At 36.5% G+C, this 144,179-nt stretch overlaps 4 protein-coding genes across 4 annotated transcripts; 2 read left to right on the top strand and 2 right to left on the bottom strand.

The window, feature by feature from the left end:
- Positions 1-3,071: 3,071 nt before the first annotated feature.
- On the top strand, positions 3,072-15,073 carry PPID (peptidylprolyl isomerase D). The gene is made up of 10 exons (XM_016200333.2): positions 3,072-3,181; positions 4,464-4,604; positions 6,737-6,843; positions 8,717-8,905; positions 9,738-9,860; positions 10,021-10,127; positions 11,862-12,003; positions 13,697-13,783; positions 13,882-13,924; positions 14,694-15,073. Exons 1-10 carry the CDS (start codon positions 3,097-3,099, stop codon positions 14,780-14,782), a joined length of 1,113 nt encoding a protein of 370 aa, XP_016055819.2. The 5' UTR covers positions 3,072-3,096; the 3' UTR covers positions 14,783-15,073.
- Positions 13,989-45,935, bottom strand: ETFDH (electron transfer flavoprotein dehydrogenase). The gene is made up of 13 exons (XM_016200332.2): positions 45,786-45,935; positions 38,237-38,377; positions 37,600-37,829; positions 35,843-35,924; positions 35,295-35,413; positions 33,336-33,413; positions 28,345-28,491; positions 27,082-27,222; positions 25,732-25,875; positions 22,620-22,788; positions 17,443-17,625; positions 16,938-17,159; positions 13,989-15,863 (listed from the first exon to the last, which is right to left on the bottom strand). The coding sequence occupies exons 1-13, from the start codon at positions 45,817-45,819 to the stop codon at positions 15,700-15,702; spliced, it is 1,854 nt and encodes a 617-aa protein (XP_016055818.2). The 5' UTR covers positions 45,820-45,935; the 3' UTR covers positions 13,989-15,699.
- A 481-nt stretch (positions 45,936-46,416) lies between these two features.
- Positions 46,417-49,840, top strand: C4H4orf46 (chromosome 4 C4orf46 homolog). Its single transcript, XM_016200276.2, has 2 exons — positions 46,417-46,671; positions 48,049-49,840. Exons 1-2 carry the CDS (start codon positions 46,486-46,488, stop codon positions 48,202-48,204), a joined length of 342 nt encoding a protein of 113 aa, XP_016055762.2. The 5' UTR covers positions 46,417-46,485; the 3' UTR covers positions 48,205-49,840.
- Positions 49,841-53,065: 3,225 nt separating this feature from the next.
- Positions 53,066-104,622, bottom strand: RXFP1 (relaxin family peptide receptor 1). The gene is made up of 18 exons (XM_087816144.1): positions 104,613-104,622; positions 103,801-103,938; positions 91,073-91,171; positions 87,980-88,085; positions 85,074-85,145; positions 81,683-81,754; positions 77,479-77,550; positions 77,318-77,389; positions 76,660-76,734; positions 70,592-70,663; positions 69,028-69,099; positions 64,955-65,026; positions 61,896-61,967; positions 60,951-61,022; positions 58,986-59,215; positions 56,113-56,523; positions 55,199-55,417; positions 53,066-53,367 (listed from the first exon to the last, which is right to left on the bottom strand). The coding sequence occupies exons 1-18, from the start codon at positions 104,620-104,622 to the stop codon at positions 53,066-53,068; spliced, it is 2,238 nt and encodes a 745-aa protein (XP_087672270.1).
- Between the last annotated feature and the right edge of the window lie 39,557 nt (positions 104,623-144,179).

Here is a 144,179-nt window from a genome sequence, read left to right on the forward strand (position 1 = left end):
TCAAAGGGTTGTTGATAGCATAATCTTTGCCAGTTTCTGGAATCCCACCTTTTTCCCCCCTGACGTTGGATCTCAATTTGAGAATGTCTACTACTGTGGCAAGTTTTTGGGTTGGGAGCCTCTGGTTCTTAATGCCACTTGCTTACATAGGCATCCAATGAGAAACTCAACACCCTAACTCAGTCATTAGGTCTCTCAGGCCTCTGAGTTCAGAGCTCCCTGCTGCAAGTATATAAGGATATTGTTTTGCTCCCAGTCCAAGTCAGGGCATAGGAAATCTTTGGGAGTCTCTGTAGCTCCCACCTACGTACTCACACCATGAATCCATAACCTCTCTGGGGCGTGCTTCCCTCCGGGGCTGTTGCATTCAGGAATTCTGGCACACCCCTCCCCTGCTCTCAGATCTCACAAACCCATCTGTCGGTTTGCTGGCTTCTCAGGGATGTAACTGGGGAACATGGTTCAGACTCCTTATCTTCAGGACAGTGGAAATCTGCCTGGCCACTGCTTCCCCTTCTCCTCTCCTCTCTACTATCCACAACCCTTGATTCTCCAGCACAGGAGATGGGTTTTAGTTTTTTCTGCCACTGGAAAGCTATGTTCTTACAAAAAAATGTTTGGGCCTAATCTCTTGCTATGCCAGGAGTCTTTTTTGTTCCTGTTAAGCCAAGCCTTTTGCAACACCAAAACCAGGAAGAGACTCCCCTCCCCCACCCCACCCTCTTTTTTTGTTGTCACTTTTTTTTTTTTTTTTAAAGCATTAAGCACAGAATACCTAGGTGCTTGTTGGGGTGCAGTGATGGGCAAAGAGATTGAGATAATACTGGGTGGGGGAGGCAATCCCACCACACTTATGAGGAACAGACAGAAATAACAACTACAATAATAGGGCTGTTAGAGCAAATATTCTTTCCTCTATCCAGATGAAATAGTGTCCTTAGCTCTAGGAAATAGTGCATGGTCTTGGCTCTGCTTTTTGCTACACAAGAAGACTTCAGAAGTCAGAAGCTTTATTTTAAGTAAGCCAACTGACAATGGGGAAAATTGTCTTCCAGGAGGATTTGCCTTTTCACTAGAGATCAATTCTGGAGTGGTTTAAAAAGGGACGATTCTGTTATTTGGGTTGGTTCTAGGAATATGACAGTTTATGTAAAGCTGTTACTTCACTGTGAAAAACCTAGACACAGTAACATTTAGTCTTTTACACCCAGAAACCTGTATAACAGGAAGAATCACATTGTTTTCTGAGAATGCAAAGGCATTCTCAAAGCACCTTTCCAGCTTTAACTTTCATTTTAAAATATGTTGATATCAGTAATTATAATAAAGTATTAGCTATTTATAATTAATTATTGCTTATACTTATTAAATACTTACCAGGTGTCAGATACTATATATCTAAGTAATTCATTTAATCCTTATAAAAATCTTAAGATACATATAATGCCTTAATTTACAGATGCAGAAACTGAGACACAGAAGGCTCAGTCCAAAGTCGCAAGTTAGTAATACTTGAGATTGAAATAGAAACCCAGAAGTCTGTCAGTGGAATAGAAGTGTTTATGCTGCCTAGTTGATCATGATATTCATCATAATAGTGGTTAGGAGATTACGGCATAAAAGTGACACTTCTTTGAATAATAATGAGGGCTGATTTTAAGTTAGTAACTCAAAATTAAATTTTTAATGTGAATTTATCATTTGATATTTGTGAGACAAAGTGTAAGTTACCAGTCTGCAGCCTGGAAATGAGACTGGGTTAGAGAACAATTTATTTGGGCTCTTACTTATCAAGAGACAGAGGTTATATGCTCAGCTGTCCTTGATCTTCAGGGAACCACAGCGAATAAACACCATGGAACTGAAGGACATCAACTCAGAAGACATTAACATTTTATATTAATTTGAATGTGCTGGACTTTGAAAGGATCAGCATGAAGAGCTGACAGAGAATCTTCTGAAAGTATGCATACAAAGAAATGATTTTTTTTTTTTTTTTAGAGAGAGAGGGAGACAGAGAAACATCGAGGTGAGAGAGAAGAAACACCCATGGGTTGCTTCTCATACCACCCCCACCTGGGGATCAACCTGTAACCTAGTTATGAGCTGGACCTGGAATGGAACCCATAACCTTTTCGGTGTATGGGAGGCCAACGCTCTAACCAACCGAGCCACCTGGCCAGGGAGGAAATGAAATTTCTTGTTCACATTCTCTTATAAACATTCCCAAAGCCATTAGCACTCTGTAACTCACTCAGTCACTCAAAAATACTTACTGAGCACATACATGTGCCAGAAGGAAGTGCTGGGGGTAGAGCAAGGAAAAGAACATTTTTGTCCCTGGAGTTAATTTTAATGGAAAGAGAAAGGTGAAATAATTAGAATATTACAAAATGCTAAGGAACATACTACTTTCCTCCAAAATTAGGCTTTAAATAAAGGAAAAGTGGACTACAATAAGGCAGTTTTATCAGGAGTCAAACCGCGCTCTCTTCTGGGCTCTCGGCGTCCGCTGTCTGGGGCCCTGACTCTGACCTCTGTCACTCACACTAACCTGAAGATCAAACCGTAACAAGTAAGCGCAACTACTGATCAGCTCCCACCAGGCTGTGTTAAGCACTGAGCTACGTGATTTACTTCTTTAATCCTCAAAACGACCCTCCGACGTACGCGTTTTCATTCCCATTTTCCAGACCCAGCAAACTGAGTTCCAGGGACGCAAACACCAGTTAGCGGCAGACCTGAAGCTGGAACGGCATGACTACAACCTCCTAAGTTCTTCTACACCACGACGGTAGGAAAAGCGACGAAACGCAAGCGAAAATAAAAAGAATCGAAGCTGCAACTTCAGGGAATCAGAACAGAGGGCACAGCCGGAGGGTACAGGGCGCAGCAGCCCCCGCGCCGCGGCTCGGGCGCGTGGAAACGCCGCAGGGAGGCGGCGCCGGAAGCCGCGCTGCGGCGGCCGCTCCACACGCCGGAAGTGGCTCGTCAGCGCCGCCGCCAGGTCTTCCCTGAGAGAGCCGCCCTCTGGGTCCAGCTACTCCGCAGCCACGAGGTGCCCGAGGCCGCTTCCCAGGGCGTCTGCAGGTCAAAATGTCGCACCCGTCCCCCCAAGCGAAGCCCTCCAACCCCAGTAACCCCCGAGTCTTCTTTGACGTGGACATCGGAGGCGAGCGAGGTGAGCGGAGGCTGATATTCGCAGAGTGGCCGCGAGCAGGCTGGGCTTCCCGGGGTGCGCGGGTCTGCGAGGGTGGGGTGCGCCGCGGGCGGGGGGCGGCTCTGTGGAAGGAGGGGCTGGCCCGCAGGCTGGGCCGCCCGAGCAGATGCGGGCTTCGGCGTGGGGGCGATCCCGCGCCCTTGGGGACGGCCGCCGACCGTGCGGAAGTTTCTGGAAATTTCTGGGTCGGGGATTGTGGCGGCCTTGAGGTTTACCTCTCTTACTTGTTTGCACCTCCCGCCACCTTGCACCATTAAGTGGGCGCAAAATAAGATTTTCTGTTTGCAGTAGGACATTCAGGAAGCCCATGGATGTGCGTCAGTGGGGGCTCTAGTCACGCCATGTGTTTTGCCACGCGGGCTTTAATAGCAGTTGTCAACGTTATTTATAAATTGAGGCGACTTTTGCGTGTTGCTTTTACCTTATTGCTGATGCTTAACGTAGTCGTCCAGTCAGATTGGTGGACATTTTCTGTTTTGGCATTTGGGAAAATGAGTTCGGGGTAGCGGTGTGGTTGCCTAGGCTACGTTAGCCGCCCAGAAGCTCCCTGAACTCGTGTGGATTAGCAATATTGCTTTGTAACCGAATTGCCCCTGTTCTGGAACATGTTAGACTCGCTAACCAGACTGTGTATTTGCATGTTGTACACACGGACATGTCAGGATTCAGGGACCCTGTGGATTGCATGGACACACACACGCACGCACGCACGCACATATGTACATTCAGTTTGTTTTGAAACTAGTGCCAGGTTTATTTTTACTTGCCTCTGGAGTTATCTAGAATGGCAACTTTTCCAGCTTTTGCCTCAGAAGCTGCAGCAGGCAGGTTCCACAGAACACAAAGGCTACAGCTATGCTTAAAACTCAGCCAATCTGACCACACAAAGAATTTTTAATTTTTTTCCTATTGGTTACCTGGCGATTGCAAATTCTGAGTGCATGTTAAAGAAATTACTCAGAACTTAAGATCATTTATAGTACATGGTGTCCCTTATATGGTGCTAATCTTCTGGCTACTGTATTTATGATCCATTGGAAGATGCAGAATAATAACTGTTTCAAATTTGTCTAGATGCTTGGCACTTAACATTAGGTAGGTAAAATCTGAATACTAGAAAAATGACAAAAAAGAGAACTTGGAATCTTCGTTGCCATAATTTTGCCAACTGACCTTTATCATTTGCTTATTTGGTGGTTTGTTTTGCATACTGACACTAATAAATTTTTTTTTTTTTTTTTAGTTGGTCGAATTGTCTTAGAATTGTTTGCAGATATTGTACCCAAAACTGCAGAAAATTTTCGTGCATTGTGTACAGGAGAAAAAGGCATTGGAGCCACCACTGGGAAACCTCTCCATTTTAAAGGATGCCCATTCCATCGAAGTATGTAAATTTTCTGAAACTAGTTTTTATACATAATCAAATCCTATCTTATAGGAGTTAGGGAAGAAAACACTATGGGTTGAAGCATCCAAGAGGATGCTTTGACACCTGAGGCAATAGCCCAATTTCATAAAGGTTGGGCTGTAAAAGGTAGAATTAATTATAGGAATGTATTAAAGTTTATTTGTAGAGAAATGGACTATCCTAGGTTCACCAGTCCTCTAACTTTTCAATGTGATTATATTGAGAAAAAAGGGAGTAGCCGTGGTAAATAAGCAGACCTTGGATAGCTTGACTACCTGGTGATAAAAAAGTTATACCTACTTCTTGGGCAGGATTGCCTCAGAGGGCTGCAGCCGATTAAAAAATTCAGTGTCTTGGACACGTGGTGTGATACGTGATTAAAAGATGACATTTCACATGCTTATCACACTTTCTAATCATACTTTTGTTTAGTGGTTATTTGATGGTGTCCCTAATAGATCGAAGTTTCTATAAGTTCAGGAACTATATCTTGTCATTTTGTCCTCAGAATCTAGTAGAGTTATTAAATAGGCACTCAAATATTTGTTTAATGAGTAAATAAGTTAAAATCATGAGTAGTTGCATTTAAAAAACTTGACTCAGGAGAAAGTAACATTGATTTTAAAATATTTAAAGTGTTGATGTACTTTTTTTGTTTTTTTTTTGTTTTTTAAAAAATATAGCTTTATTGATTTCAGAGAGAGGAGGGGGGAGAGAGAGAGAGAGAGAGAGAGAGAGAGAGAGAAAACATCAATGATGAGAGAGTCATTGATCGACTGCCTCCTGCATGTGCCGTGCCCTGCTGGGGATTGAGCCTGCAACCTGGGCATGTGTCCTGGCTGGGAATCAAACCAGGTTGATGCTCAACCACTGAGCCACGCTGGCTGGGCACTTTCATGTTTAATAAAATAACAAAGTATTCTAATAAAGCATATGTGGAAAAGAATTAGTATAGCAGGCCTGCTCGCAAGGTTGGCCATTGGCTGTAGTCTGGGAACTCCAAACTTGAACGATTCCAGAAATCATAAAGGCGGTTTGCTATGCCTAGACTCTACATACAAATAATGTGATTTTCTTTTGGGAGTCTGGAATTTTGGTACATGCTAGGCAGAGAGTGCCTGCATGATCATCCTCAGTGAAAACCTTGTGTGCTGAGTCTCTAATGAGCTTTCCTGGGCAGAAATGAGTTATATATGTTACTGCACTTTCTTTGCTATGGGGGAGAATGTGCTGTATGACCAGTTCAGGAGGGCAAGAGCACAAGGAAGCACATGGATTTCTCTAGACTCTTCCTGTATCTTTTTCCTTTATTATCTGGTGGTGTATCCTTGCCGTGTTGCTGTAGTATAACCAAATGCCGAGTGCCATGAGTCAGGGAATCTCTGAACATAGGGGTGTCATGGCAAGAGATAATTTTTGCTGAAATACTTCCATTGTGGTATAACAAATCTGGGAATAACTCGTCTTTATTCAGTAGACATTATTGAGTAACTAATATGTGCCCAGCCATGCACATAGTTACAAGGATGAAAAACAGTTGCTGCCCTGGCTGGTGTGGCTCAGGTCGTTGGAGCATTGTCCCGTACACCAAAACGTTGTGGGTTTGATTCCTGATTGGGGCACATACCTAGGTTGCGGGTTCGATCCCCAGTCAGGGTGCATATGGGCAGCCAATTGATGCCCCCCAACTCTTCCCCCTTCCTTTCTTTCTAAAAATCAATAAACATATCCTCGGGTGAGTGTTAAAAAACCCCAGAGTTGCTGTACTTGAAGGAGTTGTTTGCCCGAAGAGAGAGGTGGTTATGATTTATGTTATAAAATGGAAGTAGAGTCAAGCTACTGGGGGAGAAAAATGAGGAGATCCAACTTTGGGGTACCAGTGACAGTTTTATTGCAGAGGTGCCATTTGAAATAATTTTCTGAGTGTTACTTGGGGATCAGGCGGTAAAAGTAGTTTGGACTCAGATTGTGAAAAGTCTTTAAGACTAAAATGGTGGGGAAAGACAGGAGAGTGACATGTTTTAGGAAGTTGTCTTTATTATGTATTCATTAGTTAACATTGCTGAAGTCATATCTTAGTTTCTAATAGCTATTTTCCTTTTTTGTAGTTATTAAGAAATTTATGATTCAGGGTGGAGACTTCTCAAATCAGAATGGGACAGGTGGAGAAAGTATTTATGGTGAAAAGTTTGAAGATGAAAATTTCCATTATAAGGTAAAGTAGACAAAATGTATGTTATGATAATAAAGGGTGTTGTGTGTGGACACCTGTTGGGTTAAGACACCGATAGGCTCTTAAGTGGGCTTAGAATCTCCTCACTTTTTAAAAGGTATCATATTTGGCAATACAAGTCTTTGATAATGGAAAATTTTCATCCAGTAATGATCTGGCAAAAATACTACAGTTATTTCAGTGTGATCCAGGTTTACATACTTCAGTAAAGCTATTGAGTTTCTAAGTGTGGCCACCATATGGCAAAATTGTTTCCAGGAAAAATGTTCTCATTATCATAAGGACGGTAACTTGTGCATCTTTATGCTTGAATTTGAAGAGCAACAAAACCATCGCTAATATCCAGGATGTCAGGGGATTTGCAAACTAGAGGATATGGCTAATGTCCAAGCTCCTTAGTGGTGCCTGTGTCTTATCTTCATTGTCCCAAGATGTAATCGGGTTATATTGCATCATTCAAGTTATAAGAATGGACGTGTAAGTACAAAAGGAAAGTGATATCTTTCGAAATGAGGACTATGAACAAGGTAATCAACATAACTTGAAAAGAAAATCTCATCAATCTTTTTAAGCACTAATTATTGACCGCAACTGTATGTGTTTAATACTGTTACTGTCACCAAAATGAAAGGCCTTGATGACAAGGAATTTATAATCTTCTGGGAAGACGAGATTAAAACACATGGGACGACTAGAGAATAACAATATGCAAATAAATGCCAAAGTGATTGAAACTTACTGTATATCCTGTAGGAGAAAGGTATGATTGATAGGGTCGAAATTATCAGGGAAGACATTGAGGGGAAATGGGTACATAAGTTGGGCAAACTGGGCCTTGAAGGGTGGCTGACATTTGGTTAGATAGAAACTGAAATAGGAAGTCAGCTTAAAGAAGGGATGTGAGTGAGGGAAGACAAAGGCAGTCCAAGGCTGGGGAAATAAGGTTAATGTTTCATTTAATTTTGTGGGAAAAGCACCAAACTTTTAGGGAAAAAAAGGGAAGCTACCACAAGGATGAAAACTAAGATTATGTGATAATTGTGTTGATCTAAAGAAAGGAGGCTTATTGAAAGGACACATACACACAGCTCTCCTACAAACTTGGTATCCTTGAAAGCTGAATTAGATTTAGATTGGAGGGGTAAAAGCCATTTTAGGTGGGAAGACTAACAGTTACAACCCCCAACAAGGAAAACATTTTGAATGCCTGAGGAGAAAGTGCAAAGATGAAATTGGGTTGAACAGGTTGGTGCCAAGGAAGAAATTTGATTTCAGTATGTATGTATGTAGTAGTTTCTTTTGGGCATTCTCTGAAGAAGTGATTCACCTGGAATGAAAGGCATACATTTTGGATTCTTTTGAGATTAGGGAAGTACTTAATTGAATGTCCTGTACAAATTGAATAACCTATCACTGTTCCCAGTTTATTGACTTGTAAAGGAAGAATCATAATATAGGCTCATAAAAGTCAAAATACTGTTCAGTGGTTCTCAGAAAAAAGAGTATCCATCATAAATAAAAAGGGGGCAAAGTATAATTAGATTTACTTAATGTAGCATCTTCATCATAAAGATGAGATATAAGCATTTTCTTAATACGGCCAATCTAGAACTATACTCCCCACTGTTGTTTCTGTTACTTTGATTTCATAAGCTTTCCTTAAAGTTTAAGAAGTTACTAAGTAACTACATTTTGTGAATTAAAGGTTGTAATTTATACAAAGTAAAATTACACTGTATTGTTGGATATAAATGGTATTACAGTCTACCATAGTTTTATGTGAAAGGTCAGTAAAGGAAAATTCAAACTAGTACCTCTAATCTTGGTTTCCTTTTAATGATTTTTGTTTCCACAGCACGACCAGGAGGGTTTATTGAGCATGGCAAATGCAGGCTGCAATACAAATGGTTCTCAGTTCTTTATCACAACAGTTCCAACTCCTCATTTGGATGGGAAACATGTGGTATTTGGCCAAGTACTTAAAGGAATGGGTGTGGCAAGAATTCTGGAAAATGTAGAAGTGAAAGGTGAAAAACCGGCTAAAGTAAGTAAAAAGTTTATCTTAGTTGCTATCTTAAAGAAATGTAAGTAAAAGGATCTGATGATTACTAGCTCGAACAATGTTAGGATGACTTTTAGTATAGAGGCCGAATCTGCCACTTAAACTCAAGGAAAAGATTAGGGCAGTTAAAAAAAGATTTTTATTATTTCAGCTTCAGTCTTGGTGATTTAAGTCTTCGCATACCTGCAGAACTTTGTCAGTCTGTACACTAGTTTATCCTAGAAAGAGGACAGGAAATGAAGAATCCTGGCTAGACTGCCATTTAATTGGTTTGGCCTTGATCTTATTAAACTTTTCTTAGCCTGATTCCTTATCCTACATAAATTACTTAAGGGTTTAGACTAGACTATATAACTAAAGATCCTTGTGTTCTAAGACTCTGAATCAATGGCCACACTACTACCCAACCCAATTGGTAGGGTTGTGAGTGAGAATTGGAAACTCAGATACTTTCAGGAGGTAGGCTGTCACTCAGTGTATAAAGAAAACAGTAGTAAATTGAAAACAGTGCCCCACTTAAAGAAAATTACATAGAGAATGATTAAGTTTTCAGCTTATTTTATGTACATTGAGATGCTGAATAGCAATAAAAGACTATAGTGACATTGTTCTATTGCTTGGAATGTTTATAAAGGGTATTCTTGTAAGTAGCGCAGATAGGTGAGCCTCCTAAAGTCAATCTGTCATTTTAGAAGTGACTTGGACCATGTTGCATATAACTTGCAGCTGTATAGCTTTTAATCCCAAACTTTTTTCTTTTTTTAATATCTTTAATATGGTAGTGCACTTCTACAATTTAGGATTATTTTTACAGTTGTGCGTTATTGCAGAATGCGGAGAATTGAAGGAAGGAGATGATTGGGGAATATCCCCAAAAGATGGTTCTGGTGATAGTCATCCAGATTTCCCCGAGGATGCAGATATAGATTTAAAAGACGTGAGTACTTTCAGATTAGTCAAACTTTAATTACTTAAATTACTAAAAATATTTAGTACTAAAATTTTGAGATATTTGTGTCAATCTGTCTTAATGATAGAACCCAGCATTAAACCACATTACTTACTAAAATCCAACATATTTGTATTCTTTTATACAGGTAGATAAAATATTATTAATAACCGAAGACTTAAAAAACATTGGAAATACTTTTTTCAAATCCCAGAACTGGGAGATGGCCATTAAAAAATATACAAAGGTTTTAAGGTAATAAAATATTTTTAATAAATTACTTTTAAGAACTTGTAAATTGAACTATAAACTGAAATTCAAGAGTTTATTGTTTATTATATTTTTGGCAAATTACTTGCAGTTACCAGATGTGTTGAAATAGTTGCATATTTTTTGTTGCCTCCAGCTTATTTTGAAAAATTTCAAAATACAGAAAAGTTGAAATAGTACATGAATGAATGCTCATATACCTTAACCTACGTTCACTAGTTAACTTTTGCAGAATCATTTTTGAAAGCAAGTTGCTGCAGATACCATGACACTTCACCCCTAAGTATTTTAGCTATTTTTCCTAAGAAACAAGGACATTCTTCTGTATAACCTTACTACCATTAAAACACCTCAAAATAGCATTGATGCAACATTATCTAATATGTAATCCATATTCAGATTTCCCCATTTCAGTTTTTTTAAATTTTTACTCCAGAGTCAATAGTATCATTTGGTTTTATGTGTCTAGTTTACTCACATCTTTAATAGTCCCTATTCCACAAGTTTTTAAAATCGTTTGTATTTTGTGGAGTCTTAAGTAGGATGTCTTATAGAATACCATCTGCTTGATTGCTTCCTCGAGATTAGGTTGAGGATAAATATTTTTGATAAGAGGACTTAAGTAGGTGGTGTATATTTTCTATGATATCACATATTGAAGGCACATGTCAGTTTGGCCTACTTTGAGTTTGGCACTTGATTAAAGTGATGTCAGCCAGATGTCTGTTATAAAAATGCCTTTTCCCCTTTGTAAATAATAATTACTCTGAGGTGATTCTGTGAGATTGTGTGCATATTCAGTTTGTAACCTTTCATCCAGTGGTTTTACACCATCAAAGATCCTTGCCTAAATCAGTTACTACCATGATGACTGCAGAACTGTGATTTTTCTTATTTTATCACTCATTCTACAGTTATTATAAGCTGGCATTCTTCTGTTTGAAAGAGCCTCCTCTCTCCCTTGCTTTTAGTATCATTATAGATCTGTGGATTTTTTTCAATTTAACCTCTTATACTATTACTATCATTCTTTTTGAAGCTCAAATGGTTCCAGATTTTTCTAGTGGAAGCTCTCTTTTGTACATCTTTTTGACATGTTCCTCTTAGTCTGTGATCGCTTGGCTTACTTTCTGGCACAAGGTGTTTCAGGCTCATCTTATACTTAACCTGTTTCCAGATCTGGTATCAGCATCTTCTCCAAGGAGCACTGATTCTTTTCAGTGGGGGGTGGGTAGACTTTAGAAAACAAATTCTGGGGACCAGGTATGCTCATTGTTTGAGTCCTTTTCAAAAAGTGGACAGAGTTAGGAACTGTATTAAGTGACATTTCCAAACCAACACTACAGGGTTCTTCACCTTTCCCATTCCATTCCCTGTCACACAGTGGGAACCTTGCTTCTCAAACTACATAGTAGAGACCTGGTTTTTAAAAATAGGAAGTGTTAATAGTGCATAATTATCTTTAGATATAGAGATTATTCTTAGATTGGCCTGTTTGAACAATTAGGGAAAAAGTTGTAATAGATAAAAATAAAAAATTATCTAAAGGAAAAAAGTAGTATTTAATGAAAAGATTATGAATATTAAGAATATTGATATTAGCATTTGATGAATTTTTTATATCAGAAATGACATAACATTTTTTTGGCATAGTTGAAGAAACAGAGTAAGTCAATTTTATGTTAGCATTACATGTTATTTTATTTATGTATTCTCTAGATATGTGGAAGGTTCAAAAGCTGTTATTGAGAAAGCAGACAGATTGAAGCTGCAACCTGTAGCTTTAAGTTGCATGCTGAATATTGGTGCTTGTAAACTGAAGATGTCAGATTGGCAGGGAGCAATTGATAGTTGTTTGGAGGTAAGTCTTTTTGCCGTTGAACTTTTTGACAGGGTTGGATTATGATTTATGAACTTGAATGAAAGTAATTTTATATTCATTAATATATCATTGCATAGGACCTAATGAGACTCAAAACATGTCATTTCATCTCTAAATAATTTGGACCTTCAGTTTTCCTCTCAATCCATTTACTTAGCTTATTATATTAATATCTATGAAGATACTTTTCCTTTTTCCCTCAAAGCACATGTATCAGCTCACCTATTCATTTAACATATTGAACACCTGTTATTTGCTAGGCATTGGAAGACAAAGCCAGGAACAATTAAGAATGTGGGTTGTGGAGTCAGTCAGATATGATTTTTTTATTAGGCCTCTGTCACTTACTAACTTTGTGATCTTAGGTAAGTTCCTAGTTTTAAAGTCTTAACTTCTTTATATGTTAAATGGAAATAATACCTGCCTCATGGGATTGTTATAAGGATTATATAACATATAAAGCATTTAGCACAGTGTTGGGCACATGTTAAGCACCTAACAGAGACTAAGTATTTTAATTAATAGACAAACCCATACCCTCAAGGAACTTTTTATTTGGCTCTCTTTATGGGGACATCAGGGAAGACTAACTGTAAAAACTAGAAAGGTGACAGCATACCTTCCTTACATAGTATAATTATGACTCTCACCCTATTGTAGAGTTGAAAAATTCTCCAAACTAAATCATGTATTTTAGAAAGATCACCTCCATTTTAATGTATATTGCACATTATGTATATAGACCAGTTATGCGCACACCAAGTAGAAATAAAATGAAATCCTAATTTGGTAGGGTAGGTAGAATAGGGATAAGAATTTATTTAGAAGGAGGCGCTGTACAACAGAGGAAAAGATTGGTCTTCACCAATCTTCTTGATCTCTTTTTGACCTTTTTGAGGCAGATAATATACCCTTTTCAGTAAAATCTAAGTACTGACCTTTAAAAAATGTTAAGTAAAAATACTTTTTTAAAAACACTTGTTTCAGAGTAGAGACCTATTAAAACTTATTCATGCTCCTAAAAAAGTACATGTCTACAGGTTTTTATTCAAAATGGCTTTCTTTGATCAGTTAGGGCCAAATCAGGAAATAGAAACTATGCAGTAATTTAAACAGAGAAAGTTTAAAATGAAAGAAAAGAGAAGAGGGTATTGGAATAATAAGGGATTGGCTAGTAAAGAGAATTCTAAAGTTATGGGAATAGCAGATATATACATACACATATGTATATGTAAAATATAGCAGCAGCTGTTTCCCCTAGGCAGGGATGGAGCCTAGGAAGAAGCACCTCTCTAGACCTCTGGCTGAGATCCAGACCTCACTGGAGAGGGAATGGTCATGGCTCACTGAATAGCAGAGGCACCATGCTTGTGGGATTCACTGGAGTGAATGTGCCTGTGGGGAGTTGCTTTCTGCTATTGACTAAGTTCTGCAGGAACCTAGTAAGAGGAGCTGGAAGGGAACTCAGCTTTCTTGTCTATGTCCATTTAGCGCCCTCTACTGACAAAACTTAACATTGTGCCAGCTGGCAGAGTAGAGATTTATAGGGTCCATCTCCATTATTACAGGCAGTGAAGGGTTGATTTGGAGCTGACAGGCAATACATTGAAATCTAGCACAATAATTAATACTTAATATTTATATAAAATATTAATTTGATACTTTTTTGTAGGCTCTTGAAATAGATTCATCAAATACCAAAGCGCTCTACCGTAGAGCTCAAGGATGGCAAGGATTGAAAGAATACGACCAAGCATTGGTAAAACTTTGTTCTAAATTTCAGTTTTTAAAAATAGACAACCACCTTCATAAGTCATACACCTAATATTTCTTAAAAAAACTTTTTTCCAATTATAGGCTGATCTTAAGAAAGCTCAGGAGATAGCACCAGAAGATAAAGGTAAGTTGACAGTTTTTGTAGTGCAATTTCACTTTGTCCTTTAAGAATCTCTCCTCATGAAGCATTGTACCCTTTGCCACTTAGATATTTATTTGTTCAACAGATATTACAGAATGCCTGTCATTAGTCCAGGCATTGATCATACTGCATTGAACAAGTCAGGGTCCCTGCCCTCAGAGAGCTTACATTCTAATCTCTTTCCAGAATAGTAATTTTCACATATCTGAATACTATTTGTTCTACTGTATCATTTGAGATTTAGTTCCTGTCAGTTTAATTCTAGTCAAAAGTACAGAACCAAAAGAGTATGATGGCGAATTTAATGTTTAGGACCATTCCTTAAGCTGAATGTGGCGTAACCTAAATATTCTAGCTAATAGACACATAGAAAAGCTTTGTGGTGCTGTGACAAAAATAAGCTTGTCTTTCAAATAAACCAACTAATAGTGATACTAGATCTAGATATTAAAATATACCTTTGGTTTCTTTAATACTAAAGTAAAACAGAGGCATTTAACTGCCCTTTCTAATGGAGGAGAAGGCAAATCTGTTTAATTCAATTTGAGTTCCCTTAATAGTCAATATTTTAAAATTATGCTTTGTGATTTTTTATATTTGTGCTATTGCTTTCTTAGTATAGACTATTCTGTTAATAGGGCAAGAAGAGTTTTATCAAGGGGAAGTTAACTATTATACTAAAACATCAATTTGTTGGTTAACCTAATTTTTGGATGCTTGAAAAATAACTCATTACATATTTATTTTGCAGCTATCCAGGCAGAATTGCTGAAAGTCAAACAAAAGATAAAGGCACAGAAAGATAAAGAGAAGGCAGCGTATGCAAAAATGTTTGCTTAATAAGGAATTCAGTTATGCTTAAATACTACACATTAATGTATAAAGGCAATAAGAAAATCTAAGGGATTTTGTCTATTAATATATGATCCCTAATGTGTTTCCTTTGATACTTCAGTTCCCCATTGTTTACAGTTTAGGAATACTAATACCTGTTCACTCTTAATAGGTGTTACAAAGTACAGTGAGGTTGATCCCCCCATGGCTGTTTGTATTATTCACAAAGAATAATGGTATTCAACTTGTTTTTAAACTAAAGATGCATCTTGTTGAATAAACAGATGAACGCTTAAATTTGTATATTATTTCCCTCAATTCTTTGATGTAGCTTTCTGTAAACTGTGGTTGGTTTGTGCTGGTGTTTTATACTTATAGGTAATACAGATGTACATGTTCAGGGGTCATTAAACTTCCTTTAAAGGGCCAGATAGTAAATTCTTAGGACCATTGTATTCTGTCACAACTGCTCGTTTCCACAGTTGTAGCCATAGATAATATGTAAACCGAGGGGCATGGCTGTGTTCCAAGGAAACTTAAGTGGTGGGCTGGATGCTAACCTCTGGTCTAGAATATACACTTATTTTTATACTTGAAGTCTTGAATTTGACAAGTCAAATGTACATGAAAGGCCAGTAGTTTATTCTGTTGTTGGTAATGAATCTTTGAAGAATTGAAAAGGTAAGTAGATTCTATATCACTTATAAAATTTTATTTAAGATAAATATTGATAGGTTTTTATGGGACAAATTTAGGTATAGTATAAAATTTATATTTCCCTGATATTTTATGAACATTCTGACCAATAATATGCTGTAAGATATGTTGACACTTGCTAACTTTTCAACATTTTAAAGTTAGCTTACCATACACTTCAAAGAAAGGGTTTATCAGACTTGCTTGCAAATGAAATCTGTTGCAGTTTACATTCCATTGTAAGCAGGTCCTCCACCACCTTCGGGTACCACCCAGTTAATGTTCTGACTTGGATCTTTAATATCACATGTTTTACAATGCACACAGTTTTGAGCATTTATCTGTAACCGAAATCCATCACCTTGTTCCAAAGGTACAAATTCATAAACTCCTGTAAGGAGAAATAACATTGTGAAGTACCTAACTTTTTTAACTTTCAAAATTCAAAAGTAGAAATTGAAGTTCTGGAAACAGTAGCTACAGAAGCCTTGAAGGTTTGTTTTCTGAATGTTTACCCATAGAGCATATTACAAAGATCTTGGTTGCTTTTGCATTACAAATTATATATATATTTTGTGCTATATGGTGCTATAGCTGAAAAAACAAAACCTAGTCCTAATCCTCAGTTTATAACCAGGTATTATGACAGAAGTGATTGAAATAAAGTCAAAAGACAGCTAAAGACCCTACCCTTAAAGAGACATTCTAGTCCCTCTCCATAGTGCACTAATTTTTACATATCTGAACACTATTTTACTGTATCATTTGAGACGCCATTACTATTTTATAATTCTAGTTGAAAACTCGGCACTAAAAGGTACAGTTTTCTTGTCTAGCTAGCATGGCTCAGCGGTTAAGCATCTACCTATAATCCAGGAGGTTGTGGTTTGATTCCTGGTCAGGGTACATGCCTGGGTTGCTGGCTTGATCCCCCCAGCAGGCGGTGTGCAGGAGGCAACCGATCAATGACTCATCATTGATGTTTCTATCTCCCTCTCCTTTCCTCTCTCTCTGAAATCAATAAAAATATATTTAAAAAAAAAATACAATATTCATGATGAATTTCAAGTTTGGGACCATTTTCTTGAGTTGAATGTGGCTATAGCCTAGTATTTTAGCATCTACACACATACCTTGTATATGTGTGTGCGGGCGTGTGCAAGCAACTATAACAAATTACTATTTTTTAAAGTCGTGAATGTGGAAAGAAGTATTCTTTGGTGTTCCACAGGCCTTATCTTGGTCAGAGGGTAGGCATGGAAAGGCCTTTTTTGAGAAATGCCATCTGAATTATGCTTCACAAAAAGTCCCTATTTAACATTGTTAAAGTAAGAAATATAAAATGTTTTCTAAAGGAAGCTGGATGTAGGAGTCATTTACAATTTCCAAGCAATGGAAGCATTATTTCTTACATGGTTAAAGCAAATATTTGTATTTAGGAATGAATGGAAATCACAGCACTGACCTGCAGGGCAGAATCGCTGCTCAGGCCCGTCATATATTGACAGATTTCTATTGACAGGTACACTGTCATCCTTTAAGGTTAAATGTGCTGGCTGGTCATGTTCATGATTAGTACCACTCAGAGCCACAGATGACAAAAGGTCAAAACTAATCTGTCCATCAGGTTTCGGATACTCAATAGGTGTGCAGTCCTTGGCTGGCTTGAGCTGATCAGAGTCAGAACCTTCAAAAGTTTTGAGGAAGATTTTAAAAATACAACACTAATTTTAAAGTAATTTAAAAAACATTTTTATAAAAACTTGAAAATCTACCAAAGAAATAAGACTTTACTCTCATAATAACATAACAATACACTGTTCACTTAAAGACACTGAATTTGTCATTAATAAAGCAAGCTTAAAACATTAAAGTAATAAAAAAGTTCACTTTCTCAACTACTTAATGGATCCCATTCGTGAATTTTTAATGATTATAACATTAAATACTCTCAAATATGTTGGAATTACCTTTATGTTTTAGAGTCCATGGCTCCATTCCTCTAAATATCCAGTAAAAGATTCCGGTGTAAATCATCCCTCCATATAAACCCAGGAATCCATGGCAGGAAGGTCTTATATTTCTAACAGAATACAGCTCTTTCCACACCCATGATTTCTTCAAATTGTCCTCATACTCAGGTACATGGAGTCCTTGTATTAAAAATATGAAATGTTAAGTGTGAAATTGCTTCAAGGAGTATAATATATTTTGTCAGGATATTTAGCTACTCAAATATCTAATGAGTGAGTCTTACATAAATTTAAAAAACAGAGATCCAAGATGGTAGCAGATTGAGTGGAAGCTACACTGACACTCCCAGGACCAAACTGGAATTACAACTAAAATATAGGAAAACCACCCTGAATAATCAACTGCAACTGAAGACTAGCTGAGGAGCACCCTCATAACCAAGGATGAAAAGTGGAGACCACATAGAGACTGGTAGGAAGTGCAGAGGCATGAGAGGACTGGCTATGGGGGGCTTCCCACTGAAAACTCTGGGGTTTAAACCCCCAGCTGGGCTCCCTAGCCCAGAGCACCGGAACTAAAAGGTGCCCACATAACATTGGGCTGTGAAGAGCAGCAGGGTTCTGTCTGCCAGAGAAGACGGCTGGAAATGCAGGCACCCTTGTAAAGGGCCAATGCACAAAGTTTCATGTGCAACCACTCACCTTGGGCTCTGGCAAAGAGAAGACAGAGTGGACTAGAGCAGTGTGAGGAGAATCCAGGGGGGCTGGCTGGGAGAATAGATCTCAGGGCACCCATCTGGACCCCAGTGCTGAGTCATTCCCCCATGCTGCAGAGGACATCTAACTCAGGCAGACATTTACCTTCCAAGCTGCTTTTGCTCTGGGGGGAAGCAATTGCCCCACCCTGCTGAAAAACCTCTGGTCCCACCCCACAGAGTTTCTACAGCCTGAGGTTCTATAAGAGACTGATAATCAGCCACCCCACCCTGTGGAGTTTCTACTGCCTGAGACTCATTAAGAGACTGCTTTGAGTCTTTGCCTGATTTGCTTCTGGATCCAGGGCTTGGAAAAGCAGACCTTGGTGCACATCTTGGTCCTGTCCAAATACACCCAGCCCCAGCAGAGGAAACCAGAAGCTGTAGAGTGTGGAAAACAAATAGGGTACTCAAGCCCAGTCACAAACAGCATCTGACATTGGCCTGCACCAGAGAGCATCCAAAAGGTGCTGGGAGTCCTAGCAAATCTACCTAATCCATAGAAACAAATCCAAACAGGCAGCCAAAATGGGGAGAGAGAAAAACAAGCCCCAAATGAAACAGCAAAAGAATTCTCCAGAAGCAGAGCTAAATGAAATGGAGATAAGCAGTCTATCAGATACAGAGTTCAGAATACTGATCATAAAGATGCTCAACAGCATGAAAAAAATATATAGAAACTATGAAGGAAATCAAGAATGACAGGAATAAAAAAAACATTGGAAGGAATAAATGGCAGATTAGGGGAAGCTGAGGATCAGATCAGCAAATTAGAAGACAGGGTAGAAAAAATCAGAGGACCAAAAAGAAAAAACAAAAAACAAGAGAACAGTTTAAGGGAGCTGTGGGACAATATGAAACGTAACAATATTCATATCATAGGAGTGCCAGAAGAGGTAGAAAGTAAGCAAGGGGTAGAGAACCTGTTTAAGAAATAATGGCAGAAAACTTCCCTAACCTGATGAAGGAAAAAGTCACAAGTTCAGGAGGCACAGAGTCCCAAGCAAGAAGAACCCAAAGAGCCCATGCCCAGACACATCATAATTAAAATGTCAATAATGCAAGATAAAGAGAGAATCTTAAAGGCAGCAAGAGAAAAGCTATCTGTTACATACAAAGGAGCTCCCATAGGCTCAGCTGATTTCTCATCAGAAAGTCAGAAAGGCCAGAAGGGAGTGCCACGAAGTATTCAAGGTAATGCAAAACAAGGATCTGAAACCAAGAATACTCTATCTGGTAAGGCTATCATTCAAAATAGATGGTGAAATAAAGAGCTTCCCAGACACAAAAAGGCTAAAGGAATTTATCACCACCAAACCAGCATTGCAAGAACTGTTAAAGGGACTGCTGTAATAAATAATAAATTGAAACAGAGAATGAGAAACATAGGCATAAAGACTTAAAATGGCGATAAGTACCTATCAGTAATAACCTTAAATGTAAATGGATTAAATGATCCAATCAAAAGACATAGGGTAGCTGAATGGATAAGAAAACAAGACCCAAATATATGCTGTCTACAAGAGACCTACCTCAGAACGAAAGACACAGGCTGGAAAAAACAACAAGAAACTTCTGGAGGACTTCAAAGGAGAGATCAACAGCAACACAGTCATAATAGGGAACTTTAACACCCCACTGACTTTACTGGATAGCTCTTCCAGACAGAAAATCAACAAGGAAACAGTGACTTTAAATGACACATTATATCAGAGGATTAAATTTACATTTATAGAACATTCCACTCCAAAGCTGCAGAATAGGCATTCTCAAGTGCACATGGGATATTCTCAAAGACCACATGTTAGGACACAAAACAAGTCTGTACAAGTTCAAGAAGACTGAAATCATAATGCATCTTCTCAAGACATTTGAATAGAATACTATGCAGCTGTAAAAACAAAGGATCCCTTACCCTTTGAGACAGCATAGTGGGACCTGGAAAGAATTATGCTAAGCAAAAGAAGCCAGTCAGAGAAAGGCAAGTGTCACGTTATCTTACTCATATGTGGAATCTAATGGACAAAATAAACCAATGAACAAAACAGATACAGAGACAGAGAAGCATGGAACAGACTGATGAATCTCAGAGGGAAGGTGGGGGTGGGGGGGATTAACATAAGAATTTATATGCATATATGCATAACCCATGGACACAGACAACAGTAGGGCGAAGGCCTGGGGGAGGGGTATAGGGTGGACGGGATCAATGGGGGGGAAGGGGGATATTTGTAATACTTTCAACAATAAAGATAAATTAAAAAATTTAAACAACAGATGGTGACATAAGACCACACAAAGACTGTTTCATTTATAAATGTTGGCATCTTCCAAATTTGATTTCTTATACTGGTAGCATGGATCATTAAATTTCAAAATTTAGTGAACCTGAAAAGGAAGCTTAAGATAAAAGAGTTTATGCTACCTATAAAAGTAAAAAAAATCTATAATTGATCAATGAAACACTTCTGTTATGGGTTGAACTGTGTTCCCCCCAAAAAGATATTTTGAAGTCCTAACCCCCCCAGTATTTAAAAATGGGTCAGAATAGGGTTGTTGCAGATGTAATAGTTAAGATGAGGTCATACTGGAATAGAGTGGACCCTTAATCCAATAACTGGTGTCCTTATGGGACACAGGCAGGAGACAGGTAAAGATGCAAGCAGAGCCTGACTGGCGTGTCTCAGTGGTTGAGTGTCGACCCATGAACCAGAGGTCAATGGTTCAATTCCTAGTCAGGGTATATGCCCTGTTGCAGGCTTGATCCCCAGTAGGGGGTGTGCAGGAGGCGGCAGCTCATCCATGTTTCTATCTCTCTACCCCTCTTCCTTCTCCCTTCTCCCTCTCCCTTCCTCTACTTAAAATCAATAAAAACATATTTAAAAAAATGTAGGCACAAGTTGCAGTTAATTCTGTCACAAATCAAGTGAATGCCTGGGGCTTTCAGAAGCTGGGGGGAGGCAAGAAAGGATTCACCCAGAGACTACATAGGGCGTATGGTCCTGCCAACACCTTAATTTCTGTTAGCCTCTAGAACTCAATTTTCTATTGTTTTAAGCCACCCAGTTTGTGGTACTTTGTTGTGCAGCCCTGGAAAATTATAACAATACCTAAAACGTGGTGCATGCATTTAATCTTTAATGGGACAAACTGGTTCTTATAAATTTTTGTGAACTACATAGTGATTATGTTCTTTCCAGTCATTATTTCCTGTTCTGGCTCCACTTCCCTTTCCTTCAGGCTTTAATCCTTAATCTAGTCTTTGGTGATCTACCTGCTCCAGTATCTTATGTTTGGTACTATGTGTACATGATAAGGTGGTCCAAAAAGGAAAGATACTTGGCAAGAAAATCAGAAAAACATTCCACCACTCAACCATCACACTCTATCTTGCTGTTTCTGTTCTATATTATCTCCTTCCTCTCCCATACCCTAGGCCTTCCTTCCTACAAAGATATTTGAAGGCATAATCAGGTTTTCCATCTAAGAGGCAGGAGACAGAGACAAAGTTGATAAATTATGTAGTGTGTCAAAGGTGGAAAAAATTATAGGAGAAAACTGTGTGGGGTGGGTGGGGGGTGTTGAGAGTGCTCTGTATGTGTCTGTTGAAAATCAGGTGCATTCACTGTGAGAGTGGTATTTTGCAAAGGTGAAGGAGGGAGTTGGCCATGAGCAAGGACCATGAGAACCTGCCAAGCATGTTCCCATTAGTGAGGAAGCCTGTGTGGCTGAAATGAGAGTAAAAAGAGATGAAATCAGTGGGGTGAGGGAACTCTGGCTTTTACTCTGAGAAAAGTGGAGAAGCACTTAGGGTCTTTTTAGATAAGGGTTTCCTGAGGTCCAAGCCTAGCTATTCCTTGGAACCACAGCAGGAGGGTCACCTGTGCCCTGCTTGACACGCCTGCCGAGGAATGGTGCTGCTGGATTCTGCCGTTGGCCCAGCTCTTCTGTTTCAGGCAAGACACCTCAGTATTTGTGAGATGTCTTAGTGTGTATATTACATGTGTGTAATGTAATATAGTACTGTCCAACTTGAAATCACTTCTAAGTAGGTGGGACACCACTGGTAGCATTCTACCTTTGATGTGAATAAAACAAAACACTGCTGTAAAAATCTGACTAATTATTGAGGGTTAGGCCATATAGTTTTCTTTGCACTGCATACATCCTAATGCTTTGTGTAAAGGGCCACATATATATATCTATATAAGGGCCACATATATATATATATCCATATAAAAGATATATATATCTTTTAATGTTGATTGAAATATATACATTAAAAACATCTCAAGATTTTTAATTGTATTTATTTTCATGTGCTATCTATATACTGTTTGTATGTTTAAATAACTTCTTTTCAATGTTTTTTGATGAAAGACCTGACAATTTTTTATATTTTAAATAGGAAGTTCTTACCTATCGTCTTTGATTGGAGATTTTCACTAGTTAGTTGGTTAAAAACAGATTCTGCTGCCAAAACTCCACTCTTCATTGCTGTGTGGGTACCTTTGATCTTGGGAACATTCATGAAACCAGGGCTGCAACCAATTAGTAAACCACCAGGAAAGGTGAGTTTTGGTATAGACTGTGAAAAAAACATTTAAAGTGTATTGTTAGCTCAAATTAAACATGCAAAACTGACCATTCCAAATTATAGCCTCTTAAATAAGTCTTCTAAAGATGTATGGAAACATTTTTTAAAAAAGGAAATGGATATACTGAAGGAGAAAAATCAGAGCAAGGGCAGTGTTTTTCCCTCCCCTATAATGAGGATTAGAACTATTACTATTTTTTCTGTTAAGAATTTTTCCTTCGCCCCACCGGCATGGCTCAGCAGTTTAGCATCGACCTGGGATCCAGGAGATCGGGGTTCGATTCTCTGTCAGGGCACATGCCCGGGTTGTGGGCTCCATCCCAGTAGGGAGCGTGCAGGAGGCAGCTGATCAATGACTCATCATTGATGTTTCTCTCTCTCTCCCTCTCCCTTCCTCTCTGAAATCAATAAAGACATATTTAAAAAAAAAAAGAATTTTTCTTTCTCCCTCCCCAAGACTAACCTACATGAGGCAGATTTAAGACCAGAGGATTAACATATTAAATAAAATGTTTTTATGTATACTTATTATCTACACTGTGATCTGCTTTTACATGCATTCTGGGTAACACATGATATACAAAAGATAGTATCTTATCTCTACATATGCTTCTTATTTTACTTTGATATCTAGGGATGGAAACTTACTTTGATCCCCAGGTAGGCGGTGTGCAGGAGGAAACTTACTTTCTAATCATGGCATCGCTACAATTAGCTACTACATTAAATAACATTTTAATTAACTTGAGAATAGAATAAGTTGAATTTCCAAAATAAATTTTAAGATAGTTGTTTGGACCTCAATATACATTTCTGATAAAACAACAACAATGTAATAAAGGCTGGTGATATTTTTGGTTTAGCCAATAAAAACCTATATAGACCCCCACAATGTGGCACCTAAGTTATAGGTTGTTTGCATGAGAAATGTACTCTAATCTATAGTTTGAAAAGGAAAGAAGAGCGAGCCAAGGCAGAGTTGTTCATTCCTCCTGCATTTTTTCTTTTCTAAGGGCTTCCAAAAGTAAATGATGGTCTTTGTTAAGAAAGTGGTGGGCTGTAAAAGTTTAGCTGACGGTGCTGAAAGCGACTCAGAGGACATGGGGTTAATGGGGAAACTACTGCCATCAGCTGCAAGAAGACATGGTTAGGAATCTGGCCACAGGTCACTTCAATTAGAGAATTTTAACTGAGGGAGAGGTGGTGAGAAGCAAAATGGGGCAGAAGAATGCTGATAAAAGAAGATCAGGGTACCCATCCTTTTACAATACACATGGGGATGAATTTATGACTATGGTTCTCGGACCAAACCCAAGGTCAGAACCACCGAGATAAAAGAGCATTACATCAGGATCACAGAGTGGACAGTACGGGTAAAGGACTCTCTGGAATGCTGTCAGCTGAAAACAGATAATGGCGAAAAACAGATAATGACAAACTTTTCTCAAGTAAGGCTGTGGCTTTGCTAACACTAATTCTGATTCAAGAACCGGAAGATAGGATGTGGATTGTTAGTAAATTCTCCCAAATTGGTGCTTAAGTCCTAAGAATAAAAATCTTACGGACCAATGAAAACTGGTGTTTTTTTAAGTTCTGGAAGGATCCTACCCTTTGTGGGCAGCGTTACTGGCACTGGGTATTTTAAGAAACTAGGGACCAAGGAAAAGTTGTGCTCAGAAATGTATTCTGGGACATTCATTAAACTAGGGCTGCAAATAATTAGAAACCTATCAGGAAAGGGTGAGTTTTGTGTATAGACTGAAGCAAAATAAAAATAAAGTCATGTAATATATGTTAGATCAAAATAAAATGGAATGTTCTGAATTATTGCTTATGGGTCTTCAAAACTAACTGAAAATAAGTTTCTGAATCTTCAAATAATTAAATTGGAAAATTTAAGTAAAAAGTGTGGGTGTGTGGTCATCTCTTCCTGCCAATCTAAAAACCATCTGAGATGTGTGCTTACAAGGCAAATGTTTTAAAATGAGAATCTGTATGCACTATTGAAAATACCAAACCCTTTATACTATAAATTAAAAACAGTAGAATTACACTGATACTAGGTATTGTGGACATCATTCAAAAGAGTTTAATGAGCTTGGACATAATTATGCAATTTAATAAATATTTGTTGCAAACAAATTAGTACCCTAGAAACAAAGTAAACTACTGCCACCCCCATTTTTCTTTTATCTGTTACTTTTACAACAATTTTTTTTAAAGATACCCAATTTCTAAAATAGTTCTAGATTCCTAGAATACCAGAGACAGAAGGGATCATTTTTATTTTATAGATGATCCCTTAAGGCCAGAGAAATTAAGTAACTTGCTCCAAAGCACTTGGTATTAGTTTTAGGGCAGATTTTTAAAAATATCATTTTACCTACCTACCTAATACTATTTCTACAATAGTACTAACAGCTTTTATCATAGTTAGTTATTTAGGTATTATTTCATTGTTCAATTAGTATACATTTAACACATTGACTGCATATTTTAAGATTTATTTTGAACATATACTAAAATCGGACAAGTAAGGGTAAAAGCTTAACAGAGGCCACTTAAAAAGCATGGATGTTACTAGGTAGTTGGGATGAATTGATTACCTTTGCTGAAAACTAAATTTGCCTTTGAGTTTCCTGGCAGCTAAAGAATAAAGGTCAACATCTTGGATTACATAATTTTAACTTTCTGGTTAAAAACAAACAAAAAAAGCCTATAAATTTGCCTCTAGAAATCAACATATTCCAAAAACTAAATTCATGGTATAATTTATTTAACTACAGAGTGATAATCTTATAAACATTTGGCAATTTGCTTAATTACCTAAATTTTTCACTATGAGGTGATTTCTATTCTTTATTTAAATTTATAACATTTTCAATGCTGAATTTACAATACATAAATAAGGAATAAAAAAGTTAGGGGAGTTACCTGAAAGCCACCTTCATTGAGAGCTCTGGCTCCATATGCAATCCTTTTCCCACCTTCCAATGTTGGCTGAATGCTGGGATGGTGTTTCCATCTCTGGAACTCTCTAAATGGACTCAGGTATGGATTTTGATAGTCGAGACCAACCTTAAAATTTTTATATTTAAATTTTATATATTTATGCAATTAGATATTTTTATTTCAAATTATATCAAGCTAAAATGTGAGCAATTTTTATTAGAAAATATGTACATTAAGTTTCTTATACTCAAAGTACTTAGTGAGAAATATATATAGTAACCTAAATTTAAATAAATAACTAAATAAAATCCTTTTGGAAAATTTGTAAACAAAAGGATACCTTGTGTTTATAATCAGAAAAATTAAAAATATGGAACATATTAATAAATCACATATATATATCAAAATCCATACTAGAAAAATATTTGAAGGTGTCACATTGGGTTTCTATAAAAGGAGTTGTGACTATTATTAACTTATCAATACCAACTCTAAAAATAAATAAGGATATACAGTACTACTGAGGCAAAAATGAAGAAATAGGATGTAATCACACTTAGAAAAAAAAAGAGACAAGACATATTAGAGGTTACATTTAAAGGCATTACCATAGTGCCAAAATTAATAACCATGCCTATTTTGCTTTGAAAAGATTAAGTCACTAGAATAACGACACAAACGTGATGCGCTGAACACTTGTCTGGTTTCAAAAACCGCTTAAATTTAACAATGGCTCATCTGCAGGTTTAATCCGAGACATTAAATAATAAAGCTGCCACCAATTCCAAGGTGCAGAAAGTAATATTATTTTTCTGTTCCTTGTGATGTTTAAGATATAATTTACTAAAAGTGTTAAGTGGCCAAAAAAGAGAAATGCTCATGCTTTTAAAACATTCTAAGTTCAAACCTATGCTGACTGAATTTTCAGGGACAGCATGCCATAGTGGAAATGGGCTTTGAAGTCAGATAGGTTCAAGTGTGAAGCTGCCTGTCATTCAGTGGGTGTATTTGAGAAAGTTGTTTACCTTGTTTGTACTTCAGTTTTCCCATTAGTAAATAAGGAGACACCTTCATAGGATTTTATGAAACTTAGAGCTCCCTGTGAAATATCAAGCACACTGCCTGGCACATAGTGGCTACTATTACTAAAGCTATGTGTGTTTAAGTAGACTTAATGTCTATAATAATCATAAGCACTTTATATATTGATTACATTAGAACATAAGCTTTAAGTAAAAAGCATTTTACATTCTCCAGATTAAAAACCCTAGTTTTATAACCCTGATGATCCAGTGACTCTAATAGAACTTTCTAAAACGGGCATATACTTACCACAAAACCAAGGGCTACCAAGGGTTCCCCTTCATTTAAATGATAGAGGAAAGAGCCTCCATAAGTGTGTCTGTCCAAGGGCCAGCCAACAGTGTGATCTACTCTCCCAGGTTTCCACTTCTTTTCATCAATAATCCATAGCTTAAAAAAAAAAGTCCTAGAGTATTATTTAAATTTTTTATGTCACTACACTGTATAAAACTTGCAAAGTTTGTCTTATTTATGAAAATTACAAGTAAAAAACTGTAACAAGAGAAACACAAAAAAAGTACTTCAAATCTCAAAATTATACCAAACTGCAGCATGATGAACCAGAGTTAAGAAAAAGGTCAGAAATGTTATCAACACTTTAAGACATTAATTAGATGTTCAAATCAATAAGGCTTTCATGCGATTCTAGGAAACACCATAGAAGAGATGAGGGAAATTTCCGGGGTGTTGTTAACATTCTGTCTTAATCTGGGTGAACACTCTGTTATTCTTTAATAAAATATTTTACTCTTCCTTGCACAGCCGCCTCCTCATACGAAGCAAATTACTCAACCTATTTTTTAGAACAGTTTTAAATTTTAAACAATTTCCATCTGAGAGATTGTCTAAAAATCAGGTAATATTATGTACAATCTACCAAAACCATTAAGCCCTTATTCACAATATAATGAATCTAGTTAGAAAGAGAACTTAAACCTTTCTGAGCTTTTACCCTAAAAATAAATTTACACAATAGGATATAATGAAACTTTTACATTCTAATATACCTGAAGTTTGAAAAAATAGTCTAGAGATTGAATAAATTGAGAAAATATACAATACTTAACCTAACTAAATTTTAGGTTTCATGTCATTATATCATGTTTCATAAACTAAATTATCTTCACATTACAATTCTGAATAAACAGTTCTTGTAGGATGTGGTCATCCTGCAACTAGCATATGAATAACAGGCCCAATACTATTATGGGAGAAGGCATTACAATGAAGAAAAATTAATGTTACAAATATTTTAAGTTCAAAACTCCTTTCAGCAATATTTGATAAACCAACCACAACATGCAGATGTAATTTAGATAATAATAAATTTTGATTTGTTATATTTTCTAGCCTTTTGAAAAATATCCTAAATATTTTCAGTCATAATGAACACTTCAAGTCAATGAAAAATATAACTGTAAAATTAAATAAACATTACAATTAAATTATAATACAAATAAATTTAAAGCTCCAACTTTTAACATAAAAATTACCAAAAAAACCCCAGGATACCTCCTTTAGTCCAATTCCGTAGGTTTGGGGTTCACAATTAGCTCTCAAATCAAACTTCTTATACAGTTGCTTGGCTAGATGTCCATGGCAACCCTCTGCAAAAATTGTAACTTTGGCATGTAGTTCTAGTCCTCTCTCAAATGTTGCCTAAAAAATAAAAACATGTTAAGTTGCAACATTTGACAATTTAAAAAATATTCACATTCTGGTCAGTTTTGAATTGAACTATGATTCAAGTATAGAAGAGACAGTGAAAATATCTTAGAAATAAAACTAAGTACTGTTATAAGTGGAATCTAATTTAAATTTAATAGTATATCTTGTGTCTTTGTTTTATATATATATTCTTTTTACTTCAAAAGTACTTGATGGAACGGGCAAGTTTATAAGAATTAAAACAACAAATAAAGCATGCTTATGCCAAAATAAATTCTCTACAAATAAATATAAAGTAAAAATGAAAGGCCATTTCCTCCTGTTCCTGACTTTCCAGTCCCATTATTTGAAGCGAAAAACAATATTAATAGCTTTCTTGTGAAATTTTCATGCCAGAAAATTTCCATGAATAAAAAACAGAGCCTATTTATATCCTTCTAACATAAACAGGATCATACTAAATATATTCTTCAGCTACTTGCCTCCTTCACTTTAATTTTACTTGTTCTCTATTGCTGAATGGATATTGTAAAACTGAAATGTTTTTTCCAAGGGGGAAAAAAGCTACAATTAAAGTCTTATCTCTCTATTTTGCTGTCTATATTTTGCACTTATGTCTAGCACATGGTAGGTACTCAATAAAGTTACTGAATAAAGAAATACAGAATAATCAGGAAAGTCTCATGAAATATATCTTTCCTGATATTTCTCTATTCACATCTTTGCATGTATGTGTGTATGCAGGCACATTCACACAAAACATAGGTTTATACCGACAAACTGTTTTGTAACTGTTTTCACATTATATCATAAAGGATTTACCTAAGGCAACATATACCAAATAAAGCATTCATTTAAAAAAAAAAAAAGTCTTTATTGATTTCAGAGGGGAGAGAGAGAAACATCAATGATGAGACAGTCATTGATTAGCTGCCTCCTGCACGTCCCCCAAACCCCGGGGTCGAGCCTGCAACCTGGGCATGTGCCCTGACCAGGAATCGAACCTTGATCTCCCGGGTCATAGGTTGATGCTCATCTGCTGAGCCACGCCATCTGAGCTAAAGCATTCATTTTTAATGCTTGAATAGATTCCCTTAATTTTTCAACCAATTCTCAACAGTTGGACATGTAGGTTGTTCCAGTGTTTCACTATTATAAGCACTGCTCAAATGAATATCCTTGGTGCTAAATGTTTTCAGTCTAAATGGTGAGAATTATTTCATTATTAATTTAATATCTTTATTAAATAATGAAATATTAGATTTATTTTAATAATGGTTATTAGAAAGTTTGAACATCTTTTACATGTTGATTGGTAACTTCTATTTTTTCTTGTACAGTGTTTATTCATGTCATACATATACATGCATGTATACTGCATATACACATACATCCTATAAGTAACTTTACTCAGTACCTTTTTATTTTGTGGTCTCCTTCCTCTCATCACATCCACTCATCCCTAAACCATGTTAACAACCTGGCATGTACGGTTTTACCCAAATATATATATACAGATTCACAGACACATATTAAGATCCATATACATTTAAACTTTTTTGGGGTTTATTTTACAAACATAGGATCATATAATACAAACTTTTGTGTATCTTACCTTTCTCACTTAATATTTCCTGGGAATCTTTTCAAGTCACTGTATAGCTCAAATCTTTCTCTTTATTGGCTGGGTAGTAGTTCATGTGGAAATATCATAGGTTATTCAGCTATTCAGCTAATGGGTGATTGCCATTCACTCTGTTATCAGTTTATTTGCAACAATAAACAATGTTATAAAACACACCCGTGTGTGTCTGTATGTGTCTGTGTGTGTATGTATCCTTTTAATATTGGTGCTTTTATTCCTATAAGATAGATTCTGAGGACTGGCACTGTTCGCCAAAGGGCACGCCTATTTTTATTTTACCAGGTATTACCAGACTGCCTTCTAAAAAGGCTGAAGCAATTAATATTTCCATCAACAGTGTATAAAAAGACCCTTTTCCCTAGATATAACTGTTCCTTTTACATTTTTGCCAAGTGTAGGAATAACTCACTGCAATTTTAATTTGCATCTCCCGACTACTATTTTCAGCATCTTTTTGATTCAAGAAATATTAAATGAACACCTACAATGTTCTCAGTTCTGTTAGGCATTGGGAATATAGAGATGAATAAAAAAAGACATGTCCCTTTCCATCAGGCTAGTCATAGAGGCAAGCATTATATAAATACCTGAGTATATAATAACAAAATGTGATTAAGAGCATGAAAGAAAGAACTGGGTGTAATCTAGATTTCTTTCTGATTTTTTTCACTATTTTAAGAAATCATTACAATTTTTAAAAAATGAAGGTCCAATTCTATTTGCTTTTAGATGGACATAAAGTTTCCTGGTACCAATTATAAAACAATTTGATTTTAATGAACTAAAATATTACTTAGTATATTTCTGTTTTCTCTTAGAGGAAGCATGCCCCTTAGTGTTCAAGGACAGGCCCTGGAGCCACAGTGCCTACATGCAAACCCCAGCCTGACTACTTAACAGCTGTCTGACATTGGGTAAACTACTTAACTAACCTCTGAAACTTAAACATGTCCAAGTCAGAATTTTTACAATAAGATGACTACTAGACTTAGGAGAAGTATTAAATAAGCAGGTGAACATATGATTCTGGGAGTCAGAAAAGGTAGTTAAAGCCATATGACTGGATGCAGTCACCAAGGAGAAAATGTAGACAGAGGACTTAACACTGGGCCCCAGAGCCTCCAAATTTATTTAAAGAACAGGAAGAAGAAAAGCAAGCAAGGCAACAGGAGGAGGGGCCGGTGAAACACAAGTAAAGCCAAGAGAAGGTGGTGGTAAGAGCCAAGTCAAGAAAGTGTTTCAACAAGGAAGAAATTATTCACTTAGGTCAGTGCCGCCTAGTAAGGACGTAAGAGAAGAGAGAGAAATGGCAGGGAAGAGAGCCTACCTACAGTGGGTTAAACAGAGAATGGAACAACAGAGTAAACAGAATTCTTGGTCTTCTCGCTCCAAACTTGTGGTTCTAAAATATCTATTTTAAAAACTGAGATTTTGGAGCTTAAATTGTTAAGACTCCACTGTAGTTGTCTATGCTTTTATATCTATATAAATACAATATATAAAATATAAATGTTTTTTACAAATATAAAGCATAGAACACAAAAATATATATTTGAACAAATATGAGAACACACAGAAAATGAAATATCAGAATGATAGTTTGTGTGCTTCAATTTTGTTGTAATATTAAACATATTTTAAAAATAAAATATAATTTATAATTAAATTATAAAATAATCACAGCATAGAAAAAAATAACCATAAGAAAAAAATAGCCCTGAACCGGTGGCTCAGTTGGTTGGAGTGTCGTCCCATATACCAAAAATGTTGCTGGTTTGATCCGTGGTGGGGGTACTTATGGGAGGCAATTGATGGATGTTTCTCTCTCTCTTCCTCTCTCTAAAATCAATAAACATATCCTCGGGTGAGGATTAAAAAAAAAAGAATAAGAAAATAATATTCTTTTATCATTATGAGAAGTAATATGAGAAAACAGTTTGTTTGCAAACCTGGCCATGCACCAGAATCCCTGGGGACTTGTTAAAAAACAGCTTTTTGGGCCCTAACTATGGGACATGCTGAGTCTCAAGACCTCATATGACACTGATTTAGCCAGTCAAACCACTAGAAGAAGCAATGAAGTAGCTAAAGCTAGACAGCTTTGCCACTTGATTTCTAAGCAAAAAGTAGTGAGAAACAAAAGATCTGCTAGAGAAGGCTCTAGAAGAGATTCCCAATTCTGTTAAAAAATGGCAGAGAGAAGGATCAACTATGAGTTTAAAAATATTCACTGAGGACCTAACACTACCTGGGGCCATGCTAGGTATTGGAGTTACCCTCCATGATCTCTGCCACCATGGGGCTTATAAACTAGTTGAGAAATTAAGACACTTAACAAGTAAACACACATAAATTTATTGAGATGTTAATTTGTATTTTGTTCTTGTTATTATAAAAAAGCAAAGTATATTTTCCTTTTCCTTTCCAAGGAAGTTAGAGTGTAAAATCCATGTCCTAAGAGTTTTTCTTTTGCAAATTAAAAAATACAAGTTGCAAAAACCTAAAAACCATCCAGGCTTATATTTGAATGAGAGGAAGGCAATCAGTTTTCTATTTACCAAAATATATTAAAATCAAGCCAAAGACTCTATTAGTATTAGACAGCAGTGCAAATGATTCTTGTCTATAGAAATGAAAATTGTGTGGGTGGTAATGCAGTTGATTGATAACCTACATATGTGTATGTTTCTTGAATAGTCTTTGACATGGTTGTAATATCTTACTGATTCCCTCATTAATTAATGAGTGAAATAAAATCTTTGATACATGTTTTATAAAGAATATGAGAGTGAGAGGAAGAGAGAAAACATTGATGAGAGAGAAACAACTCTCTTGGCTGCCTCCTGCGCGCCCCCCACCTACTGGGGATTGAGCCTGCAACCCTGGCAGGTGCCCTGACTGGGAATCAAACGGGTGACCTCTTGGTGCATGGGCATAATGCCCAACCAAGCCACACCAGCCAGGGCATGTTTTGATCTTTTGAAAAATTATTCTTAAATATGTTATATCTACTTGCCTAAATGATATTTAGTTCAAAGACACTTTTATATTTTTTTAATGTAAAAAAAATTCTAAATTAATAATTATATTCTAACATACACTTAGCAGTTTGTGGCAAGACTAAAAAATAAGTTTAAATTGACCTTTTTTTTGGTCAGTTTGCTAAGCACATAATTATTAAAACGTTTACCTTTGGTGCACCATCCTTTTGTATGCCTACATCGTTAGTGGCAATTCCTTTTACACTACCGTCTTCATGAAAAAGGACCTAAAATGAAAGAAAACATTTTGTTACCACCTTAGGATTCATAATGACCTGTAACATAACAACAAACAAAACAGAGGTTGATCACAGCCTGAAGCTGATGAAAGTTTATTTCTGGAACAAGAAGAAAGGGGAAAAACTGGTCAAAAGCATACTTCTAAGGATGAGAAATAGGTTACTCTGCTTCTGTTTCCTCTCTGGAGGAACATGCTCTTTGGATAAAAAAGCACAAAATGTACACTAGAATCACACAACAGAAAGCACAGGAATGGAAAGGTAAAATGGGTGAGCAGCAGTGAATATTAAAAAAAAGGGATATGTTTTATTTGATACTTTGAAAATGAATCAACAGTAGAATGTAGCTATGAACTAGAACTGAAGTCTGGCTCAGAGTCCCAAAAAACTGACATCATTAATCTATTGATAATGATCTTTAAAGAAGTGAGGAAAAGAAGAGGTACTAGAGAATGTAAAAGTGTGCACTTAAAAACTGAAAATCATGAATCCTACACACCATCTATTTGTCATCCTAAGAACATTTTAACCAGGAGAAATGTAACACCCCACCTTGGGCCCAAAACACCAAATGCATGTGTATGGGCTGGAAAAACAAATTAGTAGCAGCAAGTATAATACAGGGACCTATAAGTTTTTATTTGACTTACATACTGTAAGGGTAAAAACAAATACAAAATTATTTTGAATTTTCCCTGGTGCCAAAATAAGATTCTTTCAGCAAATCCTTTAGAAAGTGTAACTGTAAACTCATTCTCTGAGATATATGTGAATCATTTTAAAAGCTAAATGAGACTCCCACCACCAAATCTGCATCTCAGAAATGTGTTTCTTGGAGGCCAAGCGGACATATTTGAAATGTGAACATGAAGGAGGATGGTATTCTGTCTTCCTATCTCTGTGGAAATCTGGGATAGGTGCTTGGCTCCAAGTTCTAACTTCCTGCTTGTCACAAGAAGTTAATTTTTCCTTTGGATACAGACAACATGTATGTAATAGATTGTATCTGCCTGGCTATGTAAAAAAGGATGAAGTTTCTGCCTTGGTGATCTCCCTACCAGGCTCCCAGTGACATGCACTGCAATCTTGGTTTAATGCTCATTCAATAATAAAACTGTTTTTATTCTTTTTAAAATTTGTAGAGGTTATTTTTCTCAGTTGGCAGATTTTATTTTTAATAATTTCCCCAATAATACATAGTGAATATCAACAGTATGATATGGTTGCAAAAAGAGTTCCTTTGAGAGAATTAATAGAAGAACATTTTCCAGAATGAGGAAGGTAACAGCCCAACGCCACCCCAGGCTTGAAGTAGTGTATTCCTTCTGGATGCCACCTTATAAAGGGGTAAAAGAGCAATGTATTCAGATGGGGCGATGAGAATACTGAAGGAACTCAAGCTATGCAACATGATTCAAAGAACTGAGAATATTTAACCCGGGAAAGAGAAAATGCAAGAGTGAAGGTAAGGAGGAAGAGAGAGCAGAGCATAACTATAAATGAAAGGTTTCTTTCCAATTGGAAGAGGGCACAGATTTGTTCTATGTAATATAAAATATTAAATAAATTTCTATTCAATATGAGGAAAAAAACATTACTAACAATCCATTACCAAATGAAAAGATGGAGATCTTTTCATCCCTGATGGGGTTCAATCATAAGTTGGACCATCATTTGACGTGGGTACAATATAAGGAATTCAAGCAATTCTTTGAATTAGATCTAAGATTCCTTCTAATCTTACAATTCTAAAATCCTATGGCTTTTCTAAAATATTTATTTCTTTACCTCTGTTCCATTCTTTGTTTATATTTAGAAGAAAAACATTACTTTCTATAAATATTAAACGCAAAACAAAACTATACAAACCTCAGCAGCAGCATAACCAGGGTATACTTCAACACCAAGGGCTTCTGCTTGCTCTCCCATCCAGCTTACTAAATGTCCCAAGCGTACAATGTAATTGCCATGATTATTCATTGGAAGACCTACAAATAAATGCTTAATTCACAAATCTGACTTTTTATTGATAAAGCATCTCAAAAACAAATACTTAATTTAAAAATTCTAATCAATGTATATTTCTGCATAAATATACATACCTTATGGTCACAATTTCAACTTATTTCCTATAATTTTGGTCTAGGGTTCTAATTATTAAATTAAAACAACATTACAGCATTAAATTCAAAATTCCTAGTTGGCTTACGAGGCTATCTCAATACTAGACTGGAAGACAAAAAAACTGCTTTCAGTCCAGTCCTGCTTTCCCATAAGCTAGCTGAGTAACTCTGGGTAAGGTCTACAAATCTCTGGGCTTCAGCTTTCTCATCTGTAAAAGGACAAAATTTCACCAGATGAAATGTAGTTCCTTCCAGCTATAGAATTCCATAATTCTATGATTATTTATATCTTACCTGGAAGAATTGGCACAGGAATTCTAGACTTCTCTGTTAAAATTGCAAACCTATCTTCTTTTACAGGAGTGTTAAGTGGAGCCTAGAAATAAAATAAGGAAAGAAAAGGAAGTTTTTAGTTCGTATTTGAAGGGTAAATACAAATAAAAAACAAAAAACTGTATCAAAAAGTAAAGGGACAACATGGAAGGATCTGGAGATTATCATCCTAAGTGAAATAAGCCAGTCAGAGAAAGACAAATATCACATACTCTCACTATATGTGGAAATCTAATGAACATAATAATAAACTGATGAACAAAACATAGAAGATCCAGAAACATAGAAGCATGGAACAGACTGACTGATGAATCTCAGAGGGAAGGGGAGGTGGGCGGGAAGAGATTAACCAAAGAACTTATCTACATATATACATAGCCCATGGACAGACAATAGTGTGGTGAAGGCCTACAATGGGGCAGGGGCTGGGTGAAGAGGGGCAAAGGGGGGGGGGAATGGGGGATATCTGTAATACTGTCAACAATAAAAAAAATATATATATATATTTTTAAAAAGGGAACTACTCTCCTCAATTTTCTTTCATCATTTTCTTTAGAAAACTTGGACTGTGAATTCTTTGTCTCTTCAAGATGTATGGGAATCTTTTTAAAATTCAAATAAGCCAGTTTTTCATTCCAGGACTGTCTTCCTTGGGGAACTTGGAGACATCTTTGAAATGTGAACGTCAAGGAGGATGGCTCCCTGTCTCCCTGTCTGTGGGAGTTTAGCCTAGGAGCTTGCTCCAAGTTGTAACTTCCTGCTTGATGAAAACATAAGATAAGTTTTATTTTTCCTTTAGATGAAGATAGTTAACATGTATGTAATGGATTGTTTCTGCCTAGCTATATAGTGCTTTGATGTGAAAAACTTTTTCTCTCTATTAGAATTGATATTATGTCAATAATCATTCAATGACATTTATTTCTGATGTAAAAAATTAGTGAAAAGAGAAAGTTGATTAGGCATTATTAAAGTATTATATTTTAAAGGAGCTTGATATTTGAGAAAGAACAGCAGAAATTAAATTTTTGGAATTTATTTACTCCATATGGAAAGAATACAGAAATATTTATAAAATGTTTACAAATTATATTCATAGATACTAAATATTCTAACCTTAAAGGTAGGATAGATATAATATAACCCATCTTACATAAGAAAAAATTGAAATATATAGAGTGTAAAACTTTAACCAAGGTCATACAATTACAGGAGCAGTATAACTAGCACTTGGTTCTCTTTATCATACCAGTCAGTGCCTTTTCTGCTTAGGTATAGGTGACCACAATTCATTGCTTTAGAAAGTTAGATTAGATTATCCTCTTTGGCTCTAGATACTGCAATGTCCCAGGAAATTTAGAGAACACTTTATTAAGAACAATGATATAAATACCTATGGAAAAAGTTAGGAAATACCCTCAAAATTAAAATGCTGTATTTTATTTGGTACAAATATTCAAAGATCTTCTGAAGATAATGCCTTCTCATAAACCCAGTACATAAATACAACATGTAGAAGGCATTATATAAAAATGAGTTAATATCTTAAGATTATAACTATATTTGATAAGATTTAATTTTTGCCCTTTTTAAATAAAAACATCAATAATAATCCTTTAGAAGATAGAATTACATGAAAAGCGTTTCCCATATTCCAGTAATTTGGAAATAGAGATAAAATAAAGATTAGACTTTTCATAAAAACCAATTTTTCATACTCCCTTCTCCTTCCAGTCTGGGAACAGTTCTTCAAAAGTGCGTGGATCAAGGCAAGCCCCTGAGAGAGTATGAGCTCCTATTTGAGCAGCTTTCTCCACTAGACACACACGGATGTCCTTTTCATGTTTAGCAGCCAGCTGCTTTAGCCGAACAGCGGCAGAGAGCCCTGCAGGGCCTGCACCAACTATGACTACATCCGCTTCTTCTGCAAACCTCTCCATGCTCACTCCTGGGAGGAAAAAAAGGTTAAAAAATACATAAAAGTCTGGGATGAATATGACCCGATAAAATCACATGCTGGCTTATAAATACCCACTATGCTCTAGAACATTACTATTTATAGAAATTGACCCTCTGCTTTTCATGAGAATTGTACTAAGTATATTACTGTATTAGCTGGATGTTCTCTTACTTCTGCTTCAGTGCATGTTTTATTTTAGCTTCCATAAACCAACTTTTGGCTTTGAGATTTATTATTATAAATTCAGCAAATACTTTTATAAATATTGATATGAAACAGATTTTAAAAATCTGTGTAATATTACATGATTTTACACTACCATGAAAAATATTTCCTTCTACAAAATGATACAAAGCATCTCTGAAGTCTGAGGATTTACACAGATTCTTACTCACCTTCCCACCGTTTGTCCTTGTCCCGGGGGTAAATAGTATAGTGGGTAGTAATCTGAGGTACAGCCGAGGTTGAAGCCCATCTTGTAGCACGAAGAGGTAGATGCTTTTTCTTAATTTTTAAGGCATGAAAGCACCGGTATGCTGCACAAAAATTATGAACATTATTTTCTTTCCAATTAGTTTTCCTCAGAAGTAGACTGAAAAAATATTAACAAAAAATCTAGGGTGGGGGATCAGGGCTGTTTTTCTGGTCAGTTTCTATTAATTAGCCCTAAGACCTTAAACAAATCACTTGATTTGTTTTCTCATCCAAAAAAGTAAAGGGTCACAGGTGATCTCTAAGGTGCCTTCAAGACCAAAGACTGCATGATTACACACGATGCCTTCTATTTGGAAACTGTTTATATTAGGACCCTATCAAAGCTGTAAACATTCCGTGAATAGTTGGATCTATGCTGTAGTGCTGTTAGTTGGGACGAACTGAAACAGGCTGTACTCTTTCCTAGATGAACGACTCAGTTAACTTTAAAAAAAAACAAAAAACCTTTATTAATTTCAGAGAGAGGAAGGGAGAGGGAGAGAGAGAGATAAAACATCAATGATGAGAGAGTTGTCACTGATAGGCTGCCTCTTGCATGCAACTGGGGCATGTGCCCTGAGCAGGAATTGAACAGCAATCTCCTGGATTCTAGGTCAATACTCAACTGCTAAGCCATGCCTGGCTGGGCAATTCAGTGAGCTTTTTCTCATAAAGCAATGTTTTCAAAGTATATTTTAAAGTATTTAATAAACTAATTTATTCAATTTAGCTCATGTCAAGCTTAACCTATAAGTAAGATGACCATAGAATTTATAATCCAAACTACTTTTGAGAGTAATAAGGGGCAGTATTAATGATTATGTTGGGACAAAGTGGGTTTTATAATCAGCTTCTTTTCAAATTAAGTTTATTCTCATATATGGCAATATTTTCTGAGAGCCTAAAAATGTATACATAATCTGAGTTAGCAAATAGAATTTTATGGAAATAAATGAAGTAGGAAAGATTTATCTGCAAGAAAGTTCACTAAACCTCTGTTGTCCTTAAACCTTCAACTCCATCTCCTTCCTCCCTCACCTGGAGCAAATAACCTAGGCTATCAAATCTCATAGGAAGACAAAATGAATTAGGTGGGAACTTTCTCAATTCCTTGGCAGCAACCTCTAACATAATCTGTATTTGTGTCCGTCCTTTGCTCATTCTCTCAGGTTATAATACGAGATGTTGTTTTCCTCACTTAGATGAATCCTTCCACTTGGATGAGGTAGATTATCCCTCCCATCTTTCTAGGGACATTCCTCCATTTGATACTCTCTCCTCCTCCGTATTTCCAATTTCCGACACCCTTCTCTGGTATTCTTCTCTTCAATAATCCTTCCCATCATTAAAGAAGGACAGAAACTCCTCTTCTGGGGCTAGCCCTGACAAATATAAAAACTTATATTTGGCCCAGTTGGCATGGCTCAGCGGTTGAGCATCGACCTAGGATCCAGGAAATCAAGGTTCGACTCCTGGTCAGGGCACATGCCTGTGTTTCGGGCTCGACCCCCAGCAGAGGACATGCAGGAAGCAGCCAATCAATGACTCTCTCATCACTGATGTTTCTATCTCTCTCTCCCTTTCCCTTCCTCTCTCTGAAACCAATAAAGACATATTAAAAACAATAACAACACACACACACCTCTTATATTTGGAGCTATTATAATTAGAAGTCTGTTATGGAGTATGAATAGAATGATCAAAGGTACTGAATAAAGAGTTCAGAAACAGACAATAGCATAAGGATTTGGTATATGATAACAATGCCATTTCAAATTAGGGAGAAGAGATGGTTGGTTACTAATTAAATGGTGCAGACATAGGTAGAAAGTCATTTCGGAAAAAGTATCTCTCTCCATATAGCAAAATGAATTCCATTTGGTCAATGATTTTAACAGAGAAAGTCAAAGTATAAAAGACAATGGAGATATAGCCCAAAATTATTTGATTTCTCCTTCTTCTGAGTGTGGGCAATACTTAGTGACTCACTTCCAATTAGTAGAGTAGGGAAAGAGAAGAATATTAACTTTACAGTGGAGAAATATGACAGACACTTTAAATAAGTGCTCAAGTTTAACACTGCCAGCAATAAGACATACTGGTGTCACATACTCCTGATATGATATGATGGGATGTGATATGACGTGATATGATGGAAGGGCTCTTCACCTCTGTGGTATATTTCTGCCAAATCTACAACCTCAGTCTAATCACGAGAAAGCATCAGAAAAATTCAGATTGAGGGCATTCCACAAAATGCCTGGCCAGTCTACACTGAAAGTGTCAAGGTCATGAGAGAAGGCAGAAAAACTGTCACTGAAGTAGACTAAGGAGAAATGACAACTAAAAGCAATGTGGTGCCCTGGATTGGATCCTGGAATAGAAAAAGGAAATCTGAATAAAGTCTGTATATAGTTTAGTTAAAAGTATTGTATCAATATTAATTTCTTAGTTTTGATAATTATACTATTGTTATGTAAGAAGTTAATCTGGGCAAAAAGTATGTGGGAACTTGGTGCTATCTTTTCAACTCTTCCGTAAATCTAAAGTTATTTCAAAATAAAAAATTCAATAAAGATTATGATGATACAAAGTTAACTTAAAAAGGATCAAAGACCTAAGTATAAGAGTTAAAACTATATAATTTTCAAAAAACAACAACACATGGATACAAATTTTTGTTACCTTGGAACAATGGTTTCTTAGCATGACACCAAAAACAGAAGCAATAAAAGAGAAAACAGATAAGCTGTACTTCATCAAAATTAAAATCTTTTGTGCTTCAAAGAATACTATCAAGAAAGTAAAAAGATAACCCATGAAATGGGAGAAAACATTTGCAAATCATATATCTGATAAGGGACTTATATCTAGCATATATAAAGAACTCATTTCTAATAATAAATAAAACAACCAAATTAAAATCAAAGACTCTAAATAGACATTTCTCCAAAGGAGATATGCAAATGGCCAATAAGCACATGAAAAGATGCTCAACATCATTAACCATCAGGAAAATACAAATAAAAACTATAACAAGTTACCATTTTATATCCACTAGGAACTTTATATCCACTAGGATGGCTGTAATCAATAAGGCAGATAATAGCAAGTGATAATGAGCATGTGGTGGAACTGGAATCCTTGAATACTGCTAGTGGGAATGTTAAATGGTACAGCCACTTTGGAAAACAGTCTGGCTGTTCCTCAAAATGTTAAACATAGAGTTTCCATATGACTCACTCCTAAGTATATACCTAAGATAAATAAAAACATATGTCTACACAAAACCTTGTACACAAATATTCACAGTTGCATTATTAATAATGGCCAAAAAGTGAAAACAACTCAAATGTTCATTAGTGAATTGATAAATAAAAAGTGATATATCCATACAATGGCATACCATTCAGCAGTGAAAAGAAATTTAGTGACATATGCTAGAACATGGATGAACCTTGAAAATATTATGCTAAATGAAAGAAGCCAGCCACAAAAAACCCACGTTATGAGTCCATGTACATTAAATATCCAGAATAGACTAATTTATAGAGAGAAAGTAGATTAGTTGTTGTCTGGTGCTGGAGGGATTGGGGAGTGACTGCTAATGAGTATGGACGGGGTTTCTATTTGGAGTGATGAACATATTCTAAAATAGGCTGTGGTAGTGGTTGCACAACTCTGTGAATACACTAAAAACCATTAAAATGTACATTTCAGATGGTGTGAACTGTATGGTATGTAACATATCTCAATAAACCTGTTATTAAAAAAGAACATTTATAATCACATACAAAAGATTATGGGGAAAACACTGGAATTTTTTTTTTTTTTTTTTAAGAATCTTGGATTTGGAAAGGTTTTTCTAAGTATGTAGAAAAATCTCAAAAATCATTAAATCATTTGACTAAAAATTTAAAACATCTATATGACCAGAAATGACATAAACATAAATGTCTTGTTTAATTATCTGTATGCTATCAATAGATAGCATAGTCCTAAGTATTTGTCTTTTCCTTGTTATATGCTAAATTCCACTCTTAGCCTAATATTTACAGGTATAAATATTTGTTGGTTGAATATCAGACAGTCCTTTTTATACTCTCCTTCATTATAATATTCCTTTATGATTCATCCATGGTTTTATAAAATAACCTAATGCTTTTTTTAGTGTCATTCTTTGTGTAAAGGCAAGCTAGAGTTATAAATCAGAAGTAATAAAAGACCAACATGAGGGAATGAAAAGACAATTCATAGAGTGGAGAAAATATCTGCAAAATATGTAGTTGATAAAGGGCTGGTATCCAAAATATACAAAGAATTCATAAAACTCAACAAGAAAACAAACAACTTAATTAAAAACTGAGCAAAATAAAGTTTATTAACTAAAAACAAACATAAAAAAGGGCAACATGTAAAAATTGAGTGGTTAAGTGCAAAGGCTTTGGAGTCTGTCTACCTTGTGTCTGAATTCATTAATAGCAATAAAACTTTCAGCAAGTTAATTAACTCTTCCTTAATCACATCAGCTCTGAAGTTTATGGTCCATTTCTGCCTTGGAAATACTATGGTGTAGGATCTAGTATACGTCTTACACAAAGCAAGTAGCTAATATATTTGTTAACTGGACAGGAACTTCCTAGTTAAAACTTCAGCTGTCCAGGAACATGCAAATCTCTGGTTTAATTTCCTAAAACTAATTCCTGAGTTATAGAGCAATAATAATAATGAGGACTTCTCTAATTTTTAACTTGTCTCTTATAATGCAGCATCTATCTGCAAATGAACACTTTTCTAAATATGGACTATAACAAATAAATAGTAAAGATCAACCAAGACCTTAGCATGGATTTGGAATACAAGGTTGGGCAAAAGTAGGTTTACAGGTGTTTGTATGGAAAATAATAATACAAGAATAAATTGTTTCGAATGCTTACAATTGTAAACCTACTTTTGTCCCCCCTATCTATAATAAAGTTTACATTTTCATAGACATACTGAAGAGTTAAGAATTTTCCATTTTAATTTTCCACATCTTATCCTTCATGACCTTATGAGATTTTTGGAGCAGCTACAATCCCCATTTACAGTAGATAACTAGAAATTAAGATGATCCCAACCAAGCTGAGTCTCAATTCTTCCATCATCAATCAAGTTCTAAGGCTACAGTGGATTTGAAATGATATCTGAAGTGATAGAACCTGAGCTGTGGTGAAACAAGTTGTTTTCTTCCTTTATTTCTTTTCTAATTAACGGAGAGATGACAACCTGGCACAGGATAATTATTTTTATTCTTTAAACCCAATTGCAGAATTAATATGTTTTTATGTTTTATTCTTTCCAATAAAATAATTTTTAAAAATCTTCATCTGAGGATATGTTTATTGATTTTGGGGAGAGAGAGAGAGAAACATCGATTGTTTCTTCCCTTACCCGCCCAAGGCCAACCAACTTAGCCACCTGGCCAGAGCTCTCCAGTAAAATCTACCACCTGTCTGTCTGTCTGTCTGTCTGTCTGTCTGTCTGTTCGTCCGTCCGTCCATCCATCCATCCATCCATCCATCCATCCATCCATCCATCCATCCATCCATCCATCCATCCATCCGCACACATATATATATTTTTACAGAAGTAAAAATCTGGAACCAGACAATCAATAATTAAAGATTATGATGCATGTAGAAGGGCAAGAGATTTGGAGTGACAATGCTAAAAGCCTTTTAAACACTAAAAATCTGTTTTTGATAATCACTCTTAAGTTGGCAAGTAAATTACTTTTCTCTCTTTGCAAATGCATACTAAAAACTGTTTTATTGGGAATAATTTTTAAACCATAATCTTTCACATATCCTAAATCTTAAAAAATGTGTATAAGATACATAAAGATATTAGAGGAGAATTCAGTTCCAGAGTTCAAATATAGTAATATCATCATTCAAAAGAAAATTTAAGAATATTTATTAAATACTTATATTTTTATTAAAAGACAAAACTATTTTAAGTTTTAGTTTAGTGTAGCATTACTGTAGTTTAATGTTTAGAAGTTATCATTTGCTTCTGAAAACTAATGATTTGGTATCAGACAAAACTAATTCTATTGCTCATACAGCTAGTGATTTTCTTGAGAATATTTGGAACTGGGTAGTCTGATTCCCTCCCGGGGTAAAAAAAAAAAAAAAGTCATGACCTTTACTCCTTTTCTGAAAACAAACCTGATATTTCACTTTAAAGATGTGTACACTTAGGCACTTGGGCTGAGTTTTGGTAAAGAAGTGAGCTCAAAAGTCCAATGAACTCATAATATCACCCTATCAAAGTCACATGGACAGTGCCTTTGTGCCCATATCTTTGCAGTAGTACTAACATGAGGCTGTGAAAATGACAATGATTTAAGCATTCAAGGAAAATGAAAATGGTAATTTTGGTGAATTTTGTTAGCACTTGGTCCAAGAATGACTTCTAACTTCAACTAAATTAGGCAGTAGGGCAGACAGCGTCTGACTAGTTTGATATTCGAACTCCCCCGCCCCCCACAACATATTTACACATCAGGTGTAGTAATACATGCATGAGTAAAAGGAGGTTTAAACAAAATTCTACTTATTTGATATATAACGGCCAAATTTGACAGAATTCCACTTTAATGAAATTTATATTGGAACATCCTTGAATTTGCAATATGTATTCTCATTTATTCCATAATAGAAAATTAACTTAAGTAAGATAAAAAAAATTTTAAGCCAGTTGTGAGAGAATTTGAGATACTGTAGCGAACTTTTTTTGAAATTTTAAAACTTATTTTGTTTTTAAGTAAAACAAAACAAAACACAATGCAACTGCATCATTCTACTTTTTTTTTTAAGCGAAAGGAGAGGTAATGTATTTTCAGAGTCATCGTGAGGGATCTAGGCACCCAGACACGATAAGTCCCTAGAGTTAATTTTAGACAATGTAGAAAAATTCCTGGCTCCGATATAATATGGTGACTCAGGCAGCATTTGAATGTTGATCACGATGTGACAGATCAGACTTCAAATTATTAAAAATGGGCTAGGATGGCAGCAAAGCCGCAACTCAGGTCAAGATCAAGGAGAAAAAGTGCAAATATTATTTTATCCATTTCCAACAATGCAACAGACAACTCCTTAGCTTTGGGATAAGGGTCGGGGCCAGGATCTGGGATGATTTCAGTTCAGGAGTCCACAGAGGGGCCGTGTTGATAAATTTCTTCCGCTCATGACCTTTAGCCTAGTTGTCAATTCTTGGGTTGGGACAACCAATGCCGGGAGGATCCCGGGGCCCACCACCAGGTGCAGGCAGCGTGACCTTTGTCCTAGTTTAGCTTCAGGAAGGCGACGAAAGGAGAAACGGGAGGACGAGGTGCTTACAGTCCCCACGTGTGACCCTGTCCGTTTTTCCCTAACTACTCGACCTTTCCCCACTTATTCCCCTCCCGAAATTCCCGCTCACCCGGGCAGGACAGCTTGGCTAGCGGCATCAACATGTTCACTGTAATCAGGACTCTCGTCGGACACAGCGGAAGGAGGACTGTCAGTGGCTCGCCGGGGGCACTGGAGCTCTAGGCCTCGCGGGGCGCCATCACCTGCCCGGAAGCACCAACCTGTCTGCTGAAATTTGCCTCTCTGCTCAGCAGACGGCTAAGGCTTCACGGCGTTCCCGCCTCTTTCTCCTTCTGCGCCGGCGCCACGCAAAACGCAATGGCCAGCAGAGGCTTCCGGGTCACGTACCCAAGGAGAAAAAGGAAAGGGACTCCAAGTCCCAGCGCAGCCCGCGGCTTCAGGTTGCGGATTGTGTCGGTGCTGTGGTCTCACGAATCCCATAGTGCAACGCGCACGCAGCAAAAAGCAGTGGCAGGCGGGGCGGTGCGTACGGCATCCTGGGAGTTGTAGTCTTCTACTGAAGAGCCGTCAAAGCCTGTTCGGAGCTTTGCGCAGGAGCAGTGTGCTGCCCAAGGTGAATTGACTGATATCTGATTGGCTGTCCCGAAAAAACTGAACCATCTTCGCGGTACCGGGCAGGTTCCCACAAGGAGACTGGGCGGGACTTCGGGGGAGAGGAGGCGGGGCCTCTGGGCTTCGGGCGCGAGCAGTTGAAAAACAGTTGGTGTCGGTCCCGCTAAGTTCCGACTCGGAGGTCCCAGCGCTCCTCCATGGCAGACTCCGGGGAGGTGCGGGTTTCTTCGCAGTCCCCGCCGCCTCCCTTCTCTCCCTCGTCTTCTGACGCCTCTTCAACATCTTCCCCCGGCGTCCCAGTGAGTCTGGACTGGCCACTTCCAAGCAGGAGCAGCGGCCGAACGGCGGGCCGGCTGGAGGAAGTGGAGCTGCAGATCGGAGACGTGAGTGTCGCCCCCCGGTCCCGGGGCCGCGTCCTCCCTCGGCGCCTGTCGGAAGCCCGACCGCGGCGGGCCCGGGGGGGAGGGCCTGGGAATCGGCACACCCCGCCTGGCGCAGCTCCCTCCGGCCCCCGGAGGATTCCGCCGTTAGACTTAGTGCTGAGGAACTGGGGGTTGTGCCTCCACCATCCCCATCCCTGTCTTTCCTTTTTGCCTCGCCTTCTGGTTTCAGTCACCCCTGCAACCGGAACCCACGCTCCCCGCCGCCAGGACCCTCCCCTGCTGTCCGCGGCGCTCAGGGCCAGGCTGGGGTTTCTCTCTCCGTGGGACTCAGGAGCCCTCTGTTCCGCTGGGCCGCCTGCCCGGAGCCCGCAGATAACGCTGTTGTCCATCTCAGGCTGGCTTCGCGCTGAACTCAGTTCGGAGGGGTTAGTCCCGCCCCTGTAGCCCCGATTGGTTTTTTTTAACAGTTTTAGTCAAAGATCCCTCCGGATGATTGCTAGAATGGTTCTGTTATGTTCGCGCGCGCGCGGGCGTGCACACACAGAGACACCCCCCCCCCCCCCCCCCCGCTGCAATCCCGACACAGAGACACCATCGGAGGGCGGGTCACAGTTTCAGTATTTAAGGACTTCTAAGTGGGTCAAGTGAATGAGGTATTTAGGGTGTATTCTTCCTGGGAGAACTTTGTGGAACAGACCTGCCTGTGCAGATTGGAAACTGGGGAATGAACTCGATTATATCATGGCTCAAGTATTTTTTCCCCCCGCAAAATGAACAAAGTGAACACAGCTTCTATTTTTGCTGAGCAAGACTGGTTTCAAGTGAGTATGTACAATGGAGTGCAGATGTGCTATCTAGAAACTGTTACTTTACATCGTAAGTGAAGAAATATCCACCAAGACTTGGATATTTTCTGCAAGTATTTTGATTACGTTGATTTTGCCAGCTCAGAATTTGTGTTCTTTGATATCTATGTTTTCATGGTCTAGAGTGTTCACAGGTACAAAGGGTGAACAGTGCCCTTGTTACCCAAATATCAGTAAGAGTTGTTTATGATGGAGCCCTTCAGATGCTTCTGGTACTTAGCGTCAAGAGGTCCAAGTCATCTTGTTGAGCTCGAAGAGACTAGGGGCTTGTCATGTCTCATACATAATGGGTATCTTTCTAGCGGCATATTTCCTCAAAGCTTACTTCATATTAAAGAATTTTTTAGGTTTCCTGAAAGAACTGTTTTAGTTTGCAGATTTTTTACTTTTAAAGAAAATAATTTAGGCATTGGATTTAAGGTTTTAAGCTACTTTTTGGACTCTTTATGAGATGAGAATTTAAAGAATAAACTTCTATTGTTTGACTTTTTTTTTTTTTTTTTAATTTCAGGCAGCATTTTCATTAACCAAACTCCTTGAAGCCACATCTGCAGTATCAGCTCAAGTGGAAGAGCTTGCCTTGAAATGTTCAGAAAATGCACGTTTCCTTAAAACATGGCGGGACCTCTTGAAAGAAGGCTATGATTCTTTGAAGCCTGACAACTGATTTGGCTGCAGAATAATGCACACCTTCTCATTTATGATATTTTCATATGTACCATATACTTAGGATAATCTCCAGTAGTTCTGTATACTCAAAATGAAATTTTTCTTGGTTTTCTTCACTTTTGTGAAAGAATACTGATGTTATTTTTGATGCTGGCTAGTATTTGTTTACCTTAAATACTTTCTGTCTAAACTTTCATAGAATTTTTTATGAAAGTTAATTTCATCAGTAGACAATAATACCACAGTGTTACCAGGAGCAAATTAGGTAGAACACTATTTGATTTGCAAGAAGATGCTAAGAATGGCAGAGTTTGAAGTTGAGCTTCATTTTATGGACCAAGGAAGGTAACTTTAAGGTTAATTTTAGATCCAGCTCCATTAGGCTAAGTTTTCTAGATCAATCACTGTATCTTACTTCCATATCCCTACCACCTAGAACAGTGTCACATAAAAGTCAACCTTGTGGACTTGAAGGAAAATGTTCTCTTTTTTTTTATGGAGATTTGAACTTGAACTGATTACAGCATTTAAAAATATATGATTGCCCTTCTATGATGCTTTTTAAAGAGGCTTTTACTTCAGAAAATGGAAGCTTGTATAGAAAGAATGCACATTTTCCAAGAATTTATATGCATAAATGCATAACCAAGGACACAAAATAGTGTGGGGAAGGCCTGGGGGTGGGTAGGATGCCTGGTGGAGGGGATCAATGGGAGGAAGAAAGGGGACATCTGTAATACTTTTAACAATACAGATAAATTTAAAAAAACAAACCTCCAAACCCACAAATCTCAAAAACATTATATTGAGGGAAAGAGCCAACACAAAAGGATGTACACTGTATGATTTTATTTTTATGAATTCTTGAACAGATAAAACTTATCTATTCTGATGGAAAGCAAAGGGGTACAAGAAAATTTTCTGGGTTTATGTAAATGTTCTATATTTTGAATGTGGAAGAGATAGCTCAGATATATACATTCATTGTAAAAAACCAAACATTTTTCCCCCTATTTATTTCTAAGGTTAACTGCTTCTACAGATAATATTTCTCACATTCCATGCTGTTAGTCTTTGATTGTTCTCTTTAAAGTGCCTTATCACAATTATGGCTCTGTATTATTACTTTTGGAGCTTTGTAAGAAATAATTCTAAATTCTAAATATAATAATTTTAAAGAAGTTACTTTGTTTTCAATGTATCAAATTTAAATGATTATTTTCATATTATTTGACTTTATTGACAGTGTTCTATTTTACTTGCCCTGTATCTTATGTTGCTTTTTCTCTTTCTCCTTGGTGGTTTGTGTCATGTGTCAGTGATTAAGCCAACTAATTCTCTACTATATAACATCTTTGATACAGCATCTTATTCTTTGTTGTTATGGAGATGTGTACAAAACTGTTCTAAAGCTCCACAATGGGGCTATGAAAGGGGACAAATGGATGGGCAAATAATAGTTTTGTTTAGCATATTAGTTCATAGTTCTTGATTAATTTTTTAAAATTAAAGGTAACAAATATGGTATGTACCTGTACCACATACATGCAGCTTTTTGATATTAGAAAACATTTTTCTTACGTACCATGAAAACTGAAATTTTAAAATGTACAAAAATAAACTTGTTAAAAGCAGATTTTATTTCCATTTCTTTGGGTTCATTACTCTAAAATGTTATATTGAAATATTTCAAACACAGCAGGAAAATTAAATGATTTAATGGGCACCAATGCATTTCCACCATATACATTTAATAAATGTTAGCATTTGACTGTATTTTCTTCAGATCTATGTATGTATAGAAGTTACTTTATTTGGAGAGGTAGAAAGATGGAAGAGTGAGTGAATTAAATAGACAGGAAACCAAATGGCTTCCAGAAAAGCATTTGAAAATATTTTAGATGTTAAAAGGTAGTTTCATATGTATATTTTGTAAACTCCCAGCATTTCTAAGACCCTTAACATAGACCACAATCATAATTTTTGTAGGAATACATTTTATCTATTCTCTCTTCATGATTACTGCTTTTTATTCTTTTCTAGATACTCTCTTTAAGAAAAATAATTTCCCATTCCATTATTTAATAATAGTAATAATACTTTAGCCCTGGCTGAATAGCTCAGTTGGTTAGAGTGTCGCGCTGATATGCTAAGGTTGTGGGTTTGATCCCCAGTCAGGGCACATACAAGAATCAACCAATGAATGCGTAAATAAGTGGGACAACAAATTGATGTTTCTCCCTCTCTTCCACTCTCTATATATATGAATTTATATGCATAAATGCATAACCCATGGACAGAGACAATAGTGTGGTGAAGGCCTGGGGAGTGGAGTGGGTGTGGGGTGGAAGGGATCAAAGGGGAAAAAAGGGGACATCTGTAATACTTTGAACAATAATAAAAAAATTCAAAATGTGTAACCGTGAAAAAAATGAATAAAATAAAATTATCAAGAAGGGTTAAGAAAATTTTAAAAAATAGTAAAATACTTCAATAAATAATCTAACAATGTAAAATAATTTAAATGTACTTTTACTTTTGTAAACTTCTTAAAAATTATAATCTAAGTAGTTAGAGAACTGAATATTATAAGCAGAATTCTAGCTTTCTATTCTGATTTTTATTGAAAGTATACTGCATTCCTCATGTAGAAAACTTACTGGAAGCATTCCAAGTAAGAGCAGAAAGGACTCAAAGCAATCCATATGTTTTAATATAATTAATTTTTAGGTAATTTATTTTCAAAAGAAATCTATACAATTATATGCTCAATAAATATGCTTTTAATTCCAGTATTTTCATGTTTCAAACATTTTTGTTGTATTTAAAACTACTTGAAAACACTTTATTCCTTTTTAAAGGTTTCAAATTCTGAAAACAAAATTCCTATAGCTCAGAGACCAGAAGAATTAACTAGCAAAAAAGCAGTATCTTATGATCTGATGGGCTGTGTAAACAGAAGGTAAATCCATCTCTTGATGACAACTACTTTGTCTTTAGAGCAAAACAAAACATGAACGTACAGACTTTTCCTTCCTGAAGTTAAGTTCCTGAATATGTACATTCTAGCTCTTCTTTCTTTTTCCTTTTAACTGCTTTATGGAGATATAATTCAGGTACTATAAAATTCACCAATCTAAAGTGTATAATTCAGTGGCTTTTAGTATAATCACAGAGTTGTTTATCCATCAACATAATCAATTTTAGAACTTTTTCTTTTGCCCAAAAAGATATTCTCTACTTCTTAGGTATCACCCTCCCAAACCTGCCACCCTCAGTAAACTAATCTTTCTGTCTCCCTGAATTTGCTTATTCTAAATATTTCATGCAAGTGGAATCATATAGTATTTGTCCCTTTTTGTCTGGCTTATTTCACATTCATCATGTAGCATGTGTCAGAACTTTTTATGGCTGAATAATATTCCATCGCATGTATATAATAATTTTGTTTATCTGTTTATCAGTTGATAGGCACTTGGGTTGCTTCCATTTTTTGACTACTGTGAATGATTCTGCAAGGAGCGTTTGCATGCATATCTGTTTGAGTCATGTTTTCAACTCTTGGGTTCATACCCAGGACTGAAATTGCTGGATCATATGGTAACTGTATGACAAGCTTTTGAGGAACCACTAATGATTAGTGATGTTGAGCATCTTTTCATGTGATTATTAGCCATTAGTATTATCTTCTTTGGAGAAATGTCCAAGTCTTTTGCCCATTTTTTAATTGGGCTGCTTGTCTTTTTTGTTGTGTTGTAGGAGTTCTTTAAATATTTTAGATATTAACTCCTCAGATATATTATTTCTAGATATTGTCTTTCATTCTGTAGGTTGTCTTTTCACTTTTTTGATAATGTCGTTTGATACACATTTTTAATTTAGATGAAATCAAATTTATTTTTTCCTTTTGATGCTTATGCTTTTGTTGTATCTAAAAATCAGTTGCCAAGTCAAAGTTTTTGAAGGTTTAGCCATATGTTTTCTTCTGAGTTTTATGTAATATTTAGATTTTTATTCCTGTTGAGTTAATTTTTGTATGTAGTGTAAGGAAGGGGTCCAACTTCATTCTTTTGCATGTGATTTGTACCAGCATCATGTGTTGAAAAGACTTTTTTCTTCATTTGATTGTCTTGGCATTTTTGTTGAAAATCAACTGACTGTAAATGTGAAGGTTTTATTTCTAGTCTTTCAAACCATTGATCTAAATATCTGTCCTTTCTGATTCACTCTTTAGCAATACTTTCACTCTCTTTTTCCAATCCCGTATGATGGTTCTCAAAGCAAAAAGATAGCAGTTAGTGACAGAGAGTTGCTGTTTTGATATCAGAACATTTTTTCCATAGTAATAAATACATTATATTGGCTCTCAAGTAAATGAAGATTTGAAGAGAAGATGAATTCTTAAAACAGAATATCTGTATTTTGCAAACAATCATTTTCTCTGACGCTATTATAGTGAGTGTTACGAAACCTTAAACCCGTTTGAAAGTGTCCATTATTCTTATGTTTGCCGATATGCATGACAGACAAAGCTCAACTTAATGCAGGAGCTGCAGATGCACTTTGTATATTCTGTTGTAAACATAATTTAACATTAAACATTGAAAAGGTTCTATACTGTATACTTCCAGAAATTTACTTGCTGTGCACACAGTGGGTACTCAAGAAATGCAAACAGAATGAATCTTTCTGAAGTAGATTTAAATTTCCTATGCAAAATTTTTGCTAGTATATATATATTACCAATATAATTTATTTCCCTAATTTATTTTAGCCATTAATATAAATTATTAATTTTGTGGTATTTGCTTTATACTAATAAATCTACTTTCAAGCACCCCAGTGGGGTTCAGAATCAGTTATGAATAGGAATTGAGTCTAGTTGATTGAGAAATTAGTGATAATTCATAGGAGTCTGTGAAAAGAGCTGGCTTCATTAACGTAGGTGGCATCTCTTGCAGCGGCCACATTTCTACCCAGATGAATGATGGAGCATATGTCTTCTGACTTCTTTTGCTGCCGATAGATCTTCTTTGTCTGTAGTTATTCCAAAACTGATGGATCATTTCTTTGAATGGTCTTGTAGTCAGAGTATAGAGAATTGGGTTCAAAGCACTGTTGATTGGCAGAATAAAAATCACTACCCAAGAGGTTATGGTACCTGGGTGAGAAAAATGAAATAGTTTTAGTATTTATGGATGTTTGCAAGTTATAGAAACCCCTTTTCCTTGTTTCTACCCTGGCCCCCTTTCAAGTCTTTATTTTTTCCATTTGATGTTACATAATTAAATGCCAAGTCTATATGTGTTTCCAGGATATCTTTCCAGGGTGCTAGTGTTTGAGGGGGGACTGGTGCTGCAAAAAACCAGGGTTCGCTGCTAAATAGCTTTTCTCGAATACATCAGAAAAGTATTCTATAAGGCAGAAGTATTTTCCATTGAGTGATTATATATTATTATAATATGTTCCATTTTAGGAAAAATGATTGTTTAGTATTAAATCATACCTTTTGAAATATTTTAATTATTAGATAGTATGTGTAGTATTGCTCAGAGTATAAACTTATCTTTAATAAATTTCTTTTCAACTATTTATTTGGTTTTCAAAAATAGGTATGCATTTTTAGACTTTTCACTAGCTATTTTAATAAAAACATCTTTGACTAACCTTATCTTAGAAAATCACTATAGTATGTATGCAACCACCAAATACTCAGATTTTTATTGAAATTTAATTAATGCTATGTTTCTTCTTCATTGCTTATAAAATGTAAGATACTATCACCACAAACCGTGGGATAAGACAAAATTAAAAATGTATTTTTATAAATTTTTAAAAATTGGAATACATAGTGCACTATATATACAGTTAAGAGGATTTTGCACATTTCTAAAAATGTGGTAAAACACACATAATATAAACTTTACCATTTTAATCGTTTTTAAGTGTAAGTACATTTCACATAATTGTACAACTATCACTATCATGCATCTCCAAAACTTTTTCATCCTGCCGAAATGAAACTCTGTACCTATTCACACCTCCGCATCCCTTTCTCCCAACCCTAACGCCACCATTTACAACCTTTCTGTCTCTAGGAATTTGCCTCCTCTAGTTACCTCCTTGATGTGGAATCAATATTTGTCCTTTTGTGACTGGCTTATTTCAATTAGCATAATGTTTTCAAGGTCCATCCATGTTGTAGCGTGTGTCAGAACTCCCTCCCTTTCTAAGTGAATAATATTACATTTTGTGTATGTAACACATTTTGTTCATCCACTGATGGACCCTGGGTTGTTTCCACCTTTTGGCTCTTGGGGATGCTGCTGCTATGAACATGGGTATATGAGTGTCTGAGTTACTGCTTTCAACTTTTTTGGGTATATGCCCATTAGTGGAATTGCTGGGTAATGTGGTAATTTTATGTTTGATTTTTTTGAGAAACTACCATTCTGTTTTCTGGAGCAGCTGTGCCATTTTACATTCCTACCAGCTGTGTGCAAGGGTGCCCTTCTGCACATCCTCACCAATACTTAGTTTCTGTTTTTGATAACAGCCATCTTACTGAGTGTGATGCAGATTATTTTTAAATATCAAGAGTGTTTTCTTCTATCACCTCTCATACTCTGGGGTAATGTTCTTTGAATTGCTATGTATTCCGGGAAGAAATTTCTTATCTTCTGAAATAAATAATTATTTCATAATCGTTTTGACCTATGTTCCTTTCTGGTGATCGTAAAAGCATGGGGTTACCAGAATTTCTGCACATTGAGTATAACTTATTTGAGAAATTGTTCCTTTGTCCCAATAGTAATTGTAGTTTTAGGCATTTATGTAAAGAACTGAACAGCTTCCTCTCAGTAAACATTATATTGATGAAGAAAATCTGAGTTAGTGTTAAGGATCTTAATTTTCTTTCTTAGAGGAACACTGAAGAAATGGATACATTATTATTATTATTATTTTTTACAGAAAGAAGAAAATAGTAGTACCTGGTATTTCTACCTGAAGCAGTGAAAGAAATTTCAGTACAAAAATGGGTATCCAGCATAATGCATCAGTAAATACAATAAAGAAAAACCGTTTGGCAAGGATCATCTCTTTTTTAACTTGATTCCGTAATTCAGTTGCTGTTATGGCACTTTGATGAATGCTGTAAAACATGCTTCCATAGGAAAAAACTATGATGATAAATGCCACCAAGTTAATACCTATTTAGAACACAAAGATTATTATTAATGTATATAAACATGCTTTCAAAACAAACAAACAAACAAAACGTATCCTTAGCTGTTGTTATTAAGGAGAAGATACAAAGACCAAGATATTCGATTTGCTCTGGTACACAGAAATCATGAATTTTTGAAAATTTGAAGTATTATTGAAGAATAGTTCAATGAAGAATGATGAAGTGTTTAATTTTGAAATGGTATATTAAAATGAGATTACAGTGATCCAATGAATATCTTGGGCCTATTAAATTAATCTTTCTAGTATTTTTAAAAATAACTCAATTATACTGTTTATTTTGAAAAAATATTACAAGCGAAAACACTTGTATGTCTACTCAAGCCAAAGATTTGTCTGGCTACTTTGAATTTGTTTATATTATAAAGGCGGAGTTAAAGTATACTTTGCTTAGTATTGTTAGGATGAATGCATGAAATACAAGTGTTTAGTGTCTTTAATTAAGGTGCATCATGTTGGAATTTATATGATAAAAGGAAATTAAAAAAAAAAAATCCCTTTAGGGGATTCTGAGAGAATCCATCCTCAATGTCAATGAGAAAAACTGGTTAGAAGACCTCAAATAAAAAATTTTTAAACATTAGAAGGTATAATGAGGTTCATGTTGTGATCTATTATAACACTCGCATCAAAGGACTCATAATACAGAATTTCTTACCAAGAAAGATTGTCACTGAATAAACCTGGGCTCCAGTACTTCCTGTATCTTCTGAATGAAGAGGGAAACATACTCCATTGCTTCCATAGTAATTTTTGAAAAATTCCTTATTGATCAATGGAATGAAAGCCACTATAACCCCAATAATCCAAATGAGAATCAGCACTGTAATTGTTCTGCATTTTCTAGGTCTTAAAAATCTAAAAGGATACACGATGCAGATATATTTTTCCAATGTCAGAAATGTTAAAAGTAATACTGATACTTCTGTAGAGAGAATGGCCAAAGATCCCACAAGCTGACAATGAAAACTTTCTATCCACAGCTGTGCATGCTTATTGTATTCTCCACGAAACTTTAGGTCAAAGGCTCCAATCACAAATAAATATATTCCCATTAGGCAGTCAGCACCTACAGGGATCAATAAATTTCAAAAATTTAGAGAAATACATAGGTATAATGGAATTATGAATAAACATTAATATTTTAGTATTTGTAATATTTATATATAATATATCTAATATTTTAGCAAAAGTAGACAAGTTTCTTCTGTCTTGAGGGGGGAGCTAATTTTTATTCTAAGAGTGCATTTATGGGTAAGAACCTCTTCATCAACTCTCTTTGATAACCACACTTATAGTGCCCTTTACAGCTAAAAAGTAAGCATTTCTCTGTTCTCCAACATGCCAGTCTGTGAGAGCAGGGATCTTGTCTGTTTTGTTTTTCAGTCTAGTCTCTCACCTAGAAGTGTTGAATAAAATGCAATTACACTGAGCATCGGATTAGGGACAAAGATGGGGATCTTATTTGGTTGACCTCTTCTACTGAAATTCTCTCAGCTTAACAAGCTAAAGACATCATCCAAAATCTCAGGGAGAATGATTTAGAAGTTGCTGTGATAGAGCAATGACTCTGGATTTTGAGGTCCATAATTTAGAAGACTAATAATTATGACATGCTTTGCAGTGAGTACAATTTTAGGGGGCTTAAATTACTTACCCAGAACTGGCCTAAGCAAACCTGTTCTCCCTGATTCTCAGTTCCCATTTTTACATCTTTCTCTGTCTCATTTTAGGTTCTCCCATTCCCCAAATCAGCTGTCAATGCGATGCCCTACTTGGTGTATTTGCTTTTTAAGCAAACATTACATATCTGAAAGTAGATGAGATTTTTTTTGAAAGCAGTCTACACAAAGTTCCTAAAATCACATCACTGTATAAATCATAAGGCTGACCCCGATCCTTAAATACTGAAGTTACATTCTAGCATTCACCAGGGAAATTGAGAGTCCTCAAAATTTTGTAACTAACAATACTAATAATACAAAGTAGTAAGTAATTTCTGAGTCTATTTCTTAGATAGCTTGCAATGAAAACACACACACACACACAGTTAGACATTAGACTTTAACGGTAGGGTTAAAACACGGGACAGCACACATAAAAAAGTACAATATCATGTAGATTGGTGCCTGCTTGAGGGAATACAGATAAATTATAGGTCACTTTACTTATACTATAAATACCTGACAACTAGTTTTTGCTTATTTTTCTTTGTAGCCCTCATTTAACTTAATACCTTGCAATCACATTTCCAGAATTAAAAAAAAATCATATTAACTAAAAATATTTTCTTTAGATATTTCAAATTATGACTGCAAAAGACTCTAGGAGCTCAGAGACAAGAAAAACAACTATCTGTTAAGACAATATTTATGAACTGGACGTCCAAACAAAAATGTAAATACAGCTCTGGATATGAAAATGTGACCATAAAAGGTTTTATTTATAGTAAAAGATTTTATAGCCTTTAATAATGTATTATGCTTCCAGAGAAGAAAACTAATGAGTGAGAGCTTGTTTATGAGACAAAGATAATGAACGAGAGCTTCATTAATCTGTGTAACGTGATTGAGTTTTCTTGTTTTAAAACTTATTTCCATATATACCAATGACACATCGAATATATAAAGAACTCATACAACTCAACACCAGGAAGACAAACAACACAATTTAAAAATGGGCAAAGGTCCTAAATAGACACTTCACCAAAGAGGACATATGAAAAAATGCCTAAGGTCACTAATCATCAGAGATACACAAAACCACAGTGAGATATCACCTCACACCTGTCAGAATGGCTGCCATGAATAAATCAATCAATAACAAGTGCTGGAGGATTTGGAGAAAAGTGAACCTTCTTGCACTGTTGGTGGGAATCAGACTGGTGCAGCCACTGTGGAAAACAATAGGGAGTTTCCTCAAAAAATTAAAAATGGAGCTGCCTTTTGACCCAGTGACCCCATTTCTGGGACTATATCCTAAGAATCCCAAAACACCAATTTGAAAGAATATATGCTCCCCTATGTTCACAGCAGTGTTATTTGTAATAGCTAAGATCTGGAAACAGATGAGTGGATAAAAAAGCTGTGGGACATTTACACAATAAAATACTATTTGGCCATAAAAAAGAAAGAAACCTTCCCTTTTGCAACAGCATGGACGGACCTGGAGATTATTACACTAAGTGAAATAAGCCTGTCAGAGAAAGATAAATAGCATATGATCTCACTTGTATGTGGAATGTAATGAACAAAAAAAACTGACAAACAAAACAGAACCAGAGGCTTGGATACATGGAACAGACAGACAGTTGTCAGAGGGGAGGGGGCTGGGGCACTGGAAAAAAAATTTATTTTCTTTCTCATCACTAAAGTAATTTTATTTTCATTGTAGTGAGTGTGAAAATAATAGATAGGCAAAAAGGAGAACATTTTAAAATCTCATAATTCTGCCCTTGTTTACTTATTTTTGAATAGCAATGCTTTTCTTTATTTTGAAACTATAATTCCTCTTCAGTCAGGAAATACTCACAGCAGAGAGATATGATTGACATGCCATGCAGCTTGTTCTCAGACCTGATATAGGGTCGCATACAAATGACAAAGATGTTTCCCAAGCATGTAACTGCAGACACAACCCAGACGAACACCCTCTGAATGATGCTTGCCAAGAGGTTCTCCAGAGATGAGATTCCATCGGTGTTTGGTTTACAGCTGCGAACATGTGGTGCATATCCACAGTACTGGAATTTCTTAAAATAGCTGATGTGCAAAGAGAAGGTAAAATAAGATTTTAAATATAATCCCATCTCACTATCCATTAATACTTATTTCCTACATTTTCTCAGGAGAAGGAAAATGTCTTAATATGAGACTCAGAGGAATGCAAAACTTTAGCAATACTGAAGCTTTAAACCTGTTTAATTCTCATTAACTTGATTTTATTGTAAGAGAACAGCAGCAAATAGGCATAATGAATATCCAAGTGTTAGACATGTCTTAGACTATAAAGAAACTGGTAGCATGTGATCAAGAGAATCCATCAAGGAAAGTTTTATTGGGTTTTTAGTGTTTGGTATATGTAAAAGCTCCTATTGTTGCTGCAACTGATATTGCTCGTGGACCCTCTGAGGGAGAGTTAAGTGCCCTCTTCTCTGTGCTTCGATGGCTTTTCTGTTACAGTAGCTGTATTTTCTATAACTACTTGCTAGCATGCCTATCTCTCACACTCGATTTTGGTACATATTTGTGGAGTGAATTCTTTCCTAAATAGACCTCCCTTGTTGATAAAGACATTACCTGGATAATCAAAAATTATTATTGTGTTACCACCAATACCAACACTATTTATCGAGCATCTTCTAGGTTTCAGGAACAAATTCTCAAATTAACTCCATGAGGTAGGTATTAATATCACCAGGAGATGAATCTACAATTGAAGCACAATATTTGCTAGGACATTTTTTTAAGTAAATGTAGGAATTGGAATAAAATTAGATATTTTTGCTTCTAAAGCTATGACTCTGGCAAAAACATAAATGATCTTTACAATGTAAAGAGTTAGTAGTAATACAAGATAAAAGCTTGACAATTACAGTAAGTTGTCTTGTTTAACTCTTGCTGCCTGCGTCCCTAGATCTGACATGGTTTCTGCCCAATTCAAGTTTATTCCTTGTGTCGTTTCTTGGGTTTTGTGAGCTACACCATTTTCTTCCAATTAACTCTGATTTACTTAATTTAGTCAAAGTGTTTTATGTTGTGTAGATCCAAGGAAACTTTTATAAGCGTTATCTCTGAGGAATTATGGAAAACAAAAGCAGACTGTCTTATGTTAGGTTTAAAATATAAGCAAGATTGTAGAGTGATGGTGGTTGAAATGATACTTTCTAAATTATTTAGAATTAATTACCCTGACAAGGAAATCATTAATACCTGTTATAAGATTGCATTCAATGAAATAAAATGTTTCTAAAGCACGTAATCAATGGTACAATGAGACACACAGTTTGAATAAAAGGTTTTTCAACATTTGCCATTCTATTTGTACACATTTGCTTCTGTCACGCCCTGACACTGTGGGCAATTTTAGCTTCCTCCATTTACAGCAATTATCTATTTATAATTACTTTATGTTGCCTATATAAATTCCTACATCTTCATATGGTAGCACTTATACCATGTGTACAAATTACTAGCTCAATGGGCAAACACCAACATTTATGAATGGTACCAGAGTGAGGACGTAAAAGACTGAGTGGGCTCCCTCCCTACTCATGTTCTCTGACGTTCAAAAATCTCCTTTGATTCTACCAAACCATGGGAAGCTCAGTATCACCCTGTTCAATATGAATAGTTAAGAGTTAATTATTGTTTAGGCAAATTAGTCACTAGGAAATGTTAATTGATGGGACGCACTGGCCATGGATGTATCAGCACAATATATGTGGAAACATAAAAGATTAAATCAAGGCGAGGAACAAGAAAAACATCTGCTTACATGTGAGAGAGATTCATAAGTGGCCTGAACATCCTTTGTTCGATATTTGAAATTTCAATTCCTTCTAGGCTGCTAAAAATACCAAATTAATTATCAAAATAGCATACGTTATACAGGGTATAATAAAATGAGTTTTTGCAAAGGACAATTTAATAAAATGTTGTTAGTTAACACATACTCTGAACCAAATATTCATACTCAGCCTGCCCTAGGTACTTCCCCAAATCCTTTTCAATTCAGTTAGTTATACACATATATCCATATGTATCTCCCTTACTCAAATTTTTTGAATGCTCATAGATTGTGGCACAATGCTTTATGTATAGTAACTACTCAATAAATATTTGCAGAATAAATGAACAAGCATTATCTTTTAGATAATATTAAAATAGCAGAGGAGTTTTACATTTTTGAAACTTTTCCAGTAATTTTTAAATTTTTTTTTCTAATAAAATGCCATTTTACTGAGGGGACACTTAAATTAAATGAACTGAAGCTTATCTTTTAAGGCAACTTCTAGATCCTATCAGAATATTTTTTATGGTGTAAGTAATGATTTATATAATCTAGAATATTCTATCTTGGGGTAAAGATGAGTATAAAAATTCCTAGAAATCCAGTGCTAATGAAGAAAGAGGAGCCTTCAGAGGAGCGAAGCAACCAATCCAATATAAGCTCCTGGTGATTATAAAAAAATATAAAATGATTCATTATTATTTAATTTTTAGTTTGCCAATACATAAGATAAAACTTATAGTTATTTGTTTATAGTCCAATGAGTAGTCATGTATTTTGGGGGGGGGGGGGAAGCTGAACTAATATCCTGGGAATAGAGCTTCTGATTTAAAAGATTCTATAATATAAATCTTATTTCATAGAATTTATTAGCTATTAGTATACAAATAACAATTTTATCATAAAACATCCCCATAAGTGTATACTTACAGAGACTTGAGTTTGACAAGAGAATCAAATTGGTTTGCTTGAATTTTCTGGATTGGGTTATAGGAAAGATTCCTGTTTTTTAAAAAAGGCAGCAATAAGTCATTTCTAGAAATTGCTTGAGTAGAGAGCAAGTGTATCTGTTGACTCTGGGTTACTTTTAAACATTAACAAAAAGAGTACAGTAATAGCACATGCCTCATAGGGTACATTAAGCATTTAAATGAATTAATGGAGATAAAATACTTATAACAATATGTATATATATATATATATACATATATGTAAATATATGGAAAGAGAGGAAGAATGACAATGAAAAATGAGTTGTATAAAAGAAACAAAAGTGGACTCAATGTTTAGGAATAGAAGGAAACTATCTTAACATAATGAAGGCCATATATGAAAGTCCATAACCAACATCATACTCAGTAGTGAAGGGCTGAAAGCTTTTTCTCTAAAGTCAGTAACAAGACAAGGATGTCCCCTTTCACCACTTCTATTTATCATAGTATTGGAAGTCCTAGCCAGAGCAATTAGGCAATAAAAAGAAATAAAAGGCATCCAAATTAGAAAAGAAGAAGTAAAATCATCTCTGTTCACAGATGACATGATTTTATGTGTAGTAATCCCTAAAGGTTTCACACATACAAAAAATACCTGTTATAAGTAATAAACAAATTTGGCAAAATTCCCAAATACAAACTCAATGCACAAAAAATCAAGTGCATTTCTATACACTAAAGATGAAAAACCCAAAAATGAAATTAAGAAAACAATTCCATTTATAATAGCACCAAAAGGATAAACTAGTTAGGAAAAAAAACTCAATATAGGTGAAAGACTTATACTCTAAAAACAAAATGTTGCTGAAAGAAATTAAAGAGGACATCAATAAATTCTATGCTTGAGAATGGGAAGACTTAATATTGTTAGGATGCCATTACTACCCAGAGTAATCTACAGATGTAGTGCAATTTCTATTGAAATCACAATATATATTCCAAAAATTTTAAAAAATGTATCCTAAAATTCATGTGGAATATCAAGGGAGCTTGAGTAGCTAAAATAAAGTTGAAAAAGAACAAAATTGGAGGTCTTATACTTGCTGATTTCAAAATGTAATACAAAGGTACAGTAATCAAACCATGAGGTACTGGCATAAAGACTGATATAGAGGGGTGGTCAAAGGAAGGTTTACAGTTGTAGTATGAATAAATAATACAATAACTAATAAGTAATACAAGAATAAACTGTGTTTCACATACAACCATAAACCTACTTTTGCCCATCCCTGTGTAGACCAATAGAATAGACTAGAGAGCCTAGAAATAAACTCTTATGTATATGGTCAAATTATTTTCAACAAGGGTACCAAGACTGTTCAATGGGGAAAGGGAAGTCTTTTCAACAAATGATGCTGGGAAAACTATATAGATATCCACATGCAAAATTTAAAAAAAGGAAAAGAAAGAAGAACATAGATCCTTAGGTTATGCCAGCGATTTTCAACAATTTTTAAACATGCAATACCTGACTATTTAGGCAGGGAAACTGACTTCTTTTCCCTTAGACTGTCAAATAAAAAATGACAACCGCCAATATAACAGTAGCTGTCTGGTGTGAATGAACCAAAATTACACCTCTTTTTTTTGGGGGGGGGGGTAAGATTAACAAAAAATATATTTTTGGTGTGCCTCAGAATTTTCTTAGTTTATGTGTGCCATGAGATGAAGAAGGTTGAAAATCACTGGCTTATACCATTTACAAAATTAATTCAAAACAGATCAAAGACCTAAATATAAAAGCTAAAACTATATAAACTATTAGAAGAAAATCTAGGGCAAAAGATTCATGACATTGGATTAAGCAATGATTTTTCGCTTATGACACCAAAAGCACAGGCAACAAAAGAGAAAATTGGACTATATCTAAATTAAAAACTTTTGTGCATCAAAGGATACTATCAACAGAGTGAAAAGGCAACCTACAGAATGGAAGAAAGTATTTGCAAATTATATCTGAAAAGGACTTAATATCTAAAATATATAAAGAACTCCTACAATTCAAGAACAACAAAACACACAATTAAAAATGGGCAAAGGATTTGAATATGTGCTCTCGAAAAAAGATATACAAATGAATAAACAAATTAAAAGATACTCGCATCATTAATGATTATGGAAATGCAAATCAAATGCACAATGAGATACCATTTTATACCCATTAGGATAGCTATTACTAACAAAATAGGAAATAAAAAGTGCTGTTGAAGTTATGGAGAAACTGGAACCATGGTACACTGCTAGTGAGAAAGTAAAATGGTGTAGCTGCTATGGAAAACAGTATGGCATTTCCTTGAAAAATTAAAAATATAACTACCATATGATCCAACAACTCTACTTTTGAGTCTACATACAAAAAAATTGAAATCGAGGTCTTGAATTTACATTTGCACACCTGTGCTTGTAGCAGCATTACTCACAATAGCTAAAAGGTGGAAACAACCCAAATGCCCATCAATGGATGAATGGATAAACATATTGTGGTACATACACACAGTGGATTATTATTGTAAACAATGATGTTAATTCATTAATTATAAATTTAAATAAATATAATTAATGAATTAATGTTATTATTTAGAAAATAATATTCAGAGATTCTGACACATGCTATAACATGGAGAGACCTTGAAGACATTACGCTAAGTGAAATAAGCTAGTCACGAAAGGACGGATATTGTATGACTCCACCTATATGGGGTACCTAGGGTAGTCATATTTATAGAGACAGAATGTAGAGCAGTGGATGTTGGTGTGTGGGGGGGTGATGAGAAATTATTGTTTAACAGGTATGGAGTTTCAGTTTGGAAAGATAAAAAAGTTCCAGAGAGATGGTGGTAAGGTTTGTGGAATTATGTAAATATAGTTAATGTTACTGAACTTCACACTTAATATGTTAAAATGGTAAACTTTATGTTGCACATATTTTATCAGAATTTAAAACATAAAAGAAATTTAAAAATAAAGAAATGAAGTGACAAAATTAATATGTCTTACAATTTTGAGAGCTCCTTCAGATCCTTAAATACATGCGGTGAAAGATTTTCAATCTTATTATTTCCTAAATCCCTAGGGAAATAATTTCAAAAGTCATATGATTTTCCTAAGACTTTATTGTTCTATAGTTGATTAGGAAACCATTGTATCACTTTTAACAATGCTATTAATGAGTCATATTAATTACCAGAAGTCTAAATAAAAGTTTTAAAAAGGGGGTTGAAGTGGGAAAAGATAAAAATATTTTATCTCATTTCATCACTCCCTCAGAGACAAATACTTGATGTTCTAATAGGTACAATTTTCTGATTCAATTAATATATGTGTGTACCCTTTCTTCCTTCCTTCCTTCCTTCCTTCCTTCCTTCCTTCCTTCCTTCCTTCCTTCCTTCCTTCCTTCCTTCCTTCCTTCCTCCCTCCCTCCCTCCCTCCCTCCCTCCCTCCCTCCCTTCTTTCCTTCCTTCCATTAGAGTAAGAATATGATTTGGAGATTTAATTTTTTATTTTGCTTGGGTTTATTATGATTTTGAATTTGAAGTGGATTTTCAGGAGCAAGTTTCTTTCACAGCTGATACACACTAGATTATGTATACTCCGTGGGTGGGATATTTTGTGTGTTACCTCATGTATGTATAGAGGTTGGATTGCTTAACATGGTGTGGCCTTGTAGCTTAGTGTAAGAAGATTTTCGACTGTAGCAGCTCTTGTGGTAGCTTTGACAGTGGCAGCTCTCTTGAGAAAGTTCTCAGATTCTTCTAAACAAGATACTTAATGTTTCAATAGTCTGGAATTCATTCTCCAATGTGATTGAGAGATACTAAGAGAAAGCCTATCCACTTTCCCTATTCAATTCCATGTACTGTTAGCTGCCACTGGGAGACGCAGGAGAATAGATCTTTTGTTATGTAAATTGAGTTCTTATTAGTCAAAGGTTAGATTATCCAATTTTGACGGGCAGGATAGTTTTAGATTGAGTTTTTTTAAACTAAAAATAAATAGCCCATATAATTTAGTGAATATTATAAATATCTTTGCTGTAAACTGAACCTTGAGACTATTTTTGTTATTTACATATTTATGCGTGAATTGTCTATGAAGACAGATTGTTCTGATTTGACAACCAAAGGAATCTGTCTAAAATTTCATCCCTTTCTTAAAATCCCTCAATAATTCACGGTTGCCTAAAAGATAAAATTAAAACTGCTTAGTGTGACATAAAAAGCTAAATCTAAATACCTTGCCACTGTCCATCTTTCTAGTTTAGCTTTCTAAACGTTTTTATTCAGTTAAAATGACGTACCCTGCGGCCTGAATGCACCTCAGTGTTCTAATCTCCATGATTTTGCAAGGGTGCCTCCTTCTGCCTGTAATAAGCTTTCCTTCTTGTCCTTCTGGTGAACTCCTAGTCATCCTTCCAGATTCTGCCCCAAAAGGTCACTCCTTCATGACCGGAGAAGTTAGGTGTTGTCTCCTCTGTTCTCCCGTATACTCCCTGTGCACACTTCTTTCATAGCACATATAACACATAGAGCACATATAACATGATATTAAAACTGTTTCTGAACATGCATGCTCATTTTCTGAAAGATGTGACTTCCTTGGGTAGAAGAACTATACTTATTCATCTTGGGTTATCAAGTATCTAGCTTAATTTCCAATCAGCTCTCCTTTAAAAAAAAAAAAAGCCACATTTTTATCAATGTATAGTTGGCATATAATATTATATTAGGTTCAGGTGTACAACATAGTTAGACTAGCTATTCTTTCTCCCCCCATTTAGAAGACTATTAATAGACTGAATCCATCTGCTTCATATTTAAGTAAAGGTGGTGGCACAGTATCAGTTCCCTGTGTGGGAAGCCAAGTAAAATATGGATATGTTAGTTACACAATGTGAACAGATTTAGTATAGTCCATTAGTATATTAAAACTCCATATATTATGTTCAAGAGTTTCAGGTGGGAGTGCTGGCTATCAGAGCAATTTCTGACATATAGCTCTTACATCATAAATCATGTAATGGGATACTGTTGGCCTGGATCCTAAGTGACATGTAAAAGGACCATTTTATTTTTCCAGTTTCAGCTTAGGAAAGTTGGTCTTAACTTGACTGGACTTGGGAACCATTTCTGAGTAGAGTAGCAATTTTCAACTGGTGTGCCGCAAGAATTTTTAATACTTGACTGTTTAGTTAGGGGCACTGACCTCTTTTCCCTTAGATTGTCAAATAAAAAAATGACACAGGCCAATACAACAATAGCCAACTGGTGTGAATGAATCAAAATTATACCTATTTTTTTTTTGTCAGATGGGCAAAAAATATAATATACTCTTTGGTGTGCCACAGAATTTTAGTAATTAGTTTATGTGTGTCACGAGATGAAAAAGGTTGAAAATCGCTGACCTAAAGTAGTTAGCTTTTAAAAGCACAAATTAAATCAAGTGTGTGGCAAATATTTTCTGCCACCAGAACTACATAAGGTCTACTGTGACAAGCGAATCCTGGCTGTTGCCAATTTATTTACCCTCATTACCTCTGTTGGTGTGATCAAGCCTGGAGGGGCAACCCTCTCTGAAAAGGAGAGTCATCTTCTTATTTTAAATCTAGACCCATTCATTTAAAACTATTGCCATTTTCAGCCTTCTAAATCTAATTGTTCAGGCCAGTGATTAAAATGGGATTAGGCGGGCTTTAGGCTGAACTAATGATTGGCCTTGGTTGCCCTCTCCAGCAATTGTTTGTTCCTTTATCTCTGAACCTGAATTAGCACTGGTTACGGTCTAAACTGTTTGTGTTCCATGTTCACTGCTGGTTACTGATACTCACATAAAATCTTACTGCCACCATGAAGGTTAGAATTTAACGGAATTGCCTTCTTATATTCAGAAAGTGGTCGCATGAAGAATAAAACAAGGAACAATATGAACCCCTTGATTAACTTGTATTTTAATAGCTCGATCATGCCTTTGTATCACTACACAAGCCTCTCCCCACTACTGAGAATAAAATAATTTCCTATGTTCAGAAGATGTAGTTCCATTGCCAGATACCAGGAGTTGTTACAAAAGATGCTTGGTTCTAATATTCATGTATTGAGATTTTCTTGCACATTTTGTGAATGATTGGTATTGTCTACAAAAAAATGTTTCAGGCTAATGGTTATGGAAAAAATGTTAGGGTTTCAGTGGCTTGTTTATTGATGTTTTAGAGCAGAATACAGGTAAGGTGTCCAGAGAAACACTCTAGTTATATTCTTTAACTTTTATGAAAAGGTTTTAATAAATTAATGTTATGCTGAGTTAATGGTCAAAACATGTAGATCTATCTACACTTCATATTCTTTCCAGAAAACACAAATCAAACTAGTTGCAAGCTCCAGCTTCAGCAAAAACCCAACTGAAAAAATTTATACTGAAAAATAAAAAAAGTGTCTGACAGACATGCACTTCATCCATTGTTCTCAATATATTTTATTCTGATGATCAGTTCCTATGAGCTTAAACCACAAGGCCTTGGTTTATCAGAGAGTGCTTTCATGCCCTTTGCTATTCTGTGATTGATTTCGAAATAGTGATACTATAAATAACTAGCTCAATTTATCTCTCTCTGCCATTATTATAGGTTAGGATGTTACCCACAGAAGTGTTTAATTCTTTATGAATCAAAGATTATCTTTTGGTTTCAGAATCAACAAAGTTAAGTCTTTTTATCGTAATGGTCTCTGAATTCTAACTCCTCAGGAAACTTAAAGACAAATTCGCTGTCCCTCTAGCAGTGGAACAGAGTGGTATATGATGCATTTTATTTATTAAATTTACTCTAATTTTATTCTTTCTCTGCATCTATGTTTCCTTTACCTCACTTTCCTCAAATATCTATTTAATATTTTTCTTTAACACACATTTTTATATGCTATCAGAATTCCTTCGTAGCTCGAGGTATATATAAATTATGCTAGGAAAAGAGATAATAAATATTTCTTAATGTATAAAAGCATATATGTGTAACAAGTATGAACTAAAAGAGTAGGACAAAAATTTTTGTCTATCACTATATGTTTAATCAAACTTACAATTCATCTAGTTTCTGGAGAGGTGCAAAAGTATTTTCTTTTAGGTCATTAATTTCATTTTTCTTCATTACTCTGAAAGTAATAAGAAACACACATTGAAGTATCTTGAGGCAACTGATAACTGAGTTATTAGAGAGGAGATTAATAGTCTGTAAAAATAAAGGTAATTATATATAGTACACTTTTCATATCAAGATATTTGAAGTAGTATGAAAAGTTAATATAATTTTAATTTTAAATATTCAAATATTTTAATAATAAAAAAAATAAAACACATTTTAAAGTGAAATAGGGAAGAGTATTGCAAGGGAAATAGTGAAAAATCTCAACTCTTGAGGACAGACTGAATATAATACAACCGAGAGCACGGGGAGCACAGAGTCGCTTCTTCAGCTGCTGTAGCATGTCTAACAAAATACCCCTCAAACGATATCACTCATAGAAATTTGGTAGTTGATGTAACTTAGGGTGGAGTTGCCTAAGGAAATCTAATCTAAGTTGGACCAAGTTAGAGCTCTAGTTTAGGACGCTGAATGACTGAAACTCTTGACAGTTCATTTCTGCATGATCTCATGTGTATGAGCTGGCATAAAGGACTAACTCATAGAAAAATTAAAGGATACTCAATTCTTTAAATATTCTGTGACATGCTTGGAAATTCGCCTTGTCCCATCCTTAAATATTTATTTCCTCCCCGCACTCCAAACCAGTACCACCTCCTTCCAATATCTCTGGACCAGAAAAGTACAAGTACTTGCCAAGAGGAAACATAAATAACTTCTTAATGCAGAGGTTTCTTTAAAAACAAGCACAGGTCACCCGGCCAGCATGGCTCAATGGTTGAGCGTCAGCTCATGAACCAGGAGACCACAGTTTGATTCCTGGTCAGGGCACATTTGGGCTCAATCCCCAGTCCGGGGCGTGCAGGAGGCAGCCCATCAACTCTCTCATCATTGATGTTCCTATCTTTCCCTCTCGCTTTTCCTCTCTGAAATCAATAAAAACATAAAGAAAAAGACTAGTCTAAATATAACTAACTAACTAACTAACTAACTAACTAACTAGGCCAAAAAGGCATCAGGATAAACTATACTCAGTAACATTCTAAGCTTTATCCTGGTGTACACAATTATATGCTCAGGGGTGTGAACATTCTGCAGTATTTTTTAAAATTTTGATTATAATTAATCCCCCTCCCCAATCTTTGCAGTAATAATTTGTAGAGCAAACATTCTTATAGATTACGACTTTAACTTAGTGTTTCTCAAACTGAGGTCCAAGAACAGATTCTAGGTGGTCTATGAGAATTTCTTTTCATTAAAATGGGCTTTAAGGCCTCAGATAATACAGTGCCATTGTGATGATTTATGTATATTGAGACTCTGTAGTTACCCTTAATTTGAACTTCAGTAATTTTTACCAATGTGCTTGAGTTTCAAAAAACTTCAAGTTGAGAGTGAACATTTGCCATGATTACTATGCATGCTTATGCTAGCTACAGAAGTGATTCATTTTCTTTGTAAAGAGTTCTAACATTATTTGAAAAGAATAAAACATTACTTACAAAACAGTTAAACTACTGCAGGAGATAAAAGTCAAATTTCTTAAATTATGGATATGGTTGCCTTCAAAGTCCCTGAAACATAAAGATAAAAGATGATAAAGCTAAATTTTAATCATAGACAGAAATAAATTGGTTGAGAATTATTTGCTTTCTAATAAAATCTTATTTCACATGCTGTTTATATTATATAGATTCTTACATGTAGCCATTTGCATAATAGCTGAAATAATATCTATATATATTAACGTTTCTTTTATGATGTTAATAGTAAAAGTGGTTTGAGTCACCACATCTGTGTCACGTGTTCATATGGACCCATATGTTACACTGAGAAATGTGAAAAAAAAATAAGTCAAACTGAAGTTTTTTTATGGTAGACACTATGAGCAGAGATTTAACAGTGGACTGTATTAAGCATCTGAGTTACCAGTGGCATTTCTCTAAGTGGTGTGACCCAGTTTTGCTGCAGCCTGGAGAAGCTGCTACTGCCGAAACAATACTGAGCCTCTACCTCCTTGCCTAAACACTCCCCAGGAAAAAAATTTCCCTAGCCTTTACTGCTGTAAATAACCTTTTGCTTTATTATATTGCCACACAGGCCAGTGCAGAGGGAGTCCCACAGGCTGTCCTTGGCTGTCCACTCCCAGTTCAGGGCCTGCATATACACAGTGTCCCAAAAAACGTATACACACACTTTAACAGCTAGTAGCTCAATTTTGAAAACGAAATGGATTTTAATAAACACTGCTTTTATAATTATTCAAAGTGTGTGTATACATTTTTTGGGGCACTCTCTAGACCCTACTTAAACTCCCCTGCTATGTGACTGTCACCGTTAGGCGTCTGGTCTGAGCAGGGAAATTTGTCAGAAAGTTTCTGCTTTATCATTTTCTTCTGGTTGTCATGAAGGTATTCGTTTGTGCCCCTCTTTTATTGTTCGGTTGATGGGGCAAGTTTGTAGAACAGAGTTAGCTGAGGTTAGGGATATTCTTTCAAAAGTAAGTGCAGGTCCTTAAATCTACTCAGTCTCTACCAACACCGGGTTTACGGGTCACCATATAACACAGACCTACAGGAGTAACTGCGACTCAAATATATGAGCTGAAGTGTGACACAGCTACTAAAATCCCTAAGGGATGAACGAGTAGCACTGGTGGAAGTGCCGATATTCTGCTGGCTAGGCTCCATCTGGGAGAGTCAGTTTTATTTTGGGCAATAAAAGATGCATGTTGACAAATCAAAGTATATCTGGCAGACCTGGGTGTAAGGGGGTCTACAAATCAAGTCAATTGGAGAAAAACATGTATTTATAACAGAGAAGAGCAAAACAAGAGAGAGATATTTGAAGTGAGGCTACAGAACACATAAGGTCTTTCTATGTTGCATCAGGTTGCAAAATGAGATTTACTGGTTGAAGGACACAAGCCATTTTAAATTTAAGCTCACAATCTATGGTGTCCAGAGAAGCAGCTTCTTGTCATAAACATTTAACAGAGGCAGTATACCATAATTCAAGGATTTTGTAGAAAGGATTTCCGGAATACAATATTCTAGGACATCCCTTTAAAGAGAAACTTCTATTATTCTATTTAACTGGAAACAAAGCACTTACAGTGCTCCTGTTTTTGGTCATTAGGTTTGGCCAAGGCTTTTGGCCTCTCATAATGTAAGTTAATGACAGAGACTGTCCATTTCCTTTTACTATTTTATTGCTGTTTCCATGAATCTACCACCAGGTGGTGATGCTCTCTTCAGCCTCACAAATCATCCTTCGGTACTCTATTCTTGTTAGCTATTTATGAAAAAAAATTTTTTCCCTATTAAGCTAGTCTTTATATTTAAGTTAGTATCATTTATTAATTTGAAAAATCAGTGGGACATACACAATGAGGCATAAGTTAGGGACTTTTGATTATACTGTTAGTTTTATTTAACTTTAAGTTTATTTTAACCTTGAATTGTAAGTTTGCTTTGGCTTTCTTCCTGAAATTAGAGGCTTTGGTCCTTGACAGGCAGGGATCTGGTTTGCAGCATACATGTTAGCTGAAGCATCCAAATCGGTGTCCTGTTGCTCAGCTCCAAGCTCTCAGGGAGATGAAAAGGTTGTGTGTGTTTTGGTTGGTTTGTTCATTTGTTTGTTTGACTTCATGTCTAGACCACTTTTCCAACTTGATGAGCCTCTGAACCTAACCACTTAATTTTTCTCTTTATACATGGCAGAATGTGCCAAAAATAAAAATTTGGTTCTTTAATCCGCAGAACAACAATAAAAAACAAAAGCATCAATAATCTTGCCTGTTCCTTCTCAACTTTCTCTCTTACACCTTGGTGGCATTCCAACCACGCAAACCTCCTTAACCGCTACCTCCTCCCAACCTTTTAAACATTTCTGGCTTCTATTTCACAGAAAAAACTGAGGTGATCAAGGAGGGAAAAGCCCTTGACTTTCTGCCAGATATCTATAGACTTACCTGTAAATGCACCTGGTCTCCTTCTAGTCTCAGAGGAAGAGATGACCCTTCTCCTGCTTTAGGCTAATCCCTCCATCTGTTTTCTTGAGTTTGGTTTGTGTATGTGTATGTCCTAAAATATATGGTCAGTTTCGGTGAATGTTCATTGGGCATTCTTTGTTTGCAGTTTTATATCTATTAGGATTAGGTGCAGATACATATAACAGAGACCCAACTATAACAGCATAACTACATAAGGAATTTTTTTTCAAGAAAAAAAGTATCTAGAATTAGGCCATCCAGGACTAGTATGGTAGTTTTACATAGTTGTTAGAAACCCAGATCTTTCACATTCACTGTTCATGTGTCCTGGTCTTCATGGTCCAAGATACTGCTGAAGGTCAGCCGCAGTACCCATTTGCTCTGGACAAGGAAGGGAAAGAAGGGCCTGCCTTTCTCTCTTGAAGGGGGCTTCCCAGAAGTGCCACACCAAACTTCTTCAGCCTCCTTACTCAGGGCTTAATCACATAGATCTAGATGCAGGGACGTTTGGGAAGGGAGTTCTTTAGCTGGGCACATTGTTGTTCCAAATAAAGCAGGTCTGTATATTGTCTACCTTTTCCACTATTTCATTTAACTATTAATTATAAGTATTTTCATTTTCCTGTTTGGGAGTTGGAACATCTGAGTTATCTCTGGGTCTGGTTCTGTTGATTGCTTTATAATTTGGCAAAGGATTTTTCTCTTGTTCTTTTAGGGATGGGGCTGTCTCAGCATTGCTGGCCCCTCTGCCCCACAAGTTCCAAGAGATGTGAGCACTACCCACTGCTCTGCAGCAGCACAGGTCCTGGGCTGGAGAGGGTTTTCTGCACTCTCCTGGACCAGAGGGCTTTCCCCTCTACCTTTCCTTTGGAAGCAGTGGGTCTATGCCTGGTCCCTGGCTGCAGGATAATTTTCTGTCCCTCTCCCAGTGGCTTAAAGCTTTTGCTTCATAAAAGGGAAGTCAAGAGAAGAAGGTGGGGTTTTGTGCCCATGTGCCACCAAAGAGGACTCTGGTTTCCTTAACTGCTCCCAGGTTTTCTTGTGAGCTGGTGGAGGCCAGTGGAAAACAGCTTGTTGGGAAGAGCTGACTCCCTTGAGTGTGGGGTTCCCTGTCATTCTGGAAGTAGCCCACATTTAACCTTTATAAGTTTATTAAAATTTGAGCAGTTTTCTTTGTACGTGCTCTATGACAGTCAACTCTTCACTCTGTGCTCCCCCAAGGGTGAAATATTGTATCTATGCCATCTCTCCTGGTCATTCCCTAGAACTCTGATGGGCTTGAGAAAATTATGATTTTGTAGATTGTAAAGTTCTTTCTCATTGGTAGAGAGGGAACAATATGGTCTTGTAGCTTTCTTCTGCCTAAGCACAATATTGTGGGGAAGGAACTGTAACATAACTCAGATGTTCCAAATGCCAAACAGGGAAATTAAAATACATAAAATTAATAGTTAAGTGAAATCGTGAAAAAAGGTGGACAATAGGCATGAACACCTGGACCATGTCTGCAAAGAGATGGAAGCTCTTAAAGAGAATCAAACAATTACTTCAGCAGGGCTGGGCAAAAGTAGGTTTATAGCTACTATAAAAGTAGATTTATAATGAGTACACGAAACACAGAGTTTAGTCTTGTATCCTTATTAATTATTTTATTATTTATTTGTATTACAACTGTAAACCTACTTTTGTCCAACCTGGATATATTCTTTGTAATTCATATTATGCTCTTGAAATCGAGCCATGTTGGTTGTAGTAGGGTTAGTTCATTCATTTTCATTGCTCTGTTGGTGTCACATTTTATTTTTCCATTCTTTTCCATGTCTTCCAGCACTTTGCTCCGTAATATAGCCTCACTGTTTTCCATATTTTCAATTTCTTTATATTTGCTTCTTCTACCCATATATAAACTTGCTCAGTCTTATCTCAAATGAAAAGTTTACTTTACTCTTTTGATTTTTAGTTCACCTTTCTTTGGCTATTGCCCATCTGGTCAGATGCTTATTTATTACTTATGTTTTTTCCTTTTAAAATATCCCTATATTTATTATAGTGTTTACAGGTGTTTTCTTTTTAAATTGCTTTGAAAGAGCTATATTAAAGGTTTTAATCTGTAGTCTGTCATATATTTTGCAAGCATGTTATTCTGGGCTATCATATGTCTGTTTATTTTATGTGTATTTTCCCACTAAATCAGAGTTAAAAATCTTTTTTTTTTTTTTTTGGCCAACACGTCGATCAGATTTTCTAGTTTATACTTGTACTTGCTAAATATAAGTTCAAGGGCAAGGCAAAGATATTGTAATTAGTTTTAAAAGAAATAAATGCTTATAAAGCAAAAGTTATTATTACTAGCATTAAAATTGTGATAATAGTCATCATCAGAAATGTACATGTAATGAGTTGTTTTGGAGCTAAAATTTAAAGATGGTAATTTTAGTAAAACAATTTTTAAAAGTCCACTTTTTAGTAATAAATCTTAATCATTTTTATCTGAAATGATATATGGCTGCCTTTTTAAAAGCAAAGGGAAGGCCTAATACCTCCCACATTTACTTCTGGTCTCAGTGCACGCCTTTTTCATTGCTAATTTACTTTTGTAAATATTAATCAATTGCGCTTTAAGAGTAAGTTTGGATTACTGAGCACGAATCACTATTAATGTATTCATCTGAACCAAACTTTAATTACAACAAAGGATATTAAACTTAATTTTCCTTTACTACAATGACAATATCAAGATGTCCTCTGGACTAAGTAATGATTTCTGAAATATCTGCCTTCCCCTAAATGGTTCCAAAATAGTATGCTTTGAATTACTATGTCTGCTTTTTATAATACTTCTAATTCCAGCTTTATTATCAGGTTGATAGCTGTCATTTCTCACAAAAATCAACGTTTCTTATTCTAACTTCCCCCTACTTTTAATTTGGTATTTTTCATCTACTGTGGGCTTAGAAATTAAACAATGAAAATTTTGAGAATTTCCTACACAATAAGAAAAAGAGGGAGTTTTCATATGATACTGCATATGCCATTTATTGATCAAACTTTTTAATAGTTATTTTGATGAATTAATTCTTCATTTTACCTGTATTTTAAATAGGCGAATTTACAGGGTAATTGAGTTCTGAATAGTGGAGTGACACTTAGTACCACAAGCAAAGCTATTCTGTAACAAATTTCATGGAACATATTCTATTGTGATTAGACTTCAAAATTAAATTCTAAGTATCCTATTCCCATTATGCAGAATTTAGAAACTTTAGTCTTTTTGTACCAAATTAATAAATAGGTGAATAGATCAACAGGGAAAAGGGGGAGATGTTATATAGATACTGGGACATTCTTTCTGTCTTCCTTCTGCCTCCAAGATTTATTTTTTTTTAAAGATGTTTTATTTTGGTGAGAATTTAGAGGAGTTAGTTTAGATAATGGGGATGTTTGATAACATAATCATGCTAAAGTAATTTGAGAAAGTGTGATATGATATTAGCAACATCATTTTACAAAAAAATAATATCCAAACAAACTAGGCAAAACTAAGCTGACTTCTTTAAGAAAAGACACAGCACTTACAGCCAATGCAGTCTCGGCATGTGCTGGCAAAGAGGTTTGTCAGGCAAATGGGTGAGGGCATTATTCATCAGCTCCCTGAAAGAGAAAGGAAATTTTAAAAGTCACATTTTTCTAGGTGTTTTTTTTTTAAACTTAGGTCAAACATGGTATTATTATGAAAACCATAAAATCATGAAAATCTATTAAGTTAGTTGTCGTCTCTATTTTTTTTCCTGTAAGTGTTTTATATTTAAGCGCTTGTTAGTGATAAAATTTGACAAATAATATTTGTCATATGCAGGAATGTTAGTAACTAAAAAAAAGCCCGTGCCCTTCAATAGTGGGCAGTGAAAAGGGGGTGACCTTAAATGAATGTTATTTTTTCTTAACCAAGATTAATATAGCGTAGTAATGGCGTGCTTAAGAATATTCTAATAATATATCACCATGAAGCTGTATTCAGTTTTGATGGGCTGACATTGTAGAAGACAGAAGATCTTATAAAAATTGTTAGAACTATAAAATAGCCTTATAAACTATAATTAAGAAATGGTTTTTAGTTGAAAAGCCTTTTAAGTGTTTTAATAATTCCAAATTTAATGCTGTTAAACTTAAAGCAGTAATTTTTAATCAAGTGCTTTCTTTTAATGAAAATATTGGCTTTAATTTTAGTACTTACAGGAGCATAAGAGAATTTAGTCCATAAAATGTTAGTGGGGAAACTCGACTGAGGTGATTATCCTCAATTACCCTGCCAGCCAGAAGAAAAGAAAATTAATTCACATATATTTTTAGAACATAGAAACGAATACTGTAATATGCCACATAAATTAAACATACAGCCATTCTAGTTTGTGGAGATCTTCAAAAACACCAGGCTTCAAGAAGGTTATTCTGTTATGACTAAGATACCTGAAAAAGGAGAAATGACTACAGTAAATTTGATATTCCTGATATCTTACAATAAGGAAATGAAAAACAATAATCATACATCTTAAGTTTTCTTATATACTCTCCTCATCATGCCATTTCCTGCCTTTGGGTCTCTAAAAGTTCTTTATCATTTACGTTTGTATGTCTAGCTTTTCATTCCCTCATAATCAGTCAATAAACCAATCAGTCATGTATTCACTCATCTATTCATCAAATTGTTTTGAGCACCTACTCTCTGGCATTATCCTACGTAGACCATTTATTTCTTTGAGGGGCCTTGAGTCTAGAGGAGAGACAGCATGTAAACAGGTTATTATAGCAATGCAGGGAAAAGAGAGAAGTGCAGGATGTACAGTTGCTCTGACAGTGCGGAGGAGGCCCCTGGCTTTGCTGGGGGGGGGGGGGGGCGGCTGCCCAGCATGAAGGAGCGAGGAAGCAGGAAGGCTTTACTGAAGGAGGTGCAATTGAGGAGCATCTTGGATGAAGACATGTCATTCTCAAAGCAAAGAATGGGTAGGAGTTACACTGGCTGGAGGAGGTCATTTATGCAAAAGCAAAAAGTAGAGAGTGACAAGTCAAGGGATCACCAGGTAATTCAGTGTGGCCTCACCATGGAGCTGGGAGGCAGACAGGGGTCTCTGTTCTGGTGAAAAGGACATTGCATACCTTGCTAAAGAGTTTGACCCTGCCTTACCTACCCAACTTCTCACTCTTTTACAGAGTTAACCCCCTCTCTTCTACGTTGATCTCCTCCTCTTGCCATGTTTATTTCTAGCTCAGTCTCTTTAGTGCAGCAATTCAATGCTCTGAATCTGCTGCCAGACAGTCTGATTCCTAGTTTTGTTACTTATTTATAGTGTGACCTTAAGCAAGCAAGTAACTTCTGAAAGCCTCTGTTTCTCCAACTCTAAAATGGAGATAATATTAGTACCTACTTTTTGGGGCTGTTGTAACATTTGAGGCAATGCATGTCATCAGCACTCAGTACACAGTACTCAGTACACATTATTTATTATAACAGCATTTCCGTCCATGCCTCCCACTTCAATTTCTTTCCTCCTCTTTTCCCTCTCTGCCTATAATCCATGTACAAGCATTAGTTCAAGTTTCACTTCCACTGATCATGGACCACACTGATTTCTCTTTTTTTTCCACTCCGACAGATCTTAAGTTGACATCCTGTAAAATTTCTCCTGTCAGGAATCTCCCCTTCCCTCACCAAATTTGATATTTGCTCAGGGGTAGTAAGGAATGATGGCCCGTATTAGAACCACTTCCTTCCTTCCCTTGCAAACCTGGAGCCTCAGGTGGGCTCAAGAAGAGGTAAAGAATAGCTTCTGCACTTCCCCTGAAGACCTCAAGGGGCTCCCTTAAAAGTCAATGGGGCCCGGCCGGGTGTGGCTCAGTGGTTGAGCATGGACCTGGGATCCAGGCGATCGGGGTTTGATTCCCGGTCAGGGCACATACCAGGGTTGCAGGCTCAATCAATGACTCTCTCATCATTGATGTTTCTGTTTCTCTCTCTCCCTCTCCTTTCCTCTCTCAGAAATCAATGAAGATATATTAAAAAAAACAACAAAAGTCAATGGGAATCCCCCAGATAAAGACATATGATCCACCCATGTACTCTGTGTTCATCTGTTTAGCCCAGTCCTCCTCAGAGCCACTTCTCACTGCTCTGGACCCAAAATGGTCAGTCCTTTCACTGAATCATAATAAGTAGCAATTGTGGTCTGAATGACATAGGTTTAGGACTTAGGTAACCTTTTTTAGCATTCTCTCTTGCTGGGTGTATTCTGGTATCGTTTCTCTACCCAAGACTATAAGCTTCTGGAAAGTGAGAGGTCCACCTCTCCCCAGTGGTAGTACAATGCTCTACCTGAAACACTGATGTACAAGCAGCTGGAAGGAAGCTGGTCTGACTTATCTCCCCCCCCCCCCCCAGTGTCTTGCTGAAGAACTTGTACACTATAAGGGCTGGCGAATATTTATGGATGAATGAAAAGCAGGTATCTAACGATTATCTATAAAAAATTAGAGGTCTGTGACATCTTTAGTACCCAAACAATATTCCAGTTCTATGAAAAACAACCATGGAAAGAGATGGAGAACACTTTTAAATTTACTTTCCAGGTCTGTATCACCTTCCACACCCATGGAAAATTAAACCAAGATGCTGTTTAGTAAGTTTTGAACAATCATAGGTTGGAGAGAAAGATAGTGAGGAGCCTGGTAAGAATGAGTCCAATATTGACTTTGGCTAATTTGCTAAGACAGGGAAGAGCAGGGGTGGGATAAGAGAGAAGAGAACATGGTGGACGTGATTACTGTGAAGGCTTTGAGTCTCTAGTGGTTTCCTTCGTTTTGCTTGTAAAATAATTAGGTGGTCTTCAATCCCAACTCTGACACCACAAGCTAGGAATCTGACTGGAAAGAGTTTCTTGGGTTAAGATAGAAAGCAAGGGGGCAGAGACTTATTTATTCATGTGAGGTTTTTTTTGTTACGTTTCCATTCAATAACTTCTTTGGGGATGTTAGGTTCAGCTGCTTGGTAAAAGTTGATGAAATGGAACTTTGAGAAAGACTATTTTAAAAAGCTTTGCTCTTAACCATGACATACCCATTAGGATAGTGGTTATAGAAAACAAGAACAACCCAAACACCAACAAGAACCCAGAAAATAACAAGTTGATGAAGATTTGGAGGAACTGAAGCCCTTGTGCTTTGCTGGTGGGACTGTCAAACGGTGCAGAAGCAGTGGAAAACAGTATGGAAGTTTCTTAAAAAATCAAATATAGAATTACCTTATGACCCAGCAAATCCACTCCTGGGTATTATCCAAAAGAACTGAAAGCAAGGACTCAAACAAATATTTGTGTACCCGTGTTCGCAGCAGCAGCATTCACAATAGACAAAAGGCGGAAACAACCCAAATGTCTATTGATGGATGAACAGATAAACAAAATGTGGTATATACATACAATGAAATATTACTTAGCCTTAAAAAAGGAAGGAAATTCTGACACATGTTGCAACATGGATGAACCTTGAAGACATTGTGCTATGTGAAATAAACCTGATACGAAAGGACAAACAGTCTATGATTCCTCCTATATGGGGTACCCTAGAGTAGTCAGATTTATAGAGACAGAAAGTAGAATGGTGGTCTTCAGGGTTGAGGGGTGGGGGAGTGGTGAGTTACTGTTTAATGGGTACAGAGTTTTACTTGAAGATGGAAAAGTTCTGCAGATGGATGGTGGTGATGGTTGCACAAGGATGTGAATGTCGATTATGCCACTGAACTGTACACTTAAAATGGTCAAAATGCTAAATTCTATGTTAGTATATTTACTACAGTTTTAAACAGTTTTACTCTTTCAACCTTACAGTGCTTTATATATTCATAAAAGCAGGATTAGTAGAAAAAGAATAACTGTGGAAGTCTTTGGGTTTTCTCTTTCATAAATTTTAATTATCATTAGGCTTTCTTCTTATTGTTTTTTTTAAATATATCTTTATTGATTTCAGAGAGAGGAAAGGCGAGGGAGAGAGAGAGAGATTGAAACATCAATGATGAGAGAGTCATTGATCGGCTGCCTAGCCCGCAACCCGGGCATGTGCCCTGACCGGGAATCGAACCCCGATCGCCTGGATCCTAGGTCAACGCTCAACCGCTGAGCCACGCTCGGCAGGGCAGGCTTTCTTATTTTGATTAAGTTCATTCAATCGTTATTCCTGTCACCATGACTAATGTATTATGTAATAATAGTTCTTATTATGTGCTGGGCACAGTGTGCCTAATTCTTCCCATACACTTTTTCATTTGTTCCTCACAACAAACTTGAGGCAGGTACTGTTATAATTTATATCTTGCAGTAGAGGCAATTGATGCTCAGGAAGGAAAATAAATTGCTCAAGTTTACACACCTGAGTAATGAAGTCAGGACTCGAAAGCCTGTGCGACTCAGAATGCCACGCTCTTAGCCACAGTGCTATGTGCCCTTCAGCTCTGCGGATCTCCCAGGCACTGTTGCGTGCAGGAGGGCTGGTATGCACCGGAATGGGTCAGGCTCACAAATGCTGTGGAATGGGCAAAGTAATTGGTACTTACAGTTTAGTAAGATTGTACAGTCCTCTGAAAGAATGGATGGATATGGATCTAATCTTATTGTTTTGCAGGAACCTGTGAAAATTATTAAAAGGAAAACAATGATAATGATGATGCTATCTACATTCATTCATCGTAACAAATATGCTGTAACAATAGAAGAGTTAATAACTGAGTAAGGGGTATGTGAGTACTCTCTGTACTATCCTCATAATTTTTCTGTAAATCTAAAACTGTCTTAATAGTAAAAATTAATAAATACATTTTAAAAAAGGAAAACAATGAAACAGACTTTCAGGTTTATAGGATGAAAAGAGTTCTGTGTCTGAATGGTGGTGATGGTAACAACGAGGTGAAGCAGTTAATGCCTCCGAATGTACACTTAAAAATGGTTAAGATGGTACATTTATGTTACATGTATTTTACCACAATTAATTTTTTTTTAAATTTAAAAAGGTAAACATAATGAAATAATTTCGTGAAGCTAGATATCATGCAACTTTGTTTTGCTATTAAATTCAGGCATGATTAGGCTAGCCTTTACTTAGAAATACTAGTTATAAAGGTAAAAGAGGTAATAGCTAAAATTTAATATCTGGGAATGAAACTTTAATCACTAATAAAACAAGCCCTGAAGTCAGACTTTTTAGCATTTCCTTCTGTAATTCTTCAAACTTGGTGTGTGCCACAGTGCTCGCAAAAGTACAAGTATGTGACATCTTTAAGGCCCCGGGACATATTCCATGTTAATAAAAAATCTGCTAAGCGAGTCAACTTTAATTTTATTAATTAAATTAAACACCCCAAATCTCGCCACCCCCACCAAATGTTTGAGGAAACTTATGAGGAGTATACATGATGAAGAGAAAAATGAAAATAAAAAGAATCAGGACCAGAAGAATATAAATTAGATAGGAATGTCAGCACAAAAACACAGGCTTACAATTAAGTAATCCAAGTCACACTGGAAGCCTGACCGGGAGTTAGCTGGAGGTCAAAGGAAATAGGTCCCAGAACACAAGCAATTGCATCATGTTCACCAAGGGAGGCGCTGCACTTCTATGGCCCCAGGTGGTGGCGAATGACCACGGAAGGGCTCCAAGTCTCAGTTCTTGCTCTAAGTGCTGGTTACCATTGTCTTTTAGAGTAATCTCTGTGTGTGTGTGTGTGTGTGTGTGTGTGTGTGTGTGTGTGTGTGTGTGTGTGTGTGTGTGTGTGTGTGTATACAGCATTTCCTTCTGTAATTCTTCAAACTTGGTGTGTGCCACAGTGCTCGCAAAAGTACAAGTATGTGACATCTTTAAGGCCCCGGGACATATTCCATGTTAATAAAAAATCTGCTAAGCGAGTCAACTTTAATTTTATTAATTAAATTAAACACCCCAAATCTCGCCACCCCCACCAAATGTTTGAGGAAACTTATGAGGAGTATACATGATGAAGAGAAAAATGAAAATAAAAAGAATCAGGACCAGAAGAATATAAATTAGATAGGAATGTCAGCACAAAAACACAGGCTTACAATTAAGTAATCCAAGTCACACTGGAAGCCTGTGCACACACACACACACACACACACACACATTTTATAACTTTTAGGAACAATAAGGGAGAAACCAATATGAACAAACTCTCAGTTAATTAGAAATTTTGACTAAAAGAGATTCCTCATTTCTTCCAACATTCAAGAAAACCTAAGTTTGATTGCAAAATGTTATTATTAACTTTATCATGCACTTGGCAATTTCACAGAACATGTTGTGGCCCAATCACATAGTAGAGAATGCATCTTTGTCACTAATATATAGAAAGACTTTAACATGTACTTATTTATTTGTTTCTAACTATTGTAATGAGCAAGCAGTAGCGTATATTTCCTGGAGGCTGAGCCAAGCTACACATCTAATAACCAATTAGATTTTTTTTAAATTAAGCTATTTGATCTTTTATTATTTGGAACAAATGAGTTGTTCATGAATTAATTTAATGTTCATCATTTAAAAATCCTAAACTACTGAGTTATATAAATCTGAATTTTGATATTTAAATTTGAAGTCCTAACTTCTTTTAAACATGTGGACATAAGGTGGTGCTAAAGATCAGAAAAATTCTCTGTATTACAGAAACCAGAAGATACATAAGAAAGTATCATCTTAAAGTTTTGTATTAGACATAATTTTGAAAAGCTCTGTTCTGTTGATTGATAAATGTCCAGAATAAAGTTCTAAAAAGTCATTTTTATTGGAATTTTTATTTTCAAATATCAAATATCAAATATACTTTTTTGCAGATTATCTGGGTTTTAAGAACATTTCATTGAAGAGGATTCATTTTGCTTCTTCTGATTCTGTTTTATTTCTGTTATCTTAAACACACACACACACACACACACACACCCCCGGGTTTCTCTGGTGTAAAACCCAAACTAAAACCAATACAGGTAGGCCTGGCTGGAGTGGCTCAGTTGGCTGGGCGCCTCCTGTGCACCAAAAGGTTGCTGGTCCGATTTCTGGTTAGGGCACTTGCCCAGGTTGTGGGCTTGATCCCTGGTGGGGGGCATGCTGGAGGGCAATGTTTCTCTCTCTCTCCTTCTCCCTTCCTCTCTTTCTAAAACCAATAAAAACATATTTAGAAAAAAAAACCAAAACTAGTACAGGTATGAGAATGAAACTAGAAATTCTGAGATGATTTCTAGATAGTATGATTCAGGCACAAAATATATAAACACAAGCATAGGACAATATGGTTTGCTTACATGTTGACCTAAATGATCTGTTAACATCACCTGGGCCACCTTGGGTTTTGAGAATACATATATCACCCTAAAGTCCACTTAAACTAAAGAGAAGCTAACATGTCACATACTACTTGGGGCCCAAATAAAACTCAACCTGCAAGGCAGATGTGAAAATGGAATTAAGTCCCCAAAACAATATGCTCAGTGATTTCAAACCACAAGGACTTGCTCTCTTAGGTGGAGAATGAGATTGCAAACCCCCGGGAGAAAACTCTCCACTATCTAATCTTGACTACAGATCTGGTAACAGTTCTTCGCACCATCTTTCTTTAAGGTGTGTGTTGAGTGATCCATTGTTAAATAGTGCAGAGAGTAAAGCCTCCTGACGATCCTCATTATGGCAGAGTATGGCAGGGAGATTTAAGGCACACATTCTCTAGTTTCTTTGAGGATAGCTATCTAAGATTTTTCTAGAATGGCTTGTAGAACTACTGAAAAAAAGTTATCTGGTAGTCTTAAACTAGCAGCTAAATAAATCCCCAAAGAGGGATTAGATTTAAGCAGTGGTACAGGGCTGGTGTTCACAGAAGTGGGAAGAAACAGAGATGCCAAAAAATGGTAATTAATTTTAATACCAGGAATTAAAAATTTTCTTACAGTCTCCGAAGATCATGGTACTTCTTGAAGGCATTAGGAGGAAGTTTTCTTATTAAGTTCTTCTGAAGCGACCTGAAAATAAAGGTAAATTTTGATTCTTACTTGAAGTTTGTTTTTCTTTATTTTAAAACTATGACAATATGGATAATTATAAACTTTATTTACTTTAGCAGCAGCTTTGGAAACATTTTGTTTCATGATGCTATGCTCATATTCATAGTATCATTTAAACTAGGTCTAACTGTTGATTTTATATTAATTAAAGATATTTTTTTCTTAAATTAGATTACAGCACTATAATTTTGAAGAAAAAATTTAAAATAATAACACTGACAAAATAACTCTTAATTATGTTCTCCTTTTCTATTTTTATTTAACAAACATTAGAAAGAATCTCAATTTTTGAGTGATAATAAAAATAGTGTTTCTTTTTAAAACATATTCAAGAACTTAAATAACTTTATATTCTTTTCAATATTTCATTGCTTAAATTCCACTACCTTTACTTCCTTTTAAAATAAGTTGTGAAGAAAACTGTAAATTGCTACATACAAATGAACTGTCTTCATTCAATAAGTGATCCATTTCAATTTCTAATAAATTATATGGGAAGATTTTGCCTTGTATCACAATTTGAAAAGCAGCTTGACAAAGACCAGGTCCACTTTAATTGTGATAGTATTGAAAAGGACCCAAACCTTTAAATTTTTTTTTTAAGAAAAGCAATGTAATATACTAGTAACAAAATAAAACAAGCAAAAAACCCCCAAACCATTGCAGCTGGGATCCCTTGCATTAATCATACATAATCTTTCCATGTCAGTCTTTTTCTTTAATTGTAAAAAAATGGATTTGGACTAGATTACCTCTCATAATATGATGATATTATTATTACTAACATTATATAAGATGATGGGGCAGATGCTCATTATAAGTTGTCTGTCTGTTGACCAGTGGGATAAACACTTGGAAATACTTGAATGACATAAAGGACTCAGGTTAAGACAGTGTAATAAATAGGCACTAACAACACTGTTATGCTGTTTTGGACCAGTGCTGCCCAGTGTTGCTAACACTTGGTAATGAGTCCTTCTTAAAAAAAACCACAATTTCTCAGACTCCCCAGAACACATTTTTGGAAGCTAATTTGAGAAACACTGTTCCAGAGTCTAGAAGATCATGCATTCTCAACAGGGCTATTAAAGTTCAAATGGAGTAAAAATTGTTCTTAGGGAGTGAAAAAACACTCTTACAGTAGTCCTGGACCCCTCCTTTACCCTTACCTTTCTGTAGCCAATCATTCATGATCCCAGTTTTTTCCAAGGGTTGAAAGGTGGTGGCTCAAATGTCTGCACACGTCTCTTTATGTATGTATCTGTGTGTGTACGTATGAATGAATGTATATATGTACATATGTATGTACGTATGTATATTGAGCCAGAAGAGCTTTTTATTTTTTATTACTGAATCAGAATACCTTTAGGTGGGACATGTACTTTCTAGTTAGTCATTGCCTTATCTTCCTCCATTCCTCCAGCTCTCTCCTTCTGTTTCTCTTTTACAAAGATTAGCTGAATTGCTTAAGAATGAAATGAAATTTTATTTGTGGAAAAATAAAAACATCAAGGTATTCTTTGATTTGAATTTTCTAGTAATTTGATATAAGCAGGTGGGGTAATACTTTTTTTCTTTGAATATAGAATGAAATCATCATACATTTTTATACCCAGCAGTTCCAGTCAGAATTTAAATCATGGAAACTCTCCATAGGATCTCAGATTTTGTGGGGAGGGGATCGTTATTATTTTTCTAGTAAGACTAATTACTATACAAAAGAGCTTTGGTGAACTGAGGATAGGATAGGGTGCTATCCTTAGTTTAGGTGGGGATGTGGCCTCCTTTGGATAAGTCTCTGTGGCTTAACCTGCGTGATGCTCTCAGCTCGTTATCAATTTGGTAAAGTCCTCAGGTGACTATCACTTGGATAAACCCCCAAGTTTCTATTAATTTAATGGTACCACTAGCCTCATAGCTATTCCCCATCCCTTATATACACCAAGCATATGATCTGCTAGGTTATGTGGTCTGGGTTAAAAAAGGCAGGACTTGCCACCATTTACAAATTTAAGAATTACTCTTATTTTTTCCTTGTACCCAAAAGTCAGAGCCATAAGACATCCGGACGAAAACAAAAAAACCTCAGCAAAAGTACTGGATTAAAATAACTATTTTTCATTGATTTATTTTAAAAAGTTTCAGCTAAATGTGTGTATTTATGTTGCTGAAGTTCACTGAATTCAGATTTGTACTGGATCAACAAACTGCTTATTATGAGGATTTTTTTTTTACATATATAAGTTTGAGTTACTTAAGAAAAAATCCAACACCAATATCTCCGAGGCAAATGTGATTCAGAAGAGTTAGATTTTAAATGTAGAGTTCTGGAAATATTTACTCCAATCTATTTTACTTTTTAAAAAGACTATACATAAGAGAGTATTAAAATTTATGTTCAATAAAGTCTGAAAGAGCTCTTTCAACATGTGTCAAGTAAAAAGGATAACTTCCATGATAAAATAAGGAAGTTCTGTATAATAGTTTAATTGGCAGCTTTTTTTCTTTATTAGCCCATACAATTGATGGCCTCTTTTGTTTAGATGAAATATGGTGACACTACTTATAGTATTGTTATGAGGGACTAAGTAAGTTAATATATGGAATAATTTAGAATGGGGGTAGCATTTAATAAATGCAAAATAAGTATCAGTAATCATAATCGACCATGGAGCAATGACATTATTTTTGAGTAAAAATGCATTATCAATAATGACAAGGCCTTAATCATGACACAGTTTTTTACAGGTGCTGTTTCAGCTGTCAGGATGAAGTCATTCTTTTCTACTTACATTGAAGTCACATTTGAAGAAACTGATGGAACAGCTCGTAATTTGGCTTCATTGCAGTCCAGCTGTAAACCTTGGCAAACACATTTCCTGGGCACAGAACCGACTGCTGAATAAAGAGGAGAAATTAAGGCATGAGGACAGTGAGGGACCAGGGAAAGGAGGGTCATGAAAAGAAAGGAATAAAAAGCTATGAAAATTATTTAGTGCAAAGTATTTCATGTCTTACCTAAGCAATTCGGGCAGTGCTTTAAATTAAGGTTCCGAAGTTTGTTTTTAATTTAACATTAAATGGTGCTAGAACATTAAGGTATGAAAATACACAGATTTAAATAGCAGACTGCATTCTCCATTTTTTGCAAATGAACAGAGTGATCTGCTCTTACTCACCTTGGGAGAGAAGCTATGTCTGAGGGTGATATGATAGTGTGTGATGGGCTGTAGTGTCCACATTAAAGCTGCTACTTAAGAATAAAGTATTTACTGATAGCATCATCAAAACTTTAATGGAGGGCTAAATCACTTTTAACTATCATGAAGCCAGAGAACTAATCACTGAGCTATAGTGTTGGTAGATTTTTTTTTTCTTCTTAAAATTTCAGGGGTTTTTCAAAGATTTGAAAGTGATCTTTTGGCTTTGTAGGGATGTAAGGATGTCTAAAACATCATTTATGGAAATGAACATTTTTTTACACAAAGCTATTCTATTCTTATTAATGGGTGTTGGAAGAGAGAGAATGGGATATATGCCTTCGGCCATCATGTGGGGCTAGAGTGATGTGATGCAATAATTCTAAAGCCTATGTGAGACTTGTATTACTGTGTTCATATAGCTAAACAGCAACATGGGATTATTATGAGGCATAATAAATACAGTCTGATTCCTGCTTCTATGAGGAGTAGACAGTTACTGAGCAATGAGGAGTAGCAATGAGGAGTGCTCCCCCTCTACATTTACTGTGAAGCCCTGAACAGGTTACAGACTCAAGTGTCTACAGAGAACAGACAAAATAGGTGCAGACTATGTCCAGATGTCCTAGTGGAACAGCTTCTCCTGCTGTTGCCATATTAGGAAAGAACATGTGTAGCCAAATCAACCAACTTCCTCCAAGATGCCAGAAATACAATGTTTTCTATATAATTATCTATTTTAAAAATGATAACAGCTAACATTTTAAAAGATCATAGGAAAAACAAAACTTTCTATGAGAATTTCCTGCTTGCAGGCTTCAGTTTTGACTTCTACAGTAAAGCTTTCAGAGCCTAGAAATGTGTCTTAACAATAAAGTAGGCATTCCTGTTACAAAACTGGTGGGTGACTGACTGCTCAGGAACACAGCTGGCTGCAGCCTTTGAAATAGTAACGTTTCTCCTTTGCTCAGATCTGGGGTGACAGGTGTTATTCCTCTCCTCCCAAATAACTCTGCAGACACCTTTACAAGATCACAAGAGATCAAGATCATAACTTGGGTTTTGTGTTTTTTGTAAACAGAGTCCCTGCCAAGGACTTTTAAACAGTTTTATAGTGTTAAATAACTGTTTTGGTTATGGGCCTCTGAAAACTGATTCTCTCTCTTCACGTAAAAGCGATTCCAATGTGAGTGTGTTTATGTTGTGGGGAAGGAATGGTGAGGATTTCGCAGGAAGATGAAGGTCCTGGGAGTGAGAGTAAGAAGGGCAGTTAGATTAGCTTTAATTCCAGTGTGTTTTTTCTATTTCTAGAAGGTGAGTTAATATAACCCATAAATGTTGATTACCTATAATAGGGAAAAAACCTCGCAAAAATACATGCACCTAAATATCCAACAACAAAAGAAAAATTAGTAAATTACGTCACTTGAAAATATGTTATAGTACGCTTTAAAAAGTTTATAACATATAACATATTATATGCTTATAATAATATAAGTATATTGTTACACTTTTAGATTATGCTAAAATGCTAATTGAAAATATGATAAAATGGTTTGTACAGGAAATTTCAACTATGTTAAAATAAAAAAGAATGAGCAATGCACCAGCTAGTTAATGAAATTATGGTTGAGTAAAGAATTCTCTCAAATCTCTGTACTTTCCAAATCCCTCAAATTAAAATTTTATTAATATATTAGTTAATGGTAAATATATTTTTTGTGACACTATTCTCGAGAGGTGACTTTATAAATGTGAATTCCTTACATTCTTTCATTCAGCCAAAAATGATTATAAGCCATCCTCAGTTTAATTTCCAATAAATCCTTATAATAATCTGATTCGGTGGCACGATAGGAACCTTAATTCAAGTATCACTTCCAAATTTTACACCATACTTTCTATCTCATTTTACATTGCTTGCTTTTAAGTTCCAAAAAGATATTTACTTATTACCACCACCCCTTGAATTGTCTTTAAGAAACCTAATTAAAATTATATATTTGTTCTTTACTAAGTACTGATAAAAAATTACCTCTGTATTTAAAAAAAATACATATCTTTATTGATTTTAGAGAGAGGAAGGGCGAGGGAGAGAGATAGAAACATCAATGATGAGAGAGTCATTGATCGGCTGCCTCCTGCACGCCCCCGACTGGGGATTGAGCCCGAAACTCGGGCAGGTGCCCTGACTGGGAATTGAATTGTGACCTCTTGGTTCCTAGGTCGACACTCAACCACTTAGCCACGCCGGCTGGGCTATAAGTTTTTGATATATCATTAAACATGGCAGGTTATAATTCATAAGGCTTTTTTTTTTTTTTTTTTGTAGCTCTAAAGCATAGATTAGACCTCAGAAGATTTTCCACTTACAAGCATTAAAATCTTCTATTTTCACAGTTTCCTTTATATCAGAGTTCATAGTGAATGTAAAAAGCAGACATATAAAATGGCAACCTTGACTGACAGTAATTTTGTTTACAATATCTAGCATGAGTTACTACTTTTACACTTAAGATCCCTGAGTCATTTTTATATAAAATTTGCAAATTAAGACTGCATGTCTAATAGAGTTTGCAACAGGAAAACTATAACTAACTTTTTTTAAATGTTGGATTCAACTTTTAAAGACATCGTGTCTTATGAACTCATGGAAAAGGAGATTCAACTCCTCTGATTACTTACAGCATTTTGGTGTTTCTGGCCCAAAGAGATATGGAAAGGCCGTTCTGTTGTAACTGACAAAATATTTCTCAATTTGGAAAATCCATCCATTGGTGTCTCCTAAAATAAAAATCAGAGAGCAGAAAAGTTCAAGAAAACAGAAATATTCTGGTGTGTTGAGGAAAAAAGATTCTCACTTAAAAATAATGAGAGATTCTCAAACTTTAGTGAGATAAACATTATCTGGGAGCTTATTACAAATGTGAATTTCTGGGCCCCACTTCTACAGATCCTGATGTTATATGTCTGAGACGAGTCTCCTAGTCTCCATTTTTAACAGGCTGTCTGGGGGATTCTTCTGCAAGTAGGGTTTGGACCACACTTTAAGAAATGGTACTTTAGATATACTGAAACGTGACACACTGTTCCTGGCATGTTAATTCTGATTCCCTCTATCTTCAATATGAAGACTGATGCTGCAGATGTATTAACGTGGATAGATGGTGATGATAAATTAAAAAAGAAAGAAAACAGCATGAGTTGAGAGGCAAATGAATATAGATGTTAAGTCACCAAACGGATAGATTTTCAGAGACATGGCCATTGTATTAGCTGCAGCCAACCCGCAGTGGATAGTACAGACTGACTCACTCCATCGCCATGCAACACCCCCTTCCCTGGCGTGTCCCTGCAGAGCAGAGGCTGAGAAGCTTGTAATATTTCACATCGCCCTTACAGCCAGGGTTTGGGGTGCACTCCCACATATTTTGGTTGGTAGAAGAGAGGTAGGAGTCATTTTCCCGCAGCTATGTCTAAAACAGAGACGTCATGCTGAGAGGCAGCTGTAGCGCGACAGGGGTTTCGGTGTTGCCAGCCCCCTGGGTGCCCAGAGGCAGCTGAGCCGGCGGGAGGGGCAGCGGCTGTCGGGCTCCGGGTTGCGGCTGCGGTGGCGTGCCCTTGGATTTAACGGCACCAGCGGGGGCCTTGCTGGCGCCCACTCGTCTAGCCCTTCTGAAAATTTTGGAATTATCCAATTTCTGTTTGACATACTTAGCATGGGTTCTGTTTTTTACATGAAGCCCTGATATATACAGCAACTAAAGCATCGGATTAGACTACGGTTTAAATACGACTGGACATTTAGTTAGCTCAAGTGGACGCTCACGAATGAGAACAAAGTAGTGCATTTTTTCTGAACTCACACGTTTCAGGGTAGTTTAGTTTTGTGGTCTCACTATAGGAATATTGGTGACACTTTTCAGCATTTTTCTGCTTCTCCCATGTGGGCTCTGGGGACAGAGTCCAAAGCCTGCTCTCCTGGGATCAAGAATCACCTGTTTCCTTGCCTGCCAGGAAGGAAACTTGCCTGAAGTTTATAGCATGAAATTGTGTCCTTTCTCTGGTTTGGCTGAGTCTGTTGAGTCTTTCGCAAGTTTTTACTTTAAAAAACTTGGTTCATATCTTTAGATATAAAAAAGAAAAAATTATGGGAGAGATTTTAATTCTTCTTTTTTAACAGAGAAATTGAATATTAGCACTTAGCACTGAGAGAACTAATATTTAGCAAGCATCTACTACACTGTACTGGGTACTTTATCTTCGTAATTACTGTATTTGGTCATTATTGTCATCTCCATTTACAGATAAAAAACTGATTCTGAGAGCCCAGCAGGCCGTGGCTTAGCGGCTGAGCATCGACCTAGGATCCAGGCGATCGGGGTTCGATTCCTAGACAGGGCACAGGTCCCGGGTTGCGGGCTGCAGTTGATCAGTGACTCTCTCATCATTGATGTCTCTAATCTTTCTCTCTCCCCCTCCTTTCCTCTCTCTGAAATCAATAAAGATATATTAAAAAATCAAACAAACAAAAAAAACTAATTCTGAGAAGTTTAAATGATTTGCTAAGAAACAGAATTATTTCAAATAACTAAAGAATTAAAACAATTATATTATTTTACTTTTTTCCTAGGCCAAAGAAATTAATCAGTTTATATCCTACCTGTAGAAGTCCAACTTTTGTGTGACATCAGGTTTATTGATTTTAGAGAGAGGGGAAGGGGGAGAGAGGGAGAGAGGCACTGCTTTGTTGTCCCGCTTATTTATTCATTCATTGGTGATTTGTATGTGCCCTGACTGGGGATTGAATCCTCAACCTTTGGTGTATCAGGATGACACTCGAACCAACTGAGTTACACGGTCAGGGCTAAATATTTAATTATTACTATTTGTTTTCTATTTTTCAGTTGTCTATTTCATTTCCATTATTGAGGTTCTTACATGAGAATTATATGAATTATACAAAAATTCATTTAAATAACAAACAAGTAATTATTAACTGGAATTTAAGCTCATCATTATCATTATTGATGGAATCAATACTTCCCTAAGTCACAGCATATACCACAGCGTGGAGATCTCTTTTTAAACAACATCTTCAAACAAACAAGCTTTTTAGTAATTCGTTTTTACCTTCCTCTCTGCCTTCCCAAAGCATTTCCTTCCTCCCACAAGAAGGCAGGATTATAGAACACAGGAAATGTAGCCAAAATTGCTAAGTTGGAAAGTAGAATTTTTAAGAAAACAGCTTTTGGTATATGTATTTCTATATTTATTTTAAATCCTATATCCTTTATATTTTAAGCATGTATGGGGCAATGAATATTGTTGGGGCATTTGCTTTCCTATAAGTAGTGGTAGTACTATATGAACAGCATTGTTAAAAACATATATATTTACTAAACAAGTTTTGTTGTTTTTTTAGCTAAAAATGAATGTAACGGTGCTGTGAATAAAAATTAATGACATAGATCAAGATAAATCTGGTCTTGCATGCTACATGAACTCAATAGATATTTGCTAATTGAATGAATGAATGAATGAATGATGAAGCTCCGTCCCCAAAGATACTTAGAGAAAACCCAGTTTCTCTTATGCAACAGTAAAATTAGAGCATCTGAGGTAGTTATAAAAAACACAGGTTTTCAGGCTCCTCTACTAGAGATTCTGATTTATTTGGTAAGCAGGGGGCCCTGGGCATCTATTTTCCATAAGTGTTTTAGGTGAGTCTTAAAACAAGTTTTGGAAGAACTGTGTTATGAGATTCATCCATCAGTCTGCTCACATTGCAGTGGAGGGCAGCTACCTTTAGTAAGGGAAAATTCTGTCAACCGGAACCATATTTCTTTTCTCTAGTGGAGTTGCTGATTGTTAACCACTCAAATAAGATTAATGCAAGTGGCCCCTAATTTAAGGGCACTTTGCTTACAGCTCTCTTTTTACACTTACTGTAATTGTTTCACACTATGGTTATTTATATATGTATTTTATCTCCTTATGGGAGTATGGTAGGAAATAACCTCTTAACCTATGTATTTTTTATATACCTCAATGACTACTAAGGTACTTTCTAATATAGTTAAAATGTGGCTCTTACTGGCTCTCATGAAGTATATAAAGTATATAAAATACAAAAACATTATTTACACCAAGATACAGTTATAATTTAGTTTTGTGGAAAAAAAAAAAAGTGGTTTAGACCCACCAATTTGAATTTTGGACAATGCATCTCCCTCTCCCATGTTCTCAGATTCCCCTAGCATTGTCATGGGAGGGGAGGCGGGTTTCAAGAGATAAGGTCTGAATGGAAATGAGAAAGTCCAGCATGTTCTCCCCCCCCTCTTTTCTGGAGCATACCTGCACCTCTCCTACCTCTTTTGTCCATCAAAACGAGTATCTCTCTCCCTCTTTCTCCTAAGCTCCAAGAGCCTTTCTACTACTTATGTAACTTTCTAAATAAACATTCTTCTATAAAAAAATGGGAAAGTCCAAGTTTCCTGGATGCACTAATTTGTCATGGTGCTATATTAGGCTTTTCTCAAACAGTTTCCCAGGATTATCCCTAAGAAAAGAGTTCTATAGTAAAATATGTTTGAGAAATACTGCATGTTATCTCCCCACTTGGAATTAATAATACGTGCTAGTAAGATGAATGGAGATCTCAGGCAGCAAAGGAATATATTTAATTTCGTTAACCCTTTTAATAAAATACCTTACAGTTTGGAAAGTGTTTGCTTTTGCATTTGCACAAGGGAGTATGTTTAGATCCACAATTTTCAAAGTGTAGATCCAGGATCAGAAGCATCAGCATTTCTTGCGAACTTCAAAGAAAACAAATTCTTGGGCTCCTCTTTAGAGGCATTGAATCTGAAGCTCTGTAAGTAAGGCTCAGCAGCCTGTATTTTAACAAGCCCTTCAGCTGATCTGATGCCTGCTAAAGTTTGAAAACCACTGCTCTAGAATAATTACTCAACTTTCTAGGTGTTCTAAATTGGGTGATAAAATTGTTTGCATTGGGAAGTGAATCATTTCATAACTTTAACAGGTGTGATATTCACCTGCAGTTAAAATGCAGATTTCTGGGCTCTACTCCTACCTACTAGATCAGTGTTTCTGAGGATGGGGCTCAGGATTTAGCATGCTTCACCAGCCCCCAGGGTACGCTGCTGCAAGTTGTCCTTAGAGTAAGCTTCCCAAATGTTCCCACAGATATGCAGGAGTCACTCTCAGGTTCCCTGGAAGTTTGGATTTTGAACAATTAAAAGTTGAGGGACTTGTGCCTCTGTCAGAGTGGAGGTCGGAACAAAGGAAGGTAGGATGATACTGTGTGCTAAATGGTCTCTTTTATTTAAATGAAGACATAAATCCTATTGGTTACAAAGTATACATGCTTATTGATGAATGAATGAATAGGTGGTTAACCTCCAAAGTTCAGATTTATGCAAAGCAGAGCATTCCTCTGATTCTAAGATATTTACTCAGTTCTCAACACCCATTCTTGGGACACAATGGAGCATCTTTTTCTCAGAAAACAGTGATCCCAGAGACATGGTGCACTGGGCCATAAGAATAAACCTCTGGCTGCAGCCTGACCAGGCAGAACAATTCATTAAAACTAGTTATGTGGAATGTCCTTGAATTGGAATGACAACAGCAGTTTGCTGGACAGAATGCATTTGCCTCTTTTGGGGCTCTTAGGGATACCAGATGAAGGTGGGAGTACTTCTGGGGGTGGACTTCTTATGATATTCTGAGAAAAGGAATTTTCTGAGACTTGCACAGGATAGTGAGTTATTTTTGTTTGTGTGGAGTTAAATCCCTGGTTTCCAAAGTTCCATTTCCCTTAGCCCAGTCATAGAAAAAGCATAGCTGGAGTTTCAGTAAAGCTAAAATCAGAGTCATGTCCAGAGCTTCCGTTCCATATTTGAGCAGAGTCCAGTTCAGCATCAGGCTAGCTTTAGTCTATCACTTCATTGCTTGTGGAGTCCACATGGTCGTGGGCTACATGGGAGAATGCTAGGCAGCCAAGTGTGAACCATGGGCTCAGCGTGCTGAGAGGAGCCAAGAGAGTGAACTTGTTTGTTCAGGGGATTATATATCCCAAAATTCTGTGCTTGCAGTGGCCATGCCCACTCTGGTCAACCATCTCTGTCCCCAGGTGTGACTGACAGACAAGTACCTTCCCTCTGTCATCCCAACTTTATTGGGCATGTGTCTATCTTCTGAATGTGGTTCCTTCCCCCAGTGTTTTGCAAGGAACATGCCTATAATGTCTGGCCTTCCCTTTGCTCCTTTCCTATTATTAATAATTAGCTAATTACAATAATATCATTAGTGCCTTTAGAGAAGACTCTTCGAAGAAATTAAGGGGTGTGACATTAGCCTGAGTCTATTTTTTAAAAAACTGAAGCCACTAAAGCAACTGTATTTTGTGTCCTACCTAGTAGGAAGTGTCCTGAGATGGAAACATCTTTGTGGAGTTAACTTAAACATCATTTAGGCATTGTTGGATAAACAGATAAATATATGTGAGGTCAAAACATGGCTTATATTTGCAGAAAAGTCAAGGGTTCAGCTATTTCCAATGCTATTTTGAGAATAATAAATAGAAAACCAATCATTTCTGACCACACAATGCATGGCTGTGTATTAATACACATAGCTGTGATCCAGATTTATGTCACTTTTCCTCCTGTGTTTTAAACTTTAAGAAAGACAAACCACCAACTTATATGCAATATTCTAAAATGAGAACAGCTAAGTTCTATATTGAACTGCCATCACTTTGACAGCTGTATAACAAGATGTGTTTAGGAAATGGAGGAATATTTAGTGCTGCAGGATTCTGAATGCAGGCCCAATTAACAATCAAAAGCGTCTTTGAATACACGTGAAACATTCTTATGCTCCCACTTAAAAATACATGTATATCGTCACCATTGCATGGATCAATAAATATTCCTTATCTAATTCTCATAGCTTAGTAAGGTGCCAAGCCAGGGACAGGAAAATATTTTGGGGTATTGCAAAGTTTTTTCCCCTTGAATTCCTTGCACTGTCTGCCCTTCTCCCTATGGTAGGCAGCTAGAGCTTTCCACTTTCATCGTCTTGGGAAATGTATGACACAGAAGTTTGCAGATAACAAAGGAGTCAAATTCTTAGTGTGCGATTTTCAGAGGCCTAGGTTTGGGGATTGATAATAGATTTGGAAAAACAAAGGAGAAAATGGGCTTTGCTAATCCTAGGCTAGACAAGAAGCGTGGACCAGAGAGGGAGAGAGGTAGGGTCTTCTTTTCCTTCCTTCTCTCTGAGCTGAAACTGGGAGAAACCAGAAACTCCTCACCTCATTACATCTGCACGACCGTATTTCCATGTAAGGCCACATTCTGAGGCTCTGGGTGGACATTAATATTTACAGATTACTAACCTACTACACCACCCAAAATGAAATTAGAAGAGGTTTCCATTTCCTCTATGGATTACAGAAATACTAACATGGAAACAGTGACCAATGTGTTCATCCGTTTCCTGTAGACAAGGCTGCTGAAGTGCAGGGCAGGCGAGGGATGTTCAAAGACAGTCTGCGGAGGGGAGGCATCAGAGCCTGGGTCTGTGTGGCGGGGTAAGGATGCAGCCTGCCACCTGCAGGGAGAGGAGGTCAGGTGTTCTAACGACAGCAGGAGCCCTCTTTGTACAGCTGCCTGTTTATAATGCAGAAGAGGGAATGCTAGCAAATTTTAATCTGGAAATGCAAAGAGTTCCTTCCAAAAAAAAATTCAGGTATAGCAAATAAATTCCACAGCATCTGAAAATTTGATGCTACGTTAATAATTTATTTTTACCACTAAGTTAGCACTCAGCTTAAAAGGGACATAAGTGATTCCTAAATGAGAGTCCTCACCTTTTTGTAATGAGGTTCCTTTGGTACTCACCCAGACGTATTCTCTGAAGTAGCTGAGGATATTAGCTGAAAAAGTAAAAGGTCCTTTTCTTTTTTTTTTTTTCATTCTCACCTGAGCATATTTTTTCCATTGCTTTTCAGAGAGAGTGGAAGGGGGAGGGGGGGAGAGAGAGAGAGACATCGATTGGTTGCCTCCCACATGAGCCCTGACTGGGGCCAGGGATTGAGCTTGCAACTGAGGTACATGCCCTTGACTGGAATCGAACCCAAGACCCTTTAGCCTGAGGGCTGTCGCTCTAACCACTGAGTCAAACCAGCCAGAGCCCTCTTTTTTTATTTGTCATTGTCGCACCTAACACTGCTCTGATGACTCCTTAAAACTTATTTTTGGCCTTTACTCTGCATCTGTGACAGTTCAGAGTAGAGATGAAAAATCAATTACTGATACATGACAAAAACACATGAAAATTACATAGGAATTATATCCAATGGAGTAACTTTGGGGGAAAATTGTACTTTATCAGTAATGATCAAAGTTATAAAAATACTACAATCAACTTTGTACTACTGAAGTTTATCAGTAATGATCAAAGTTATAAAAGTTATAAAAATAGTGCAATCAACTTTGACTATAAAAATAGTGCAATCAACTTTGTATGTCTCTATATGTATATAAAATTTGTGTTGCCCACATATTTTAGAAAGAAAGAGATTCCTGTGAATTCAACTGAAAATTTTAAATCTATTGCTGTTGCTTACATTGTGTCCATGAAAAATGTTCAGTGATTTCATGTCTTACGCTTTTCGAACTGAGAATTTTTTTTATATTCAGTAAAGTATTTCATTATAGAAAAATATGGGTCTTCTAAGAAAACTAGAAACTTAATACTAAGAGAACTTGTTTAAGATGCCTGTGATAATACAAAAGTAACAGTTCTTTCTAAACATAATTACTTTATATTGCAGTGCAATATATAGGGAGTCAATTTAATTTTTTGATGATGTTTCACTTTTTTAGTGACTTCCTTAAATTTTATTACCACCATTTGACTTATTTCTCCATTTTAATAATTATTACTAGCATCAAGTTTAAATAGCTTAGGAGAATAAGGGAGATGTTTTGGAAGTTATGTTTTAAGATGTATTTTAAAAGATCTAATTAAGGAAAAAGTCCTCCTATCCATTAGAAAAATATTTTTTATTTGACAATATACTATTAAGTTATAAATGATCACTCTCTAAGTGATTTTTAGCTGGATTTTTTAAGTTAACATGTTAAGATATTGTATTTTACATGATTGTAAATATATTTAATGCTGCTTATTCAAATAAGCCCAAGGGTTCCATATTCTGAAAAGAACCAACTTTCTGACCATTTAATTAGCATTAAGCAGGATTTAAATATGGATGTCTTAAAACTGAACATCCTGGAGAGCATAAGTTATCCAAATACTATAAAATGAAGGAGAAAACCTCACCACTGGTGAAGAAAATTAAAGCAATAAGAAACAAGAAGAAATGACTACATCTCATAATTGTTAATCATTTGGACTCTAATGACAGTGGTGACGTTGCGACATTCTTCCTGGGAAGTTCCGACCTACTCATGCATGGATAGCAGCAGCCTGCCAACTGGCCATCTTTGAGGTTTTGAGCACAGTTCAATTTATTTTATTTTTTGTGTTTTCAGATGACTATACCTAGCAGAGTGTCAGTTTTTCTTACAGACACTAAACATTTTTAGATAATTGATAATAATTCAGTTTACTTGCAAGTTAATATGTTTCCATATCATATCGAAAACTTGATTCTGGTTTATTTCTGCTCTTGGCACATTTTGCGGGCATTCCTGGTTTTCTGCTCACTGAGCTTAGGTCAGTGGTTCTCAGAATCTGTCATGCATCAGGAAGTTAGTGAAACATTGCTGAGCCACAGGCAGAGTTTCTGATTCAGTAGGTCTGGGATGGGGCCTGAGAATCTTCGTTTCTAACAAATCTGTGGATGATGCTGATGGGTTTGGTCCAGAACTACACTGGAGATCTGCTGGTGTATTTTTTTTCTTTTCTTTTTTTTCAATTAAATTTATTGCGGTGACAATAGTTAATATGAACATATAGGTTTCAGGTGTGGGATCTGCTGGTTTAGTTGCATTGCAAGAGAACTACATGATTCTGGCATAAGAAGACCAGGAGCAGTTTATAGCATTTGTTACATAGACGTGTCTTTATAAGAGTGGTTGACTTGGTTCGAAGGAGAAAAGCATAGAGAAAAAGACAAGTTTGAAATAGAAAGGGAAGTTGAGAGAGTAAAAAAAAGAGATGAGGGACGGTCAGAGGGGCAGAATGGAAGTGGAGAAACATAAAAACAATGACAGGAAGAGAGAGAGAGAATGGCCCGCAAACCTACAGAGACTGGAGAAAACATTGGGAGAAAGAGAAAGTCAAAGAGGTGGGAAAAAAAGAAACCACTATGGATAGACACATCTCTAATCTGATTTTTGTTCTGATTAAGTATTGCTTTTATAAAAGTTAAGCTCCTGCTTGTCATCAGAATTTAATTCTAAGTATAAAGAAATAGGGCTTAATGTTTTTTTCCTAGTGTTATAGTCTCTCTATTAAAATTCACCAGGCCCTGGCCAGGTAGCTCAGTTGGTTAAAGTATCATCCTGATATGCCAAGGTTGTGGGTTTGATCCCCAGTCAGGGATCATATAAGAATCAACCAATGAATGCATAAATAAGTGGAACCACATATCAATGTTTACTTCTCTTTCTTTCTCTCTCTCTCTCTCTTTCTCAATAATAAATAGAAAATTTAAATAAATAGATACATAAATAAATAAATAAATAAATAAATAAATAAATAAATAAATAAATAAAATTCACCAGGAATCAGAGTAATGAATATAATTAAGGGCCAAATATACAAATCTACATACTTCATCTTCACTCAAAATAAACTATAGTTATACTTTCAGAGGTGGGGAAGCTTACCCACACCTCCTGACTATTCTAGAATCAGTAGAATACACCCTCCCCACCCCCCTACATTTACATTTAACTACAAAATCAAGAGTGTAGAAAACTATCACTCCTTCAGATATCAGCTACTGTTTCAATAAGATAGTAAACATACAAACCATGATTATTCTTAGAAGTACTTAAATTGTTTGACAGGAAAAAAGTCCTGCAGCTGGAAACTCTGAGTCATTGAGAGTCAACGTTAATGTTTGGGAAAAGCAATTTTAATAGTAACTGTGGTAGAATTTACAAATGTGGCTGCTATTGTTGCCCTCCCTCAACCCCAGGCACTTGCATGTGACTTTGCAGCTCCTCTCTGCAGGAGGAGGGGTCCATCTCACTTCTTGAAACAGGTCTGGCCTGGGGACTTGCCTCAGTAGGGATTGTGGTGGAAATGCCACATGCCATTCCTGAGCCTAGGCCTCAAGAGGCCTTGCAGACTTCTGCTCCACTTCTGGGTGCCATGTGTCTACCATGAGAACAAGCCTGGCTTGGCCTGCTGGAGGACCAGAACTGAGTCACCCGGTTGTCTCAGCCAGGGTCCCAGGCATATGCAGAAAACTGCACAGCTGGTCTCAGACAAACAAACCCAGCCTGAGTTGCTGACCCACAGAACTGCTAGCTGAATAAGTGGTCACTACTTCTTTAGTCACTCAGTTTGTAATATAGTTATAGCTGACTGATACACCAGTTAACATTTATTGAATGCTAACTTTATGTTAGATACTCTGCTAAGCATCTTGGATACATTATCTTATTGAATTTTCTTAACAACCCATGAATATAGATACTCTTATTATCCCCACTTTGCATAAAGAAAACAGCCATTTTTACCTTCCTTACAGGCAGAATTTATGCCCACGCCTCCCGAACCTGATCACTACATTCCAAAGCCATATTGCCTCCATTGGAATTTGCTGGCTAGTGAATCCTGGGAAATCTAGATAACTTTAAGGATTATTAGTTTACAGATTGTTACTTGGTCTTTTCAAACTTAGCACTAAGGCAAGAGTTCCCATACCTTTTTCACAGAGAAACTACTTTTGGAGGTGAATTTGCTGCTCCTACCAGGTTCCCTTTTCTGCTTCCTGCCACCATTTCAATCGGCTGGGAGCTTGCAGGTCGCTCTCCCTATCTGAGCTGGTAGCAGGCTAAGGGGAAAGTGGCCGGCAGCGAGCAGAACACTTTTATCTTAGTTAAAAATTTTTTTGTGTAGCATTGTTATTTTAACAAGATGATGTATCTATCTATCTATCTATCTATCTATCTATCTATCTATAGAAGAGAAAATATATATATAGGCATTTAAATCAAAGGTAATTATAGCTTAAGCTCAGCAGTTTAGTTGCTTGCTCTTGGGTTACTGCCACCACCTAGAGACAGTGTTCCAAGAAATTTAATTTCTTCAAGGTGGTGCATTAGAAAGTCTTTGATACTTGAGGGAGAGATAAAAGCAAGGCCTTTTCAGTGTAATAGTTTTTTATGCAACACTAACAATTGTCCTGCTTGTCTTTGTTGTCCAAAAATAGTACCCTATTTTCCCATGAGTGAGAAATCTCATTATTTTACATTATTAACCAAAGCTCATTTTCCAGTGAGTCAGATCTAGCCAATTCAATTTATAAATTTGTGTTTTTGAGGCTTCAGACATTTGAAAAAATCCTGACTGATAACCTAGTTTTCCCAGACATATTAATTAGCCAGAGCTTTATAGGGCCATAAATATATAGGGTGTTCCCCCCAAAATGTATATACAATTTAATAGCTGATAGGTCAGTTTTGAAAATGAATTGTATTTTAGTAAATACTGCTTTTATAATTATTCAGTGTGTGTATACATTTTGGGGGGACATCCTATAGTTGTTAGTTAAATAGTGGGTAAGCTGTTTTTTGTTTTTAGTGTTTTTCTTTTTTTCCTTTTTTAGGATGTCTCATTTCTCTTTCATAACCACTGGAGGCAAAAGATAAGAAAGAAAAACAGCAGAAATACTTAGAGTACCTGCTATATGCCTGCACCCTTCCAATCCATTACACTTAATCTTCCCAAATTCTTTTAGTGTAGGCAAAATTTTCAAACCCTTTTACAGCATGAGGAAACTGAGGCAAAGAGAGGGTAATGAGCATTCTCAAATATATATAATTGGTTACTATTGTATTCAACTTCAAACCAGGCAGTCTGACTCCAGCGCCCATATTCTCAATTTCTATACCATTCTGCCTCAAAGACATTAACCGGGAAGGTTTGCACATTAAAAAATTTACTATGTGCACAATCACTACTTTCTTGAAACACTGGCTGTGATACTAATACATAGAAAAGAATGGATATTCTAAGCTAATGAAATAAATGTACGATTTCCTTAGGTGCCATATATTTTGTATTTCAACGTAGTTTTCCCATTTCTGTTTTTGTTACAAGAGGTCTCAGCGGCTTCACTGTCAGTCAGTCCTTTTGCCCCAGATTCTTGCTGTGACCACAGGCTCTTCACTCACCACAGTTGTCCTCGTCGGCCTGGTTCCCACAGTCATCCACTCCGTTACAGTGAAGATACTGAGGCAGGCACTTGGTGATATTCCCGCAGGGGAAATAGCCGAGGGAGCACTTGACATCCTGTCCACTGCCATGAGAAACTGTGATGAAGAAAGGGGAGAAAAGGTGAGTATAAGGCATTGCAGAAAAGCTGTCTCCCCAATACTGTGTAACCATTTGGTCTTCTCACCCTGGCATGGACCCTCCACACGGCAGCCTCACCTTGCTTACTAGCCTGACAGCAACATTTTCCAAGAACATCCACTCCAATAGAATATTCTTTTCTAGATGATGCCAGGAGTCTCCTCTCTTTGCCTTTTTGAATACTGTTTCCCACCTGGAATGCCCTTCCCAATCCTCATTTTCTTCTATAAAATGCCTGCCAATATTTTATAGTTTAGCTCAACTCCTCCTTTCTCCTTCAAAATTGTCTTAGACAATCGTCTTAAAAATCAGGAACTTATTGCATTCTTATTATTAGCTCAGAATCAAGGCTGATCTGGTACCAGAGGAGGAGGAAGACACAGAGGATATACTGACTGCACATGCCATGTGCTTATTCACATACTGGACAGTCCCTAAGTGTGAGGCCCTGTGCAGATGTGTTGCATGAAACAAACGGAATTCCTGCTCTTTTCAGATTGGCTTCTTTCACTCAGCAGCATGTATTCAAGGTTCCTCCATTTCTTTCATGGCTTAGTATCTCATTTGTTCTTAGTGCTGAACAATATTCCATTGTTTGAATGGACCACAGTTTATTTATCCATCTACTTACTGAAGGACATCTTGGTTGTGTCCAAGGTTTGGCAATGATGATAGCTGCTCGACACATCCCTGTGCAGTTTTTCATGTGGACAAAAGTTAACTATGCCATTTTAAAAGATTTACATAATTTCAAAGGTTACTGCAGACTCCAGTATAATTCTGTTGCTTACTGTCCTTTCCAAGTGTGTAAATCTTTGAAGTTTTCTAGAAAAACTGTCAATTATAAAGAAATAAAAGCAGAATAGTTTGAACAGTCAATAAAGCTTATTATGTAAAAATATATTTGTGGTCTATCATTAACCCATGAAAGGAATAAGAGTGTCTATTTACTTTGTAAGGTACTGTGGGGCATTTTGATAATGCGGCAAATGTCAGGCTTTGCCTGTACTTAGCTATTTCAAAGCACATAATTTGATGAATAGTGAAATCTATGTAATAATGAGCTGTGTTGTAAATAGTTTCTCACATATCAAATTATTTTAAAATTATTTATCAATATTTTTTCAACAAATTGACCTAAGTCAAAACAAAGGAATTTTATATCACAGGACATAGCTGGTAGAACATCACACATTTCAGAGACCTCAAGTGCACGTGCATATAAATAAATTGATCTCTGTTGAAATGGACTTTTTATATATTTATTAAGAAATAAATAATCAGAAAAATTCTTTGCTGAATTGTCAACCTTCAGCCATATTTACTGTTCATTGGTTTATTTTGTTCACTAGATTCCACATATGAGTAAGATCATGTGACACTTGTCTTTCTCTGACTGGCTTATTTTGCTTAGCATAATTCTCTCCAGGTCCCACTTTCCTGTCTCAAAGGGTAAGGGATCCTTTGCTTTTACAGATGCATAGTATTCCATTGTGTAAATGTCTGAGAGGATGCTTGATATGATTTCAATCTTCTTGAACTTGTACAGACTTGTTTTGTGTCCTAACATGTGGTCTATCTTTGAGAATGTCCCATGTGCACTTGAGGAGAATGCCTATTCTGTAGCTTTGGAGTGGAATGTTCTGTAAATGTCAATTAAATCCTCTGATCTAGTGTGTCATTTAGAATCACTGTTTCCATGTTGACTTTTTTTCTGGAAGAACTATCCAGTAAAATCAGTGGGGTGTTAAAGTCTCCTACTATGACTGTGTTGCTGTTAATCTCTCCTTTAAAGTCCTCCAGAAGTTGGTTTTGTGGGTTTTTCCCCCCACCTGTATGAGTCGTTTGTTCTGAGGTGTGTATCTTGTAGACAGCATATATTTGGGTCATGTTTTGTTATCCATTTTGATTGGGACATTTAATCCATTTATATTTAAGGTTATTATTGATAGGTATTTATCTATTGCCATTTTATTTCTTTATGTCTATGTTTCTCATTCTATTTCAACTTCTTATTACAGCAGTCCCTTTAACAGTTCTTGCAATGCTGGTTTGGTGGTGATAAATTCCTTTAGCCTTTTTGTGTCTGGGAAGCTCTTTATTTCACCATCTATTTTGAATGATAGCCTTGTCAGATAGAGTATTCTTGGTTTCAGATCCTTGTTTTGCATTACCTTGAATACTTCATGACACTCCCTTCTGGCCTGTAGACTTTCTGATGAGAAATCAGCTGAGCCTATGGGAGCTCCTTTGTATGTAACAGATAGCTTTTCTCTTGCTGCCTTTAAGATTCTCTCTTTATCTTGCATTATTGACATTTTAGTTATGATGTGTCTGGGCATGGGCCTCTTTGGGTTCTTCTTGCTTGGGACTCTCTGTGTCTCCTGAACTTGCGTGACCTTTTCCTTCATCAGGTTAGGAAAGTTTTCTGCCACTATTTCTTCAAACAGGTTCTCTAACCTTTGCTTACTTTCGACCTCTTCTGGCACTCCTATGATGTGAATATTGTTACATTTCACGCTGTCCTACAGCTCCCTTAAAAGGTCTTCCTGTTTTTTAATTGTTTTTTTCTTTTTGGATCTCTGATTGAGTGATTTTTTTCTATCCTGTCTTCCGATTTGCTGATCTGATCCTCAGCTTCCTCTAATCTGCTGTTCATTCCTATGTTTTTTTTAAATTTCTGTCATTCTTAATTTTCTCCATAGTTTCTATATCTTTTTTCATGCTGTTGAGCATCTTTATGATCAGTATTCTGAACTCTATATCTGATAGATTGCTTATCTCCATTTCATTTAGCTAGGCTTCTGGAGAATTCTTTTGTTCTTTCATTTGGGGCTTATTTTTTGATCTCTTCATTTTGACTGCCTGCTTGGATTTGATTCTATGTATTAGGTAGATTTCCTAGGACTTCTAGTCTTTTGGATGTTCTCTGGCACAGGCCAATGTCAGATGCTGTTTGTGACTGGGCTTAAGTACCCTGTTTGAAGTTTTCCACACTCTACAGCTTCTGGTTTCCTCTGCCAGGGCTGGGTGTGTTTGGACACAACCAAGATGTGCACTAAAGTCTGCTTTTCCAATCCCTGGGTCCAGAAGTAAATCAGGCAAAGAGTCAAAGCAGAGGCTGTTATTCAGTCTCTTAATGAGCCTCAGGCCGTAGAAACTCCACAGGGTGGGACCAGAGGTTTTTCAGCAGGGGGGGCAATTGTGTCCCCCCCACTCTCCCAGGCAAAAGCTGCTTGGAAGGTAAATGTCTACATGAGAAAGATGTCCTCTGTTGTATGGGGCAATGACTCAGCACCAGGGTCCAGATGGGTGCCCTCTGAGATCTAGTCTCCTAGCCAGTCCCCCTGGATTCTCCTCATACTGCTCTATTCCACTCTGCCTTCTCTTCACCAGAGTCCAAGGTGAGTGCCTGAACACAAAACTTCGTGCATTGGCCCTTTAAGAGGGTGCCTGCATTTCTAGCCATCTCTCCCTGGCAGACAGAAACCCTGCTGCTTTTCACAGCCAGATGTTATGTGGGTACCTTTCTCAGTTCTGGTGCTTTTGGCTGGGAAGCCTAGCCTGGGGTTTAAGCCCAGGGTCCTCAGTGGGAACCCCCAGAGCTGAGATATCCCTCTTGACCTTCAACTGCTGCCTGTGGGAGCCCAACCAGCCCTCTCACGCCTCCACACTTCCTACCAGTCTCTGTGGTCTCCACTTTTTGTCCTTGGTTATGAGGGTGCTCTCCAGCTAGTCTTCAGTTGTGGTTGATTATTCAGAATGGTTTTTCTATATTTTAGTTGTAATTCCAGTTTGGTCCTGGGAGAGTGTCGCTGTAGTTTGCACTCAATTCACCGCCATCTTGGATTGGGGGTATTTTAAAACTATATAAAAATCCATTCATCAAAATCTCAATTGATTAATTTATTTCTATCAGATGGATTGATAGTTTTCTATTTTATTCAATGGGTTATAATTCACTAACCATCATCACTAAATTTGGATGTTCAAATTGTCCAAGATTCGGCCAGTGGGAGCTAGTTCAACCTATCTTTGGCATCCTTTTGATATTTTCCATCGTTCTTTAAGTATTTCCTTGATTTCTGGCATAATAAGATGTTTTAGGATCATCTTTACTTTCTCTGCCATGGCCCTAGAATCAGTCATTTTTCTAAGGACCTCTGGTTCCTTTTATGGTAGAATGATATTTAGAAGCCAAGGTGTAGACTCTAGGTATGTTCATTGATATTGGGGTATCCCTGCTACCAGGCTACCTCAGTGGCCAGACTAGAAAATACATGCATAGTTATATATACATACACACATTTATATCTATTTTTATTTCTCTATATATCACTAGATATAAAAACTATAATTTCAAATCCTATTCCTAGCCAACCTTATAAGGTTCAGTCTAGTTTTCTCCCTTTACATATCAGTAACTCCCTTCTCTTACAGTGAGAAATCAGCTTTTAATTATTTTTATAGTTATCATCTTGACAAATCCTCTTCCTGCATGGATGCCCTCACAACCCCATTCAGCTCTGATTCCCTATACTAGTCATTTTTCCTATGTGAGCATTCTCCTTGCCCTGTTTGGGATCTGATACACAGTGCTAGGCTCTCTCTGTGGACACACTCTTTGCCCCAATGGGGCTCTAAACTTCCTCTCTGGGCTACCACAGCTCATTTATCATCCCAGCACAGATGAATACCTTTTTCTGATTTGCCAAATGGTTTTAAGACTCAACTGTTGAGTAAGAGAAGTGGTGGAGTAAGGGGCCAGTAAGTAATGTTTACAGGAAAATTTTAGAGAAGTTGAAAGGGATCAGAATATGCCACCTAAAAATATGCCACTTTGGCATAAAGATTATTTTGAACTGAAGGTAACTGAGAAAAGGCAAACACTGGAAGAGCTCTCTGCTTTTCCCTCTATTGGCCTAAAAGTAGGGCATATATTTCCCTTTGTGAAGGTCTTCCTCTCTTCTCTTCATACCAGAACAACCCTAATCATTGGAGATGAAAAGCTGGCATTGGGATGAATCTGAACAAACAAACGTTACTTAAATAACATTTTTATTCCATTGGTTTCTCATATATTTACCTTCCTTCAAGAAGCATCCCCCGCCCCCTGCTTCCTCTGTCTAGTCACTTCACAATTTGTCACCTTTGGTTAAAATCGTATATAAGCCCTCAAGTCTAACCACCTCTTTGAATTTTCATTTCTTTTCTGTGGAGCCTCTACATATGTAAAATTTTAAATATTAACATCAATAAAATTTATAAACTTTCCACCGATTAAATCTGTCTTTGTTAGTTGAGTTTGCAGTCCCTAGTTATATACTATAAGGGAACAGAGGTACAAATTTTTTCCCCTTACAAAGTCATAAGCAAAATCTAAAGAAGTGGAAAATATTTTGTTTTCCCTTTACACTATGATTTGTCATGAAGCTATGTCGTTACAAATAGTATTTATTTGAAGAAACCCAAAACACTAATTTGAAAGAACATACGCAATGTTCATTGCAGTGTTACTTACAGTAGCTAAGTATTTTTAAGTGTTTTAAGAGTGTTTAAGTATTTAAATGTTTAAGCAAATCAGATAATTAAAGAATAAGATTAACTTACTAATTTTAATTTAAATATATGATTGAATTTGAACTTGTGAGTTTATGTTATCAGAAAATTTGACTAAGTTAACAAGTAGCATCAAAATATTTGAGAAAATTTAACATTTACTATATTGAAAACATATTTTATTGGATTTTCTAGGGTTTTTAAGCAAGCATTTAAATATTTAAAATAAAATCAATCATTACACTTAAAATTCTGTTTAAAATAGTTCAATACATTTAACTTAGTCTTAAATGGAACTTATTGTTAAAAGGAGTTCAGTTTATTCAACGAGTTAAATATTAATAAAGGAAAAAGTGAAAGTGATCTTATAACATTCATAAATTGAATAATGTTTGTAAATTGAAGATAAAGGCTTACAAAAACAAGGTTTTTGAATTTGTAGCCCTGCTTTCTTGCTACCCTTCCATTATGGGGGTTGAAAAGCAAAATACGTTCTTTGCTAGCTCCCTTGCTTCTGGATGGCTAAGAGGCACAGTTCTGGCTAGGAAATGGATTGCAGCCTGCTGAGGAAGGCTTGGGCGTGTTAGCTTTCCTGACAGAAGAGAAGGGTGAAGCTGTGTGCATAAACATTTATCTTGGTCCTGAATACATACATTCTATGAAAGTAATATTACTAGAGCTGCACTATTACACTCACAACCACTAGTTTGAAATCTTTGTGTTCATCAGCTTGACCTCATTATTCTTATTGATTTCTATTAAAAATATATTTTATAAATGTATTAAGAAGTTTTTAAAAAAAAATTCTCATTTGTGACAGCATGGATGGACCTAGAGGGCATTATCCTGTTGGCCAAAGACAGACAAATGCTATATGATTTATAGTTACAAAATAGACATGGGGATATGAAGTACAGAATAGGAAATATAGTTAATAATTGTAATAACTATGCATGGTGCTGGGTGGGTACTGAAAATATTAGGGGGGGAGGGACACTTTGTAAAGTATATGATTGTCTAACCACTATGCTGTACACATAAAGCTAACACAAAACTATATTGAAAGTAGACTGTAATAGAAAAAAACCTAGAAAAGTAATTTCAACTAAGACTTGGTAGCAAAATAGGCTCAGAATGGAATTAAAACACTTAGCAGAGCTCCAGTGATGCAGTAGACAGTTAATGATGGTGACAACGTGACAATGATGAGGTATTTGGCTCTGTTCACATGGTATAAGTTAATACTCAATGTTGATGTAAATGGATCTTGCTTTTAGAGGTACTTGAAATTAAATTTTTGTGATTATAATTTTAAAATTTAATATTCTCATCTCATACAAACATCACTCATAATTTAAGAAATCTATTGATTAATTTTTTTAAAAACAGCCCTAACTGAAAAATTACTCCAATGTATAAGAACTCAAACAACTATTACAGTCATAATTGAAAAAAAGGCTTAATAATTTTAATAGCAACAGCAGAAACATTTTTGATGAAGCACTGAAATCTCTTTCTTCTCCTGAACATCCTTTGAGATTAAATGGATGGAAAAACAGAGGAACAGTCATGTATGCAGATTGCCAAGTGAGACATAAGTATCGAGTGAGTATCAGTGACTTTTTTCTGCCAGAGGATGAATTATTGTTATTCCCCCGTAACTAAAACACGTGTATATGCTTTGTACATGTTTCAGGGGGCTGTGTGAGCTGTAGTACACAGAAAAGGGAAAAATGGCCTAGACTTTGGGCAGTTATTGCAGCTTTCTGTTTGATTTAGTGGGTTACCGATGTAATTCAAGGGCCGAAACCAGACAGCAAGTGAAGTGTTTTTATAATGTGGTTTTGAAGAAATTTCACCAATTTCCATCTAGTACGGTGATTATGATGTGGCTGGCTGTCACGGTGGGGGAGACAGGATTTGACCTAGGTTATGTCCAAATTTTGAATCCTTCTCAGAAAAATAAAATCTAAAGTGTTTCAAGAAACATTTCTTAGAAGCTAAGTTCCTAGTGATTTATCATTAATAAAATAAAGCTTAGCTTTTATTGTTGACAGATCTTGACAGAAACACACAAGCACTTACAATTGTGTCCAGGGAGCTCATGGAAACACCCACTCAGTTAAATGATAAACCTTATTCTGCAACAACACTGTTAAAATGAAAATTTCAACATGATTGCTCTGAAATCACTGCATTAAAGGCAGTTCTGCTCATTTCAATTTAAGATAAAGGAGGTGAGTACATTCAATTAAAATGTTTATAGTATTTCTGTAGAGCTATGACTTGTGTAAGCACTGAGGTAAGAGTTTCACTGGATTCTATAACATTTCTAGCATTTATATAATCTATAAATAATATAGATTGTTTAATTTTCCATGAAATATGGAAAATATGTAATGTCCTTATTTCCTTAGGTAATTACTCATATCATCAAGAGTATAGAGGTACTTTGCTAAAATACCTTGTTAGGAAGACACAAAAACCAACAAACAGCAAAACAAACAGACACAAAGACAAACTTTCCGTACATTCAATCATTTACTTTTAGGGATAACTTCTATCTTAAGTGACAACTATCAATATTTCAGATATCTAAAAACAAAACAAAACAACTGAAAATACCAGTTGTAATAGAGGATTGTTAAATTAGATGGTGTAATCACAGAACTATATTTAAATATACAATTCAACAATTTGAAAAGTGAGGTAAATATATATCTACTGATACAAGGCATGTCATTAAATACAGAAAGTATGTTAAACAACAGTCTATACAGTTTAATCTTATTTATATAAAATAAACAAGTATAAAACTGATGAACAAAATAGATCCAGTGATGGAGAAGCATGGAACAGACTGACTAATCTCAGAGGGAAGGTGGGGGTGGGGGGTGGGGAGAGACTAATCTAAGAACTTATATGCATACGTGCGTAACCCATGGGCACAGACAATAAATAGTGTGGTAAGGCCTGGGGCCTAGGTGTGGGGTAGAAGGGGTCAATGGGGAAAAGAGGAGGCATCTGTAATACTTTCAACAATAAAGATAAATTAAAAAAATAAAATAAAATAAAGGATTATATAATACTTGTGTTTATAAAGTTCTGATATAGTAACAAGAATCTTAACATTGGTCATCTTTGGGAAGTGGAATCAATAATGTCAAAAGTAAGGAGAAATATTACTCTGGAGTTTATATTCTTAGGGAAATTTGGCCTTTTTTAAAAAAGTATTTCTTTAATAAAAAAAATAATCTGAAGCTATTTACAGATCATTCAAATGTGTGAAAATTTGATTTCTTAGCTACAGATAAAAAAAACCCGATTTGTAATATTGGTTACTTTTTTTTAGACCTTTGAAACAAAGTAGGAAGAGGCCAGTGATTCTCATCATGGATGATTTTGCATCCCAGGAGACATTTGGCAAAGTCTAGAGACATTTTTTATCATCACAACTTTTGGGATACTATTGGCATCTAACAGGTAGAGTCCAAGGATACTGCTAAATATCCCACAATGCACAGGACAGCTCCTCAAAACAAAGATTTATTTGTCCTAAAATGTCAACAGTGCCCAGGTTGAGAAACCCGGGACTAAGGCCTTGGAGAAGAATTGAAGGGAAAACATTCCATGCTGGCAGACTTGGCAATGGGCAACAAATTACTCCAGTGGCTGTTTATCTTCTGGTGGAGATTTTCTAACAGATTTCAAGAGATTTGAGAAATAGATAGACATTACCAGAGAGACTAGTGCAGCTGTTGTATCTCTTGAAAGGTTGTGGATGTTGTTGTTTTTGACAAGTCACTTGGGAAAATGGTTCCAGTTTATTATGTCCACTAATGCCAGAGGGGATACTTGTGTTACTTACAGGGAATAACTTAACTACAAGGATTATTAAACAGTGGGTTACTAAGACAATCTCTGGAAGTTTCAAAAAAATTAGATAATTTAAGTATATTTTGCCAAAAGCAAAGGAATCAGACACAGAATATTTTGGGGACACTTGAACTAGTTCCTTGAATCTATGAATAAACATAAGCAGATGTTTAAAAGGAGTTATCATTTAAAGGCATATTTTAGATTTTAAATTTAAGATTTTGAGATATGTGTATTTTGTATACACACAAAAAAAAACCAACCTTGAAAAAATTCAATCATCTGTACCTCAGTAAAGCTGAAAAAAGAGCAAAAGCTCAGAAACTCAGTATCTCTTCATAATACTGCCTCAGTCCAATTTCTCATTTTCAATCTTCTATTATGTTTTTCTCATAACTTGTATTATTAGCTCCAGATAAATCAGATACTCTATGCACCCAGAATCCAGTCGGACTTAAGGCATCAAACAGAATTGACCCAGGGACAGAACTGTTTGCCATCCCCAAATGTGCCCTGCACATTGCTCCCCCTACCAAGAAAATGGCAGTGGGGTGGACAATGTGGTTTCCTTATTTATCTGCCAATATCTTATGCTTTTTTCAAGATCAGTGATCATCTCCTCCTGAAAGCTTCTATTTCCTCCTCAGGCTGACTTATATGCCTCTCTCCCATTTTCTTAGCATCCTGTGCTAATCCCACTTCAGCCCCTTGTAATTCTGTCCACATATGTCTCTTCAGTCAGCTTTCTGAGGGCAGGGACCGTGCCTCAAATCATGATAGTATTGCTTGTGCTAAGCACGGTAGTAAAAGATGGCAATAAATATTCATGAATAATGAATGAGAAGTAAAGATATGCGCCGAGTTGAACTGAATAGAAATGGACTGGTTTTTCATTAGTGCTGCCTACTCATTGTTGCCAGCTACCAGGTCCTGCCGTATTCCATTCGTAGCCTCCCTACATCATTAGCCTAGGAGAATATAAGGACATGCATGGTAGAAATAACTTCCCAAGGAAACCAAGCCAAAAAAACCTAGAAGAACTAGGCAGAATATGTTAAAATTTTAGTAAGTTCATATCTTTCCATTAAGTTTGATCTGACTTTTAAAAAATCTTGGCTCATTTACAGGTGTCTGATAAATTAGTGGGATAATATTTGAAGATAATGACTGAAGTTTTTTTCCCCCCTAAACTTTTTTGTTGGCAAGACCTTTCACTCATTTATTCAGTGATATTCATTGCTTCATAGGGAGGGCAATTACAGCTGAGAACCAATCAATAAATTACTACTTGAATTAATTTATAAACTTTTAGCTGATACAATATTGAAAGCCAAGATTTCCATTGCACGAGTGAAGCTTTCTTGGGAGATAATGGTTTTTTTTCTTTAAGCTCAAAAAGTTGAGTTCTCTGGGGGACAAGTTTATACATAAATCATAGAGTGAGAAGAATGGGTACGTGGTGGCTTATTTTCTGTGTTAACTTGGATAGGCTACGGTACCGTCTAGGTGTGACTGAGGTATTTTGTAAATGCTGTTAGCATCTACAATCAGTTCACTTTAAGTAAAGGAGATTACCCTCAATAATGTGAGTGGGCTTCATCCAATCAATTGACAGCCTTAAGAGCAATTGAGGTTTCCCTGAGGAAGAAAAAATTCTACTTGTGGACCACAGTGTCAGCTCCTTCCCAAGAGTTTCTAGCCTTACGAATTTCTCACTTGCTTAGCCACACCTCACAATCAGGTAAGCCAATTCTTTGAAATAAATCACTCTCTCTCTATATATATCTACATCTATCTATACACATATATGCATATGCATATACATATAAATATATATATAAGTAATATAAATCTAAAAATCACTTCTTATATGTGTGTGTATATATGACTTATTTCATATATATATATTTCATATATATGTATTCCTACTGGTTCTGCTTCTCTCATAGAACCTTGAGTGATTCAGCATATATAAGGGAGTTTTCGTGCCCCCCTCCAAGATGTAATAATCCCCCTGAAGGCAGGAGGAAGTGGATTAGAGGGCAACTCCATCCCCCTGGGCTGAGACCAAACAGATAATCTGGAGGGAGAATGAAAAAGTAGTAGGAAACTATGCCCTGGGTGAGGGAAAAGGGGTCACAAATGTCAACTGGACCTTCTCCGCCCACAACACATGGCATAGCCATAGCAGAACATCGAAGGAGATGTGGAATGTGTAAGTTCAGAGACCGAGGGGCCCTTTTTAACTCCCTTGTTTTATGAAACCCTGAGCTGGAATGGAAGAATACCCAGACATTTACAAGGCTCCCCAGAGGGGACAGAAGTGGCTCAGAATGAGTTAGCCAACCAGAGAGGTCTCCTGAGTGGGAGGAGGGAGATGCGGCCTAACCTCCGTGATGCAGGCAGCAGGAGAGTGTGGGGGAGCATCAGTTACGACAGGGACAGAGGACCAGGAACTAAGGGTGGGTGGCGTGGTTTCCTGTGTGAATGACCCAGCTGTGGGTACACGGGACCAAAAGCAGATGCCTCTCCCACCAAAGCCTGGATGACACAAAAAGCACGGCCCAAGTCAGAGCACTCTTGGAGAGGAGAGGAGGCGTAGGCGGTGGAGAGCCCTGAAATGGCAAACTATTAACCTAAAAGGTATTGAAAGAGAAAAAGTAGGAAGAAAACAGAAGTGGTTGGGTTACCTGGAAGTAGATTAAGTTTTCTGCTATATGGGAACATGAACATTCAAGTTTAATTACAGAGAAAAAAAGAAAGTTCCATGATTTTCCCCCAAGTTCCTAAGAGGAGTTTTACTATTTCTGTTGTACTGTGTCTAAATTGTGTATTTTTCTTTTCTTTTTTTTTTTTATTTAAAATATGTCTTTATTGATTTCAGAGAGGAAGGGAGAGGGAGAGAAAGATAGAAACATCAATGATGAGTCACTGACTGGCTGCCTCCTGCACGCCCCCCTTACATGTGCCCTGACTGGGATTTGAACCTCGACCTCCTGGATCATAGGTTGACACTCAACTGCTGAGCCACACCAATGGGGCTAAATTGTATATTTTCCAATATGAATAGTTGCAGCCACATTTTAAAAATGCACATTCTATTCTGGGTATGTTTGTTTAAAAACAGATTTAAAGTCAAGTATTGTGGAGCTCCAAATGTATTTTAAATGGGTTCTTTCCATGACGGATCACTGAGATGAATTCCACCCTGATCCACTCAAGGGCTACTAAACTGCTATCATGCAAATCCTTTGGAGGAAGGTAACTAACACTTGAAGCAAAGTGTGCAGGATTAGCTGGGAAACAGTGGCTTGGTTTAGTCTACTTGCTCAGCGATGGCCTATATCCGGGTAGCATTCGGTAAATCTTTATTGAGTGAATAAGTAGATTTATAAACAGAGTAGTTGAGATTTATAAATCTGGCCTCCTTTGATTGGCAGCATTTAAAACTAGGCCCTTTTAGTCTTACTTTTGTGGCAAACCCACAGCCTCAGTTACATCTAACTCTGTTTCTCCTGGGCCTGCACTTGTATGGTTAAACTTGGCAGGACAAAAGCCCATGATCCACTTCAAGTCCAGGACCCAAATCTAAAGGGCCCCTTAATGCTCATCAGCAGTTGTTCCCTCTTCCCTGTATTTTCTCAGTGTCTTATATGATAATTTCATTCCTTCTCTCCTCAAACCTCCAGCACCTCCTCTCCCATATTCCTACCCCAGTGATAAACCCAAGGCCCCCAGAGGAGCCTCACAAATCCCCCACTGCGTCTCCCACGGAACAACCTCATGTGCTCTGCCTCCTGCCCCTTGTTATGGAAGAGCTCTTTGCTGCCTTCCAAAGTGAGCGCCCAAGTTCCATCTCCCCTCTCCCACTCAGGACACATCCCAATGATTCTCCTTTCTCTCTTAGCATCACTTATTTTTACCTCTTTCCTGGATCACTCTCAACAGCCTGAAAACTACTGTTATGCCTTCTTCTTAAAAACAAGATGAAACCAAGCAAAAAACAAATACTTCATTTCTCATACCAGTTACATACCATTTCTTATCTCTCCTTTTTAGCAAAACTTATCATAAGTTTCTACACTGGTGTCCCTGATTCAATTTTTGTGTTCAGTTTTGCTTCTAAAATTTTGGAAATTTATTGAATACAGTATTAACATTGCCTTGTGAATGTGGTTTATCATGTTGGTGATGCCTTTAGGGCCTTTTGAGGAGACTCAGGTCCTATAAATTTGACTACAGGCTCCTGTGCTTCTTAAGTTCTGTCAACTTTTTATAGTTTTCCTCCACAATTCTTTACTAACTGTCACCTCAGCTATCACTAATTTGTCTGCCTCTGCAGTCTCAGTAGTCTAATTACCATTTGTAATTTATTAGGTGAATCTGCTGCAGCTAAAAATGCAGATACTCAGGCATGACAGACATAAGTGTAAAGAGGGAGCAAATAAGCTATTAAATAAGGGCCTGAAAAAGGACGGCATTTTTTTTCTTACTTTTTTACTTTTTTAAAACGTCTGGGTTTTTAAGAATCCAAGTTCTGAGGCTCTAGGATAAGTAATACTCAGTTGGGTGAGATGTTATAAGCATTGCTTAGGGCTTAGTATTCTGCCACAATAAGCCTTTAGTAAGCATTTATGTAATAAAAGCATATATTTCCCAACACATAGAGTAGCTGCAATTTTAAAATTTTCTATTTATAGATTTCTAGCATTTATCTCAAACTATGACAAAACTCCTTTCTTCACTCTCCAACCACCACATTTTATTCCTGCTCACTGATGTGACAGCAGTCAGTTTTATTGATTATGCTAGTAGTGCAGCCAAGAAATAAAGATCCAAAATCAAGGGCAGTTGTATTTTGTTTTAATAGCTCTTCCATTCAGCATCTCATTTACATTCCTACTGTCTCAACTCTGATTCCAATCTGTATTATCTCACGTCTGGGTAATAAATTTTTAATGTCTTCCTTTTGATTATACTTTAGACTTACAGTCAAAGTGTACCCAACTGGCTACTTTTTTAAACCTAAGAGTCCATTACATTAACCTTTTGCTTCAATTAGTTTTTTTTCCTTTCAGGTTTCTGACATTTACTATATTTTAGGCACAAGGCTTGGCACTTTACATGCCTTATTTTATCTTATCGTCATAGCTCCATTAAATAATTATTAATATTATCATGATTTTATAGTTAGAAAGTAAGGCATAGAGGAGTAGGTTGTGTGGGGGTCACAGAACTAGTCAGTAGCAGAACTGAGATTCAGACTCAGGTCTGATTTCAGAGCATGTGTTCTTAACCGCTGTGTGTCTACTAGTCCCCCCATATTGACCTGCTTATGAGTCTCTGAAAAATCAGTCATATTTTTGCTTCCCTTTTTTTGGCCTATGACAGTGTCCCTGCATTTCTTCTTTTTCACCTAAGTCTTCCCCTTCATAATTAAGCTCAATTATACCTGTGAGCTGACTTCTTCTGTTCTGGATAATATGTCCCTCTTTTGAAATCTTTGAGTGCAAGGATAAGATGCTGCTTCATCGGGCATTTTATGTCTGTGTTGCCCTGAGTGTTCCAAGATACTTCCCCACAAGGTCAAAGACAACATGATGCATCTAAATAGACATTTTCCTATTGTTTCTTGACAGATGTATTAGAGATGGCAGCTTCATAAATTAAGACTCATGGTTCATATGGAGCAATGACTTCCAAAGAAGACAATGGTTTTTACCCTAGCTTCTCCTTCCTTGATATTTAGAAAGTAAATTAAAAAAATTAAAAAGGGGAAGATACAATTTTCTCATTATTTTCCTCTTGAGAAACTTCCAGAAATAAACAATTGAATAGATGAGGCCTCATGGAGAACTTTATATTTAAATGCTCAAGGTATGAGCAAGAGGGATCAAACAGAAGAGGAAAAAAAAATGTACTATGAATTCTGAGTAGCAGATACTACAATACTAATTTAGTTGAGTTATGTTTTAGTTTTAAGTGTGCCTCTAAATTGATGAGCAAATCTGGACAAGTCACTTCATCTCCCTGGATTTCAGATTTCCTCACATGCCCAAGGAGGAGATAGTACCAGCTGTTGTAATATTTTTTAATTCTAGGTGGAAGATGAAGTGCTAATAAATATGTTTGAAAGTTCATTTTTAAGGCTCTGAGGCCAACAAACACTTACTCTGGACTGTGTTTATGGGAGAAAAATAAATTGTGGGTTGTTTAGGCCACTTGCTTAGGTCTTTCTCTTTGCAGCATCTAGAATGCATTTCTGATGCAGAGGGGATGATGGAAACAGCAATACAGACTCTATCCTGAAAGGAGCATGAGAACTCTGAGTGTATCTAGATAGAGGAGCCCTGAAAATGACTGGTTAAGGCAAGGTGTGGGTTTAGGCTTAAGGCTTCAGACATGACTGAAAGTTGATAGATAAATGTGATGTCTTTGAACACTGGCCAAGAACAATGAAAAGAATAAGAGGGATGTGAAAACAGGAAGCCCTGTGAGTCATAATTTTAAAGAAATTTGAAGCAAATGTGAAGAGGCACAGTAATAGATCAGCCCCCAAAACAGCATGTAGCTGGTATATTTCTGTGACATTTTTAACACTCTTGTGCTTGCAAAAGCTATACTTTCAGGTATATAAAAAATAGCACTCTTGGATCAGACAAACCCAAACTGAGAAATGTTCTACAGAACAACTGGCCCATGTTCTTCAAAACTCACGCCATTGTCTTCAGGTTAAAGGAGACTACAGAGCTGTGGCTGCTGAATGCAAGGTGTGATCCTGGACCTGGAGCCTGGATTAGAAAATAAATAATTTGTTTCTATAAAGTTCATAATTAGGACAAATTGATGAAATGTGAATATGGACTCTATATTAGATAGACTTGTTTAATCAATGTTAAATTTCCTGAATTTAGTAATTGTATGGGGGTTAGAGAATGTAATTCTTAGGATATATAGGCTGAAGTGTTTAGAACTGAAGGGTCATAATGTTTGCAACTTAATTTTATATCATTCAAAAATAAAAAATATGGTGAGAGATAGAAAGCAAATGTGGGAAAAATGTTAATAATTGGTGACTCCTGGTGAAAGGTATATGGGTGTTCCTTGTACTACTTTTGTAATATTTTTGTGGGTTCAAAATTTTTCAAAGTAAAATTTTTTTTTTAATTTGGTAAATATTTTAAACTTATTGTAGCCGAAACAATTTGTAAAGTTTCTAGGTTTTAAAATTTTTATTTGACACATATTTAACTTTCCTTTTGCCTGGCATCGGGCATATACCCACACAATTTTTGAGTAAATATGAAATTACCTGGACACCATATACATTAGTGTGCATGTGTGTAATGTGTATGTGCTTTAAGTTTTCTGAGGATTACTGGTGTAAGACACAAAGAGTTTTAATGCCAGGAATATTATCCATAAGATATATTATTCCAAATCATCTGTGTGTTTCTGATTTGGAGTCTATAATTTTTATCACAAAGGAAAATACCTCATTTTTAACACAAAGGAAAATTTCAAAGGCATACCTAGGTTATGAGAGTTGGATAGGTTTTATTGACAAGGATGTTGATGATGTATAGTGAGGAGGATATTAACTTTTTCAGGGGAAAATACAATAAGCAGGATTCTGAATGTCATTAGGGGGCAGCTCAAGGCAGGTCTGCAGGCTGCAGGTTAAATAGCCACTGCTTCCTTTCCAGAATTCCCATGGTGGCTATTATTTTGTTAATAACATCTACCATGAGCTTAATTTTAATGCTTTCCCCTACAACTACTTATTATTCAGCAAAATCAGAGCAGCTTATTTAAATCTGGCTTTTGCCTTTTCTTGGAATTGCCACAATCTCAGGCCACAGAAGTTCCCAAGGTTTGCTCCGCACGCCTGTACTGCACATCCAGACCACCAGCCAAGTGCGGCTGCCATCCGGCAGGACGGGTTATTCTTAGAAGTTCCATTGTGGCCTCTGTACAGGTCGTGTAACTTCTCAGTTTCCTCTTCTAGAACATGGGGATGAATAAATCTCCCCCCAGGTTTTTAGTATGATTAAATGAAGCTAAGTAAGGGCTGTGAGGTCTCTCATTACCTTTCACAGAAGTCACATGTACTAAACGGGAATTTCTCATCTTTCTAAGTCCATAGGTCTTAATTTCTAGGTTATTTCTATTGTAACTAATAACTGTGCTAAAAATATATTTCATAGAATCTATACTATCCACTCACTCACCAATCCATGACATTGTAAGCACCATGGGAAGAATATTGGCTGAGATGCCAAGAGTCACATGTGGTCCACTTTGATGCTAGGACCCTCTCTGATACCAAGAAGATTCTGCTTATGCTTTTCTTTTCTTATAAATGTCTATCAGGAACAATACTCTACTTAATTTTTGGTAGAGCGCCCCCATCCTTAAGCCTTTCATGATTGAGTTCTAATGAACACAGCCACCTATAGGTGCTTAGTTTGTGTTGCTGGTTCCCTGACTTCCTATTTCGGTCCATGCTTCCATCTCAAATTAAGAGTGAAGCCTTAATGTGATGGGAATTGGCTGCTAATTCAGGTCGCCAGGTTAAGCAGTGAGGAAGGGTTCATTTTCTCTTCTCTGGTCATACTCTGTTATTGTGGTTGCCACCTGGGCTGACATACCCATCTGTATCCAGCTCACTAGACCAACAAATGGGTTGGAAGCTCATCTGTGGCAGCATCATTTCTCTAGAACTGAGTTATTAAGCAGAGAACCCATAGATTCTATGACCATTTTTCTACATATTCTTTTCTCCTTTAAAAGAAAATTCCTTTAGCTGCTTTTTGACCCTTATAATTTCTTTTGCATTCTCTCATCAAGAGATAAAGGATTCCCTTTCTCTCTGCCCTTCAACCTCCCTCCTGTGATCCTTCAGCATGGGCTGGAGACTTTATCTCCACAACTATCCCAAATGTATCAGCTTCTCATCTCTGCTTCTTTACCCCATAGTGTCAGCCACTGTCATTTCTTGGCTGCAGTTGTCTCTCACTTGGACTTTCTGCTTTCATTCTTGCCTCTTTGCAACAACCTGTTCTCCATACAGCATCCAGAGGGAGCTTTCAAAAATAAGTTAGATCATGAAAATGTCCTCTTTTGAACCTCTACTGTCATCCCATTGCTCTTAGAGTTAAATACAAACTTTTTACCCTCACCTTTCAATGGAATGAGCAACTCCTTTCTATTCTCTGCTTGGCTTCTTTGCACATTTCCTGCCTCACTTAGAACCACATTTGACTGTCCTCTTGGTGGGCTAAGTTGGTCTTACGTTAGGATCTTTGAGTTAGCTGTTCCATTGACCTGGATGGCCAGCTTGTTCTTCCACCAGGGTCATGGCTGACTATTCCTCATTATATAGGTCTCAGCATAAATATCTCTCCTTTAGACTGTTTGGGATCACTCTACCTAAAGTCCCTCCACATTGCTTGCTAGTTACTATCTTATTACACCATTCTTTTTTCCGTCTTCTCCACAACACTTATTTTTACTATCTGAGACATTTTATTTATTAATTTGCATTTTTGTTATTTGACTATTGCCACCAGAATGTAAACTCCCACAGGCTAGGGGTCTTTCTTGTTTTGTCTACCACTGATTTCCAATGCCTGCTTTGGTGCTACACATATTTTAGGAACTCCAAAGAAATTACATGAAGCAAAGGAGAATGAATAATTGTCTATATGTTTGAAACAAGTAGAATAGTATTTTTACATGGTGGTGCTGTGAAGGTCTCTTTAATGGCTATGGCATGTGGCCCTTCTCTTTAGACCCTCGCTTCGGCTAGTTAGGACCCAACTTCTATAAATATCGCCCAAAGGCATCTTGGGCCTGATCCTAGTTTAGGCAGCCACCAAAGTTTCCTTAAAGGACATGAGCTCTTTACTAACTTCATAGCAACTCTAGGGACCTCAGATTTGTCTATGGAACAGGTAGACTAAGGTGGCTTAGTTGTAGTTTTAGGGAAAGGGGAGGAAAGGATGAAAGGAAGAGAAAAGTAAGGGAAGGGAGAGATAAAAAGAGAAATACTTAAAATTAGGACTAACTTCAGAAAAGCTGCTGGTGGAATACTACTGCATTACTACAGTTGTAGTTAGTCATCAAATAATGGGAAAAATACTAAAGAGAGGTTGGATTTTAGTTTTAGATAGAATATACATCTGTATTAATCACGTGAATGAAAATACCTTTTCCTAGATTAGCCTGGCTTCTATAAATGAACAAATTGCCATGGGATTTACTTTTTTGGGGAAACAATAAACAAAACTTTGTGCATTTCATACATACAGAATTCTTTCAGCTCACCAGTGTAAATCCTGTTTAGTAGCCCAATATTGCAACTCCAGAATGTATATTATTTTGACTGTTATTTTTTAAAGAGTTAATACAGCTTCCAAATGTGCATTTAATTTACACCGGAAATTAATTTATCCAGTGGAACGATGTGACTTGGTCCAGCTGAAGGTGAATCACTTTTCTTTTCATAAATGTATTACAATTATTTTTTAGCTTTCTGTTACTTGTAGTTATAATATTTCTCATCATATTAGAAGTCATTAGCCTTGTTTTTTTACAGAATGTATACAGAATTTGCAAAAATAACCCATTTTCAGTCATGTATCTCTTTTAGTTCACTACTTGAGTTAATAATTACCTTTAAGAACAATATAATGTATTCTTATTTTAAAGATATTCTGGGAAACCTATTTCTCTAGATAGGATGACCATGGTTCTATAACTTTTAGGGAGATGAAGGATGTGCTGAGGGTTGAAGCTGCATTTCAACCCTGATGCATTTTCAATGATGTGTCTTAAACTTTCAGCACCATTTAATCCTATTCTTATTGTACTTTTTCTAAAGAAAAATCCAAGAAATAATGAATGTACACCTGTGCATAAAACTGATCATGGATAGTGATATTGATTAAAATGTAAAGGTATTAAAACAGAGGGAGTAAAATTATATTTCGATAGATATTAGGCCTTGGCCCTATGAAAACAATATTTTAAATTATATATATATATGGGGTGATTTTGCACTGTTCAGAAATTACAGTTGTTGAATAAATAAATTTGTTGGCTGACACTTTCTTAGTAACAGTCTTGTGTTTCAAAGTTACTGGTTGGTTCAAGAGTACAGATAGTACTTTTCAAATAGTACCTTTTGTTTGATTCAAATGACTGTGTAGAAACAATTTGTCCACCTATTGTCTATTATTATATGTACCTGTTAACACTGTTAACACTGTTTTCTGGTGTGTTTTATCAACTGCCGTATTTGCAAATCGGAATCAGAAGCTCTATGCAGTTAAAGAAAACAGAGAAAATAACACAAGAGAAATAGCAGGAGGAGTAAATACAGGTATAGAGCAGGTCAAATGACTCTTTGGGAACAAGCAGCAGAGGTACCAGCTGAATGCTTGTGGAGCGCAGTGTTTAAAAAGTCAGTCTTATCATAGTCGTATTTTGCGTACTTTATATGTACTGGTCAGGGAGGAAATATATTAGACATGCATTTTGGCCCGGCCGGCCATGGCTCAGCAGTTGAGCATCGACCTAGGATCCAGGAGATCGGGGTTCGATTCCCGGTCAGGGCACAAGCCCGGGTTGCGGGCTCGATCAATGACTCTCTCATCATTGATGCTTCTATCTCTCTCTCTCTCCCTCTCCTTTCCTCTCTCTGAAATCAATAAAGACATATTTAAAAAAGGAATGCATTTCGTATACTTTATATGTACTGGCCAGGGAGGAAATATATTAGAAATGCATTAAGATCTGAGGAAAACAAGGTAAAAACCAGCATCTATCTTGACTCAGTCTTAGCCTCTCCCTGGCTAGTGACTTGAGGGCAGTCCTTTAGGGACTGCTTTTAGTTTCTCACATTCTAGTCCAGTTTTGGTAAGTTTCCAGAGTCACTTCCTAAAGAATATGTGTCTTCATATCATTCCGTGCAAAACCTCCACTCTGATTACTTGTTTACTATAGTCTGAAGTACACTCTCAAGTGCAGCTTACAAAGACTTCGTGATCTCATTCCAATTATTTTCTCCAGCTTTATCTCCAATCTTTTGCTTCAGCCCTGCTCCCCGAAGTTCTCGTCATTTCCTTGACCTGCCAGGCCCTTTTCAGTCTCTGTCACCTTGTCCACACTCGACCTGTTCCCTGGTGCCGCCTTCTCTTTCCCTGGGCAGGGAGTGGTAGATCTGAATGGAGTTCAACTTGTTTGGTTATTTTGCTCATCTGTAAATGGAAATAAGAATACTTGTCCCACAAAACTGGAGATAATATACATAATTATGTATCATGATTTTGTGTTTGTATGGTGAATGGAAAGAAGTCAGGCTTGGGTGTCAGATAAGCCTGAGTTCAAGTTCTGCATTAAGCACATACAAGCCTGTGGTCTTGGCAAATTCCTAAATCTGAGACTTAGTTCCTCATCTAGATGAGTGAGGATACCTTACTCTCCAGGGTTGAGAATTTAATTAAACAACACTTATAAGTGTCTATCATTTAACCAGAACTTCAGTAATATAACTGACTCTAACTATAGCAATATAAATAATTCATGTTAATAATCAAAATACGGTACCTGTGGTGTAGTGCATTTTATGTATCTACATATATAGAGTAAGGCACATTATAAAATACATATTAAAAGTTAGTAGCAATTCCCCCAGAATAAATTAAGAGTAGTGTAGGTTCCTGGGGACTAACTAGAAGAGACCGTGATACGGCAGCTTTTTGGGAGAAGAGCACATCAGGCCAGATTCTTTAGCACAGACTCTATTGTTTTTTTTACCTTCCATCAGAAAAGATCTGTGGAAGAAAGTTCATAGGTAAACACAGTGATCTGGCGCTTTTCACAATTTGAAAAACACTTTTATATTTGGATGTTTTTGCCTATAATATTGTGGTTTGTGTTGGTTAGAACAATAGGAAAAGGAAGCATGTAGTAAAACGTAGGGGAAATAAACTAAAAGTAAAAATAACACAAGGGGTAGGTGTAAGTGGAATAAGAGGAATGAGTTTGGGCAACAGAATGGAAGAGTGGGAGGAAGTAGTACCAGAAAGGGTACAGCATTTTGAATCATGATATTTGAGTTAGAATCCAAACAGAATGGGTGCATTTTTGTGTCACTTAAAAAATACTACCCAATTAAGGTACCCCTTTGATAAACTGAATAACCCTATCCACCATTATGTAAGTTTTGAAAATTCTGATTTTCCTTTAGACGTTTTTTGAAAGTGAGGGTAAACAGGTATATTCACTTGTGTTCACTTAACATTATTGGGAAATACAGCTAAATATTTGCTATTAAATGTTTTACCAATTCTCAAGTTTGCATTTCACTAAGGTATTTCATTATAATTATCATTTCAGATTACTGTGGCTTCATGTTTATAATTCTTGCTTACCAAATGCAACATACACCACCCCAAAATATGGCATGTGGGTGGTTTTGAGCTGAAAGCACTGAAACCCAGCAGACTTAGGAAAAGCTATTTTGTCTCTCCTTTAAACTGCCAGAAAGGACTTACATAGGTGGCCTGTACCAGGAAGGGTGATATTATCAGAGATAACTTTTTGTATCAGAAAAACTAGGTGGTTAGACTGTACTTCATTGCCCTGGGAAGGTAGAGCATAAAACAATCTTTCTAGAATAGTCAAATTCTTGCCTAAGTTCCAAAGCTTAAAAGTCACTGCAAAAAACAGGTATTTAAGAGGTGTTTAAACAGGTGTTTAAATTTAAACAGGTGTTTAAATTTATTTCTTGAATTCTACCATCTTAGTTTTGAATATCAAGACCAAATACTAAAGAACACAGAGCACTGAGTCTTTCCGTGACCTATAGAGAGGCTTAAGCATGTGTGATGCCCTTGAAGACGTTTTCCTGAACTTGGTGAGAGCCAAAAGTGAGAATGAACCATTCTTTCCCTTTGGAATCTAAAACCCATAGGGGGAGGGAGGGGTCAAAATCACCATGAAAGTTTGGGGGATTGCCTGAGCAGAGGTGACTCTTATCTCAAATCCTAATATGCAGCCCAAGAAAAGGGCAGGTCTCTAGCAGAAGTTATGTGCCTGGTCTGATGAGGGGGGGTTGGTAGCTATGGTGGAAGGGTAAACTAGAGAGAGGGTCTGAGTCAGCCCCAAATCTCTCTTGACTCCCAACAGATGAGGAAGGACATTTGAGGGTTTCCTATGCTTCCCTGAGAAGGCTGGCTTTGAGCAGCCAACACAAAGCCGTGTTGCTTGGGCGAAAAGCATCTGGATTATCTGGCCCTGGTAACGGGAATATGGAAGTGTTTGCATGCCTTGGTAGGTGCTGATGCCAACACCTGGCCGAATGAGTTAAATCTCACAAGAAGCTGACAAAACGACTGCAGATGTTCAACTCCCTACCTGCCCTCCACTTGGACGGTTCAGAAGCTGCCCTGAACCTAGATCTGCTGGGCAGAAGGGGAACAGGGCGGAGTGGGTAAGAACTCTTAGACAATTTAGATTGTTTTTTTTTTTTAAAAGGGTCTGGTTTTTAAGCCAAGTTATTTTGATTCAGCAAATTTAAATGTCTGTCATTGTATGTAGGAGTCATGAGCTCTGAGCTGAGTCACAGAAACATAAAATTTCATTTCTGCACATCAGAAATTTGTTTCCTACAAATATGAAAATTTTATACCATGTACTATATCTGCTTTTGATTTACTTAATATTAACGATGGGACAAAACTATTAAAGTGTGTGCATGTTTGTGTGTGTGTGAGTGTATGTGCGCATACGTGTGTAATAGTTTATAACATCTCCCTCCCGCCTCAGATTTCGTGACAGAATGCTGGCACTGCCTTTTTAACCTCCTCTGAAGTCCCCCCCTGCTCTGTGCTTTCTGAGGAAAAATAAAACACCTGAGAGGTGAATGCTCCTAACAGAATTAGTCCGAGTAGAGAACAAACTTTGTGCCCAAGAGGACTGTGCAGCGGAGGGGCACGTGGAGCAGAGTCCATCAGGAGTGAGGGCTCAGGGATGGGGAAACAACAGCGTCCACAGGGCCCTGGGTCAAAGACAGAGGAATCTTGTGTGTGAAAAGAGTTGAAGGCTCCTGGGGATTGAAAGATAGAGAAGAGGAGAGGGTGTGGAACTTTAATAAGACTTGTGTAGATTCAAGGACTAGTCATTTATAATGGACTAGTCCTTAAATCTCTTCAGAGGCATGAGTAAAGGTGACCGCTCTTGTTCCAGATGAGTTTCTTTAAATGTGAACCCCTTCTGGGACTGGATCGCACACAATGGCTTTCTCAGGGGTTCACGAACATCATCACCAACACATACGTGCCTTAGCTTGTTCCTTACCCTGCCTCTGTGTTGCGGGCTGCTGCTGATCTCACCGAATTCTTCTTTTATCTCTGGAGGCTTGCTCTTTGTCTGCACACACTATTTTTATTCAACACTATTTAGCGCTGTTCTTTCTTTGATTCCTCCATAACACACTGCCTGTTAAGCTCCATTCTTCTTGATCAGTACCTCGTTCATTCTTCCTTCTTCACTCATCTACTTAGGCATTCATTTTAACTGTCCCACAGGCAAAATGTTGAGGGGATAGGATAATGATAAAATGTGTGGTTTTGAATTATCTGTTCACATTTTAATTTAATAATTATAGCCACTGTCTAATCATATCTATCCATCTTAGATTGTGAACACCTAGAGGGAAGGGAATAAATCTATTTAATTTTTTTGTGCATCTCCTCCTAGGCAATGACTCTAATGGACCATGAGGACAATGTTGAACCTGCTGTATATACTAGCATAGAAACTTTGAAAAAAGATGCCTAAGACTCAGAAGCACTATGAAAAGGTTTGCATAGATTTTTTTTTTGCATTAAAGTGGACGTAATGGACAAATGATTTGCCACACTATTTCAGGTCAACGCTGGGGACAAATGCTCAGTTGCTGAGAAAAGTTATTGAATTTTAACAAACAAACCTAATCCTTCTTTCCAGGGAGCATAACTTGTGCTGTGAGCTAAAAGATCAGGGGTAAGGACTGCAATCAGAACAGCGGAAATATAAATCTAAATTTAACTTAGCCAAACCAGCCACCTCTCTTGATCTTAATACCAAGAAGGAAGTTAAATGCAGGTTAAGAGAACCTAACAGAGAGCTTGACCGATGACATCTTCGTGTCTAAGTTTGAAATGTGTGAGAAAGTAGAAACATTTATAAACCATGAAGCAGTTTTGCAGTTTCCAACAAGTCAGACCCAACTAGAAGCAAAAACGACAAATTTTCTGGATTACTGGAAATGAGTCTAACATTTCATGCCTGCTCTGGGAAAAACCTATTAAAATATCAAAAGGCTGGGATGAGCCAAGGAATATGAGAGGAGAGGGTGAAAAGCAAGATAAGAATCAGAGGTTTTGTGAGCGAACATAATGGCAGTCTGAATTCTGTTCTGTCTCAGAAGCCAGGGCCTGATGCATCTGGGAACTTATTCTGTTATTTTCATTAATTTATTCTGGCAATATGGGGCCTGGATAAGAGCTTCCAAAAAAGCTTTATAGAGCAGCTTATCTGATTTCTCTCAGTAGATCCAGGCACATACATTTATAAATTTTCTTCTAAATTTATCATGTCCTGGCCAGTGTGGCTCAGTTGGTTGGAGTGTCATTCCGCACACCAAAAGGTTGTGGTCTGATTCCAAGTCAGGGCACATACCCAGGTTGCGGATTCGATTCCCGGTCAAGCACATGAGGGAGGCAACTGATCGAAGTCTCTCTCTCTCTCTTCCTCTCTCTAAGATCAATAAACTTTCCAATATGCGGACTTCAGATATAAAAACCACACCCATAACCACAATCATAGGACCTGAAATCAAAATGATAGACACGCTTGCAGTTTTTTCAGACAAAAATGAAATCTAATCAGAATACCCAACTCCAGGCTTTTCAGCTTAACAAGTTTGTCCTAATGTGTGAAATTATGCTTGTGAGACTATTTCATTCACAAATGTAATAATTTGTTTTCCTTTATACAGTGATGATGATGCATAGACTTAATTTTCTATTTGAAACTTAAAAATATGACTATATTCATAGTAAGAACAATGCAAAATTGTTAGCAACCTTCAAAACTATAAGGTTGGATATTAGATACTTCTGTAATCTGCATATCGGAAAGTTTATTTTTCTGTCTTTTGGAGATGGGTAAATATATATCAGTATTTTTCTTTTTCATGTACTAATGGTCTGTTTTTCATGTACTAATGGACTGTTCTGGGGAAGCCTCTTCCCTTCTCCTTCTTCATGGTTAGAGAAGAGAATTGCTAGAAGATATGTCAGTGTCAGGACCCAAGGCAAAGACCAGGTGGTCTCCTAAGTATCCACTTGGAATCTAAAAATAAGGAACTTACTAGGTCCTTGGCAAAATGCTAAAGTGGATTAAGTTAATATTAGAGCCCCTTCTATTTCCTGTTACCTCACTTGTTCCTTTCCTATCCAGCGTCTTCAGTGAAATGATTGTTTTTGCATAATGAGTCAAACAATTGCTGATAAGGACTTGTGATATAACACTTCCTGGGGATTGTTTTTTAACTTTTAACTTGGCAGTAATTCCAGACTCCTAAAAAGTTGCAAAAATAGTTCAGAGAGGTTCCCTAACCCTTCACCCAGCTTCTTCTGATGATAAAATCTTACACAACCATAGTACATTTTTAAAACCAAGAAATGAACATTGGCACAATTCAGCTAACTAGGCCATAGAGGAATTTTTTTAGAATGAGAAGTTCTCAAGGTTAAAAGGAGACCTTTTCTGAATCCTCATGTGGCCCTTCTCTGTGTGTTCCCATCTCACTGTTTGGTAATCCCAGATTAACTCTGTTTTCTCCACTCTACCCCAGCCAGAGCAGGAATCACACCATAGTCGGCCTTTAATCCTACTGCTTATTAAAGTAACGCATTCAATCAGTATTTTTGGTTAAAAGGGCAACTAATAATTGCTTAAGTCTATAAAGGGATTTATGTTTTTAAAGCCCTTTATAGACATTATTTCTTACTGAGAATGTTCATGTTCTGGGGGTAAAAGCACAGATGTTGAAAGCATTCAAATCTTGGCATTTATTAGCTTGAGCCTTCTGACAAGGTACTAAATGTCCTTGAGCTTGCCTTCCTCCTGTGCTTAATTATATCTATGTAACTGAGTTGTTTTGAAAATTCAGGGAGGGAATTTATGTCATAAAAAAACAAACATAAGGGATCTGGGAGGAAGATAGGGTAAAAGATTTTACTGCTATTTTACAAAATAAGGTTCAGTGTGGGTAAGTCATTGTCAAAAATCATAGAGCTAGTACATGATAGTGCTGCTAAGCACCTTAGGTTAGCTGTCTTCCATAACAACTGCTCCTGGCAACAGGAAACAAACAAACAAATAATTACAACCACAGCCATGGGATTACAGAGATTTAAGTATTTGTTCTTATGTCACTGTTGACTTAGGTATAAGAAATCTTCTCTTAGGTAGGGTTGGGTGATGAGATAAATTAAAAGGTGAGTCACGGGTGTGGGTTGCTATTTGGGGTTCATGCCAAATGCCCCTCCACTCCACGTGCCCAGGTGACACCAATATAGCCAGGAATCTTGCTTGCCAAACTCAGCACCAGATGTTTATGCCTTCATCCTCTGTGGAAAGCACAGGGGGATGAGCACTGTGAGCTCTCAAGTACTCACATTGCATTACAAGAACATTTTAAATCAAAAGAACTTAAATTTAAAATGTTGGAGGGTGTTGATATTATTATCATCATTAACTATTTTTTTTCTTTCTTCTTTTTTTCTCTTTCTTTTTCTTTCTTTCTCTTTCTTTTTTTGTGTAGCAAAAGAACAAAAATCCAGCTGGCTGGTGTGGCTCAGCGGTTGAGCATCAACCTACGATCCAGGAGATCCTGGTTTGATTCCTGGTCAGGGCACATGCCCGGGTTGCAGACTAGATCCCCAGCAGGGGGCGTGCAGGAGGCAGCCGATCAATGACTCTCTCATCATTGATATTTCTATCTCCGTCTCTCCCTCTCCCTTCCTCTCTCTGAAATCAATAAAGATACTTTATTTTGTAAAAAAAGAAGAAACACCCTTTTATTTTTTTTTCCTAGTCCAGGATCTAATCTGATACACTCAATTCTTTAATTATGTTTGTTCCTTAGTAAGCTTTCCTTTCTTCTTTTTTTTAATTAATTGAATTTATTGGGATGATATTGGTTCACAAAGCCATTCAGGTTTCAAGCGTACAACTCAGCAAAACATCACCTGCACACTGCATCATGCACCCATTGACCCAAGCAAAATCTAGTTCCGTTCCCATTACCCACCCCCTTTGCCCACCTCCACCTAGTCCCCATACCCCTATTAACTATTTTCTATTTCTGGTCATAAAAATAATTTTTTATTAACAAAAGAGAACATGTAAGCATGGAATTTTATTACTAACCTGAGCTAAAGTTGCTTCTCAACCTCCTGGAACATCTTTTACACACATACCCTTTTTTTAAAAAAAATATATCTTTTTATTGATTTCAGAGAGAGGAAAGGAGAGGGAGAGAAAGAGATAGAAGCATCAATGATGAGAGAGTCATCGATCGGCTGCAGCCCGCAACCCGGGCATGTGCCCTGACCGGGAATCGAACCCCTATCGCCTGGATCCCAGGTCGACGCTCAGCCGCTGAGCCACGCCCGGCCGGGCTACACACATACCCTTGAATGTCTCATGCTGGTACGCCTGCTGTGGAAGTATTCCTTTGGCTTATGTGATCTACTCATTTTATTGAAACGAAATAGGAGATGGCAGAATATGTTATTGATTAATGAGGATGTTGGTGGCAAATCTCAAAAACTCTGATAGCTTAAACACTTGGATTATAATCAGAAACATTCAATTTCTGGTGGGGGCTTGCAATTTGACCCCCCCCCCAGTAAAAAAAAAAAAAGGGAATGCCAGTAATTAAGGTTACAGATGGAGAACGCTAGGAACTAGAATGCTTCTCCAGGATTCTGAGTAATTTTTAACATTATTTTGATGCTCCCACTTTTAAAGTGGGATGTACTAGAGGTCAGAAGGAGAGAAGGAAAGACAGGAAAGGTAAACACTTTGGTGAGGCACTTGCCATAGAACAGGGAGGGTTTGGATTGAGATTTACTTTGCATCATTCCTCAATAGAGTATCTGCATGTAAATAAACTTTTAGGAGATAGGGGAATATAAACATGCTCATGAACTCTCAGATTGTTAAAGCTTAATCATTTTCAGCATCATAAGGTATTAAAGGTGCCCGGAAAGTTTTCTTTCTTGATTCTCCTTCACTTTTTCATCATTTATTACCCAAGGAAATAAAAACATTTTATTTCTATTTACATAATGTAATTTAACTAGGCTTTAATGCAGAACGACTCATTCCCTTGATTAAAAAATATTCTGAAAAATAAGCGATGGCACATACAGAGAACTGTCACTATACCAAAAGTCAAACGTCCACTGGGGCTCCTCGGGTGTCTGTGTCTTTCATTGCTTTGCGCTTTCCCTTGTTTTTCTTTTAAGGAACAGTGAGAAACCTTGTGAATTAAAAAAGGAGTTTTCTGAATGCATTTCCCTCAGAGGAGGCACATCTATGGTATCAAATCACAAAGGACTAGGACATGAAAATTACAACTACACAAAAACTGGAACAAATGTAAAGACTTTCCAGGGTATTTTAATGGACATATTCCTTGAACCCAATCTCTTTAAGAACTATTCCTCTTGAAATATTATAAAATTACTTGTAAAATAATTGTTAAACCAGTTAGACAAATTGGTTGTTCTGAAGCATAGGTTTATGTGGCATGCTAATCTTGCCTACCTACTGACTCTGACAATATATTCCAGTTTTTAATAGCAACACCAGAAATGTACTAAGAATAATAATTCTGAACTGAGAAAATAAATTCTGTCAGAAAAAGCATTTTTATCTTAAAAGCATAAATGTCAAGTAATAAACACTTGTAATAATTTCATAAAACACTAAGTCGTACGAAGTTAAATACTGAGCATACTTACAATATTTTCCAAAAATCAAGATGTAGAAGAAGACAGGACCAGATGTCATCTCTTTCTTTCTGAGCAACTGATTAAGAAAAGTGAATACAATTTAGTCTTGGTTTCTGAGTCGCATACAGCTCACGGTGGTTGTGTGCTATTTCTGTCTGCAATCTTAGCAGCTATAAAGCAGTCCTCTCTCCTTTCTCTCTCATTTCCTCTCCCTCTCCCTCTCGCTTTCCATTCCCTCTTCTTTTCTCTTTTCTCTCTCTCTCAGAATGTCTTCTTCCCAGCCTCCTTCTTTAAGAGTCTTAATATCCTTCTTACACACCCACCCCACACACCCACACGAACATAGACAGAGCTGAGCAGCGAGGGAAAGTTTGAGACAGTACATAGAGGCTCTCCTTGACGCTAAACATCTTGTTTCTATGTCCTGAGATGTCTACAAATGAGGGTGTGTACGAACACTGACAAGTGTTAGAACTGATCAAAGTCACACCACTGGAAAGAAATGGAGCCAGAGATATATTACAGACAAAAAATATATTTTTTCTCCTTGGTGACTTGAGACTAGGAAAAGAACCGAGTAACAACAACAAAAAACAGGGCAAATGCTTTTGTGGAAGTAACTGTAAGGCAAGAATTAAAGTGTTACCGCATCAATCTTTTATGGTTTGTTTGAATTTAGGCATTTGAGTGATGAGATATTGTTCAAATAAATTACAAAGGAATAAAAAAGCAAATCTTAAATTTTCTTGAGCTCATGAGTTTTACTGCAATGGAGACCGTGAGCTGTCACTGGTTGTGGAGGAAAGCTGTCCTGGGTTTGAATCACAGTCTGTTGCTTTTCAGGTAGCTGAGCTTTGGCGTCTGGAGGGAAATATATATTCACTCAGGTAGCGTAGTACAGACTGAATGTCTGGCACAAGTCCTAGCACATAATAGGTGGTTAGTAAATGGCAGCCATTTATAAGATGAAGATTTTTATTATTTTTATCAGCGGGTAAAAGAGCACTCAAATGCAATCAGCATTTCCATGGAATGCATTTTCTTTTAACTAGGGTACATCATTCTTATTTTGAGAAATTTGTTTGTGAGGTTCATGTCTCCTACCTACTCTACATGTAGAATCTATTTAAATTATATGTCCTTATACTATTGACTTCAACATAAGAAGCCTATTTCTAAATGGTGACTTAAAGGTTATATTAACACTACTTTCCTTTCCTTTCCCTGTGGAAGTAATTAATAGCATGAAAAGAGCAATGATATATAGGAATTTTCACAAGTTCTTATTTATTAGTAGATTTATTTAATGATGACACTTCTTTGGGCAGAAATGTTTATGGTTAGCCAAATTTCAATGCTCATTTGCTGTTTATAAGTGTTCATTAAGTGTTTCTTATTTATAATAAGACTTGAAATGTTTTAAGTGGTTAGTTACTTTTTATTTATTTTAGAAACAGGGTTTCCTGGAAGGATACTTGGGGCATGTGAAGGGCAATATCTGAAGGGAGGCGCTTAAGAAGCTTCTCAACAGTAAAACTGAGGAACTTGCTTTGGGAATTGTTTGGCATTCTCAAACAATTGGGAAACAAGTAGGCTGTTGATACAGTTTTCAAAGTAATACTGATGTTATTTTGTTATTTTTGAACATATTGCCTGAGGTGATATTACAGATATACAATTAGTGGGCCAGTAGACAGGAAATGCTCTTTATATACATATAAATGCTCTATATATACATGCAATGTATTTTTAATCTCAAATTATTAGTGCAAGACTTCAAAATAATTTCTCATATCACGAAGACTATATTAGATTTTGCTAAAATAGATATTTATTTAAAGGAACAATTTTAGACATTTGTGTGGGGTTTTTTTAGGCCACCACTTATTCCCTATTTTTGGCAAATATAGTAAGCCTGGAATATTAGTTTTATACAGGTATATTAGTGGAAAAAAACCCAGGAGTGAATATAGAGTACCCCTACCATATATTACAGCAGGCACACTGGTATTTTAGACAAGAGGATCTTTTAAAAATAATTTTTATTTATTTATTTACTTTGTTTTTAAATACTTTTTATTTTAAAATTACAGTTGACAAAATATTATATTAGTTTCAGATGTACAACATAGTAATTAGACATTTATATAACTTCTGAAGTGATCATCCCGATAAATCTAGTACCTATCTTAAAAATAGTTTTAAGAGGATTTTTTAATTGTGAGGTGCTGTCCTTTGCATTAAAGGGTATTTAGCAGCATCGCTGGCCTCTTTCCACTAGATGTCGATAGCACTCCCTACTTGGAACAATTAAAAAAATGTCTCTGGATTCTGGTAAGTGTCCCCTGAGGGGCAAGCTTTCTCCAGGTTGAGAGCAACCACACTGTAACAAAAGACTTCGCTGAACAATGTTTAAGTATTGATTTCTATCAGATAATTAAAATAGAATTCTTCTCACCTAAAGCTTGAGTTAAAGTGTTTTCTCATTTTCTTGTTCTGCAGTTTGAAGACATACATTAAAGAGTTATAAAATCAAACAGATAGTGCATGTTCCTAGCCTTCTCTTCCTGCCCACGTTGTTCAATTATAAACCTGCACTCTGGGCCTGATAGAATCTGTGATGTCAAACCTCAGTTTGGCTGAGCACCTCGGGGCTTCCTACTCTAGATTTGGTGCCGACTCGGACTAATAGAGGTTAACACCCTTTCTTATCTTGGAACCCCTTCTACAACCTTGTTGAAACTCTTTGAAGAATAACAAAACCTATTTGAAAATTTTTTCTCAAACTATCTAGTGAATCAAGCCAGACAGGTATTATTAACCTGTCTGTACTACCTAGATTCAATTTTTTTTATATATCTTTATTGATTTCAGAGAGAGGAAGGGAGAAGGAGGGAGAGATAGAAACATCAGTGATGAGAGTCATTGATCGGCTGCCTCCTGCACGCCCCCTGCTGGGGATGGAGCCCGCAACCTGGGCATGTGCTCTGCCCTGGAATCGAACCGTGACCTCCTGGATCTTAGGTCAATGCTCAACCACTGAGCCACGCCGGCCGGGCTAGATTCAAATTTCTAATCTTGCGGTTTTCCCATCCCACTACCACTGAAAAACATCACTACGCTCTTCAGTCAGTGTCATATTTTAAAAATTAGATAATGAAACTTAAGGGCTTTTGTTCATGCTTCTGAATCTATTTGCCACCATCATTTTCAACAGTAGAAACAGCCATTTTATTAAATGGTTGTTTGATTTAGACCTGGGAAAATCTCAGTGAAAGAGGTTGGTAAAATCTTTGTAAGAGTTTCATGATGCAGAGATACTCATAAATTAAACCAATGCATAAATTAAGAATCAGTACCATTTAAGAGCTAAAATGCATGCTGTCAAATTATTCATCCTATGGATCTATTTCTAATTGGTAGGTGTCAGGCAGGCAACGCTTTGGAGGTACTCATCATCTCTAAGTCACACCAAAAGATGATGTTAGTTGTCTCAACTTAGCATTAGTTAAAAATCCTGAAATGCAATGACTTCTTGGAAATGGTATCAAGCAAAATGTGCAACTGGAACACAGTAATGAATGAGTAGAGGTATTTCAAAAGGCATTTTATATAAAATCTAAACAATTTTGCCTGAATTTGTGGAAGTGATCAGAAGCTATTACATCATTTTATCAGAAAATGGTCAACCAGGACCCATGCGGATTTATGTGTTGCCTTTTAGGGATATAACAGAGACAGAACAGAATTATGGTCCTCTGCAAAATTCATAGTGTGAAATTAATGACAGGGTTAACAAGCTCCATTGTATCTATTCATATCTATCTATCTATCTATCTATCTATCTATCTATCTATCTATCTATCTATCTATCTATCTATCATCTATCTATCTATCATCTACCTATCTATCTATCATCTATCTATCTATCATCTATCTATCTATCTATCTATCTATCTATCTATCTATCTATCTATCTATCTATCTATCTATCTATCTATCTATCATCTATCTATCTAATCTATCTATCTATCTATCTATCTATCTATCTATCTATCTATCTATCTATCTATCTATCTATCTATCTATCTATCATCTATCTATCATCATCTATCTATCATCACCATCATCATATAATCATGTTATACAGTAAAACCAGTTGACTGCATTTGTTAAGTGCAAACTGTGCAGAGCTTAGTATTATTAACTTTGCTTTACTTAGTTTTCTCAAACTACTGTAATTAAAGACATTCAAGTTTCAGGCTCATTCTATCTAGACAGAGCCTACATAGTTCAAGACTGACATTATAAAAGGAGTAATAGAGTCAGTTGACTGAGCCACTGGGTGGCATCTGGAAACTAAACTTGCTGTTTCATGTCTTTCAACCTGTGTGCTCTCTGAGGAGCCATCTCCTTCCTTCTTCCCCCACAACGTACTGTGCATGCTCAGTCATTAGAGTTAAGCTCCAGCCCCTTCAGATGTCTGGATTGTACTTCAGCTCCCCTGCTGTGCTAGAAGCCTTGTCTCTAACCCCAGCCCACTTCCCTATGATTTAGTTTGCTCTTCACTCTACGGGGTCAACCCGATAGAAGATTTAGTGCTCTTAGCCCTAACCTAACAATACAGTGTTCTCCCCTCTAGGCACTATCAGTTTGCTGCTGGTGCCTCTGCAGGGCTCACTTGAGACTACCTGACTTATGCAAGGGACATCTCTTACATACTGGAAGAAAGAATAAAATAGAAAAGTAAAGGCGGCTTTTTCTAGTAGTACCAGTAGACGATGGGGAGTTCCAGCCCCAGTTTTGCCACTGATTACACATGTAACCTCTGATAAGTCACTTATATGCTCTGGTCCTCAGCTGCCTCACTTGTAAAACAAATAGTTGATCTTCCAGATGCATTATAGCTCTGTCATTTTAGGAAAGACAATACTTCGCTCTGAAGTAATTTATAAATTAGTATGGAGGCAGAATGCATGCATATGAATTATTTAAAATATATTTTAATGAAATCTTTCAACGAATGCAAATTCATGCCATGAACAAAATGTAGTAAAGGAGATAGGAGAAGCCATCAAGGAGACTGGTACTGAATATTGGGTGGGGTCAACTATGGAAGGTTTTTTTTAGGGGAGAAAATCTATATAGAGAGTGTGAAAGACAGAGAAGGTCATGGATTGATAGAAAGTAATAGAAACAAAATCGCACTCTAAAAACAAAGTGCCAACCTGGCCATTGTGGCTCAGTGGTTGAATGTTGACCCATGAACCAGGAGGTCATGGTTTGATTCCCAGTCAGGGCACGTGACTGGGTTGCGGGCCTGATTCCCCAGTAGGAGGCAGCCAATGGATGATTCTTTCTCATCATTGGTGTTTCTATCTCTCCTTCTCCCTTCCTCTCTCTGAAATGAATAAAAACATATTTAAAAAAACACAAGTGAGTGTCAAAGATAAGCATGTGCAAATAGCAGGTCTGGATGAATCTAGGCCAGAAAATAAAAATAAATGGTAATGGAGAGCTATGGGTACTCAATTGTTGGAGTGTCAGACATTAGGTTAATTTATATGTAAAAGTTGATATTAATTTCTAAGCAATGAGCTGATATAATCAAAAGGAGACTAATAGAAAAGACTATTTTCATGACCATGTGCTGCAAAAGATGAGAAAAATTAGAGACTAAGGGAGATGAGGCTGTTGTTTAACAGATGTAAGTCAGCTATTATGACCTGGTATGACTACAAAGGCATGCAAAAACAAGTCATTCCAGAAGGAACACAATCTTAATCATGGTTAATCATGAACACACTTTGACTTTAGAACAGAGATGTCCAAAGGAAACGCACTGCAGCGACATTAAAAAAGTAAAAAGAAACAGGTAAAATCAACTTTAATAATACATTTTATTTAACTTAATATATCCAAAATCTAAAAATTATTAATGAGATACTTAAACCTTTTCTTTACTGTCTTTGAAATCTGGTATGTATTTTACACATGCAGCACATCTCACTTTGGACGAGCCACATTTCAAGTGCTCAGTAGCCACAATTTTGGATGGTGCAGCTAGAGAATGGTGCAAGGGGTGTCTTTAAGATTCCATCAGGTTCCATTTTGTTATATTAAAATCAATAATAGGATATTAAACATATGTTAACCCTTCAGTAGTTTTTAGATCTGATGATCAAACAAAAAGAATTGTTTCATAATTAAGTCAAATTTTAATTAACAACAGGGGGGCCAACATAAGGTTACCAAACTTAATTTTGCCAAGTAAAAAAATCATTAAGGCAGGAAAAAGGTAACATGGCAAATTGCACACTGGTTCTCAAAGATTCTACTGGCAGTGATGCACACCAGGCCTGCTGACATTTCACTGGCCTAACTTCAAAATGCTAAGGGAGGGGCAATCCAATCCTGTGGCTGGAAGGAGAGCAGAAATATTTTGAATAGCCCTAATGACAACTTCAATCTCCCTTTCTGATCATTTGTTGGTATAATATATCAATCTCTTTTTCAAGGGAGACATTCCTGAAGTTATATCTCTTACTCATGACAATCCACATCCCATTTTTGTATTAGTCAGGACTCAATGGAGAGCAAATGACAGAACTCCAGCTCAGCTGAGGTCCAGTCTCTGTTTCCTTCTCCCTCTCTTTCTCTTGCTCTCTCTGTCATTCACATTTGTTTCTCCTTTTATGCTTTATTAGTTTAGACTTTCTCTCTATGGCTGACATAATGGCTGCTGTTAACCTCTGGTTTTTATCTTTTCAGGTCCATGATCTTCAAAGCAAGACAACATCTCCTAATCTAATGAAAGAGCTATTGGTGCAGGTCTCTGATTTTAGGTGACACATTTGGTCCTGAACTAAGGTAAGTCTTGTACCTAGGGAAACAGGGTCTAATAATTATCTGGACTAGATTATGTATTTATCTCAATGATTAGAAGCTCATACAGGATACATTATCAGAAGATGGAGAATGGGTAGGATTGGTGGGCAGGTCCACAGTCTATCACACTCCAGAAGTTTACTATGCTAGTGAGTATAAAAGGAAATAATACCAAGGCTGAAAAGGCTTAGGCAATGTCCAGAATTAGTAAGTATAGGTAAGAGGAGTATGGGGCAGGGGACAGGGGTGAGGAGACTGAGGAAAAGAAAGATTGGCAAAGGAAAAGACAGATGGTGAATAAATGGATCATTAACTGATGTCAGTTGGATGAGAAAACTGTCAGGCTTTATAAGTTGGTGTATAGGGAACTTGTGAAAAATATGAAAAGTAACTGCTATTATCACAATAGTAATAAATCAATGCAAATATTAAAAAGCAATATATAATTACAGTTATCCTTTTGCTACGTGAAGACAGATCAATTTTGTCATATTACTTTCCTTTTGGCGAGATAACACTCTCCAGGCTGTCTTACTGAAATGGGAAGGTGTCGAAATAAGAAATCTTAGCTGTGAAAGCAAAAATGCGTTTGTTTCTCATCTAATCTTCTTTTAGAATTACTGGAGTCCAAATCTGAGTTTTTGGGATTTCTAAATTGTGTCCCAGGTTACTGGTTACTGCTCATGTTAGCACTTCGTGAAATAGCTATAGGGAGTTTCTCAGCTATTATTTTCTTGATGATCATGATTGGATTCAACTTCTTTCTCCCTCTAGGATAAGTAGAGATTAACTCCAGTGATTTACTCATCTTTGTTAATTTTGCCCAAAGTAATTTTATAAATTAACTTAGAATTTAGACTTTATAAGTCTCCATATCATTACAGTAATTTATATCCACTTGAAAGGCTTGGGAATTGGTGTTCCCAGTGTCATTAAAATGAGTTTCTGAGCAGGGTTGTTAAGACCATGCTTGATTATTAAATAACACAATATGAAAAGCAATCTAAAATCCTGAAAAGTAATCTTGTCTGATGGTGTCCCTGTCAGGACAAAATTCTCTTTATCTGCACTAGTCAGCGTGCAGTAGAGAACTGAATAGTACACAAACATAAGTTGTTGATTTTTAAAAGTGCTTCAAATAAACATACAAATATACAGGGTCCGAAGTTAATTATAATTAACTTTTTTAGGCACACACATTTAATCATTTGAAGTTTCAAATTTTTAATGAATGAAAAATATTTCCTTTGGACACTAACTTACATATAAGATTTGGAAAAATAATGTGGGCACTGGTTTATTAAAAGAACTAACCTTATATTTTCTCTAATACAGTATGCATATTTAGAATGCTAAGTTAAACTGATTTTTTGATTAAATGCCATTTCTTACATTATTACATAAATGATGATCTAATACATGGTGTGAATTGGAAATTTTAAAAAATTTGGCTTAGTTTTAATGAGAGGTACAAATAATTGGTAGCAAATAATAACTATATAATAGTGTATGATTTAGAAAAAATCAACTTTATATGTAGCAACAGTTTGCTTTGCAACTTTTAGAAAATCTATAAACACATGTGAGGTCAATTTTAATTCAGTTGTTTTTTAAAGTTAATACAGTATGTTCAGTTTTGTGTCATTCTGAAATGAAAGGCATATAAACCATCTATAAGATAAAATAAAATAAATAGCTGTGCTTAAACTTCCAAATATGAAGGCAAAAACAGATACGGTATAAAAATGCTAAACATATTTTTGATGACTGGAAAAATAGATATTTATAATATTACTAACTTTCTTTTAAGAAATACTGTGAGGTCATGATAAGATAATTTTAGAGTCAGAAGTATGAGTGTTTTAATTTTCTTTAGTAGTAATTTAAAAGTTAATTTTTGTAACAACTTTGTTTCTTATTGGACCTATAGGGTGGATCTATAAGACAGTCTATAACAGTGGCTCTCATAGTGTGGGCCTGGGAACTGGATATAAACACAAATTCTCAGGCTCTAGCCCCATCGCCTGAAACAGGAACTTGGGTGTGGAGCCCAGAAATCTATTGTTTAATAAGCTTCCAGGTTGTGATGCACACTCAAGTTTGAGAACGACTGGTCTAGAATACGTGAGATTTTTCTTGTATCATTTGACACACGAGAAAATAATGAAGTATTTTTGCCCTCAAGTATAGATCCTGCTCTTTCTTTGAGTGGGCAAAGCCAAGTTGCTAAAGAACACCCAGCAGTACTGATCATTAGACAAAAACAAGGAGACTTCCTCTTACGGTGGCTTTTCAAGGTGGCAGTTTGGAAAACCAACCACAGGAATAATGCAAAAGGACTGCAGAAAAACAAAAACAAAATGCATGTTTATTTAATTTTTAGAAAATACAGTTTTGGAAGTATGTAAAATTGTCACTGGGCCTTGTGCCAGATGCTTAAAGAAATCTAGGTGGTCTAAAAGATCAGCCAGTGATCTAAAATAAAAGCTATTTCTTTTCTTTTTTATTGTTTATTTTGGGGAAACATGTTTTAGGAATATGTAAAGAAATTTAAGAATGTTAAATGTTCTCTTAAATTTGTCAATAGGGAACAACTGAGGAAACATGTATGTACACAAGAGACTGGCTTGACATAACTTCGTGTGTATGTGTGAATAAGAAAATCTTGTATTTTAAATGGAATGTTATGTTTCTTATATTCCAGGCACTGGAGACTCAGGGTTCCTGAAAAGAACTTTCTTTTCAGTGGTGAAGACATATAATACACAGTGTTGAGGTAAGTGGTCAGAGAA

The sequence above is a fragment of the Miniopterus natalensis genome, chromosome 4, assembly GCF_054644295.1.
Source record: "Miniopterus natalensis isolate mMinNat1 chromosome 4, mMinNat1.hap1, whole genome shotgun sequence".
Taxonomy (NCBI): Eukaryota; Metazoa; Chordata; class Mammalia; order Chiroptera; family Miniopteridae; genus Miniopterus; species Miniopterus natalensis.

Coding starts and splice junctions, on each gene's coding strand:
- PPID (XM_016200333.2), top strand. CDS start 3,097: ATGTCGCACCCGTCCCCCCAAGCGAAGCCCTCCAACCCCAGTAACCCC. Junction 9,861..10,020: donor CAGATATAGATTTAAAAGAC/GTGAGTACTTTC, acceptor TCTTTTATACAG/GTAGATAAAATATTATTAAT. Junction 13,925..14,693: donor GATAGCACCAGAAGATAAAG/GTAAGTTGACAG, acceptor TTTATTTTGCAG/CTATCCAGGCAGAATTGCTG.
- ETFDH (XM_016200332.2), bottom strand. CDS start 45,819: ATGTTGATGCCGCTAGCCAAGCTGTCCTGCCCGG. Junction 33,414..35,294: donor CTGGTTATGCTGCTGCTGAG/GTTTGTATAGTT, acceptor CTTTCATTTTAG/GTCCTTTTTCATGAAGACGG. Junction 17,626..22,619: donor TCTCCAATCAAAGACGATAG/GTAAGAACTTCC, acceptor TTTTAATACAAG/GACTCCATGTACCTGAGTAT.
- C4H4orf46 (XM_016200276.2), top strand. CDS start 46,486: ATGGCAGACTCCGGGGAGGTGCGGGTTTCTTCGCAGTCCCCGCCGCCT. Junction 46,672..48,048: donor TGGAGCTGCAGATCGGAGAC/GTGAGTGTCGCC, acceptor TTTTAATTTCAG/GCAGCATTTTCATTAACCAA.
- RXFP1 (XM_087816144.1), bottom strand. Junction 81,755..85,073: donor TACCATGATCTTCGGAGACT/GTAAGAAAATTT, acceptor TAATTTTCACAG/GTTCCTGCAAAACAATAAGA. Junction 76,735..77,317: donor CTAAATTCTCTTATGCTCCT/GTAAGTACTAAA, acceptor TTTCTCTTTCAG/GGAGCTGATGAATAATGCCC.